The sequence below is a fragment of the Vulpes lagopus genome, chromosome X (genome assembly GCF_018345385.1).
Source record: "Vulpes lagopus strain Blue_001 chromosome X, ASM1834538v1, whole genome shotgun sequence".
Taxonomy (NCBI): domain Eukaryota; kingdom Metazoa; phylum Chordata; class Mammalia; order Carnivora; family Canidae; genus Vulpes; species Vulpes lagopus.
In genome coordinates this window covers 71,578,968-71,708,273 of record NC_054848.1, presented here as the reverse complement: position 1 = coordinate 71,708,273, position 129,306 = coordinate 71,578,968, and the positions used below count along the sequence as shown (strand labels likewise).

General features: G+C 36.7%; 1 pseudogene; it reads left to right on the top strand.

Annotated features, from left to right (window-relative positions):
* The first annotated feature begins 14,187 nt into the window (after window positions 1-14,187).
* LOC121482574 lies at window positions 14,188-119,518 on the top strand (annotated as a pseudogene).
* The last annotated feature ends 9,788 nt before the right edge of the window (window positions 119,519-129,306 follow it).

The following is a 129,306-nucleotide window of genomic DNA, read 5'->3' as shown; positions in this document are numbered from 1 at the left end:
AAACACAGGCAACACCCTTTTTGAACCTGTCCACAGCAACTTCTTGCAAGATACATCCATAAAGGCAAGGGAAACAAAAGCAAAAATGAACTATTGGGACTCCATCAAGATAAAAAGCTTCTGCACAGCAAAAGAAACAGTCAACAAAACTCAAAGACAACCTACAGAATGGGAGAAGATATTTGCAAATGACATATCAGATAAAGGGCTAGTATCCAAGATCTATAAAGAACTTATGAAACTCAACAGCAAAGAAACAAACAATCCAATCATGAAATGGGCAAAAGACATGAAGAGAAATCTCACAGAGGAAGACATGGACATGGCCAACATGCACATGAGAAAATGCTCTGCATCCCTTGCCATCAGGGAAATACAAATCAAAACCACAATGAGATACGACCTCACACCAGTGAGAATGGGGAAAATTAACAAGGCAGGAAACAACAAATGTTGGAGCGGATGCGGAGAAAAGGGAACCCTCTTACACTGTTGGTGGGAATGTGAACTGGTGCAGCCACTCTGGAAAACTGTGTGGAGGTTCCTCAAAGAGTTAGAAATAGACCTGCCCTATGACCCAGCAATTGCACTGTTGGGGATTTACCCCAAAGATTCAGATGCAATGAAACGTCGGGACACCTGCACCCCGATGTTTCTAGCAGCAATGTCCACAATAGCCAAACTGTGGAAGGAGCCTCGGTGTCCATCGAAAGATGAATGGATAAAGAAGATGTGGTCTATGTATACAATGGAATATTACTCAGCCATTAGAAACGACAAATATCCATTATTTGCTTCAACGTGGATGTAACTGGAGGGTATTATGCTGAGTGAAGTAAGTCAATCGGAGAAGGACAAACATTATATGGTCTCATTCATTTAGGGAATATAAAAGTTAGTGAAAGGGAATAAAGGGGAAAGGAGAGAAAATGAGTGAAAATATCATTGAGGGTGACAAAACATGAGAGACACCTAACTCTGGGAGACAAACAAGGAGTAGTGGAAAGGAATGTGGGCAGGGGGTTGGGGTGACTGGGTGATGGGCACTGAGGGGAGCACTTGGCAGGATGAGCACTGGGTGTTATGTTATATGTAAAAGAAAAAAAATGTTGAATGTTGAAAATTTTGTTGAATCAATAATACTTCTGCCAATCAGAGACCACCACCACATTAATACTTTTTGAAGGTTTATAATGTCTTTCAAGAACATGAACATGCTTTTCCTTTTCTCATTCATTCTGTCTTTCCCCATCTTGAAAGTATTGATCTATCTGTCCATTAAGTGTGTATTATAATCTACTGGCCAATGTGGTTACTATAGAAGTAATTTTAGCCATTTTGTGCCACCTTTAGGGTAACATTACAAAAGTTCAAACTTAAAAACACAAATCCAAACCTCTAATTGGACAAAGAGGCTGGAGTTTTGCTTCTCTTATGCTATTAGGGAGGAAACAGAATTTCATCAAAGTGTCTTATTCTGCTTGTATATATATATTTTTTAATTATTTATTTATTTATTTGAGAGAGAGAAAGAGAGAGAGAGAGAGAGAGCCAGCCATAGAAGGGGCAGAGTGAGAGAGAGAGAATCCCAAACAGAGCCCAGTGCAGGGCTCCATCTCACAACCCTGAGATCATGACCTGAGCTGAAACTAAGAGTCCAATGCTCAACTGACTGAGCCACCCAAGCAGTCCTTGCTTATATTTCTGCTTCAAATGTATTTAACAGGTATATAGATAGTTTTGCATAATATACAAAGTGTAATATTTTGCCTGACAATAATCTGTCATTATTCCTTGTAAATCCACTATCAGAAGAAATCACAATTTTGTAGCTCTGTTAAACATTTTGCATATTTTCATAGTAAATCAGCACTTAGTTATTTAACACAGGTGTTTCTATAATTGTACTACTTTAGGAAAATTCAATACTCAAAGGCCCTCAAGCACTTCCACCTGTCGAGTGTATTGGTCCATTATTAGTACACTGAATGAATTTATAAAATGTGTAAAATGTTAACTGATTAAAGACTAGGTTTTGCTTATTCTAATTCTGGTTAGATTTTTCTTGTCACTCCATGTTAAGCACATTTTAACACCCTGGGGGAAAAATGAAGTTGTTAATGATATATTTAGCAAGAAATACAGATGTTATACATTCAAATTAAGACCTTGAATTTAAGGAAAAAATAGTTTTCTATGTTATACATCTAATTTTGAAGAGAAATGAACAATATAGAAAGCCAGTGACTATTGCAGGAATACAGCTCTACGCTATACTGTTCTAAACCATGCTGAGATGATTGGTCATCGCAAAGTGTTAAATGATTTTCAAAATCATTCAAAAAGCATTTTGTGCTATGAGAAAATGCAAGGTCCTTGCCCCCTTAAAAACTTTATCATTTAGTTTGGAATGCAAAATATGGGAGGGATGCCTGGGTGGCTCAGCGGTTGACTATCTGCCTTCAGCTCAAGGTGTGATCCTGGAGTTCAGGGATTGAGTCCCACATTGGGCTCCCTGCAAGAAGCCTGCCTCTCCCTCTGCCTTTGTCTCTGCCCCTCTCTCTCTGTGTCTCTCATGAATAAATAAATAAAATCTTTTTAAAAAACCTAATATGGGAAACAATTAGTGAACAAGTAATTGCTAAAGCTTCACAAATGAGGTGAAACTGAAGGTTAACTTTAGAAAACTTTAACAAAAGAAAGATGATCTCAAAGTTGCAGGGAAGAGCAATTACTACTAGCAAAGCCTTGAAGGAAAGAATAAACATGAAGGAGGCCTTGAAAATAATAGCTTGAGAGATTGGGAAAATGGGCTACTGTCTTTGCTGTATTAGAAATTTTGATTGTAGTAATTTTATTACCATTTATTACTAAGCATTTTAAAATTTCCATTATAAGTTCTTTTCTCATGACTGACATATTTTTTTTAGTTTTTTAGTTTTTTTTAAAATTTAATTTTAATTAGCCAACATATAGTACATCATTAGTCTCATATGTAGTGTTCAACAATTTATTGGTTGCACATAATACCCAGTGCTCATCATATCATGTGACCTCAATACCCGTCATCCAATTACACCATCCCCCACCCACTGCCCCTCTAGTAAACCTCAGTATATTTCCTATAGTTAAGAGTCTTTCATAGTTTTTCTCCCTTTCTGATGACTTCTCACTCAGTTTTGCCTCCCTTCCCCTGTGCTGTTACCTATATTCCACATAGGAGTGAAACCATATGATGATTGTCTTTCTCTGACTTATTTTACTCAGCATAATTTAGAGATGTTTTTAATTCCTGAAAATATCAATGTGCTTTCTTTTTTTGTCATTGATCCAATTTAATATCATTATCATCAGAAATTAATCTGCATGTAATCCATTCACTGAAAATTTTGGTAGCTTCTTTATATTTAATATGTACTCAGTTTTCATGAATGTATTGTTAAGAAGAAAGGCATACCCTTTAACCGTTGAGTGCAGATTACAGGAATATCTATCTATCTATCTATCTATCTATCTATCTATCTATCTACATATATACTTCCATTAGATTAAATGTATTATTTATGTTATCCAAATATTTTTAATAATTTTATTAAACTTTATCTCATTGACAGATCAATTGAGAGAAGTTTGAAATCTTGCACTAAAATGATGGTTTTGTGTATTTTTCCCTGAAGTTATCTCCATTTTTACTTTATAAATCTTGAAGCTATGTTATTAGCTACATGCATATAATCTCCTTGTCATCGTGTAGTGACTCTCTTCACCTCTAATATTTTCTTAAACTATCATTTGTCCAGTACTAATATATCCATGCCATTTTCATTATGTATATATGTAATAATTTTCTGGCATGTATTTTTCAATTCCTTTACCTTTTTCTCTTTTAAATTTTTTTTATTGAAGTTTGATTTGCCAAAATATAGTATAACACCCGGTGCTCATTCCATCAAGGGCACCCCTCAGTGCCCATCACCCAGTCACCCCATTCCCCTGCCAACCTCCCCTTCCACTATCCTTTGTTCATTTCTCAGAGTTAGGAGTCTCTCATGTTTTGTCGCCCTCTCTAATTTTTCCCATTCATTTCCCTCCTTTCCCTTATAATCCTTTTCACTATTTACTTTTTTTCTAAATTTTTTATTTGATTATTTGACACTCAATGTTATATTAGTTTTAGGTGTACAACTGAGTGATTTGGCAAGTTTACACATTGTACTGTGTTCACAAGTGTAGTTACTGTTGTGCGTGCTGCGGCAACACGATCAGGGTCCCGAGGATAAGGGGATGAGGAAAATAAATGAAAAGTAAAAAGAGATGGGGACAGGAGGGACACAGTGGATGATGTCCAAGCAGTGCCAACTGTATTCAAGGTTTTACAACATTTTATAGCATGAGCAAAACAAAGACAAGAAGGTGTTTATTTTTAGCAGGTTTGTGAAACCCTCCAAAGTTCCCTTTTCTCAGCATGCAAGACAGACTCACAGGTGCCAGAAGACCTTGGTAAATAGATAAGCTTGTTGCTCCAGATGTGCATACTTCAAAGGAATATTAGGTATGGTAAACAGACCAGCAAGGACAGACAGACCCTATTTACATTTATGACCAGGTCAGAATAAGTTGTATCTATTGTGTTATGTGGGCGATCACGTACAAGCGAGCCTTGAGAACCATTGCTCAAGCCCTTTCTCAAGCGTCTACCAACTATTCACCCTTTAGGCTCCCGAGCCTTTTGAGTGAATGAGGGACGTAAGTCGGGGCCTGGTTTGGTTCAGTTACTCCAGCTAGTTCATGGTCGCCCACAAGTTACCATCTGTCCCATTATGCTGCTATTACAATATCATTGGCTTTATTCCTTATGTTGTTCCTTTTATTCTCATGACTTTTTGTTCCATAACTGGAAGTCTGTCTCCCTTTCATCTGTACCCATTTTACCCAATTCCCAACCTCTTTCATCTCTGGCAAACATCCATTTGTTCTCGGTATTCATAGGTCTGATACTTCTTTTTTTTTTTATTCTTTTTAATTAGACTTCAATTATGAGTAGAATCATATGGTATTTGTCTTTCTCAGTCTGACTTATTTCACTTAGCATAATACCCTCTAGATCCATCCATGTTGTATTAAATGACACAATCTCATCCTTTTTGTGGCTGCATAATATTCCATAGTGTATATGTAGCACATTTTCCTTGTCTACTTGACTACTGATAGGCACTTGGGGTGCATCCATCTGCTATTTTAACTAATGCTGCAATAAACATAGGGATGCATATATCTTTTCAAAGTAGTGTTTTTGTTTTCTTTGGATAAATACCCAGTGGTGGAATTATTGCATCATATAGTGTTTCTATTTGTAATTTTTTGAGGAAACCCCATACTATTTTCCACACTGTCTGTCCCAATTTACATTCTCACAAAGAGTGTATGAGGGTTCCTTTTTTGCCACATCCTTGCCAAAATTTGTTATTTCTTGTTGTTGTTTGCTTGTGGGTTTTTTTTCTCCATTCTAACTGGTATAAGATGATATCTTACTGTGTTTTGGATTTGCATTTCCTTAATGGTTAGTGATGTTGAACATCTTTTCATGTTCTGTACATCTTCTTTTGTAAAAATGTCTATTCATGTCTTCTGCCCATTTTTAAATCAGATTGTTTAATTTTTTGGTATTGAATTGTAAAAGCTCTATACATTTTGGATATTAAGCCCTATCTGATATATAATTTGCAAATATCTTCTCCCATGTAGTAGTAGGTTGTCTTTGTGTTTTGTTGGTTGTTTCCTCTGCCATGCAAAAGCTTTTTAGTTTGGTTTAGTCCCAATAGTTTAGTTTAGCTTTTGTTTCCCTTGCCTCAGGAAACATATCTACAAATACGTCACTGTTGCCAATGTCAAGAAAAATTACTGCCTGTACTCTTTCCTAGGATTTTTATAGTTTTAGGTCTCACATTTAGGTATTTAATCCACTTTGGGCTTATTTTTGTATATAGTGTTGGAAAGTAGTCCAATTTTATTCTTTTTTATGTAGTTGACCAGTTTCCATAACATTTGTTGAAGAAACTCTCTTTTCCTCATTGTATATTCTTGCCTCTTTTGTCATAGATTAATAGACCATATAACTGTGGGTTTATATCTTGCATCTTTATTCTGTTTCATTGATATATGTATCTATTTTTGCGCCAGTACCATACTGTTTTGATTACTATGGCCTTGGAGTATATCTTGAAATCTGGAATTCTGATAACTCCAGCTTATTCTTTCTTAGGGTGATTTTGGCTATTCAGGGTCCTCTGTGGTTCCATAACAATTTATGTGTTACTTGTCCCATTTTGTAAAAATACTCTTCATATTTTGATAGAGATTGCATTGAATCTGTACATTGCTTTGGATAATATGGACATTTTAACAATATTCTTCCAATTCATGAGTATAGACTATCTTTCCATTTGTTTATGTCTTCAATTTCATTCATCAGTACTTTATAGTTTTCAGAATAATGGTCTTTCATCTTTTTGGTTAAGTTTATTCCTATTTTATTTTTTGGTACAATTATAAATGGTATTTTTTATTTCTTTTTCTACTGCATCATTATTAATGTATAGAAATGCTTCTGATTTATGGGTAGTAATTTTTTATCATGCCACTTTACTGAATTTATTATTTATAGTAATATATGAGTAATAAACTAGTTTTTTTGCTGAAGTATTTAGGGTTTTCTATTTACAATATCATGTCATCTGCAGATAGTGATGATTTAACTTATTTACCAATATAGATTTTTTTCTTTTTCTAGTCTGTCTACTGTATTTAGGACTTCCAGTACCATGTTGAATACAAGTGATGAGAGTGGATATCCTTGTCTTATTTCTGACTTTAGAGGGAAAAAATCTGTTTTTTCCCCATACTTATGGTGTTAACTGTGGGTGTTCCATATATAACTTTTATTAGTTCAGATATGTTCTCTGTAATCCCACGTGGTTGAAAGATTTTATCATGAATGGATATTGAATCTTGTCAAATGCTTTTTCTGCAACTATTGAGATGATCATATGATTTTTATCCTTCATTTTGTTGAATTGTGTATGATGTTGATTGATTTGCAAATATTAAACCATCCTTGAATCCCTGGAACATATTCTATCTGATCATGGGAAATGACCTTTTTGAAGTATTGTTTTGTGGTTTACTAATATTTTGTTGAGGATTTTGTTGTTGTTGTTGTTGTTGTTGTTGTTGAGGATTTTTGCATATCTGTACATTACATATATTGGCCTGGAGTTTTATTTTCTTTTCCTTCCTTCCTTCCTTCCTTCCTTCCTTCCTTCCTTCCTTCCTTCCTTCCTTCCTTCCTTTTCATGTCTTTGGTTCTGTTATCAAGGTAATGCTGGTCTTACAGAATGTATTAAGAAACTTTTGTTCCTCTTCTGTTTTTTGAAATAGTTTAGGAGAATAGGCATTACTTTTCCTTAAATATCTGGTAGAATTCCCCGATGAACCCATCTGGTTCAATATTTTTACTTTCAAAATTTCCATGTTTTTATGCATTAGGCATAATATATGATAGAATTTGATTATTATTTTTTGACAAGTCTGACAATTTTACTCTTTTAATGAGTGAGTTTAATTCAGTAACATTTATTGTAAATCACTAAGATATTTGAACTGGAACTTGCATCTAGAATCTTTGTATTTTCCCTTTCTCCTGATAAATATTTTGTGTTATATAACACAAAAAATATATATATAATTATATATACATATATATATATATAAATTAAATTTCGACTGCCAGCATTTAGTATAACACCCAGTGCTCATCCCATGAAGTGCACTTTGAGTGCCCATCACCCAGTAACCCCAACACCCAATGGCTTCCCATGACACTACCCTTTGTTCGTTTCCCAGACATAGGAGACTCTCATGTTTTGTCACCCTTTCTAATTTTTCCCACTCATTTTCCCTCATTTCTCATAAAATCCCTTTCACTATTCCTAATATTCCCTGTATGAGTGAAACCATAAGATGATTATCCATTATCTGATTGATGTACTGCCCTCAGCATGATACCCAGTTCCATCCATGTCAAAACAAATAGTGGGTATTCGTTATTTCTAATGGCTAATACTCCATTGTATATATATTCCACATCTTCTTTATCCATTCATCTGTCGAAGACATTGAGGCTCCTTCCATAGTTTGTCTACGGTGGACATAGCTAATATAAACACTGGAGTGGAGGTGTCCCGGTGTTTTGCTGCATCTGTATCTTTGGGGTAAATACTCAGTAGTACAATTGCTAGGTCATAGGGTAGCCCTATTTTTAACTATGCGAGGAACCTCCACACTGTTTTCTGAAGTGGCTGTACCAGTTCACATTCCCACCAACACTGCAAGAGAGTTCCCTTTTCTCCACATCCTCTCCAACATTTGGTGTTTCCTATCTTCATAATTTTCGCTGGTGTGAGGTGGTTTTGATTTGTATTTCCCTGATGGCAAGTGATGCAGAGCATTTTATCATGTGCCTAATGGCCATGTGTATGTCGTCTTTGGTGAAATTTCAGTACATATCATTTGCCCATTTCATTACTGTATTCTTTGTTCCTTGGGTGTTGAGTTTAATAAGTCCATTATAGATCTTGGATATTAGCTCTTTATCTGATAGGTCATTTGCAAATATCTTCTCCCATTCTGTAGGTTGTCTTTTAGTTTTGTTGACTGTTTCTTTTGCTGTGCAGAAGCTTTTTATCTTGATGAAGTCCCAATAGTTCATTTTTGCTTTTGTTTCTCTTGCCTTCATGGATGAATCTTGCAAGAAGTTACTGTGGCCGAGTTCAAAATGTGTGTTGCCTGTGTTCTCCTCTAGGATTTTGATGGATTCTTGTCTCACATTTAGATATTTCATCCATTTTGAGTTTATTTTAGTGTATGGTATAAGAGAATTGTCTAGTTTCATTCTTTTGCATGTGGATATCCAATTATTCCAGCGCCATTTATTGAAGAGACTGTCCTTTTTCCAGTGGATAGTATTTCCTGCTTTGTCGAATATTAGTTGACCATAGAGTTGAGGGCCCATTTCTGGGTTCTCTATTCTGTTCCATTGATCTATGTGTTGGTTTTTGTGCCAGTACAACATTGTTCTGATGATCACAGCTTTGTAATACAGCTTGAAATTGGCGCAGTGATGCCCTGGGCTTTGGATTTCTTTTTCAGTATCACCTGGCTATTCAGGGTCTTTTCTGATTCCACACAAATCTTAAGATTACTTATATCAACTGTGTGAAGAAAGTCCATGGTATTTTGATAGGGATTGCATTAAACGTGTAAATTGCCCTGGGTAACATAGACATGTTCACAATACGATTTTTTCTAATCCATGAGCATAGAATATTTTTCCATCTTTGTGTCTTCCTCAATTTCTTTCAGAAGTATTCCATAGATTTTAGGTTATAGAATCTTTACCTCTTTGGTTAGGTTTATTCCTAGATACCTTAGGCTTTTTGGTGCAATTGGAAATGGTAATGACATCTTAATTTCTCTTTCTTCAGTCACATTATTAGTGTATAGAAATGCTACTGAATTTTGTGCATTGATTCTGTATCTTGCCACATTGCTGAATTGCTGTATGAATTCTAGCAATCTTGGAGTGGAGCTTTTGGGTTTTATATATTACAATATTATGTCATGTGTGAAGAGGGAGAGTTTGACTTCTTCTTTGCCAGTGTGAATGCCTTGTATTTCTTTTTGTTTTCTGATTACTGAGGCTAGGACTTCTATTACTACAATGAATAACAGTTTTGATAGTGGAAATCCCTTTCTTGTAACTGATAGTGATGGAAAGACTCTCGTTTTTCACAGAGAATGACATTCACTGTCAGTTTTTCATAGATGCCTTTTAAGATATTGAGAAATGTTCCCTCTATCCGTACACTGTGCAGAGTTTTCATCAGAAATGGATGCTGTATTATGTCAAATGCTTTCTATGGGTCTATTGAGACAATCATATGGTTCTTGTTTTTTCTCTTGTTGATGTGATCTATCACGTTGAATATTTTATGAACGTTGAAACAATCTTGCATTCCGGGGATAAATCCCACCTGGTCATGGTGAATTATCTTCTTAATGTACTGTTGGATTCTATTGCCTAGAATCTTGTTGAGAATTTTTGCATCCATGTTCATCAGGGATATTGGTATATAATTCTCTTTATAGGTGGAGTCTTTGTCTAGTTTTGGAGTTAGGGTGATGCTGGCCTCATAACATGAGTTTGGAACTATCCTTTCCCTTTCTATCCTTCAGAACACTTCTATCCTTCAGCTTTAGTAGTATAAGTATTATTTCCTCTTTAAATGTTTGACAGAATTCCCAGGGAAGCCATCTGGCCCTGGACTTTTGTGTCTTGGGAGGTTTTTGATGACTACTTCTATTTCTTCACTGGTTATTGGCCTGTTCAGGTTTTCTATTTCTTCCTGTTCCAGTTTTGCTAATTTGTGGTTTTCCAGAAACGCATCCATTTCTTCTAGATTACCTAATTTATTGGTGTATAGCTGCTCATAATTAATACGTTTTTAAAATCTTTTTTATTTCCTTGGTAATGATTGTGATCTTTCCTCTTTCATTCATGATTTTATTAACATGAGTCTTTTCTTTTTTTCTTTTTAATGAGTCTGGCTAATGGTTTATCTATCTTATTAAGTTTTTCAAAGAACCAACTCCTGGTTTTGTTGAACTGTTATATCTCTATTTCACTGAGTTCTGCTCAACTCTGTATTATCTCTCTTCTTCTGCTGGGTGTAGGTTTTACTTGCTGTTCCTTCTCCAGTTCCTTTAGGTATGAGGTTAGCTTGTGTTTTTTAGTTTGTTTCAGTTTTTTGAGGGAAGCTTTATTTCCATCTTAAGACCGCTTTTGCTGTATCACAAAGATTTTGAACAGTTGAATCTTCATTTTCATCAGTTTCCATGAATCATTTAAAATCTTCTCTGATTTCCTGGTTGGCCCATTCATCTTTTAGAAGGATGCTCTTTAACCTCCATGTGTTAGAGTTTCTTCCAAATTTCTTCCTGTGACTGCTTTCTAGATTCAAAGTATTGTGTGGTTTGAAAATATGCAGGGGACAATCCCCATCTTTTGGTATTGGTTGAGATCTGATTTGTGACCCAGTATGTTTTATTCTGGAGAAAGTTCCATGTACACTTGAAAAGAATGTGTATTCAGTTGCATTTGGATGGGAAGTTCTGTATGTATGTGAAATCCATCTGGTCTAGTGTATGATTCAAGGTCCCTGTTTCTTTTTTTTTTAATTAATTTTTATTGGTGTTCAATTTACCAACATGCAGAAAAACACCCAGTGCTCATCCCGTCAAGTGTCCACCTCAGTGCCCGTCACCCATTCCCCTCCAACACCCGCCCTCCTCCCCTTCCACAACCCCTAGTTCGTTTCCCCGAGTTAGGAGTCTTTATGTTCTGTCTCCCTTCCTGATATTTCCCAACATTTCTTTTCTCTTCCTTTATATTCCCTTTCACTATTATTCATATTCCCCAAATGAATGAGAACATACACTGTTTGTCCTTCTCCGATTGACTTATTTCACTCAGCATAATACCCTCCAGTTCCATCCACGTTGAAGCAAATGGTGGGTATTTGTCGTTTCTAATGGCTGAGTAATATTCCATTGTATACATAAACCACATCTTCTTTATCCATTCATCTTTCGATGGACACCGAGGCTCCTTCCACAGTTTGGCTATTGTGGCCATTGCTGCTAGAAACATCGGGGTGCAGGTGTCCCGACGTTTCATTGCATCTGAATCTTTGGGGTAAATCCCCAACAGTGCAATTGCTGGGTCGTAGGGCAGGTCTATTTTTAACTCTTGGAGGAACCTCCACACAGTTTTCCAGAGTGGCTGCACCAGTTCACATTCCCACCAACAGTGTAAGAGGGTTCCCTTTTCTCCACATCCTCTCCAACATTTGTTGTTTCCTGCCTTGTTAATTTTCCCCATTCTCACTGGTGTGAGGTGGTATCTCATTGTGGTTTTGATTTGTATTTCTCTGATGGCAAGTGATGCAGAGCATTTTCTCATGTGCATGTTGGCCATGTCCATGTCTTCCTCTGTGAGATTTCTCTTCATGTCTTTTGCCCATTTCATGATTGGATTGTTTGTTTCTTTGGTGTTGAGTTTAAAAGCTTCTTCATCAAGATAAGAAGCTTTTGCACAGCAAAGGTCCCTGTTTCTTTGGTTATGTTCCGCCTAGAATATAAATCATTTGCAGAAAGTGTCATGTGAAGTCTCCTACTTTTAGTATATTATTATCTAAGTATCACTTTACTTTGGCTATTAATTGATTGATATACTTGGTAGCACCTGCAGTAGGGGCATAAATATTCATGATTGTTAGGTGTTCTTGTTCCATCGACCCTTTAAGTATGATATACCATCCTTCTGCATCACTTACTACAGTCTTTAATAAACGTTAATTTATCTGATATAAGGATTGCTACCCCAGCTTTCTTTTGAGGACCATTTGAATGGTAAATGTTTCTCCAACCTTTCATTTTCAGGCTGTAGGTGTCCTTATGTCTAAAATGAGTCTCTTGTAGACATAAAATAGATGGGTCTCGCTTTTTTATCCAGTCCAAAACCCTGCATCTTTTGATGGGATCATTTAGCCCATTCATGTTCAAAGTAACTATTGAAAGATATGAATTTAGTATCATTGTAATACCTATTTAGTCCCTATTTTTGTGAATGATTTCTTTGGGCTTCATTTTTTCTTTTACAGAGTTCCCCTTAATATTTCTTGCAGAGCTGCTTTGGTGGTCACATATTCTTCCAGTTTCTGCCTATCTTGGAAGCTCTCCTTCTCTCCTTCTATTCTGAATGACAACTTCCTTGATAAAGTATTCTTGGTTGCATGTTCTTCTCATATAGGACCCTGACTATATCCTGCCAGCCCTTTCTGGCCTGCCAGGTATCTCTGGAGAGGTCTGCTTTTCATCCAAAATTTCTCCCCATATAAGTTAAGAATCTTTACAGATTTTCTCTTTATATTTGGAATTTGCAAGTTTCACTATTGAATATCAAGGTGTTGAATGGTTTTTATTGATTTGGGTTGGGACCTCTCAATCTCCTGGATCTCAGTGCCTGTTTACTTCGCCAAATTAAGGAGATTCTCAGCTATGATTTTTTTCAAATATACTTTCAGTCCCTCTCTCTTGGCATCTTCTGAAACCCCAGTTATACGTAGATTCTTCCTTCTCATGCTATGATTTATTTCCCTTAGCCTTTCCTCATGGTCTCTTAATTGTTTTTCTCTTTTTCCTCAGCTTCCTTTCTTGCCATCAACTTGTCTTCTATGTTCTCACTCTTTCTTTAACCTCGTTAAACCTCATCATTAGGACCTCTAGTTTGGATTGCATCTCACAATTGATTTTTAATTTTGGCCTGATTAGATCTAAATTGTATAGTAATGAAGTCTCTAGAATCCTTTATGCTTTTTTCCAGAGCTACAAGTAGCTGTATAATTATGCTTCTGAATTGGCTTTCTGACATCAAATTCAAATCCATATTCTGTAACTCTGTGGCAGATAGTACTATTTCTGATTTTTCTTTTGTGTCAAATTCTTCCTTCTAGTCATTTTGTTCCATGCAGAATAGCTGTATGAGCAGGCTGAATCAAGAATATCAACCACAACCTAAGTAAATAACACCCTAGATAATTTTAATGAGGTCAGAGACCAGAAATTGAAAACAAATATCAGAACAGGAGGAGTGGCAAGATGGCAGAAGAGTAGGGTCCCCAAATCACCTGTCCCCACCAAATTATCTAGATAACCTTCAAATCATCCTGAAAATCTATGAATTCGGCCTGAGATTTCAAGAGACAACAGCTGGAATGCTACAGTGAGAAGAGTTCGCGCTTCTATCAAGGTAGGAAGACGTGGGGAAAAGAAATAAAGAAACAAAAGGCATCCGCGAGGAGCAGGGCTAAGGCCGGGGCAAGTGCCCCCAGGACAGGAAAGCCCCGTCCCAGAGAAGCAGGAGCTTCACCAATCTTCCCGGGCGGAAAGGCGCTCGCAGGGAGTTAGAGCAGGACTCTAGTAGGGCGGGGATGCCCTCAGGCTCCCTGGGACACTAACAGGCACCTGCGCCCCAGGAAGAGTGCACCGAGCTCCCTAAAGGGCTGCAGCATGCATGGCTGGACCTGGGACCAGGTCGGAGGGGCTCGGGCGGTGGCTCCACGGAGACAGGGATGCGCACCCCGGGAGCAGCTCGGAGGCGGCTCTGCAGAGGAAGAGGCTCCATGCGGAGGAGGCTACGCGGCTCCAGGAGTAGCTCAGAGGGGCTCAGTCGGCAGCTCCGCAGAGAGGCGGCCCTGTGGCCGGGAGCACGAGTCCAACAGCGCAGGTCCGGGAGCACTGGGCGCCGGCACAGAGCCCAGGATCTGGCCTCCCCCTGGGACAGGCAGAGGCCAGGAAGGCCCAGAACAGCAAGGACGCTCCTGCCGGAGCTGAGCAGATCAGCAGCCCCGCCCCTGGAGCATCCAGGCCCCTGCAGACTGAGAGCTCCATAGTTAATGCGGGAGCTGAATCCAAGGCTCCAGAGCTGGCCACCACCGCTGGGGTTGTTCTTCCTGGGGCCTCACGAGGTAAACAACCCCCACTGAGCCCTGCACCCGGCGGGGGGAAGAGCAGCTCCCCCAAGTGTTAACACCTGAAAATCAGCACAACAGGCCCTTCCCCCAGAAGACCAGCTAGTTCCAGGGGAAGTCAAGGGACTTAAAGTATACAGAATCAGAAGATACCCCCCGTGTTTTTTTGTTTTTGTTTTTGTTTTGTTTTGTTTTGTTTTGTTGGTTTTTGATTTCTGTTTGCTTCCCCCACGCTTTTTTTCCTTTCTTTCTTTTTCTTTCTCTTTTTCTTCTCTTTTTTTCTTTTTTCTTCCTTTTTTCTTTTTCTCTTTTATTTCCTTCTTTCTCTCCTCTCTTTTTTTCTCCTTTTCTCAATACAACTTGTTTTTGGCCACTCTGCACTGAGCAAAATGACTAGAAGGAAAACCTCACTTCAAAAGAAAGAATCAGAAACAGTCCTCTCTCCCACAGAGTTACAAAATGTGGATTACAATTCAATGTCAGGAAGCCAATTCAGAAGCACTATTATAAAGCTACTGGTGGCTCTAGAAAAAAGCATAAAGGACTCAAGAGACTTCATGACTACAGAATTTAGGTCTAATCAGGCAGAAATTAAAAATCAATTGAATGAGATGCAATCCAAACTAAAAGTCCTAACGACGAGGGTTAGTGAGGTGGAAGAACGAGTGAGTGACATAGAAGACAAGTTGATGGCAAAGATGGAAACTGAGGAAAAAAGAGGCACACAATTAAAAGACCATGAAGATAAATGAAGGGAAATAAACGACAGCCTGAGGAAGAAAAACCTATGTTTAATTGGGGTTCCCGAGGGTGCCAAAAGGGACAGAGGGCCAGAATATGTATTTGAACAAATCCTAGCTGAAAACTTCCCTAATCTGGGAAGGGAAACAGGCATTCAGATCCAGGAAATAGAGATATCCCCCCCAAAAATCAATAAAAACCGTTCAACACCTCGAAATTTAACAGTGAAGGTTGCAAATTCCAAAGATAAAGAGAAGATCCTTAAAGCAGCAAGAGACAAGAAATCCCTGACTTTTATGGGGAGGAGTATTAGGGTAACAGCAGACCTCTCCACAGAGACCTGGCAGGCCAGGAAGGGCTGGCAGGATATATTCAGGGTCCTAAATGAGAAGAACATGCACCCAAGAATACTTTATCCAGCAAGGCTCTTATTCAAAATGGAAGGAGACATAAAGAGCTTCCAAGAGAGGCAGGAACTGAAAGAATATGTGACCTCCAAACGAGCTCTGCAAGAAATTTTAAGGGGGACTCCTAAAATTCCCCTTTAAGAAGAACTTCAGTGGAATAATCCACAAAAACAAGGACTGAATAGATATCATGATGACACTAAACTCATATCTTTCAATAGTAACTCTGAACGTGAACGGGCTTAATGACTCCATCGAAAGGCGGAGGGTTTTGGGCTGGATAAAAAAGCAAGACCCATCTATTTGCTGTCTACAAGAGACTCATTTTAGACAGAAGGACACCTACAGCCTGAAAATAAAAGGTTAGAGAACCATTTACCTTTCAAATGGACCTCAAAAGAAAGCAGGGGTAGCCATCCTTATATCAGATTAACTAACATTTACCCCGACGACTGTAGTGAGAGATGAAGAGAGACACTATATCATACATAAAGGGTCTATCCAACAAGAGGACCTAACAATCATGACTATTTATGCCCCGAATGTGGGTGCTGCCAAGTATATGAATCAACTGATAACGAAATTTAAGACATACTTAGATAATAATACACTTATACTTGGAGAAGTGAATACAACGCTTTCTGCAATTGATACATCTTCTAAGCACATCTCCACAAACACAAGAGCTTTAAATGATACACTGGACCAGATGGATTTCACAGATATCTATAGAACTTTACATCCAAACGCAACTGAATACACATTCTTCTCAAGGGCACATGGAACTTTCTCCAGAATAGACCACATATTGGGTCACAAATCAGGTCTGAAATGATACCAAAATATTGGGATCATCCCCTGCATATTCTCAGACCATAATTCCTTGAAATTAGAACTAAATCACCAGAAGAATTTTGGAAGGATTTCAAACACGTGGAGGTTAAGGACCATCCTGCTAAAAGATGAAAGGGTCAACCAGGAAATTAAGGAAAATTAAAAAGATTCATGGAGGGATCCCTGGCTGGCGCAGCGGTTTGTCGCCTGCCTTTGGCCCAGGGCACTATCCTGGAGACCCGGGATCGAATCCCACGTCGGGCTCCCGGTGCATGGAGCCTGCTTCTCCCTCTGCCTGTGTCTCTGCCTCTCTCTCTCTTTCTCTCTCTGTGACTATCATAAATAAATAATAATAATAAAAAGATTCATGGAAACTAATGATAATGAAGATACAACTGTTCAAAACCTTTGGGATGCAGCAAAAGCAGTCCTGAGGGGGAAATACATCGCAATACAAGCATCCATCCAAAAACTGGAAAGAACTCAAATACAAAAGCTAACCTTGCACCTAAAGGAGCTAGAGAAAAAAACAGCAGATAGATCCTACACCCAGCAGAAGAAGAGAGTTAATAAAGATACGAGCAGAACTCAATGAAATTGAGACCAGAAGAACTGTGGAAGAGATCAACAAAACCAGGAGTTGGTTCTTTGAAAGAATTAATAAGATAGATAAACCATTAGCCAGCCTTATTAAAAAGAAGAGAGAGAAGGCTCAAATTAATAAAATCATGAATGAGAAAGGAGAGATCACTACCAACACCAAGGAAATACAAATCATTGTAAAAACATATTATGAACAGCTATACGCCAATAAATTAGGCAATCTAGAAGAAATGGACGCATTCCTGGAAAGCCACAAACTACCAAAACTGGAACAGGAAGAAATAGAAAACCCGAACAGGTCAATAACCAGGGAGGAAATTGAAGCAGTCATCAAAAACCTCCCAAGACACAGAAGTCCAGGGCCAGATGGCTTCCCAGGGGAATTCTATCAAACGTTTAAAGAAGAAAGCATGCCTTTTCTACTAAAGCTGTTTGGAAAGATAGAGATGGAGTACTTCCAAATTCATTCTATGAGGCCAGCATCACCTTAATTCCAAAGCCAGATAAAGACCCCACCAAAAAGAGTATTACAGACCAATATCCCTGATGAACATGGATGCAAAAATTCTCAACAAGATACTAGCCAATAGGATCCAACAGTACATTAGGAAAATTATTCACCATGACTAAGAAGGATTTATCCCCGGGGCACAAGGCTGGTTCAACACTCATAAAACCATCAATGTGATTCATCATATCAGCAAAAGAAAAAACAAGAACCATATGATCCTCTCATTAGATGCAGAGAAAGCATTTGACAAAAGACAGCATCCATTCCTGATCAAAACTCTTCAGAGTGTAGGGATAGAGGGAACATTCCTCGACATCTTAAAAGCCATCTACGAAAAGCCCACAGCAAATATCATTCTCAATGGGGAAGCACTGGGAGCCTTTCCCCTAAGATCAGGAACAAGACATGGATGTCCACTCTCACCACTGCTATTCAACATAGTACTGGAATTCCTCGCCTCAGCAATCAGACAACAAAAAGACATTAAAGGCATTCAAATTGGCAAAGAAGAACTCAAACTCTCCCTCTTCGCCGATGACATGATACTCTACATAGAAAACCCTAAAGCCTCCACCCCAAGATTGCTAGAACTCATACCGGAATTTGGTAGTGTGGCAGGATACAAAATCAATGCCCAGAAATCAATGGCATTTCTATACACTAACAATGAGACTGAAGAAAGAGAAATTAGAGTCAATCCCATTTACAATTGCACCCAAAAGCACAAGATACCTAGGAATAAACCTAACCAAAGAGGTCAAGGATCTATACCCTCAAAAATGTAGAACACTTCTGAAAGAAATTGAGGAAGACAGAAAGAGATGGAAAAATATTCCATGCTCATGGATTGGCAGAATTAATATTGTGAAAATGTCAATGTTACCTAGGGCAATTTACATGTTTAATGCAATCCCTATCAAAATACCATGGACCTTCTTCAGAGAGTTAGAACAGACTATTTTAAGATTTGTGTAATCAGAAAAGACTCCGAATATCCAGGGGAATTTTAAAAAAGAAAACCATATCTGGGGGCATCACAAGGCCAGATTTCAGGTTGTACTACAAAGCTGTGGTGATCAAGTCAGTGTGGTACTGGCACAAAAACAGACATATAGATCAATGGAACAGAATAGAGAACCCCGAAGTGGACCCTGAACTTTATGGTCAACTAATATTTGGTAAAGTTGGAAAGACTATCCATTGGAAGAAAGACAGTGTCTTCAGTAAATGGTGTTGGGAAAATTGGACATCCATATGCAGAAGAATGAAACTAGACCACTCTCTTTCACCATTCACAAAGATAAACTCAAAAGGGATGAAAGATCTAAATGTGAGACAAGATTCTATTATACTTTTCAACTACAGAATTTCTATTTGTATATATATATACATATATAATTTGTCTTTATTGATATTTTCTATTTGGTAAAATTTAGAAAACTTTCATACATTTCTTTAGTTGTTTTAGACTTGGTTTCTATTAGTATTTTTTTAAAGGTTTTACTTATTTATTCATGAGAGACACAGACAGAGAGAGGCACAGACACAGGCAGAGGGTAAGCAGCCTTCATGCAGGGAGCCTGATGTGGGACTCGATCCCAGGTCTCCAGGATCATGCCTTGGGCTGCAGGCGGTACTGAACCGCTGAGCCACCAAGGCTGCCCTGTATTAGTATTTTGAACATATTTAATATGGCTAATTCATTTGCATGATAAATATTTATCCATCCTCTCACTTTAAATCTATAGGTGTCTTTAGGTACAAAATAAGTTTCTTGTAGGCAATATATAGGCGGGTCTTGTTTTCTTGCTTATTCTGACACCCTATGTCTTTTGATTGTAACATTTTTAGTCCATTTCCATTTTGAATATTGATAGGTATAAGCCTAACACCATTTTGTTACCTGTTTTTTTTTTTTTCATTATTTCTGGAGATTTTCCCTGTGCCTTTCTAATCTTTGCCACTTTACTTCTTTCCTTCCTACTCAGAGTCCTCTTTAATATTTTTACAGGGCTGGTTTTGTGCTCAAGAACTTCTTTAGCTTTTGTTTGTTTGGGAACTCTTTATCTCCCTCTATTCTGAATGATAGCCTTGCTGATTGGATTATTTCTGGCTTCACATTTTTCCCATTAAGCATGTTGAATATATCATGTCACTCCCTCTGCCTTGCCAGTTTCTGTTGAGAAATCTCCAGCTATCCTTTTGGATCTTCCCTTGTAAGTCAAGGACTTCTTTTGTCTTGTTTTTAAGATTTTTTTTCTTTATCACTATATTTTGCAAATTTAATTATTCATGTCTTGTCATTGCCCTGCTTTTGTTGATTTTGATTGGAATTCTCTGTGCCTCCTGGATCTGGATATCTGATTCCTTTCCCAGATTAAGGAAGTTTTCTGCTATTATTTTCTCAAATAAAGTTTTTGCCCCCTTTTCTCTCCCTTTTTCTTCTGGAATCTTATGATATGAATGTTGCTATGTTTGATGGAGTCACTGAATTCTCTATGTCTATTCTCTTGTTCCATAATTCTTCTTTCTTTTGTTCAACTTCATTGTTTTCCATTATTTTGTCTTCCATATCACTTATTCATTTCTCTGCTTCTTCCTTTTTTATGTTCATCATATTAAGCTTGTTTCCAATTTCATTTATTGCATTCTTCATTTCTGATTCATTGTCTCTCATCTCTGTGATAAAGGTCTCCCTGAGGTATTACACTCTTTTCTGAAGCTTAGGGTGTATCTTTATGATTGTTGCATTAAATTCTCTATCAGAGATGTTACCTCTATTTGTTTTATTTAGACATTAACCATGACCTTATCTTTTCTTTCATTTGGGATGAATTCCTTCATCTTGGCATCTTGTCTAAGCCTGTGCCTTCCCCTTTGTGTTAGAAAACTCTGTTACATTTATTTGTTATTTATTTTTTATTATTTTTCTTTGTTCCTAAGAATAGTGGCTTTATGAAGGAGAAATCATATAGTGTCCATGGCCTGGTACTTCAGGGAATGTGTCTGGTGTGTGCTGCCTGAGATGTGCTCTTGTGTTTTGGTTGCCCTATCCTTTACGTCAGTTATTTGCAGAGGCTCTCTTTGCCTGCTCTGGGCAGTGTTTTGTCCTTGGCCAGAATGTGGTGAGTTTTAGTTTGTTGTGCTCTGGTCTAATTATATGAGACCTGATACTACTTCCCACAGATATGAAGCCCTCCAGAACTTTCTGGTCAGTAGATATGGTGTAGGAAGGGATTTCTGCTGACCTTCCAGGGAAGAAGTCCACTGTGCTGGGACAGAGGCAAGTTTGACCCAAGAGGGCACACCCACCAGAATACAGGTGTGGGGACTCAGCATAAGCAAATTAGGCAGCCAATGTTGGTTTTGTGCTGCTTCCTGCATGTGGTTCTGTGTTTTTTCTGAAGAGCAGGGGAAGGAAATGGTTTCAGCCATCTCCTTTATCCCTAGTGAGGTATCTCAATGAAAGCTGCCTTTCAGGGAGAGATTATTTGCTCTTCTTGAAATCACTGTATGTACCTGCTAATACAATGTCTGTCTTCTCTCTCCAGGAATAGGGCAGTGCCCTCTGGGCTCTATTGCTGTCAAGCCCCTTGCCTTTAAAACTCCAGGCTTTAATCCCTACTAATGGCACGAACTCATGTAAGTCAGCCCTTCTCACTTTCCCAGGCAATGACTTTGGGGAAATGTTCTCTTTTGCCTTCCCCTGTGTGCTCCACTCTTTCTCACCTTTTTCTATGACCATAGTTCCCACCCCTGCACAGCATATGTGATTCATTTCTCCCCTAAACTATGTCTCCGTACTTCCTACCTACTTTTTAAAATATTTTATTTATTTATTCATGAGAGACAGAGGGAGGGGAGGGTAGGGGGCAGAGACACAGGCAGAGGGAGAAGCAGGCTCCATGCAGGGAGCCTGACATGGGACTTGATCCTGAGTGTCCAGGATCAGGCCCTGGGCTGAAGGCAGTGCTAAACCGCTAAGCTTTCTCTCCCTTTAGTTGTGGAGCTTGTTCTGTCAGTTTCTTTTTTCCTGTCAGTTGATTTTGGGGGTTTTAAAATGATTTGTTAGTGATCTTGTGTTCATGGGACAAGAGAAGCTTAGGGTCCTATACTCTGTCTTCATCTTCTCTCTCTCGCCTTATTTTTATTTTTTAAAGGAATCTTCATACTGTTTTCCACGTTGGCTGCACTAGTTTATATTCCTACCAACAGTGCAAGAGAGTTCCCTCTCTCCACGCCCTTGCTGACACCTGTTGTTTCTTGTGTTGTTGTTTTTGGTGAATCTGAGAGGTATGAGGTGATATCTCGTTTGTAGTTTGGGTTTGTGTTTCCTTGATGATAGCAGTGATTTGAGCATCTTTTCATGTGTCTGTTGGCTATCTGTATTTCCTTGTTGGAAAATTGTCTTATAATACTCAATACCCCAAAAAATGAATAATCCAATTAGATTAAAATTTTCCAAGTTACTGCTATTGAAATAAGGTGAACTCTAATGACTATGTGATCTAATAAGAACAGAGTTTTTAACAGGAGGTAGAGGGTGTAAAAGTGTATAAGAAATTGGGGAGCAACAAGGATGCCAATCTCAACATTTGAGTTTTATGGATTATGAAAGGAAAACAAAACGGTGCCCACTAGAATGATGGCATCAAAATGAAAAAATGTTTTCAGGGAATTGCCAAGTTTCAAAGTAGGTAAGCAAATGAAAGAAACATTCAGAGAAACACTGGATATAGAGGAACTTTCTGATAATGGACCAAGAGTTTACAAAATCAGAGTGGTAAGATTATGAGTAACCACTCATAGTGGCTAAGGAGGGTTTTTTTTAGCCATCTTCAACTTTCAATGTTCAGTAAATTTCCTAATCATAACTAAGTATGTTTGCCTGAGTTGATACACTTTTGGTCAGAAGTTCAATTATAGATAGATAATAGGTGGCAGAATTAGGTAAAATACATAACTTCTAATCTCTTTAAATATATTTTCTTATCTCCATAGTGTTCTTAAAAAAATTAAAGGATATCACACATATATAAGATACTGAGCACAGGGCTTGACATATAGTAGGAACATGACCTTGTGATTTTTTTTTCTTTTTCAGGATGAAATGATATTCAGCGATACCAGGGCAACACTGGTATCCTCAGAAGGCTTCACTGACATAGTAAAGATTTCTTTGACACATTCCAGTGAGGTCTGTCTTCATTTATTTTCTGACATAAGCTGCTGTTTAGGTCTCTGCCTTCTTTGTTACCTTTCATATATATATTCTCTCTTTCCTACCTATACTTTCATTTGCACTGGAAGCTACGAGAAGACTTAAATCTGGGTATGAACACTGTTTTCTCCATTGCTATGACCTTATTGCCAAGTTGACTATAATGATCTCTTTTTCTGTAATTGGATATGGGAACATAGTATTCAATTCTTCTTTTTTTTTTTTTAAAGATATTTTTCAGTTTTTTTTTAATTTTTATTTATTTATGATAGTCACAGAGAGAGAGAGAGGCAGAGACACAGGCAGAGGGAGAAGCAGGCTCCATGCACCAGGAGCCCGATGTGGGATTCGATCCCGGGTCTCCAGGATCGCGCCCTGGGCCAAAGGCAGGTGCCAAACCACTGCGCCACCCAGGGATCCCGTATTCAATTCTTCTAATATTCTCTGCTGTAGAAAATATAGAATTGTATGAATATGCCATTGAATTAAAATTCCCAGAGGCAATTATCTAGATATACATGTCTACATTGCTTTGCCCTCAAAATCTAAATCCTTCAAAGTTTTACAGTATAATAATGAAAAACTTAATATTAAGAATTAGGTTGGGTGACAATTTTAAAGATAGCTGAGTATTGAACAAAAAATTCTCTACTTGACAACTTGTTAGAGAGACATTTTAATTTTTTAATGTTTCTTCTACATTTACTTTTCCTTTGAGTAAAATCATGGTAGGGTATAGGTGACCAAACCATTCCATATGGAATTGACAAGGTACAGTCATTTAGGCATCATTGTATTACTGATACATCCACTGTCAGACTTTGACAACAGCTGGCAGAGGTGAAAGATACCCTGGGAATATTTCTAGAAGCTCAAATGAGAAATCTTTCCTTGAATGTGATAGATGTTGTTTATAGATCCCTTAAGGACAAAGTGTCTCTCTCAATATGACTTAAATGCTTAATCTCTGTACTCTACTGAGAATAATGTCCAGGCTAAGCAAATCATGTCTTTTTATTTCATTTAAGCTCAATTGAACAAGGAATTTTTACTCTAACAGCATTTAAACATTTAAACCTGTCATATCACCATGCAGCAATGTCTCTATTACCTGAAGGTAATATTATTATGTAATACCATCATGTATAGTATTTGTATTCTCTCAAGATTGAAGGGTGTTGAGTTATGTCAAATAACTCATGTAAAACATATACAGATTTTTGCTAAATAGCCAATTGTCAGGTACTAAAACTCAGAGGAGTGAAAGGGCATAATAGTTTGATATTTGTAAAATACCTATTTTCCACTGGTTCATATCCTTCTAAAGTCAGTATATCCATTGACCAGATTCAGAGCATAGTAGTGCCACCTGTAAGATTTAATGCAGTCTGAACTTCCATTTCCCCTTGGTTCTCATTGTTTGCTCATTTGGTTTTCAGAGTAGAAGGACAGTTTATTATCAGCAAGTGGCTGAGTGCATAGGGGCTGGATATAGGGGTTATGGAGGAAGATGAGAGGAAAAGTCAGAGTAAGACACACAATAATGACATATTTGTTGGCTTATAGTAACCTAGCCTATAAATTAGAAAAGGTAATAAGAACACATTATATAAGGCAAAATAATGATGAGAAATGCATTACATTATTTCTAAGGCACATAGACTTCTGATTTTTTTTTGTTTTTCTTAAAACTGCATCCAAATCCAATAAACTAATCTCTGAATGAATTTCCTTTTACTGCTATTCTGAATTATGAATTCCAACAAAGTACCAAATGCTAATTCTTATAGAACTGTCCTGCTGATGATTACCTGTTGAATAATAAAGTTCCTCAAAGCGGGTTGGAGTTTTTTACTATGAAAACAATTCATTCTACTTAATAACATCACTGTATTATTAAGACATAGAGTGGTATTTTTCTCATTGAAATGCTAACATCTTTATACAGCTAACTGCTAGCTGGTATGTCATAAAATGTTCCTCAGTTATTATATCTCAAGATAAGAAATATTACTTTGGGGTGTAAAAAGAGTCATTACCTTGGAGTAGAAGCTTGAAAGGTTTTTTAAAAAAATTAAAAGCATCTTTACCATATTTGGGTCATATTTTAACTTCTGCATGTCACCATGAACAGAGATTGTTCTTCAAAGTTTATGTAAGTAAGTGTCCCTGGAAATGCCCAATAAGATAGAGAGAACACACCAACAAAAGGTTTTCATCCTTGAAATTTATAGTGTTAATCTGGATTATTACATTAGTGATTTGAATACTGAATTCTTATTTTCATTATGTGTTTCTCTTTTGTCATCTCTAAAACTACAATAATCAAACCATCCTACTTTTAAATCTGCAACAGAAATTAGCATTAGTAAAGTTTTCTGGAACTTACAAACAGAAAGTAAAGGGCTTTATTATGAATACTGCTTGCTGAAAGTAACAGCTCTCATGCCTTATTGTGCTGAAGCAATGAAATCCGAAGCAGTAAAGTGCCAGAATGCTTATCATAATAAACAACAAATTGAATGTTTTTTAAAGGTTTTATTTATTTATTCATGAGAGAGACACACACAGAGAGGCAGAGACATAGACAAAGGGAGAAGCAAGCTCCATGCAGGGAGCCCGATATGGGACTCCATTCTGGGAGTCCAGGATCATGCCCTGAGCGAAGGCAGATGCTCAACTGCTGAGCCACTCAGGCATCCCAAAAAATTCAGTGTTACAAAGGAGATAACCTCAGCTTGCTCTTGTTTTAAGTTGAATAATTTCTGATCTCTCAGTTTCCTAAAAATTGTTTCCCTGTTTCTGTTACCAGATAATACTGAAGGAGGAACTAGAAGCTCTGTTTTATTTGACATCCTTCTTCCTTAGAATCATATAAGTAGAACTCAGTGTAGAAGAAGTGCCGAGAAAGTAAATATGAGAAGGAAAGTTAAATCTCCAAGGAGAACACATAATGCTCCTTTCTGGCTTGGCTTAATGAAATATCTTTTGATGTTGTTTTCTTTAACTCATTTGGGCACTACAGGATTGAAAGATGGGGATGTGCTCAATTTATTCTCAATATATCCTAGGCTATTAAGTCATAAAATGAGGTCCACAGTTTATCTGCATAAGAATCACTGGAATTCTGGTGAAAATAAAAAATTCTGGAATGACATCCAAGAACCACTGAAAGAAAATCTCCTCAAATAGGGTTTAAAAACCTTTATGAAGGTGGTGAAGAAAGAAACTTACCTGACTCTATAATACAATGTTTTGATAAAATAGGATTAAGTGAAACACATAACAAAAGTACTAAATTACTAGACTGTAATTGGTAAATTTCTCACAGTAAAACAGGTAAGCAAATCTGAAACTACATGTATACTGTTTGAACAAATAATTAAATATAGATTGTATGAGTGAGGTTTCACAGTGGGAGAAAAAATGATTTTATAAAAAAAATAAAGGAGGAATGTTAGAATGAATCCTGTAGTGTTGGGTTAGACTTGGAAATATCAATATCAACTGTGTATTTAAATATGTACACACACATAGATAAAGGAGTAAATATGAATGTGTATGTATAAATGGGTTAGCATATCTGCAAACATTTCCTAGCTTTGCATATCTAGCAACCAGATCTTGATTTTTAAATGATTTTATTTATTTATTTGACAGAGAGAGAGAGATAGCACAAGTAGGAGTAGCAGCAGGCAGAGGGATAGTGAGAAGCAGGATCCCCGTGGAGCAGGAATCCCAACATGGGGCTCATTCCCAGGACCTTGGGATCATGATCTGGGACGAAGGCAGACACTTAACTGACTGAGCTACCCAGGTGTCCCCAGATCTTGATTTCCAAATACTATTATCCAATAAAAGGAGCCAGGGATACTTGGTAAATGGCTGATTCAAGAGCTACAGCAGGAAAAATACATGATGTCCTTATAACATCTTGTAGTCCAAGAAAGTAAGAAAAAAGACGAAAAGAAAGAAAAAAAAAAAGAACATAGCAGTAAATCTAACAGAACTCCCAATGACCAAAGCCACAAGAATTTGAGTAACAAAATAAATACTAATATGTATTATGACCCAAAGAATAAAATAAAAATCCATGAATCCATTATGATATAAATAGTTGAATAAATAAAAAATATATAAATAATGGAAAAATGGAATAAACCTTTTTTACAGAAGAATTACAATTGATAACTGTAGAAGAAACGAGGGAACTAGAAAATCACCTTAGAATACCAACCACGGTAATAAATCCTGAAAGCAATATCAATGGATAGATGCTAAAATTATTGTGTAAAACATTAAAGAAAAGAGGAAATTTGTATAGTCTCAAAATATCACCCCCAAAATATTAATTACAATGGTATTTTTCTAACACATACCCATAAATTCTTTGATACTCATCCCTAACGCATGTGGAATTTAATTTTCCCTTCCTTTGCGTATGTCTGGATTTAGTGACTCATTTGTAATGAAAATAATATGGAAAGGGAAAAGTAGTAACTTTGTTGTGTAGAAATCTAACAAATAACACTTTAACCAAGTAATCACAGTTAAGGTTACCAGTAGTAGGGACACTTGGGTGGCTCCATTATTTGAGTGTCTGACACTTGATTTTGGCTCAGTTCATGGTACCAGGGTCATGAGATAGAGCCCCACTTCAGGCTCCAAGTTCAGCATGGAGTCTGCTAGAGATTCTCTTTCTCCCTCTGCCCCTCCTCCCACTTACTTGCTTTCTTTCTCCAATAAATAAAAAATTAAATGTTTTTTTAAAAAGATTAGAGTAATAAGTTATATTGATATTACTGACCCCTTGATATTACACAACAAGAATGTAACATTACCTGTTGTTCTATACATCACACAAATCCATAATCCATAGACCAATCATTAGAAAACATCAGACAAAAGTAAAAATCAACAACATCAGTAAAGATTGTGAAAGATAAGGAAAAACCGATAAGTTGTTACACCCTGAAAGATATTTAGGAGACATGGCAAATAAAAGCAATGTAGAATCCTGGATTGGATTCTGGAATAGCAAAAAGACAATATAAAAATCTGGTAAATGTGAACTGGTGCAGCCACTCTGGAAAACTGTGTGGAGGTTCCTCAAAGAGTTAAAAATAGACCTGCCCTACGACCCAGCAATTGCACTGTTGGGGATTTACCCCAAAGATTCAGATGCAATGAAACGTCGGGACACCTGCACCCCGATGTTTATAGCAGCAATGGCCCCAATAGCCAAACTGTGGAAGGAGCCTCGATGTCCATCGAAAGATGAATGGATAAAGAAGATGTGGTTTATGTATACAATGGAATATTACTCAGCCATTAGAAACGACAAATACCCACCATTTGCTTCAACGTGGATGGAACTGGAGGGTATTATGCTGAGTGAAATAAGTCAATCGGAGAAGGACAAACAGTATGTTCTCATTCATTTGGGGAATATGAATAATAGTGAAAGGGAATATAAAGGAAGGGAAAAGAAATGTTGGGAAATATCAGGAAGGGAGACAGAACATAAAAACTCCTAACTCGGGGAAATGAACTAGGGGTGGTGGAAGGGGAGGAGGGCGGGTGTTGGAGGGGAATGGGTGACGGGCACTGAGGTGGACACTTGACGGGATGAGCACTGGGTGTTTTTCTGTATGTTGGTAAATTGAACACCAATAAAAGTTAATTAAAAAAAAAATCTGGTAAATCACTAGCAAGGAAACTGAAGCAGTCATCAAAAACCTCCCAAGACACAAAAGTCCAGGGCCAGATGGCTTCTCAGGGGAATTCTATCAAGCATTTAAAAAAGAAACAATACCTATTCTACTAAAGCTGTTCTGAAAGATAGAAAGGGATGGAATACTTCCAAACTTGTTTTATGAGGCCTGTATCACTTTGATTCCAAAACCAGACAAAGACCCCACCAAAAAGGAGAATTATAAACCAGTATCCCTGATGAACAAGGGTGCAAAAATTATCAACGAGATACCAGCCAATAGGATCCAACAGTACACTAAGAAGATTTTCACCATGACCAAGTGGGATTTATCCCCATAATGTAAGGATGGTTCAACACTTGTAAAACATTCAACATTATAGATCACATCAACAAGAGAAAAAGCAAGAACCATATGATCCTCTCGATAGATGCAGAGAAAGCATTTGACAAAATACAGCATCCATTCCTGATCAAAACTCTTTGGAGTGTAAGAATAGAGGGAACATTCCTCAATATCTTAAAAGGCATCTAAGAAAATCCCACAGAGAATATCATTCTCAATGGGGAAAAACTGAGTCTTTCTCCTAAGATCAGGAACACAACAGGGATGTTCACTCTCACCACTGCTATTCAACATAGTACTAGAAGTCCTAGCCTCAACAATCAGACAGCAAAAAGAAACAAAAGGCATTCAAATTGGCAAAGAAGTCAAACTCTCCCTCATTGTAGATGACATAATACTGTACATAGAAAACCAAAATACTCCACCCCAAGATTGCTAGAACTCATACATCAATTCAACAATGTGGCAGGATATAAAACCAATGCCCAGAAATCAGTGGCATTTCTCTTACTCATTACACTAGCAATGAGCCTGAAGAAAGAGAAATTAAGTAATCAATCCCATTTACAATTGCACCCAAAAGCAGAAGATACCTAGGAATAAACCTAACCAAAGAGGTAAAGGATCCATAACCTAAAAACTACAGAATACTTTTGAAAGAAATTGAGGAAGAAATAAGAGATGGAAAAATACTCCATTCCCATGGATTGGAAGAATTAATATTGTGAAAATACCAATGATACCAAGGGCAATTTACATGTTCAATGCAAACCCTATTAAATACCATGGATTTTCTTCAGAGAGTTAGAGCAAATAATCTTAAGATTTGTGTGGAATTAGAAAAAGCCCTGAATAGCCAGCGGAATCCTGAAAAAGAAAACCAAACCCGGGGGCATCACAATGCCGATTACAACCTGTATTACAAAGCTGTGATCATCATGACAGTGTGGTACTAGCAACAAAAATGAACACATAGATCAATGGAACAGAATGGAGAACCCAGAAATGGGCCCTCAACTCTATGGTCAACTAATATTCGACAAAGCAGGAAAGACTATCCACTGGAAAAAGGACATTCTCTTCAATAAATGGTGCTGGGAAAATTGGACAGCCACGTGCTGAAGAATGAAACTGAACCATTCTCTTATACCATACACAAAGATAAAATGGATGAACGTTCTAAATGTGAGAGAAGAATCCATCAAAATACTCGAGGAGAACACAGGCAACATCTTTTTTGAAGCTGGCCACAGTAAGTTCTTGCAAGATACATCTATGAAGGCAAAAGAAACAAAAGCAAAAATGAACTATTGGGACTTAATCAGGATAAAAATCTTCTGCAGTGCAAAAGAAACAGTCAACAAAAGTAAAAGACAACCTACAGAATGGGAGAAGATACTTGCAAATGACCTATCAGATAAAGGGCTAATATCCAAGATCTATAAAGAACTTACTAAACTCAACAGCAAAGAAACAAACAATCCAATCATGAAATGGGCAGAAGACATGAACAGAAATTTCACAGAGGAAGACATAGACATGGCCAACAAGCAAATGAGAAAATGCTCTGCATCACTGGCCATCATGGAAATACAAATCAAAACCACAATGAGATACCACCTCACAGCAGTGAGAATGGTGAAAATAAATAAGACGGGAAACAACAAATGTTGGAGAGGATGTGGAGGAAGGGAACCCTCTTGCACTGTTGTTAGAAAAGCAAACTGGTACTGCCACTCTGGAAAATAGTGTGGAGGTTCCTCAAAGAGATAAAAAACTACTCTATTACCCAGCATTTGCACCACTGGGTATTTACCCCAAAGATACAGATGTAGTGAAATGACAGGACACCTGCACCCCAATGTCCCTTGACAGATGAATGCATAAAGAAGTGATACACACACACACACACACACACACACATATATGTATGTGACATACATATTGTGTGTATACATATGTATGTGATATACATATTGTGATATATTGTATATATACAATATATACATATATATATATATACATATATGATATTACTCAGCCATTTAGAAAGGACGAATACCCACCATTTACTCTGAGATGTATGGAACTGGAGGGTATTATGCTGAATGAAGTAAGTTAATCGGAGAAGGACAATCATCATATTGTTTCACTTATATGGGGAATAAAAGAGATAGTAAAGGGGATTGTGAGGGAAATCAGGGAAAATGAGTGGGAAAAGTTAGAGAGGGAGACAAACCATGGGAGACTTCTAACTCTGGGAAACAAACAAAAGGTAGTGGAAGGGGAGCCTGGCAGGGGGATGGGTAACTGGATGACGAACACTGAGGAGGGCACTTGATGGGATGAGCACTGGGAGTTATACTATATGTTGGCAAATCAAACTTCAATAAAAAATGGAAAAATCAGGTTAATCTATTTAAATTATAGTGTTGTTAATAATATTGTGCTAATGTTAATTTCTCAATTTTATTAAATGTAGCATGATTATGGGAAATTTGCATGAGGAGTATAAAAACTCTTTTATCTTAGCTAGGTCTACCATAACCAAGTACTACAGACTGAGTAGCTTAAGCAACAGGCATTTAGTTTTTCACAGTTCTGTAGGCTGGAAGTTTAAGATCAAGGTTTGAGATCATAGCTGATTTCTAGTAGAGCTCTCTTCCTGGATAATAGATGGCCACCTTCTCACTATGTCTTTACATGGGCTTTCGTGGATGCATGTGTGTGGGACTAGTGGGACAGAAGAGAAAGAGAAATGTAGCATGATAATTTCAATGGAGTCATTATGATGATTTTTCCTCATCAATATATGATAATCTGGTTTGTTGCTATTTATAATGACCAGCCAAGATCATTAACATTTGGTTGTGACCAGTTGTGTTTTCACAAACACTAATATGTCCACTTTTTTTTGTTTTTTTGTTTTGTGTGTGTGTGTGTGTGTGGTAGTATAGCAGAAACATGACTTTAGTTGTGGAACACATAATTCATTAATTAAGAATGGAGAACTGACATTTTTATTAATGTATTATAAAATGTTATATGTATACCAATAAATAGACATCAATGAAGCGATGGATTAAAAAATCTCATTTTGACAGCAGTCCAACTATTCAAGGTCAGTGAGTAATGAGAAAAAGTGTCAACTATTTAAAATTGAAAATATCGGGGATCCCTGGGTGGCGCAGCGGTTTGGCGCCTGCCTTTGGCCCAGGGCGCGATCTTGGAGACCCGGGATCGAATCCCACGTCGGACTCCTGGTGCATGGAGCCTGCTTCTCCTTCTGCCTGTGTCTCTGCCTCTCTCTCTCTCTGTGTGACTATCATAAATAAATAAAAATTTAAAAAAAAATAAATAAAATAAAATAAAATTGAAAATATCTTCTGAAGAAGTTTACTCCTGCTGTCTCTTCATCTCCTATAAATACACACATTCACACACACACACACAAATGCAAACTTCTCAAATCCCAGTGTTTTTTTTTTTTTTTAATAACTGGTCTACAGTGAATTAAACCTGAATCCATTCTTTTATGTGTTTTTGGCAGCTTGGAACTGAATATATTTTAGTTTTTCTCTATTCCCTAAATGCAGATTGCTTGATGGTATATAAGAGAACTAATGAGATATAAATACCAACCAGCACCCAAATAACAAGGATCATAATGATCATACAGTGAGCAGCTGTGCCATTTGATGAATTTGTTTCTTTTCTAATATTGCAGTAATTCAAACATTTTCCAGCTCCAAAATGTTTTGCCCTTCATAGGCCAGATTCAATAAAAAAAAAAAAAGTCCTGCATTAGCAGGACTTTAGAAGGCCAGAAAAATCTGAGGCTTTGTGAACTTTTTATTTTATTTTTTATTTTATTTTTTACAGAAACCATACAGGATTCTTATTGATTCTGGCATTCTCTGATTTCTTAACTGATAGAACAACAACACATAAAAGGAGTAATGCTATGGGATCAGTGTGAGGAGGGAATGCAGGATTACAATTGAAGAGTGAGAAGAAAATAGCTGCCTTCCATAAAATTGAGCCTTATTTTGTTTTGCTTTTCTTTGTTTTTCCATATTCTGTTTTGATCTACCATTTAAAAGGTTTGGGGCAGTGTTTTAATATCACTTTAGATTTACAGACCAAATTAAATACATACTTATTTAATGCCTCCTCCACACCTGGTGCTTTTTTAAGTGCTGGGAAATAAGAAAGACATTTGTTCCCTTCTTTCCTCAAGCAGCTAACAGTCTAGTTTGGGTGAAAGCCCAAAAACTTCTTAATATTATAAAACAAAATGAATAAAAATTGTGATTTCTGTGTGGAGAAAAAAGGTGAGGCACTGACCTAGGAAATCATGGAGGACTGAGGAGTTACCTGAGATAGTTTAGGAAAGCTTCTTCAAGGAAGTGACATTTAAGCTTTTTAAGCTGAGACCTAATTTAAGCTTATGAAAGGGAATACCCCATGCTTCTACAAATCAGAAAGCATGGTGCTTGAATGAATGTCTTGTCACTCTCCCAAAATTCCATTAAAATGATAGTCAAAAGATTAAAGTGGAAGGGTGCATAATATAACAATATTAATAGGACCAAAACAATAAGAAACAAAATTTTGCAATGCACAAAGCAGACGGATGAAGAGAAACTTGGTACACTCAGAAAAACTAAATTGTTATAGTGGAGAAATCCAAGAAAGAACCAATTTTATATCATTGTGCTCCTGAAAACTTTAGGAGGGTAGTGCCAAGAACCACTGGGAGATGAATGAGTTTAAAAACAGGAATATTGGTTTAAAACATTCCCTTGAATTTCCTTGAGGAGTTACAACTCGAGTGTCTTTTCTATTTCATGTAGCTGACATACTGCTTTTTCCCTATCCATGGAAAAATAATGACAGTCAATTCTCTGGCAAAGGTAAAATAGAGGGTCTCTGGAATGGGAGAAACTAAGTATAACTAAGGACGAGGCTACCATATTAAAACAGGGGATTATGTGAAATTTATATGTTGAATATAAAAAAACCACATAATTTTCCCTCACTGAGATTCCAGAATGCTGGCACCCAGGTTTATACTTTTTAGTAAAGAGATTAGAAAATCCAGGTATCATCTAAAGAAATTATTTAGTCAGGTCACACTACCACAAAGCCAGTCAAAAAAACCTATCCTACACACAGAACTTCCAATCTGCTTTTTAGTGCCCAACACTAAACTATAATGTGTCACTCAGAGATCACTAGTCATTTGAATAAAAATGTCCAGTGAATTTCAGAACAAATATAACAAAATAACTTGCAGGAAACAAAGACTATGAATGAAAAATAATACAAAAAATATCCTCAGATATAGAAGTTATTAACTCATGAATCATGAAACAAGAACTTTTGCTATAAAAAGGAACATCAAAGGGCAATAAAGGGCTTTGAAAATTAAAAAATAGCTTGTTATATGTTAAAACCTATTAAGAAGGCTTAAAAGATAAAGTCTAAGAAATATTCCAGAAAGAGCAAAAAGGCAAAGAGGTAGAAAATGAAAGAAAAAGGACAGTAAAAACAGAAAACCTATCCAAGAAATCCAAGATTCTAATGATAGGAGTTGCAGAGAGACTAGAGAAATCAGATGGAAGAAAATAATCAAATAAACAATTTATTAAAATGTCCCAGGCCTAATGGACATTAGTTTCCATACTGAAAGGGCTCATCAATTACCTAGCACAGTGGATAAAAACAAGCTCACCAAAACATATCATCATAAAACTTTAGAACTCTAGAAGAGAGAAAAAGTTTCTAAAGGATTCAAGGAGAAAGAACTTTCTTGGCACAAGGGAATATATCACAGAATATCAAACTTCTCAGGAATACTGGAAGCTAGAAGAGAATGAAACAATGATTTCAAGATTTTGGCAAAATTATTTTCAACCTAGAATTCTATGCCTATGAGCTATCAATCAAAATAAGGATAGAATAAAAACTTTTCAGATATGCAAGTTCAAAAACTGCACCACTCAGGCACCCTTTCTCATGAAGGTATTAGAGGATATGTAACTCTAAAATTGGGGTAAATACTCAGAAAGGGAATGAGAAAAAGAGACTCTATCATAGTCACCAAAACTTGATTCTTGGAAGGACATTAATAAAATTGTGCTTGAATATGTGAAATAAGATTTATACAACAGGGTCTAAATTAGAGATAAACACACAGAAAACTAATCAATCAAAACCAAAATAACTGTTAACTGAGGGGAGAACCAAAAGTTGAGTAGGAAAGGACAAGTACACATAGATAATACATACTCAGAAGAATAAAGCATTTACTTCATCATATCATGTAAATGAACTAACTATATTGAGAGAATGGGACAAAGGAAGTGTAGTGAAGGTTGTAAAAAAGAATTAACTAATGCTTCATCATATGGTAAGAAAGAATTAGATAATTAGAAAAAATAGTGGGCAGCCCCGGTGGCACAGCGGTTTAGCGCCGCCTGCAGCCCAGGGTGTGATCCTGGGGCCCCGGGATGGAGTACCACGTCGGGCTTCCTGCATGGAGCCTGCTTCTCCCTCTGCCTGTGTCTCTGCCTCTCTCTCGCTCTCTCTGAATAAATAAATAAATAAATCTTTGAAAAAATATACCAAAATGATCAGTTAAAAGAATGAGATTGGTTATCTCTAGGTAGTAGTAAATATGGGATAAAGGGAATTAGGGAACTGCTCTTAATATGCCTCATAGGATTATTTGACTATTTAAATCATGGACCTGTTTTATTTTGATAAAATAAAAACTAAAAAATGTAAATAGCTGCCAAAATGAAGTCTTGCTTACATATTCAAGTCTAAATTTATGCAAAATAATAACTAATTACTTTGAAATAAAGTTATGATATAATTTATCTCTTATTAATCTTTAATTGAATCCAAATTCTATGGTAATATTTGACTCCACCCTTTACTTGCTGCCCCAGCAACTAGAGGGTGATACATAGTTGGTGCTCAAAAAAATGTTAGTTTCTTTATTTCTCTCTTAAGGACTATTTTTCTCATATCATATTCCATTGGTTCTCCTGATTTGTTGTTGTGTTAGTTTCCTTCGTGTGTTTGTCCCAGTTTCTCAACTGTGTGCTAACTATCCTACAATTCAATTTCATCCCCAACTTTCCCAGCCCTGCACAGAAGACAGTTTGGGGGAAAAACACTGTTAGAATGAAATATTTCTAAAGGATATGTAGAATTTTGCTCATTTGAAGCTTTAAGATCTTAAAATTGATTTATTTCCAGTCCTGAGATTGTTTTCTTTTTAAAATTTGGATTCAGATGCTAACCAGTCTGTGTTCAGAAAAAGAGAAGACTAATGACAAATATTCCATGGGATGTATGGGGATTTAGTGGCACTGCTGTTTTCTGAACAAGAAAGGTGTTGAAACCTTGCTAAGATATACTCTAAAGATCGAAGTTCTACTATTTATATCTAGGTCTTCTAAGAAATGCAAACAATCACTCAAGAAGATTCACATATGATAGTAGCCTGCTTCAGAAACAAAGGAATTTGTGGCATGGCCAATAATGGAACTGAAGAATTCATATCATCAGTTCCTTTATCAGCACCAAATGAATATCCAAACAATTTTTAATAATGCATCTCATGTACAATAGAATAAAGGTCATATTTAAAAGAGGCAAACTGATAATTTTTTTGTTAGTAGATTTACTAGGATTGCAAGTCTGTATATCCATTTAAATCAGTCATATTAAATCTCGATGGGCAGATTGTACATTTTAATTTAATGCACTATTATTTAAAAATAGCTTTTTTCTTATTATATAAGTAAAATAGAGAAAATGTAATATAGACAGCACAGCACAAAATAAAAACAAAAATCACATGTAAAACCACAATCCAAAAATAAACCTTGTTAACATTTTGTCAGGTTGATATATATCCTTATAGTCTTTTTCCTAAGTATATACGTGTATGTTTGTGTATGCAGGCACATTTTTATTTTTCCCAATATTGAGATCATATACTACTTGTTATAGTTTAAATTATTTAAAAAAAATAATGATATAGTAATACTACACATCTATGGTAGAATAAAACCCCATGCTGATAATATGGTATTGCAACTAATTGGAAAATTATGTGAATGTAAAAGAATTGGACGAGATATATCTCAAAGGCTGATTTAAGAGACACAAGTTTTGTCACAGAAAAGAAAATTATTTGATCTTTCCAATATAAGACAATATTCTGATTATTTTATTATAAGGGTTCTATTCAACCAGGATTGTCTGTTTACAAGTTGAATTAAGAGACCTTTCCCCATCTCCTTTTATTGCTTTCATGAAAAATTTAACTAATATAGTGATATTTTAAAGTTTTGTTTTAAATTAACTAAGGTTAAGGCTCCATTTTAAGTTAAGTAATGGAAGCCATACTCATAAAAGTCATTAGAAATGAGAAAGATATGTCTTAGTCATCAAATTCATTTTTTTGTTTTTTTTTAAATAGGTTAATCACCAAATATCCTAACTCAGTGAATTTTTTTCAAATACTGTGGCCAGAACAATCTGGCATTCTTGTTAATTATGCAAATTTTAAGCTCTACCTCAGACCTAATGAATAATTTATTGGGTTAGAACCTGGAATCCATATTTTAAATAAATGTACCAGATAATTCTTGTCCATACAATGATCTGGAAATGAGTACTCTAACTGATTATAAAGCTTAGAAAAAATATTTTAAACTTCTAAGAAAGAAACAGGAATGAAAGTAGAATAGACAAGAAAAGGAAATAGTGAAGAGATCACAAATGTTCACCTTCATAATCATTACATCTGAATCATCAAAAACCCTCACACATACTATACACACACACACACACACACACAAAGAATATTGTTTTATGTTTTTTTTCATAAATTCTGTTAAATATATTTTTAAAAATCACAATGTGTAATGCAGTATGTAATAAAATGCCTTTATATAATTTCAAAATATGTATACATACTAAATATCACTACAATCTTATATAAGAATATATCCTTTGATAAGTAGTCTTCCCTTATTTCCTCAATAATTAGAGTTCAGTTTCTAGACTCTTTTTTGGCTTAGTGGGTCCACATAGTAGAATCAGACCAAAAAGTTGTTAATGGAAGTGGTATGTGAAAATTGAAGAAAGTCTTTTCAAGAATGGAAGGGCTAGTCTATTTCCTGCTGGCCAGAATACTGATACATAGGTTGAAATGCTAACATTATGATGGGGCTCAAGTGGCCAAATTATAAACTTTTGAAAGTGGCTAAAACAGAATAAGACAGAATTATACCAATCACTGAGTATTGTACCAGCCTGAGACTGTCTATATTAAGTGAACAATAAATGTCTGTCTTCAAGGCTATGTTGGTTTTTAAATGTGTTACTCATATTAAAACCTATTTTTTCATGTTTAAAAAGAAGGGAATAGAGAAGCCTATCAAAGATGTAAGGATTAAACATTTAAGTAAATATCAAAATTTAGTTCTTTGCAAAAATCAACAAAACTGATAAACCGTTAGCTAGACTGACTAAAAGAAAAAGAAAAAAAGAAGATTCAAATTATTAAAACCAGGAATAAGAGAAAGTACTTCACTACCAACTTACAGGGGAAAAATGTAGAGGAAATAATGAACAAATGTATGCCAACAAATTAGATAACCTAGATGAAATAGTATTTCTTAAAAAGATAAAACTATCAAAACTGACTCAAGAAGAATTAGAAAACCTCAATATGGGAATCCCTGGGTGGCTCGGTGGTTTGGTGCCTGCCTTGGGCCCAGGGCGGGATCCTGGGGTCGCAGGAGTGAGTCCCACGACGGGCTCCTGGCATGGAGCCTGCTTCTCCCTCCTCCTGTGTCTCTGCCTCTCTCTCTCTCTATGTCTATCATGAGTAAATAAATAAATATTAAAAAAAAGAAAACCTCAATATAACTATTTAACAAATTAATAAATTTAATTGCTAATTAAAAGAGTAGCCCATAACCCAGCCTCACTGGTGAATTCCACCAAATATTAAAGAAGAATGAACAGATTTCCATTACAAACACTTTGGAAATAATAATAATGGAAGGAACATTTCCCAGTTCATTCTGTATTATCCTGATACCAAAACCAGACAAAGAACATCAGTTATAAAGAAAACTACAGACAATATATCTTCTACAGAGACATAGAATTCCTCAAGAAAATAGTAGCAAACCAAATCCATCAACATATAAAAATATATGACCAAGTAGTATTTACCAAAAATCAATTAATGTAATACAGTATATTAACGAATAAAGGATAAAAGTATATGACTAACTCAAAAAACATGGCAAAAACATTTGACCAGAGGGAGGGGCAAGATGGCGGAAGGGTAGGGTCCCCAAGTCACCTGTCCCCACCAAATTACCTAGATAACCTTCAAATCATCCTGAAAATCTACGAATTTGTCGTGCGCTTTGGGGGCGACAACCATCCAGGGATGAGGGTAAGGGAATGAGGAAAGAAAGAAGACAGAGTCAGAATGGGAGCAGGAGGGACATATGACCGGATTCAGCCACAATGCCAACTCTATTTGTATTATTCACTCTTTTATAAAGCAGGGTTGTATAACAAGCAGGATATCTTAAGCTTAGTTCTCCAGACATGTCCTTTCACAATAGATAGCAATAGTATGCGTCCTTGAGCCACAAGCCTTTAACAACAAGGGTGAGAGAGGTGGGCCGCAGTTGGAAGACTCAACAGGGAGCATTGCTCGATCCATTAACCCCTTCCTGGCACACGGCCCCCAACACGAATTCAGCCTGAGATTTAAAGAGAGAACAGCTGAATGCTACAGTGAGAAGAGTTCGCGCTTCTATCAAGGTAGGAAGACGGGGAAAAAGAAATAAAGAAACAAAAGGCCTCCAAGGGGGAGGGGCCCCGCAAGGAGCCCGGCTAAGGCCGGGGCGAGTGCCCCCAGGACAGGAGAGCTAAGTCCGGGAGGAGCAGGAGCTGCACCAATCTTCCCGGGCAGAAAGGCACCCGCAGGGAGTTAGAGCAGGACCCAGGAGGGCGGGGATGCCCTCGGGCTCCCTGGGACACTAATAGACACCTGCGCCCCCGGGGAGAGTGCGCCGAGCTCCCTAAGGGCTGCAGCATGCACGGCTGGACCCAGAGCAGCTCGGAGGAGCCTGGGCGGCAGCTCCGCAGAAAGGGGGCTGCGCGGCCGGGAGCGCGAATCCAACAGCGCAGGCCCCGGAACACAGGGCACCAGGGCACAGCCCAGGATCCGGCATCCCCCAAGACAGGCAGAGGCCAGGAGGACCCAGGACAGCAAGGACGCTCCTTCCCCGAGCTGAGCAGATCAGCGGCCCCGCCCCCAGAGGCTCCAAGCCCTGCAGAGGACGAGCTCAGGTGTTCCTGGGGGGGCTAAATCAAGGGTTCCAGAGCTGGCCCCGCCACTGTGGTTGTTCCTCCTGGGGCCTCACGGGGTAAACAACCCCCACTGAGCCCTGCACCAGGCAGGGGGCAGAGAAGCTCCCCCAAGTGCTAACACCTGAAAATCAGCACAACAGGCCCCACCCCTGAAGACAAACTAGACCCACAAGTTCCAGGGCAAGTCAAGGGACTTAAAGTATACAGAATCAGAAGATACTCCCCTGTGGTTTTTTTTTTCTTTTTTTTTTCTTTTTGATATCTGTTTGCTTCCCCCACCCTTTTTTTCCCTTCTTTCTTTTTCTTCTCTTTTTTCGTTTGTTTTTTCCTTTTTTTCTTTTTTCTTTTTCTCTTTTCTTTCCTTCTTTCTCTCTCTTTTTCTCCTTTTCCCAATACAACTTGTTTTTGGCCACTCGGCATTGAGCAAAATGACTAGAAGGAAAACCTCACCTCAAAAGAAAGAATCAGAAACAGTCCTCTCTCCCACACAGTTACAAAATATGGATTACAATTCAATGTCAGAAAGCTAATTCAGAAGCACTATGATACAGCTACTGGTGGCTCTAGAAAAAAAGCATAAAGGACTCAAGAGACTTCATTATGGCAGAATTTAGATCCAATCAGGGAGAAATTAAAAATCAATTGAATGAGATGCAATCCAAAGTAGAAGTCCTAACGACAAGGGTTAACGAGGTGGAAGAACCAGTGAGTGACATAAAAGAAAAGTTGATGGCAAAGAGGGAAACTGAGGAAAAAAGAGACAAACAATTAAAAGATCATGAGGATAGATTAAGGGAAATAAATGACAGCCTGAGGAAGACAAACCTACTTTTAATTGGGGTTCCCGAGGGCGCCAAAAGGGACAGCGGGCCAGAATATGTATTTGAACAAATCCTACCTGAAAACTTTCCAAATCTGGGAAGGGAAACAGGCATTCAGATCCAGGAAATAGAGATATCCCCCCCAAAAATCAATAAAAACCGTTCAACACCTTGACATCTAATAGTGAAGCTTGCAAATTCCAAAGATAAAGAGAAGATCCTTAAAGCAGCAAGAGACAAGAAATCCCTGACTTTTATGGGGAGGAGTATTAGGGTAACAGCAGACCTCTCCACAGAGACCTGGCAGGCCAGAAAGGGCTGGCAGGATATATTCAGGGTCCTAAATGAGAAGAACATGCAGCCAAGAATACTTTATCCAGAAAGGCTCTCATTCAAAATGGAAGGAGAGCTAAAGACCGTTCAAGACAGGCAGGAACTGAAAGAATATGTGACCTCCAAACGAGCTCTGCAAGAAATTTTAAGGGGGACTCTTAAAATTCCCCTTTAAGAAGAAGTTCAGTGGAATAATCCACATAAACATGGACTGAATAGATATCATGATGACACTAAACTCATATCTGTCAATAGTAACTCTGAACATGAACGGGCTTAATGACCCCATCAAAAGGCGCAGAGTTTCAGACTGGATAAAAAAGCAGGAACCATCTATTTGCTGTCTACAAGAGACTCATTTTAGACAGAAGGGCACCTACAGCCTGAAAATAAAAGGTTGGAGGACCATTTACCATTCAAATGGTCCGCAAAGGAAAGCAGGGGTAGTCATCCTCATATCAGATAAACTAAAATTTACCCGAAGACTGTAGTGAGAGATGAAGAGGGACACTATATCATCCTTAAAGGATCTATCCAACAAGAGGACTTAACAATCCTCAATATATATGCCCCGAATGTGGGAATATTTAAATCAATTAATAACCAAAGTGAAGAAACACTTAGATAATAATACACTTATAATTGGTGACTTCAATCTAGCTCTTTCTATACTCGATAGGTCTTCTAAGCACAATATCTCCAAAGAATCTCCAAAGAAATGATACACTGGACAAGATGGATTTCACAGATATCTACAGAACCTTACATCCAAACTCAACTGAATACACATTCTTCTCAAGTGCACATGGAACTTTCTCCAGAATAGACCACATACTGGGTCACAAATCGGGTCTGAAATGATACCAAAATATTGGTATCGTCCAAAGCATATTCTAGACCATAATGCCTTGAAATTAGAACTCAATCACAACAAGAAGTTTGGAAGGACCTCAAACATGTGGAGGTTAAAGACCATCCAGCTAAAAGATGAAAGGGTCTTTCTTCCAATGGATAGTCTTTCCTCCTTTATCAAATATTAGATGACCGTACATTTCAGGGTCCACTTCTGGGTTCTCTATTCTGTTCCATTGATCTATGTGTCTGTTTTTGTGCCAGTACCACACTGTCTTGATGACCACAGCTTTGTAATGTGGTTTATGTATACAATGGAATATTACTCAGCAATTAGAAACGACAAATACCCACCATTTGCTTCAACGTGGATGGAACTGGAGGGTATTATGCTGAGTGAAATAAGTCAATCGGAGAAGGACAAACAGTGTATGTTCTCATTCATTTGGGGAATATGAATAATAGTGAAAGGGAATATAAAGGAAGGGAAAAGAAATGTTGGGAAATATCAGGAAGGGAGACAGAACATAAAGACTCCTAACTCTGGGAAATGAACTAGGGGTGGTGGAAGGGGAGGAGGGCGGGTGTTGGAGGGGAATGGGTGACGGGCACTGAGGTGGACACTTGACGGGATGAGCACTGGGTGTTTTTCTGTATGTTGGTAAATTGAACACCAATAAAAGTTAATTAAAAAAAAAAAAAAGAAAGGGTCAACCAGGAAATTAAGGAAGAATTCAAAAGATTCATGGAAACTAATGAGAATGAAGATACAACCCTTCAAAATCTTTGGGATGCAGCACAAGCAGTCCTAAGGGGGAAATACATCCCAATACAAGCTTCCATTAAAAAACTGGAAAGATGGGATCCCTGGGTGGTGCAGTGGTTTGGCGCCTGCCTTTGGCCCCGGGCACGATCCTGGAGACCCGGGATCGAATCCCACATCGGGCTTCCAGTGCATGGAGCCTGCTTCTCCCTCTGCCTGTGTCTCTGCCTCTCTCTCTCTCTCCCTGTGTGACTATCATAAATAAATAAAAATTAAAAAAAAACTGGAAAGAACTCAAATACAAAAGCTAACCTTACACATAAAGGAGCTAGAGAAAAAACAGCAGATAGATCCTACACGCAGCAGAAGAAGACAGTTAATTAAAATTCGAGCAGAACTCAACGAAATCGAGACCAGAAGAACTGTGGAAGAGACCAACCAAACCAGGGCTTGGTTCTTTGAAAGAATTAATAAGATAGATAAACCATTAGCCAGCCTTATGAAAAAGACGAGAGAGAAGACTCAAATTAATAAAATATTGAATGAGAAAGGAGAGATCACTACCAACACCAAGGAAATACAAATGATTTTAAAAACATATTATGAACAGCTGTACGCCAATAAATTAGGCAGTCTAGAAGAAATGGACGCATTCCTGGAAAGCCACAAACTACCAAAACTGGAACAGGAAGAAATAGAAAACCTGAACAGGCCAATAACCAGGGAGGAAATTGAAGCAGTCATCAAAAACCTCCCGACACAAAAGTCCAGGGCCAGATGGCTTCCCAGGGGAATTCTATCAAACGTTTAAAGAAGAAAGCATACCTTTTCTACTAAAGCTGTTTGGAAAGATAGAAAGAGATGGAGTACTTCCAAATTCGTTCTATGAGGCCAGCATCACCTTAATTCCAAAACCAGACAAAGACCCCACAAAAAGGAGTATTCCAGACCAATATCCCTGATGAACATGGATGCAAAAATTCTCAACAAGATACTATCCAATCGGATCCAACAGTACATTAGGAAATTATTAACCATGACCAAGTAGGATTTATTCCCGGGACACAGGCTGGTTCAACACTGGTAAAACAATCAATGTGATTCATCATATCAGCAAGAGAAAAAACAAGAACCATATGATCCTCTCATTAGATGCAGAGAAAGCATTTGACAAAGTCAGCATCCATTCATGATCAAAACTCTTCAGAGTGTTGGGATAGAGGGAACTTTCCTCGACATCTTAAAAGCCATCTACGAAAAGCCCACAGCAAATATCATTCTCAATGGGGAAGCACTGGGAGCCTTTCCCCTAAGATCAGAAACAAGACAGGGATGACCACTCTCACCACTGCTATTCAACATAGTACTGGAAGTCCTCGCCTCAGCAGTCAGACAACAAAAAGACATTAAAGGCATTCAAATTGGCAAAGAAGAAGTGAAACTCTCCCTCTTTGCCGATGACATGATACTCTACATAGAAAACCCAAAAGACTCCACCCAAAGATTGCTAGAACTCATACAGCAATTTGGTAGCATGGCAGGATACAAAATCAATGCCCAGAAATCAATGGCATTTCTATACACTAACAATGAGACTGAAGAAAGAGAAATTAGAGTCAATCCCATTTACAATTGCACCCAAAAGCATAAGATACCTAGGAATAAACCTAACCAAAGAGGTCAAGGATCTATTCCCTAAAAACTATAAAACCCTTCTGAAGGAAATTGAGGAAGACACAAAGAGATGGAAAAATATTCCATGCTCATGGATTGGCAGAATTAATATTGTGAAAATGTCAATGTTACCCAGGGCAATTTACACGTTTAACGCAATCCCTATCACAATACCATGGGCTTTCTTCAGAGAGTTAGAACAAATTGTTTTAAGATTTGTGTGGAATTAGAAAAGACCCCGAATAGCCAGGGGAATTTTAAAAAAGAAAACCATAGCTGGGGGCATCACAATGCCAGATTTCAGGTTGTACTACAAAGCTGTGGTCATCAAGACAGTGTGGTACTGGCACAAAAACAGACACATAGATCAATGGAACAGAATAGAGAACCCAGATGTGGACCCTGAACTTTATGGTCAACTAATATTCGATAAAGTCGGAAAGACTATCCATTGGAAGAAAGACAGTCTCTTCAATAAATGGTGCTGGGAAAATTGGACATCCACATGCAGAAGAATGAAACTCGACCACTCTCTTGCACCATACACAAAGATAAACTCAAAATGGATGAAAGATCTAAATGTGAGACAAGATTCCATCAAAATTCTAGAGGAGAACACAGGCAATACCCTTTTTGAACTTGGCCGCAGTAACTTCTTGCAAGTTACATCCACGAAGGCAAAAGAAACAAAAGCAAAAATCAACTTTTGGGACTTCATCAAGATAAGAAGCTTTTGCACAGTAAAGGATACAGTCAACAAAACTAAAGACAACCTACAGAATGGCAGAAGATATTTGCAAATAACGTATCAGATAAAGGGCTAGTTTCCAAGATCTGTAAAGAACTTATTAAACTCAACAGCAAAGAAACAAACAATCCAATCATGAAATGGGCAAAAGACATGAAGAGAAATCTCACAGTGGAAGACATAGACATGGCCAACATACACATGAGAAAATACTCTGCATCACTTGCTATCAGGAAAATACAAATCCAAACCACAATGAGATACCACCTCACACCAGTGAGAATGGGGAAAATTAACAAGGCAGGAAACAACAGATGTTGGAGAGGATGCGGAGAAAAGGGAACCCTCTTACACTGTTGGTGGGAATGTGAACTGGTGCAGCCACTCTGGAAAACTGTGTGGAGGTTCCTCAAAGAGTTAAAAATAGACCTGCCCTACGACCCAGCAATTGCACTGTTGGGGATTTACCCCAAAGATTCAGATGCTTGAAATGCCGGGACACCTGCACCCCGATGTTTCTAGCAGCAATGGCCACAATAGCCAAACTGTGGAAGGAGCCTCAGTGTCCATCGAAAGATGAATGGATAAAGGAGATGTGGTTTATGTATACAATGGAATATTACTCAGCCATTAGAAATGACAAATTCCCACCATTTGCTTCAACGTGGATGGAACTGGAGGGTATTATGCTGAGTGAAGTAAGTCAATCGGAGAAGGACAAACAGTGTATGTTCTCATTCATTTGGGGAATATAAATAATAGTGAAAGGGAATATAAGGGAAGTGAGAAGAAAAAGACTCCTAACTCAGGGAAAGGAACTAGGGGTGGTGGAAGGGGGGGAGGGCGGGGGGGAGGGGGTGAATGGGTGACGGGCACTGGGGAGGGCACTTGATGGGATGAGCACTGGGTGTTATTCTGTATGTTGGGAAATTGAACACCAATAACAAATTAATTTATTAAAATAAAATAATAAATAAAATAAAATAAAATAAAATAAAATAAAATAAAATAAAATAAAATAAAGTAAAATAAAATAAAATAAAATAATAAAATAAAATAAAATAAAATAAAATAAAATAAAATGTATTCCCCACGGTAGCCATAACATTATTTTTAAGCCTAAGTCAAATAACATCACTCATTAAAACTGTTAGTGGTTTCTCCTGTGCTTAGATTATAATCCAAACACATAACCATGACCTACAAGAGCTTTTTTGGTAGTAGGTTTACAAATAATGCAACTATCATTTAAAAGGTAGAATCCATTCCCTCTTTGAAATTGATTTGGCCTTGTGACTTGCTCAAACTGATAAGATGCAGTGGAACTGACATTGTAGGAATATCAAGATTAGGTGTAGCAGCTTATACTTCTTTCTTGGTGGATGCCACTTTTCATGTATTAAGTCTGACTGTCCTAAGACTACCATGTTCTGGAAAAGTTCAAACTAGTCATATAAATGGATAGAAGACATGTCAAGATGCACTTATACACCAAGGATATGAGAGGCTTTTTGGACAATCCAGCCCCGCCCAGCCACCAGATAAAAACTTCCAAGTGACTTCAATGGACACCACATGGAGCAAAAGAATCACTGAGCCAACTCCTGTTCAAATTCTTGACTTACAAAATCCTTAGGAAAAATAAATTGTATTAGGCCATTATGTTTGGAGTGTCTTCATGTGTAGCAATAGATAATGGAAATATCCTTTATGGTGCTTTTTCCCCTCAACTTCCCCAGACTCATGTGATAATAAATTCTCTGTATTCTAACTATGCTTTTTCTTTTTCTTCATATGATATGAAACCTGAATCTATTCTCATGGCACTTGAAGCCACTCTTCCCTTTCCTAGAATTTCCTTTCCTGAATTTTGAACATAGCTAATTTATTAATCCAGGTCTCAATTCAATTGTCATCTCTTCAAATAGGCCTTCCTTAGCTACATCTTCTGAAGTAGCTTCATACAACCACTTTGATCCTTCTATCATACTTCACTTTATTGTCTTAACATTACTTAAAAAATCATTTGAAGATTTTTTTGACTACTTACTCATGTTTTTTTTCTTTTTGGTCTACTTTCAGGAGGATAGGAACTTGTGTCTTTTGTTCACTGCTATAAAATTAAAACAGTGAATAGTGCTTGGTGTATAGTAAGTGCTAAATAAACATTGAATGAATGAATAAAGTTTAAAGGGTATTCTTATATTTCATAAGACCCAATATAGTTACTATTTGTTAATGTCATGGATAATCTCAATTTCCTTACTTAAATCCTTTCTCTACCCTTTAACCATATCTTGTGTCCCTAAGAAGCTGGCCTTTATGTCTGGATCAACAGTCTTCTTGTCCTCTATCTTTTGGTTACTTTTGGCCAATGAGAGGCAGTGATAAGAGATTAGAGAATCAGAAGAGAAAAAAGGGTATTTATTCTAATACCTTCTTTTCAGAGAGATCACCGGCAGTTAGCTACATCCCTCTTCCAAAGATCACAGCTCCCAGAAGGTAGCTTTCTCTTACATTAAAACTAATTTTTCTAGAATCTGAAAATATTTTCCTCCTTTTATCCAGTCAGGCCAAGATGTTGTTTCTCACTGTCACTAGTCCTAGCATGCTTCATCAGTTTTTGTTGGTTTATCTTAGCCCTTCTCACATTTTAAATAGCCTTTTCATTTAAAACCTCTTCCATTTTTAAGTGTACCCTCATTTCTCTGACCAAACCCTAACAGTTACTTTATAGTTCTAAATAATAAATCCTTCTTATATGTAAATGTAATAGCTAATTTATAATACTTTCGATCTTTTTCAGAAATAAGCTATTATTTATTTTTATATTAATCTATGTATTTGTTAATCTATCCCTAGATAATTGAAAAATGACTGTACCTATTTACCACTCTTCTTTTGAAGCTAGTTCCTTTGGGTAATTATGAGCCTATGAGTACACACATATACCTACACACAGTTACACACCCACATATAACACATACGTTTCTGCTTTCCCAGTTGCTTCTGCTAAGACAAACTCAGCATCTCACTTTGTAGATTCTGTTCTCACCACCTCCAAACACTGTAGCCATGGAAACCCATTCCAGAACTGTTAAGCTTTCTTTTACTAATAAGACTCATACTGGCTCTGAAGAAGAGTACAACATAAAGGACAGGGAGTGAAAGTAGAAGAGTTTAGGATGTTGTAATACATAAGGAAAAGACAGTAAACAATCCAGATCGGTACCTTCATCAATGCACAGACCAAATACAGATGTAAAGAAGGATAATTTGTCCTGTTTAGCTATATATGCTACCAACTTAATGAGAACACATGTTGGTAAAAATGTTAGTAGCTTTGAATAGGAATTGGCAAGATGGTTGCTTTTATGAGTCTGGCTGCAAGGATGAGGCAACAGCAACTTAATTTGAATGCAAAAACAAGTTCCCTGAAAGTTAGATGAAAGCAAATGACAGTGCTAAAAGAGTATAATTTATCTTTAACTTAAAGTCAGATTTAAAAAGTTGTTTTCATGAAACATTCATGCATCTTTAATCACAGAAATATAAAGTTTTGTCACTGGGAAGATCCTAAGATCATTTGTCCAAACCCCTTGTTTCATAATCAAATGAAAGTCTAGAGTGATTGCTCAGGTCAAAACTGGTATAATTCCTTGTCTTTCTTTTTCAGATTCTGTTTTTTCCTTGTCGTCATTTGGTTTTCAAATATGTTTTCCATGATTCATGATGTGGTAGGGTGGGCAAGAGAAGATAGGTTGTCAGCTCACAAGGCCCATGGAAAAAGGAATGCACATCCTTTTAAGTGCACCATAATAAAAGCATCTCGGTTTTTCTTGGTTTTATACATGTTTCTGTGTAAGATTTTGTTTGGAAAAATTTCCTTGTGTTAAAAAAAGATAGAGATTTGAAAAGTGCCACTCTGTCATCCTAAAAACCTAGGGAGAAACTAGTGGAAGAAATCCACAAGAAAAACTGCATTGATTAGGTTGAATCTGTTGGTGCATAGGTAAATGTTTAAAAGCTTGCTCTCTAAGAAAAGAATATCTAATTTGTAGCATTTGCTGATTTCTTTCCCATCCTGGTTGTCTTCAAGAAACCAATGTGATGTCAAAGAGCATGCAAAATTCTTGAGAATTAAACAATCAACTTTACCAAACCATTATAAACTAGTTCCAGCTCAGCAGTGATTGAATTCCTTCTGTGTGCAGTGTACTCTCATGTTTTTTTCTGATTTTTATTCATGCATTTAATTGGCAAAGTAATAGTTTTTATCACAGTGCAGATAGGTAAAAGACAAGAAATCAGTCTATGGGCTTTGGAAAATATTCTTCATCACTGTTAAGTTTTCATGAGTTGCTTACTTGTTTATTTATTCATTGGTTTGGTGTTTGGAGATAAGATTTGGACACAGATAAACGTGATCTCTTAGCTAAAAAGTAGCATATTTAAAGGGGAATGAATGTTAATGAAAAAACTGGATGAAATCAACAACCATCTGAGAGGTGGATGAGAATGTTTACACACATATGGATCTTTCTATACACCAATGACATCTGATTTTATACCCACAGAGGTGCTATTTTATCAAACATAAGGAAATATCTTGGGGTGGTCTGCTTTTCCTGCTTCATCTTGCCAGGAAGCTGTTTGATTACATCCCATTATTCTCTTTGACTCTAGTGGGTGTTCCATGATTAGATTTGCTCATTTTTTCACCCCAAAAACCTCCTTCTACATGTCTTTCATATTGCTTTACCTCCTGCTGCCCTTGAAACACAAAGACAGATAGAAATTTCCCCATTAAAAGAGAAAGGTTCTAAGGGATAGGAGAAGAAAAATCAAAGGAATAAGTGTCTAAATATTTATGCCAAGGTCATTTCAATGTACATGACCTTTCTTCTTCCTCCTTTTCTCTAGTCCTACATGTGGGAGAAGGGATTTGGAGCAGCTGTCACATCATAACATCCATATTTCTGCTTTACAGTGGGTACGTTATAACCCAATCTCACTTCTGAAAGTTGTCACAGCTAACGTTTGAACTCTATCTTCTGTGTGATGCTCTTAACTTCTGGTGTTGAGATCTCAGAGTTAGAAGAAACATCTTCATTTTCTTTTATTTTTCACAATTTCTTCTTAAGAACATAAAGAATTTAATAATACAATATTAAGAGAACTATAATTTTCACAGAAGTCAAAAAAAATTTTTCACAGAAGTCTACCTGCCTTTTTTCTTTTTTTTTAATTTTTTTTTATTTTTTTATGATAGTCACAGAGAGAGAGAGAGAGGCAGAGACACAGGCGGAGGGAGAAGCAGGCTCCATGCACCGGGAGCCCGATGTGGGATTCGATCCTGGGTCTCCAGGATCGCGCCCTGGGCCAAAGGCAGGCGCCAAACCGCTGCGCCACCCAGGGATCCCCTCTTTTTTCTTTTTTTAAGATTTATTTATTTATTTGAGGGGTAAGGGGTAGAGGGAGAGAATCTTTAAGCAGGGACTTGATGTCATGACCCATGAGATCATGACCTGAGCCAAAACCAGGAGTCGGACACTCAACCAAATGAACCACCCAGGCACCCAAACCTGCCTTTTTCCAATTTTTCTGTGTAGGTTGATGATGAGAATGAAGCAATGCTCTAAGCCAGTCGATAGATTTATTACATCTTTTGAAGAATTTTTAGGCTCAAACTTACTGAAAGTGGATCTTTCAATAAAATGAGATTATCTTAGGTGCATTTTTTAAAGATTTATTTATTAGAGGAGAGAGAGAGAGAGAGAGAGAGAGAGAGAGAAAGCATGGGGTGGGGGAAAGTCAGAGGAAAAGGGAGAGAGTCTTAAGCAAACTCTGGGCTCTGTGCCCAGAAGGTCCTGTGGCAGGGTTCGATCTTAGGACCCTGAGATCACAACCTGAGCCAAAACCAAGGGTTGGACACTTAACCAATCACACCACCCAGGCACCCCAGGGATACACTTTTAATAAAATTGAAAATATTTTTGATTATTTTAAAACATAGTCAAGCCATACACAAAAATCTAAAGTCATTGTTTCATAGATTTATAAATTCTCTCTTACTACCTTATGATAGAGAGGTAAGAATTGTTCTAATATTATGTTAGTCTGTACCAACCTTGCTGCCCTGACAAGTTTATGATAAATTCCAATCAACCTTCGTTCCCTCATCTTAATTACCAATACATGCTTTCAATAGGTGTTGGTCCTTTGATTCCTGTACCCAATGTCAACTCATTTATAGAGAATAAAAAGTGACATTTTTAATGAACATCACAGACTATACTGTGATAGATACTAATATTTTCTACTTACAGCCAGGTTATCTAGTTAGACTCATTCCTTTACATAAGAAAACCAATATTATGATGGGAGGACAAGTAAGTAGGATTACCAGTCACATTTGGATTTCAGGCTGAAAGATGAAGTAAACTATGACATTGTAGAATTTCCCATTTTCACTTAATCAGAGATATATCTGCATTTATTTTATTTTATAAACTGGAAGAATATTTTCAATAACCAATCTGAAATTTCATCTAGAATGCTGAAATTCAAGCTGTTCCACCTCTAGTGGTAAAGATTTCTGCAACCAGAATTTACCTGGCAATTTGGCTTTGATGTAGGAGCCACAACAGAAAGCCCTTTGACTCTTCCTGAGTGGTCTTGTTTCTGAATTTTTAAGAGGATCAAAAAATTCTAAGTCTATCAGAAAATTAAAATATGATTCAAATATGCTTATAGGATACATGTACAGCATCACTAGGCCATTTGGGTTTTAGTGTGCCACTTTTGTTTTAATTTAGAATGTCTAAATAAGGTAGCAGAGAAGAGAAAGGAAATACAAACATTAATTCACCTACTTTAACTTAAATTTAATTTAAACCTATGTTAAACAACCAAAAGTCAAAAATAGCTGTGTCCAATTTTTCAATTAGACTAATACACTAATTCTTAAATATATGTGAATGTGAGGAATGGAAGATCTTATCAAAAACATATATATGCAAGGCTAGGCAATTGATAAAGAAATAATTTCTAAATTATTAAAAATAAATTTTTAACAAAATAGCTAAACAAAATAGAGTATATCTTTTCTAATGATTAAACTATATGATATTGCTTTGTCCATTTTACTATACCCTAGCCAGTGACAAGCTGGGTGAAGAAACAACATAACATCTGGTCCCTTTGTTTTCAATACCAAGCCACTGAACTGTACATCTCTCTCCTCCACTGTGACCCAAGTTAGGTCCCATTGTTCTCTAAACAAACAAATTAGTCAACTCCATCAAAATCTAATCCAAGCATCATCTGACTGCCCTTTCTCTTCTCCTTTCCCCAACAGGAGTACTTCCTAAATACAAATCCCTATAAATTTACATGGCCTCTTTCCATTCTCATTCTAGGTAGTGGAATTTTTTTTCTGACCCAACCTGAGGCACTGTATTAAGTGAGAAAGCCTATGGGATCTTGCCTCTATGTGAGAGGAACAAGGGCAAAGAACATAAGAATATTGACCTCTAGAGTATTTCTTTCATGTGGCAGACATGAAAATAAGATAGTTATTATCTAATTCGATATTAAAAATAATCCTTGTACCATTGTTTTCATTTTAAAAATGAAGAAACTGAAATTTCAACTAAATATTATTCCACTCCAAATACCATATGTTTTATCCAAAATCTTCACTTGACTTATCAAATTGAAAACATATTCTGTAGGTTGTGGAATGTAACAAGTTGGGTAGAGTTGCTAGCATCTTTCCAAACAAGAACAAGGTTCAAAATGAGAAACTGTCATTTAATACAGGAAATAGAATAGTGTTCAATGGAATTTTTTGAAGTCATCCACACATTTATTGAGTAGTAAACTAAAAGGGTACATAAAACTTTTGGGTTGGAATTGGAGGGAAAATCTGTTCAGGGCTGAAGGGAGGTCCTTGGCTTCTTACTACAAAAATCTCCTAAAGGCTGTACAAACACAAGGCTCAGTTTATAGAAAAACTCTAAGTTGCACAAAACCCCATTAAGCAGGAGAAATAGCCAGGATAGAAGCATGTGGGCTGTGGGCAGACAGTTTGCAGCAGGGATGACAAGGCTGGAGGCTACAACTCAGGCCCAGAACTTATAGGTAGAAGTAGGCTGAAAAGAAGTCTAGAGGTAGAGGTTAGTACATTCGCCCAAAACCCTTGCTTTGCAGTTGGTCTCTAGGATGCTGATGCTTTCCTCAGACAAGGCAATTTTTTTTTTTTTTTGGTAACAGAGAACATGACTCTACAGGTGGCTACTGGCTTCATTCTTTTGAGGAACTCGACCAATTGATGTAATCAGTTTGGTAAATTTCCACTGTATTGAAAAATCCAACTGGTAGGGATTTTTTTATCATTTATATTTATCATGAGGGTCCAAATGAAAAATGCATGATAATAAATGAATAGTGAGTGACTAGGTTCAAGCAACAGAGCTAAGTCTAATCATCCTGGTAATTCATAATTGAATGCAAGTGAATGAAGTTCGAGTTTCAGAGCAAGAATCTATAATAAGAACTTATAATTCTATAATAAGAAATAGGAAAAAGACAAAAGATAGGATCATGTTGCATTCTTATTTTGTAAAGGTCTTGCAAGTATTGCATTTAGTCTTGAGTTTCACATGTTGTGAAATTAGGGAGACTGCAGAGAAGAGTAACAGAATAATTAGATTTAGGACTACAGACTAAGGAAACTCAGGATGTAATTTAGTCCTATTAAATACTATGCTGTGTCTGTTTATAAGGCTCAAAGTACTTAATTAGGAATATCTGTAACATTGACAAAAAGGGAAATATAAATATTTAAGAAACAGTTGCAAAGAAAGGTCAAAAACATTAAGTACTGTGCTAGGCCATTTATATATGGTATTCTCTTTAATACATTTAATATGTGAGTTTTTCCCTTTTTAAAAATGAAGAAATTGGAGCACCTGAGAAGCTCAGTTGGTTAATCTTCCAACTTTAGATTTTTAGTTCAGGTCCTGATTTCAGGGCCCTGAAATCAAGCCAATTGTAGGCCTCTGCACTGGGTGTGGAGCCCACTTAAGATTCTCTCTCACCCTTCCCATCCCCCACTCATTCTCTTCTTCTTTCCCTCTCTCTATCCCCACAAAATGAAGAAATTAACTCCTAGAGAAGTTAAATTATTTAACTTTAGTAGCACACCTAAAAAAGTGGCAGAATAAGGACTCAAATTCTGAATTCCTAATTCTAATATTTAGCAATTTGAAAGTACTTCAGTTTTACTGGAGCATAATGGAGGTATAAATGCAGAGGCAATGAGGAAGTGACTAGTAGGAAATGATGGAGGAATCAGTAGGAACCAGACTACAAAAGTTTTATATATGGACTTTTGATTGCATCTAAGTTAAAGGTCACTAAAGAGTTTTAAGATGAGAGCGGAATGTTTAGATTCATGTGAGAAGGGTAACTTGGTAGTACTATGAAAGATGTAAGAAGGTATAGAGTTGTGACTAGGGAAATAGTACTCTAGTATAGTAAAAAGTTATGAGGATTTGAACTAAGGCAGTGTCAGAAGAAAAGAACAGATTAAGGACTGTGCTGAAAAGTTATTTTAGAATGTAGAATTAATAGATTATGAGTACTGCTTAGATGTTAGTGGGAGAAATTCATGAAGACTTACAACTTCTAACTTGAATTGCCATTAAGGTACTTGCATAATACATAGAGATTAATAAAAGAAAATGACGACAAGTTTGTATTGGGACATACTAAGTTGAGATTCAGACATGTTAAGTTTAACTTGGCATTAGAAATTCAGATGAAGTCTTCATGTTCTGTCTCCCTTCCTGATATTTCCCAACATTTCTTTTCCCTTCCTTTATATTCCCTTTCACCATTATTCATATTCCCCAAATGAATGAGAACATAGATGAAGATTCCTAATAAGCAGTTGGATATACAGGTTCACAATTTGAGAAAGATATAAGCTTGTTATCAGATAGATAGATAGATTTAAATTACAGTGCCATTTTAATACACAAATAAAAATACATATGGATGCATATGCAAACATAGTAAGGTTGTAAAACAGTCACCAGCATATTAACAGTGATATTGCAGGACAGGAATACTGATGATTGTGCTTCATTTTGCCTGTTGTTTCTTCATTGTCTACATCGAGCATAGTTGCTTTTATAGCTAGAGAAGAAACAATGATTTTTTTTCTTTATTTAAAAAAATAAATGATACTTATGTATTAAAAACATATATCATGGATCATCACCCCAATTTTTTCTTTTTTTTAAGTTTTTATTTTAATTCCAGTTAGTTAACATACAGTGTTATATTAGCCCAAGTCTCCATGAAGAATGGCTAAAGGAGATGTGTGATATATAGATAGACAGATATAGATAGATAGATAGATAGATATAGATATAGATAGATATAGATATAGATATAGATATAGATATAGATATAGATATAGATATATCAGAGCTAAATAGCATAATGTTAAGTGAAATAAGTTAGTCAGAGAAAGATGAATACCATAAGATTTTACTCTATGTGAAATTTAAGAAACAAAACAAATAAGTGAAGGGGAAAAAAAAGAGAGAAAGAGAGAGAAGCAAACCATGAAACAGACTCTTAATTATGGAGAACAAACTGTTACATAAATTTAAAGTCAATGATTTTTAGATAGGAGTTAAAATTATAGACGAGAATTACCTCACTCAAGGGTAGGATGTGAAGTGAAAACAGGACTGACAAGATCCTGCAGGACACTAAAGTTTAAATGATAGGTGAAGAGGGGAAAGAACAATGACCTAGCATCTTCTATATGACAAACTCTTTTCCAGGTATATTATGAGTGAAGTACAGTGAGAAGAAAGCCTGAGCAGAAACTCTAGAAGATAGAGAAGGAAGTAGTTGTCAACAAAGTTAAAAGTCAAAGATCAATTTAAAAATGTCCAATAGATTTGGCAGTGAGATTATTGATGGTGATTTTAGTATAGTAGTATGAGAGGAAGTGAATGATAGGAGTTAGGAATTGAAGTATAGACAGTTGTTGTGGACAATTTTTTTTCAAGAAGGTTGGCAATAATAAGGGAGTGCCAAAGGAGAAAATATCAAGGTCCAATATAGCAGCCTTCATAAGAAATATGCAAATGTAAACACATAAATTCTTATCTTTTGTTGTGCCACTGGTCACATAAAGACATCAATGTTATCCGCTTAGGCCCCCTCTGAACGTTAACTATTGACTTTAACAATTTGACCAGCTTCCAGCCAATGGACATAAACATGTTATCAACATGTTATCTTTAACTCAGCCTTTCGTGATGTTCCCTATTTATTCATATTTACTTTTTTTCTTGAGTCAATTGACCTCTGGTTCCTATAATTTGTCTGTATTGAATCCAGTCTATATCATTATTCACAAAACTGTAAATCATATTGGTTGCAGTTTGAATAGTCCAATCAATTCAGCATTTCCTCTAATGGTCTGTGAGGCATTTCTCAATGACCTGTTTTTGCTAAATAACATCACTTGACCCAGTTAATGCTAAACCCATATTATAAAACAAGGTATTGGTTAGAATATTCATTTTGTTAGTTGGGTTTAGAAGTGTGATTTATTCTAAAATATCATTTAAATTTAAGGCATCTTATTTTCTCCCATCTTCATTTCTTTATGTCTTCCCTTCTGTTCCTCCCCTATTCTTCACAACTACTAGCAATTTGATAACAAATTTTGCGCACTTCACAAGTTGTCTTTTTGTTGTCTGCTTTTTACTTCCATTTCTTACTCTATGCTAGAGTAACCAAAGAAGATGGAAAGCAAATATATTTTACAATCATTATTTTTTTGTCATTATCAAAAATACCATCCTGTGGAAAACTAGATTTTTTTCCCAAAAAATCTTAATATGATGACTGATCACAAAATGTCTTCAAAGCAAATTGTAATTCTGATGGGTTGAGTCAGATCATTCTTCTTACTAGCTTCGTTAATGTTAGAAAGTGCTATCTGAATATATGTAAAAATAGCAACCATACATGTTGCTACTTTGAGGATGCTGAAACTGCAAAATGATATACACCATGCCATCAGAAATAAAAATCTATTGTAAGGGAGTTTCATAATAATAATAATTATCTTTTACACAGCACTTCATAGGATAGGGAATAACTATCAACTTCAAGCATCTACAAATCTGTCTGATAATTTTTGATGCTCAGTATAAAAATGAAACTTTCACCCAACACTTTAAAAAATGAAGTATCTTGGTGAAAAAAAAACACTTTTTATAGAACCTGTTCAAATATTTGAAGAAGGAAAAGAGAAATTCTCAAGTAGCAAACTCACTACTTTCTTGACAGGGACTACTTATTTGTGATTTACATATTTCCTGCAAGAGTTTAACTGAACCTCATTGTTTTGACTTTTCACTTCCTTTTTAAAAGTTAGTTTATTTATTTATTTATTTATTTATTTATTTATTTATTTATTTATTTTAGTACTCTCTGCACTCAATGTGGGACTCCAATTATTAACCCTAAGATCAAGAGTTGCATGCTCTTCCAACTGAGCCAGCTAGACACCTCCTGACTCTTCACTTTCAATTTACATTCTCTACTGTGTGAGCTCACAGAACCTGGTTTCACAGAGTTTTTAAATTTTTTTTTCTTTTTTTTTTTTTAATTTTTATTTATTTATGACAGTCACAGAGAGAGAGAGAGAGGCAGAGACACAGGCAGAGGGAGAAGCAGGCTCCATGCACCGGGAGCCCGACGTGGGATTCGATCCCGGGTCTCCAGGATCGCGCCCTGGGCCAAAGGCAGGCGCCAAACCGCTGCGCCACCCAGGGATCCCCACAGAGTTTTTAAATTTTTTAAAAATATTTTGATGTATTAATTTTGATGGAGAGAGAGAGAGAGCACATAAGCCAGGGAAGGGGCAGAGAAAGAGGGAGAGATATAATCTCAAGCAGACTCCCCACTATGGAGCCCAACGTGGGACTCCATCTCATGACCCTGAGCTGAAATCAAGAGTCTGATGCTTAACCAGCTGAGCCACCCAGGAACTCTGGTGACATAAAGTACAGTCAGTTAAAAACTATAATGCTGCTGGTCTAAAATACAATTAGAAAGTTAATTTTATTTGTGAAAATATGGATTTATTTCAGCATGAAATTTCCTCTCACACTGTATGCTATACATCAAGAAAATAAGACCTTGAATTTTCCATAAGCAGATTATTACTGGTAATGATGAGTTTCTTTACTTTTGGAAATGTTAGTTGGAGGCTCTTTTACCATACACCCATACTTCATAAGTAAGAAAAATATTAATATGATCATTCACAAGTTAAAGGATCACAAAATCCTTCAAAGACCTTTAGTTTTATCTTAGAAATGTAAGATAAATAAGTCTGAACCTCGTTAACTATACTTACCAAAATCAAATGCACATAAGCACATGGGTCTGAGTTCCATGAAACTCTGAATCTTTTATTTTTTCTTTTTACTGATGCCATAAGAATCTATTCCTACAATGACATTTGATTTAGTATATACCTTTCAATGCTTTAGCAACACTGTTCAAGTTGATCTGAAATGTAGCTTAAATTGTTGAAACATTCTGTACTTTATAAGCAAAAATCATGGTAACTAAAGTCATACTTTACAAGATGAATAACTCAGAACAGTTTTAAAGGAGAATAGATAGGTATTAATGAGGTCAAGTGAAAACGGAGTTACCTTCTCTAGGTAACTTTGTTTTCATTTTTTTTTTTTTTTGCATGCCAGTTTAAAAATGGTGCAAAGTAACATTTAATTGTCTTAAAAACCTTCACTCTTATGCACTCGGAGATTCTAGAGAACTCTTACTTATATCTTGACCCCATTTAAGAAAGCACTCTTTTCCCTGGAGCTGTAGGGATAAATTGGCATCATCAGAATTCAAACCTAAGCAAAAGTTAAAGAATAATCTGTTAGCAAAGTTAAAAGGAATCATTGTATATGGATTATTTTTTACTCTGGGATGAATATATTGGTACGTACTACTTCTATGATACTTGAATTTAAAAACTTCAAAACTAATATAATAAGAAAATGACCAATTTATGGACAAAAAATACAATTAGTAGGTGCCAGTTTGGAAACTGTGAGAAAATAACATATATACTTTTTTTAATATTCTGCAACTTTATAACTTTATACTCAGCACTTCTTAAAACCCCAGGGATAGTTCACAACATCATACTATAAAGATCCAAGGAAAAAGTGATGCTTTGGCTTAAAGACACAATACATTATATAAAGCCAAAGACTGGTTTCTTCAGTTGATACGGCAATTGAAATGTTACACAATTCTTTATAGCCATATATTTTTTGTCATTTAATAAAAATGTATTCAAATATTTTAAAAAGAAGAGTGAAACTTAATACATAAGATAGAGTTTGAGTATTATCTTTCTTCAATAACTGAATTTAAAACTGTAGAAACTAAATAACAAATGAAGAATGGCTAAGGATTGCCACTGGAATAATTTGAAGTGAATGCTGAAGAAAAGAATGAATTCTGTCAAGGACTGACCCATGCTGTCTCAGAGAGGCCATAGACTGAAAAGCATGTAGTCAAATTTCCAGAAAAAAAAATCATCCTAATCTTGCAGTGCTCACCCCTATATGGCCAATGTTGCTTTGGAAATGACAAGGAAGGATTTTGCAATATGAATCACTGTCAGAGAGCTGTGGCAATAATAATCTGGGTCAAGCTAGTACACTCAAACACTTCCTAACAAAATAGCACAGTGGCTATATGGTGGCCAATAAAAATAAAGTTGTGGTTATGAAAGCACTGGAGATTAATAAACAATTCACTTTGTTCTTTGTATTTTCCAAAGTAAAGTAGAGTAGGCCTCAAAAAGCCTCATAAGCACTGATATTCAGGAGCAATGGCGGGGGGGGGGGGGGGGGGGCGGATGAAACAGAAGGTGTAGAATAAAAAATAAGCCAGAGAGATTTTATCAGAGTCAGGGTGAGGATAAGTAGAAAAAATATTTTACATTTTTAGTTTTGCCATTAGCAACAGCATTCATTCTCATACTCTGTCAAGTTTGTGCTAAAGCTTTGAAGCAGGATACTAAATCCTTTCACAAATTTTCTTCTTTGCCCTGACAGTGACAACAAAGAGCATTTCCTTACACAGTTTGAGTAAAGAATATTTAGCAACTCCATATCTACTAAGAAGTTTTTTTTTAATTTTTTAAATTTTTATTTATTATTTATGATGGTCACAGAGAGAGAGAGAGAGAGAGAGACAGGCAGAGGGAGAAGCAGGCTCCATGCACCGGGAGCCTGACGTGGGATTCGATCCCGGGTCTCCAGGATCACCCCTTGGCCAAAGGCAGGCGCCAAACCGCTGCGCCACCCAGGGATCCCTCTACTAAGAAGTTTTAGAGAATTCATAGTACTAGAATATTTCTGTGGGTTTGGAAAGTTCATTTAATGAATGCATATACTGTAAAATGAAGATGATAAAGTTTAGCGTGTCTCTTTGCCTTGAAAATTTAGTGGCACACTATGAGTGAAATTATTCTGTGTTTTTTTCTACCTAATGACAAGATGGCATGGTAGATATTTGTTAAGATTATTTCTTGCACAAACTCTATTAGGATTACTTCCTGCTGGATTTAATTATGTTGCTGCTCATAATAATTCTACAAATCATTAAGGAATCCTGAGTTGTTGGACTCAAGAGCAAGCAGCATACTCATTTTTCATCCTAGATAGACAGGCCAACTTACCTCATCTCTTTTTGTTGCATCCATTCTGCAGTGGGGACAGTGATGAAGATGTACAAATGAATGTCTGATTTTTGTCCTTCAATTTTTACAGAACTTTTTGTTCAAAAGTGGTGCTCAGAATTTGTGCTTAAGATTTGTCAAGTTGTCTGAATTATCTCCCTCTAAGTTTTTCTCAAATAGGAGACTGCTTTGCCTAAGAAGCTCTCTTCCATGTCAACATAACAGTTCTGATGTATACAGTAACTATTCTTGCTTTCCTCACTTTTGACCAAGAGTACTGTGTTTATTGTTTGTAGTTTTCACGTAATTGTGTACAATATTTTTGAAAGATCATTCTATACATACTCCTTTGCACTTTACCTTGCTGGGATAAACTTATTAACCCATGTTGATTTCCACATTTGTATTTTCTCACACTTTTCCTGAATATATAGGTTATTTATTTTGAAAAGATAGTACCTTCTGTTAAATCAAGCGAGGGCAGTCAGGGGATCTTTTCTGAGAAGTCTCAAAATAAGAGATTAATGTATTCATTTAAGTTTTACTGGATTTATGCTATACACTCTACTAGAGATAAAAATTTACCTAACATAGAGGGCAGCCTTATGAAGCTCTTGTTCTAACTACTAAAGTGATAGGTGCTGTGAGTGGCTATGAAGGATCTAAATTTGCTTGGGGCAGGGCTAAGTCTTCACAAAGAGGACACATTTAAACTGAGTTTTGCAAGAAGAGGAATATCTAAAGGGTAGCAGAATATACCACCCCAAAATATGCTTTTTTGACATAAGGATTATTTTCAGCTGATATTTTAATAAATAGACATAGAAGCTCTGAAAACAGAGTAGAGGTTACCCTTTTGAAAGGAAAATTTAAAAGGAAATCTCCATTTGTAAGGGTGTGTCTCTATTTGAATTAGGAAGAGAAGGGTGACCCTACATCAAGAGAATTTTGGCAATGGAAAAGGGTCCAATTTCAATCTGCATAGCAAACCTTACCCTCCTTTACTATGCTTTCACTGGTAACTTCTTATAACTGTCTCCTCCCCCTTTCTTTTGTCTTCAGTTGGAAATAGAATTTAAACAGGTGGCTTAGGCCACCCCCAGGAGTTACTTATTTTTCCCTGCACATCTCTCATGTATATATAAGGTATGCATGTTAATAAACTTCTGTTTGTTTTTCCTTTGTTAATATGCTTTTATTACTGGGGTCTCAGGTGAGAACTCAGGTGAGAACTCAAAAGAGTAGAAGGGAAATTATTTTTCTTCCCCTATATAGATAAGGCAAAAGGGAACAACATAGAATGAAGAAACTTAGCCAGTTCAGATATTAACTAGTTGAGCCTAGGCCTACTAAGAAGTTAAAACATTGTATGGTAGGTCAATGATTCCCTTTGGTGCACATAAGTTAAGAAAGATTAAAAAATGCTGGTGTCCAGACATCACCCTTCCAATATTATAATTTATTGGCTTACAATGAGTTAAAAATATATAAAAGATCCCTGACTATTTTAATCTAAACTTATTGGAAAATCACCACTTCACACAATGAGGGGCCATTAAAGAGTTTTACACAGGACCATGAACAATAATTTAGGGGAAACGAGTATATTTTGTTTAAATTGAAAAAGTAAATGATTGAAGGGTGAGTTATACTTAGAACTATAATATCAAGACATCACTCCTCAACTTCTGCTAATCCAAAAGAAGGTCTCCACTAGATCAGACAAAATGTTACAAATTGGTACACAAACAAGGACAAGGTAATAAGCTTCCTGTTAAGCTAGATTGATCCCACATAAAAGATTATTTTTTATTCTGATATTGTGTCATCTTTATATTTTTGTGTTAAGATGTTTATTTCATAAAATAATGTTGAATATACATGTTACATTGATAGCAAGTTTTGATGTCTTTACTTGGCAAAATATCAGTTTTGTTTCCTACAATTGAAAAGGGTTACAATTTCCCTACTCTTTCGTTTGTTTTTACTTTTATAATTGAGACCTTCAATGCATTATATAAGATGTGTAACATGTACGAATATTAAGTATGCAACTCAATGAATTTTTACATTTGTAGATAGGTTAAAAACAAGACAATATGCTCAAAATGGAGTCATTTATGTTAAGCCCCATCTCACCAAACCAAGACTTAATGTGATTATAGTGGTGGCTCTCCCAGAAATGGAATTTTAAAACATTTAATCAGAAATTGCCTAATCAACACTAGTTAGGCAATCAGCCTGATAGACTCCTGTCAACCCCTGAATAAGGAGATAATCTTGTAATAACAAACAAGCTTTTTGTCTATTTAATTCCATTTTCCTTACTTTCTTCTGCCTATGAAAATCTTTCATTTTGTACAGCTCCTAGGAGCTCCTTTCTAGCTGCTAAATTGGATGCTTATCCATTCATGAAATGCTGAATAAAGCTAATAAGCTCTTTATAAATTTACTCAGTTCAATTTTGGATTTTAACAATGACTATGTACCCACCACCTACATTACAATATAAAATTTGTCTACTACTCCAGAAAGTATCCTCACACTCCATTCTATTCAATTTCCACCCCTCCACCATTGGCAACCACTGTCAATTTATAACCTCATAGATTAGTTTTGTCTGTTCATGTACTTAGTATAAATATAAATATAAATTGGAATAAAACAGCATGTACTTTTTTTGCTAAGATTCTTAGAAGTCAACATAATACTTCTCTGATTTATTCATGTTGTGTAAGTTTTAGTATGTTTCCTTTTTTATTTTTCCTGCAATATTTTTAATTTTTTTACTGTTCTTTTATTTATTTATTTATTTATTTATTTATTTATTTATTTATTTATTTTCATGAGAGACTCCTAACTCTGGGAAATGAACAAGGGTTAGTGGAAGGGGAGGTGGGTGGGGGGACGGAGTGGCTGGGTGACAGGCACTGAGTGGGACACTTGACAGGATGAGCACTGGGTATTATACTATATGTTCCCGCAATATTTTAACATATGATATTAACACAACTTGTTTATCCATTCTCCTATGGATTGACATTTAGATCATTTCTATTTTTTGTTGTAAGAATACTTTGGCCATTCTTTTATGAATCTTTTTGTGGAAATATGTATTCATTTCTTTGGTTATACAAATAGGAGTAGAATTTCTTGGTCATATGATAAGCATATATTTAATTTATCCTGATAGAAGCTTCTTGTAATACTATTTAGCATGTCCTTATAAGATGCCAAACAATATCAACTAAATTTATTTAGAGTAACTGCATAAAAATTTACTTCTACCACTAATATATGAAAGCTCCAGTTGTTCTACATGCTTGTCAGCTCTTGGTATTATGTCATTTTAATTTTAGCCATTTTGATAAGTATATATTAGTACATGTAGTATTATGCAGTAGTTTATTTTTGTGTACCTTGAGTCTTCTAAAGAAAAGTACTATTTTTCAGTGGTTGTTTTATTTATTTTAGCTGATCAGTGGCCTCATAACTTTAATGTCTTACAAATATATATGATTGCATATTTTTGCTTACTTTTTAAAAAATTGAGCTGTAATTCACATGCCATAATATTCACCTTTTCAAAGTATACGATTAAATGATTTTTAGAATAGTCACAAAGTTACTATAAACACTAATTCCAGAACATTCCAGAACATTCTCATCACTGCATAAACTCCACACACATTAGTAGCCACTCTTCATTCTCTTATCCCTTAACCTTTCCAACTTTATTTTTGATATTATTTATTTATTTATTTATTTATTTATTTATTTATTTATTTGAGAGAGTGAGAAACAGAGAGTACTAGAGAGACAAAGTATGAGTTAGGGGCAGAGGGAGCATGAGAAGCAGGCTCCTTGATGCAGGGCTCAATTCCAAGACTCCAGGTTCATGTTCTGAGCCAAAGGCAGATGCTTAACTGACTGAGCCAGCCAGGTGTCCCTACCTTTGCAACTTTAACCTACTACTTTGTCTCTATAGTTTTGCCTATTCTGGACATTTCATATAAATGGAATCATGTAATCTGTTTGCTTTTCATGTCTGATTTCTTTAAGTTAGCATGTTTTTAAGGTTCATCCATGCTCTATCATCTAAAAGCACTGCTTTTATTCTTATCACTTAATAGTGTGCCATTGTGTGAATATAACACATTATAATTATCCATCCATCAACTGATAGACATTCAGAAGGCTTACACTTTTTGACTATTATGAATAATGCTGGAATAAACATTTGCATTTGAGTTTTTATGTGTACGTTTTCTATACTCTTGGGTAAATACCTAGGATTACAATTGTTGGGTCATATGGTAACTCTATTTATTTTTTTAGGAAATGCCAAATTCTTTTTCAAAGCGGCTACACGTGTCAGTTTATATTCCAACCAGCAGTGTATGAGGATTCCAATTTCTCCATGTACTGCTCCACACTTGCTATTGTCTTTTTTATTATAGCCATCCTAATAGAAGCAAAGTGAGTATCTCATTGTAGTTTTGATTTGGATTTCCTTAATGGCTAATGATGTTGAATATCTCTACATGGGATTAATTAAACATGTTTTTTTTTAATTTTTTAAATTTTTATTTATTATTTATGATGGTCACAGAGAGAGAGAGAGAGAGAGAGACAGGCAGAGGGAGAAGCAGGCTCCATGCACCGGGAGCCTGACGTGGGATTCGATCCCGGGTCTCCAGGATCACCCCTTGGCCAAAGGCAGGCGCCAAACCGCTGCGCCACCCAGGGATCCCTCTACTAAGAAGTTTTAGAGAATTCATAGTACTAGAATATTTCTGTGGGTTTGGAAAGTTCATTTAATGAATGCATATACTGTAAAATGAAGATGATAAAGTTTAGCGTGTCTCTTTGCCTTGAAAATTTAGTGGCACACTATGAGTGAAATTATTCTGTGTTTTTTTCTACCTAATGACAAGATGGCATGGTAGATATTTGTTAAGATTATTTCTTGCACAAACTCTATTAGGATTACTTCCTGCTGGATTTAATTATGTTGCTGCTCATAATAATTCTACAAATCATTAAGGAATCCTGAGTTGTTGGACTCAAGAGCAAGCAGCATACTCATTTTTCATCCTAGATAGACAGGCCAACTTACCTCATCTCTTTTTGTTGCATCCATTCTGCAGTGGGGACAGTGATGAAGATGTACAAATGAATGTCTGATTTTTGTCCTTCAATTTTTACAGAACTTTTTGTTCAAAAGTGGTGCTCAGAATTTGTGCTTAAGATTTGTCAAGTTGTCTGAATTATCTCCCTCTAAGTTTTTCTCAAATAGGAGACTGCTTTGCCTAAGAAGCTCTCTTCCATGTCAACATAACAGTTCTGATGTATACAGTAACTATTCTTGCTTTCCTCACTTTTGACCAAGAGTACTGTGTTTATTGTTTGTAGTTTTCACGTAATTGTGTACAATATTTTTGAAAGATCATTCTATACATACTCCTTTGCACTTTACCTTGCTGGGATAAACTTATTAACCCATGTTGATTTCCACATTTGTATTTTCTCACACTTTTCCTGAATATATAGGTTATTTATTTTGAAAAGATAGTACCTTCTGTTAAATCAAGCGAGGGCAGTCAGGGGATCTTTTCTGAGAAGTCTCAAAATAAGAGATTAATGTATTCATTTAAGTTTTACTGGATTTATGCTATACACTCTACTAGAGATAAAAATTTACCTAACATAGAGGGCAGCCTTATGAAGCTCTTGTTCTAACTACTAAAGTGATAGGTGCTGTGAGTGGCTATGAAGGATCTAAATTTGCTTGGGGCAGGGCTAAGTCTTCACAAAGAGGACACATTTAAACTGAGTTTTGCAAGAAGAGGAATATCTAAAGGGTAGCAGAATATACCACCCCAAAATATGCTTTTTTGACATAAGGATTATTTTCAGCTGATATTTTAATAAATAGACATAGAAGCTCTGAAAACAGAGTAGAGGTTACCCTTTTGAAAGGAAAATTTAAAAGGAAATCTCCATTTGTAAGGGTGTGTCTCTATTTGAATTAGGAAGAGAAGGGTGACCCTACATCAAGAGAATTTTGGCAATGGAAAAGGGTCCAATTTCAATCTGCATAGCAAACCTTACCCTCCTTTACTATGCTTTCACTGGTAACTTCTTATAACTGTCTCCTCCCCCTTTCTTTTGTCTTCAGTTGGAAATAGAATTTAAACAGGTGGCTTAGGCCACCCCCAGGAGTTACTTATTTTTCCCTGCACATCTCTCATGTATATATAAGGTATGCATGTTAATAAACTTCTGTTTGTTTTTCCTTTGTTAATATGCTTTTATTACTGGGGTCTCAGGTGAGAACTCAGGTGAGAACTCAAAAGAGTAGAAGGGAAATTATTTTTCTTCCCCTATATAGATAAGGCAAAAGGGAACAACATAGAATGAAGAAACTTAGCCAGTTCAGATATTAACTAGTTGAGCCTAGGCCTACTAAGAAGTTAAAACATTGTATGGTAGGTCAATGATTCCCTTTGGTGCACATAAGTTAAGAAAGATTAAAAAATGCTGGTGTCCAGACATCACCCTTCCAATATTATAATTTATTGGCTTACAATGAGTTAAAAATATATAAAAGATCCCTGACTATTTTAATCTAAACTTATTGGAAAATCACCACTTCACACAATGAGGGGCCATTAAAGAGTTTTACACAGGACCATGAACAATAATTTAGGGGAAACGAGTATATTTTGTTTAAATTGAAAAAGTAAATGATTGAAGGGTGAGTTATACTTAGAACTATAATATCAAGACATCACTCCTCAACTTCTGCTAATCCAAAAGAAGGTCTCCACTAGATCAGACAAAATGTTACAAATTGGTACACAAACAAGGACAAGGTAATAAGCTTCCTGTTAAGCTAGATTGATCCCACATAAAAGATTATTTTTTATTCTGATATTGTGTCATCTTTATATTTTTGTGTTAAGATGTTTATTTCATAAAATAATGTTGAATATACATGTTACATTGATAGCAAGTTTTGATGTCTTTACTTGGCAAAATATCAGTTTTGTTTCCTACAATTGAAAAGGGTTACAATTTCCCTACTCTTTCGTTTGTTTTTACTTTTATAATTGAGACCTTCAATGCATTATATAAGATGTGTAACATGTACGAATATTAAGTATGCAACTCAATGAATTTTTACATTTGTAGATAGGTTAAAAACAAGACAATATGCTCAAAATGGAGTCATTTATGTTAAGCCCCATCTCACCAAACCAAGACTTAATGTGATTATAGTGGTGGCTCTCCCAGAAATGGAATTTTAAAACATTTAATCAGAAATTGCCTAATCAACACTAGTTAGGCAATCAGCCTGATAGACTCCTGTCAACCCCTGAATAAGGAGATAATCTTGTAATAACAAACAAGCTTTTTGTCTATTTAATTCCATTTTCCTTACTTTCTTCTGCCTATGAAAATCTTTCATTTTGTACAGCTCCTAGGAGCTCCTTTCTAGCTGCTAAATTGGATGCTTATCCATTCATGAAATGCTGAATAAAGCTAATAAGCTCTTTATAAATTTACTCAGTTCAATTTTGGATTTTAACAATGACTATGTACCCACCACCTACATTACAATATAAAATTTGTCTACTACTCCAGAAAGTATCCTCACACTCCATTCTATTCAATTTCCACCCCTCCACCATTGGCAACCACTGTCAATTTATAACCTCATAGATTAGTTTTGTCTGTTCATGTACTTAGTATAAATATAAATATAAATTGGAATAAAACAGCATGTACTTTTTTTGCTAAGATTCTTAGAAGTCAACATAATACTTCTCTGATTTATTCATGTTGTGTAAGTTTTAGTATGTTTCCTTTTTTATTTTTCCTGCAATATTTTTAATTTTTTTACTGTTCTTTTATTTATTTATTTATTTATTTATTTATTTATTTATTTATTTATTTTCATGAGAGACTCCTAACTCTGGGAAATGAACAAGGGTTAGTGGAAGGGGAGGTGGGTGGGGGGACGGAGTGGCTGGGTGACAGGCACTGAGTGGGACACTTGACAGGATGAGCACTGGGTATTATACTATATGTTCCCGCAATATTTTAACATATGATATTAACACAACTTGTTTATCCATTCTCCTATGGATTGACATTTAGATCATTTCTATTTTTTGTTGTAAGAATACTTTGGCCATTCTTTTATGAATCTTTTTGTGGAAATATGTATTCATTTCTTTTGGTTATACAAATAGGAGTAGAATTTCTTGGTCATATGATAAGCATATATTTAATTTATCCTGATAGAAGCTTCTTGTAATACTATTTAGCATGTCCTTATAAGATGCCAAACAATATCAACTAAATTTATTTAGAGTAACTGCATAAAAATTTACTTCTACCACTAATATATGAAAGCTCCAGTTGTTCTACATGCTTGTCAGCTCTTGGTATTATGTCATTTTAATTTTAGCCATTTTGATAAGTATATATTAGTACATGTAGTATTATGCAGTAGTTTATTTTTGTGTACCTTGAGTCTTCTAAAGAAAAGTACTATTTTTCAGTGGTTGTTTTATTTATTTTAGCTGATCAGTGGCCTCATAACTTTAATGTCTTACAAATATATATGATTGCATATTTTTGCTTACTTTTTAAAAAATTGAGCTGTAATTCACATGCCATAATATTCACCTTTTCAAAGTATACGATTAAATGATTTTTAGAATAGTCACAAAGTTACTATAAACACTAATTCCAGAACATTCCAGAACATTCTCATCACTGCATAAACTCCACACACATTAGTAGCCACTCTTCATTCTCTTATCCCTTAACCTTTCCAACTTTATTTTTGATATTATTTATTTATTTATTTATTTATTTATTTATTTATTTATTTGAGAGAGTGAGAAACAGAGAGTACTAGAGAGACAAAGTATGAGTTAGGGGCAGAGGGAGCATGAGAAGCAGGCTCCTTGATGCAGGGCTCAATTCCAAGACTCCAGGTTCATGTTCTGAGCCAAAGGCAGATGCTTAACTGACTGAGCCAGCCAGGTGTCCCTACCTTTGCAACTTTTAACCTACTACTTTGTCTCTATAGTTTTGCCTATTCTGGACATTTCATATAAATGGAATCATGTAATCTGTTGCTTTTCATGTCTGATTTCTTTAAGTTAGCATGTTTTTAAGGTTCATCCATGCTCTATCATCTAAAAGCACTGCTTTTATTCTTATCACTTAATAGTGTGCCATTGTGTGAATATAACACATTATAATTATCCATCCATCAACTGATAGACATTCAGAAGGCTTACACTTTTTGACTATTATGAATAATGCTGGAATAAACATTTGCATTTGAGTTTTTATGTGTACGTTTTCTATACTCTTGGGTAAATACCTAGGATTACAATTGTTGGGTCATATGGTAACTCTATTTATTTTTTTAGGAAATGCCAAATTCTTTTTCAAAGCGGCTACACGTGTCAGTTTATATTCCAACCAGCAGTGTATGAGGATTCCAATTTCTCCATGTACTGCTCCACACTTGCTATTGTCTTTTTTATTATAGCCATCCTAATAGAAGCAAAGTGAGTATCTCATTGTAGTTTTGATTTGGATTTCCTTAATGGCTAATGATGTTGAATATCTCTACATGGGATTAATTAAACATGTGTATACTTTCTTTAGAGAAATACCTATTCAAATCCTTTGCTTGTGGGGTACCTAGGTGGCTTAGCTGGTTAAAGGTCTGCCTTTGGCCCAGGGTCCTGGGATCAAGCCCCACATCAGGTTCCCTTCTCTGCAGGGAGTCTGCTTCTCCCTCTCCCTCTGTGGCTCCCCCTGTTTGTGCTTTCTTGCTCTTTCAAATAAATAAATAAAGTCTTAAAACAAAAATAAAAACAAATCCTTTATTCATTTTATTTTATTTTTTTTTATTTTTTTTTTAAATTCTTTTTTTTTTTTTTTAATTTTTTATTTTTATTTTTATTTATTTATGATAGTCACAGAGAGATAGAGAGAGAGGCAGAGACACAGGCAGAGGGAGAAGCAGGCTCCATGCACCCGGAGCCCGACGTGGGATTCGATCCCGGGTCTCCAGGATCGCGCCCTGGGCCAAAGGCAGGCGCCAAACCGCTGCGCCACCCAGGGATCCCTCTTTATTCATTTTAAAATAAAGTTTGACTTTTTTTCTTAATGATCTCTAAGAGTTTTTATTATATTCTTGACACAAATCCAAATATACAGATGTTCTTAATTTTATGAAGTCAAATTTATTATTTTATTTAATCCTTTTTGATTTTTAATTTATGTTTATTTAATAAAGAGAAAAAGCAAAAAAAAATATAAAAAAAAGAGAAAAAGCAACATGTCATCATTACAATGATATTTTTTCTGTTTTCTTTTAGAACAGAGTTTTACAAGCTTTCTCTACAAAGGGCAAGCTGGTACATATATATGACTTTGTGAGCTATATGCTCTCTGTCATAACTACTCAATTCTGCCCTGTAGTATGAAAGCAATCAAAAACAACACATAAATGAATGGGCTGCCTGTGTTCCAATAAAACTTTATTTACAAACAGAGACAGGCAATCAATTTGTTTTATGAGTCATAGTTCTAATAGTCATAGTTCTATGACCTAACTTGATTTTTGTGCATAGTATGACACAATCAAGGTCCATTTTCTCCCATATGAATATGCATTACTCTGACACCATTTATTAAAATGATTATTTTTCCCTCACTTAATTACAACGGGATCTTGGATGTAGGTTAAGTGACTAATGTCTAGGCTTATTTTTGTACTCTCTATTTTGCTCCATTGGTCTATTTGTCAATCTTTTTTTTTTAATTTTTTTATTATTTATTTATGAGAGTCATACAGAGAGAGAGAGAGAGAGAGAGGCAGAGACATAGGTAGAGGGAGAAGCAGGCTCCATGCACCGGGAGCCTGACGTGGGATTCGATCCCGGGTCTCCAGGATCGCGCCCTGGGCCAAAGGCAGGCGCCAAACTGCTGCGCCACCCAGGGATCCCTGTCAATCTTTTTATCAACATCACACTACCTTAATCATAACAAGTTTGTTGTTAGTTTTCAAATCTAGCACTGTAAGTCCTCCACCTTTGTTTTTTCTTCTTCAAGATTGTATTAACTATTCAAAGAACTTTGCATTGTGATGCAAATATTATAATCAGCTTGTCAATTTACACAAACACCACACACATCCTGCAGGAATTTGATGGGATTATACATACTTCATCAATCAATTTTGGAATTGACATCCATTAAACTATCAAGCCTTCCAATTAATCCATAAACATAGTACACTTTTCCATTTACTTAGATATTTTTCAACATTTCTCAGAATGTTTTGTTGTTTTCAAAATAATGGTTTATTAAATATCTCATTAGATTTATTCCTAAGTATTGGATGATTTTTGTTGTTTTTTTTAAGTGATATTTTGAATTTTATTTGCCAGACATTTTGGGTTTACCAAAATACAAATAATTTTTGCATCTTGAATTTTTTCCAAGAAACTTTAATAAGTTCACTATTTAAATCTCGTGTTTTGAAATTTTGCTTGTCCCTGAAATCCAAAAGGTTTAAAACAACTAAACAGACTACTGATTATACAGTATGGGTAATGAAAGCACAAACTAAAATGATGGGTATGTAAAGATATTTAAGAAATATATAAAAGGAGATGCCAGGGTGACTAACTCAGTAAAGTGTCTACCTTTGGCTCAGGTTATGATCCCAGGATCTTGGGATCAAGCCCTGCATCAGGGTCCCTGCTGAGGAGTCTGCTTCTACCCCTACCCATCCCAATCTCCCAAACACCTGCTCTTTTTGCTCTCTCACTCTAAAGTAAATAAAATATTTTTTAAAGAAACATATAAAAGAATTCATGGAAACTGAAATATTTATGATAATGCAAACTGAAAATAGGAACTTCATCAGATTTCTGTCCTGGGTGAAGGAATAGTTAATCCTACAATTTATACAGGTTGGGAATATAGGGAAAAGAAAAAAATTTTGGACAAAAAATAATGAGATCACTTTTTAATAAATCTTTTTGTGTTGTCTATAAGATATCTAAGGGAAATTTTCCATTAAGAAACTGAGTAAGAAATATGGGCTTCAGGTATTTAAAGTTTTGAGGAATATAGGTAATAGTTGAGGCCATGGAGATATATATTAAAGCATATAAACTATATGTAGAGTGAAAAGGAAGCTAAAAATTTTAGTACCAGAAAATTCCAATATTAAAAGAGCAATGAAATGAAAAAAGACAACAAAGAACAAAAGAAAATGTTCAAGAAAAGAGAAACAAGAAAAAGTAATTACAGAAGCCAAGGAAAGTAAGATTTTCAAGAGTTAGAGCATGTTCAGCAATGTTAATTGCAATGAAATGGTTAAGTGATAAAGGTACTAAAATTAAAATTATCAATTTAGAAGTCATTAATTAATTTTCCAGAGATAGTTCAGCAACATGATGAGGAAGGAAGCCAAAATAAGGTAGACTGAATTGGAGTTGAAGAAATCAAAGACAATTGAGCATAGTAGTATTTGTAAAGTCTCTCAGGTGAAGAGAAGGAGATAAGGCTCTGGACAAAGAGTGACACAGGTTCAAAGGAGGATGTTTTTGAAGGATAACATTTGATAACATTTATATCTCTATTTTACACAAAGAGTTTGGGGCTATAGTTGAGAGGTTAACTAATGGACAAGGTCTTGGAGTGGGTCTGATGTATAAACACCACCTGGATTAAACCAATTTATTTAAATTTTTTAATTATTATTTCATTATTTACTGTTTTTTAGAGAGAGAGCACCAGGGGAGGGGCAAGATGGCAGAAGAGTAGAGACCCCAAGTCACCTGCCCCCACCAACTTACCTAGATAACTTTCATATCAGCCTGAAAACCTATGAATTCCACATGATTTTTAAAAAGAGAACAGCTGAAATGCAACAGAGGGAAGAGTTTGTGCTTCTAACAAGTACAACTCGTTTTTTGCTATTCTACACTGAGCAAAATGACTAGAAAGAAGAACTCAACACAAAAGAAAGAATCAGAAACAGTACTCTCTGCCATGGAGTTATATAATTTATATTACAATTCGATGTCAGAAAGCCAATTCAGAAGCACAATTATAAAGCTACTGGTGGCTCTGAAAATAAGAATAAAGGATTCAAGAGACTTCATGACTGCAGAATTTAGATCTAATCAGGCAGAAATTAAAAATCAATTAAATGAGATGCAATCCAAAAGGAAGATCCTAACAACGAGGGTTAATGAAGCAGAAGAAAGAGTGAGTGACATAGACACAAGATGATGGCAAGGAAGGAAGCTGAGGAAAAAAGAGAAACACAATTAAAAGACCATGATGAAAGGTTAAGGAAAATAAATGACAGTCTCAGAAGGAAAAATATACATTTAATTAGTGTTACAGAGGGTGCCAAAAAGGACAGAGGACCAAAAAATGTATTGGAAAAAATCATAGCTGAGAACTTCCCTAACTTGAGGATGGAAACAGGCATTCAGATCCAGGAGATAGAGGGGTCCCCACTAAAATCAATAAAAACCATTCAACACCTCGACATTTAATAATAAAACTTGTGAATTCCAAAGTTAAAGAGAAAACCCTTAAAGCATAGAGACAAGAGATCCCTAATTTATATGGGGAGAAATATTAGATTAACAGAAGACCTCTCCAGACACCTGGCAGGCAATAAAGGGGTGGCAGGATAAATTCAAGGTCCTAAAAGAGAAGAACCTGCAGCCAAAAATACTTTATCCAGCAAGGCTCTCATTCAGAATAGAAGGAGAGATAAAGAACTTCCAAGACAGGCAGAAACTGAAAGAATATGTGGCCACCAAACCAGCTCTGCAAGATATATGAAGGGGGACTCTCTAAAAGAAAGAGGAAGTCGAAAGAAACAATGCACACACAAAAAAGGGAATGAATTGGTATTATGATGACACTAAATTCATATCCTTCAATAGTAACTCTGAACGCCAATGGGCTTAATGATCCCATCAAAAGGTGGAGGGTTTCAGACTGGATTAAAAAGCAAGACCCATCTATTTGCTGTCTACAAGAGACTCATTTTAGACCTAAGGAAACCTACAGCCTGAAAATGAAAGGTTGGAGAACCATTTACCATTCAAATGGTCCTCAAAAGAAAGGAGGGGTAGCAATCCTCATTTCAGATAAATTAAACATTATCCCAAAGACTGTAGTAAGAGATAAAGAGGGACACTATATAATACATAAAGGTCCTATCCAACAAGAGGACCTAACAATCATTAATATTTATGCCCCTAATGTGGGAGCTGACAAGTATATCAATCAATTTATAACCAAAGTGATGACATACTTAGATAATAATACATTAATACTTGGAGACTTCAACACAGCTTTTTCTGCAAACAACAGATCTTCTAAGTACAACATCTCCAAAGAAACAAGAGATTTAAATGACACAGTGGACCAGATGGATTTCACAGATCTTTACAGAACCTTCCATCCAAATGCAACTGAATACACATTCTTCTCAAGTGTACATGGAACTTTCTCCAGAATACACCACATACTGGGTCACATATTAGGTCTTAACCAATACCAAAAGATGGGGGATTGTGCCCTGCATATTTTTAGAACATGATGAACTCCATCACGAGAAGAAATTTGGAAGAAATTCAAACAGGTGGAGGTTAAAGATCATCCTGCTAAAAGATGAAAGGGTCAACCAGGAAATTAGGGAAGAATTAAAAGATTCATGAAAACTAATGAGAATGAAGATACAACCATTCAAAATCTATGGGATGCAGCAAAAGCAGACCTGAGAGGGAAATACATCCCAATAAAACCATCCAACAAAAAACTGGAAAAAACTCAAATACACAAGCTAACCTTGCAACTAAAGGAACTGGAGAAAGAACAGCAAATAAAAGCTACACCCAGCAGAAGAAGAGAGTTAATAAAGCTTCAAGAAGAACTCAATGAAATAGAGACCAGAACTGTAGAAGAGATCAACAAAACCAGGAGTTTGTTCTTTGAAAGAAATAATAAGACAGATAAACCATTAGCCAGGTTATTAAAAATAAAAAAAAGACTCTAATAAAATCACGAATAAAAAAGGTGAGATCACAACCAATACCAAGGCAACACAAACGAGTTTAAACATATTATGAGTAGCTTTACACCAATGAATTAGGCAATCTAGAAGAAATGGACACATTTCTGGAAAACCACAAAATACCAAAACTGGAACAGGAAGAAATAGAAAACCTGAACAGGCTGAAAACCAGGGGGGAATTTGAAGCAGTAATAAAAAACCTCCCAAGACACAAAAGTCCAAGACCAGATTGTTTCCCAGGGAAATTCTATCAAATGTTTAAAGAAGAAACCATACCTATTCTACTAAAGCTTTTCCAAAAGATAGAAAAGGATGGGATACTTCCAAATTCTTTCTATGAAGTTAGCAGCACCTAATTCCAAAACCAAACAAAGACCCCATCCTAAAGGAGAATTATAGACCAATATCCCTGACGAACACAGAAGCAAACATTCTCAACAAGATACTAGCCAATAGGATCCAATAGTACATTAAGAATATTATTCATCATGACCAAGTAGGATTTATTCCCGTGATACAAGGCTGGTTCAACACTCGTAAAGCAATCAACATGAAACATCATATCAACAAGAGAAAAAACAAGAACCATATGATCCTCTTAATTGATAAAGAGAAAGCATTTGATCAAATACAGCATCCTTTCCTAATCAAAACTCTTCACAGTGTAGGGATAAAGGGACATTATTCAGCATCTAAAAAGCCTTCTACGAAAAGCCCACAGCAAATACCATTCTCAATGAGGAAACACTGGGAGCCTTTCCCCTCAGATCAGGAACATGACAGTGATTTCCACTCCCATTGTTATGGACACTCTGGAAAACTGTGTGGAGGTTCCTCAAAGAGTGAAAAATAGAGCTACCCTCTGACCCAGCAATTGCACTGTTGGGGATTTACCCAAAGATACAGATGCAGTGAAAACTGAGACAACTGCACCCCAATCATTATAGCCACAATGTCCACAATAGCCAAACTGTGGAAGGAGCCACGATGTCCATTGACAGATGAATGGATAAAGAGAATATATATATGTGTATCTGCCCAACTACCCAACAATTGCACTGCTGAGGATTTATCCCAAAGATACAGATGCAGTGAAATGCTGGGACACCACTATTTAAAGAGAATGTATATATTCTCATATATATATATATATATATATATATATATATATATATATATATATATATACACACATATATATATGTGTGTGTGTGTGTGTGTGTGTTTGTGTGTGTGTTGGCAAATTGAATATTTTAATAAAAATATATATAAAACAAACAAAAATCTCCATTTATCAGATGTTTAACTTTTTCACGGATACTATAAACTAGTCATATTTTACTAAAATATATTTCTTTTTTTACTAAATGCAGAGTATTAAACTGACACTGCTTTTATTTATTTATTTATTTACTATTATTATTTTTTATTGGAGTTCAATGTGCCAACATATAACATAACACCTAGTGCTCATCTCATCAAGTGCCCACTCCCCTCGGTGCCTGTCACCCAGTCATGTGCACCCCCCTTTCTACCAACCCTTGTTTATTTCCCAGAGTTAGGAGTCTCTCATGTTCTGTCTCCCTTTCTGATATTTCCCACTCATTTTATTCCTTCCCCTTTATTCCCTTTCACTATTTTTTATATCACCCAAATGAATAAGACCATATAATGTTTGTTCTTATCCGATTGACTTACTTCACTCAGCATAATACCTTCTAATTCCATACACTTCGAAAAATGGTGGGTATTTGTTGTTTCTAATGGCTGAGGAATATTCCATTGTATACATATACCACATCTTCTTTATCCATTCATTTTTCATGGACACCGAGGTTCCTTCCACAGTTTGGCTATTGGGAACATTGCTGCTAGAAACATTGGGGTGCAGGTGTCCCAGCGTTTCACTGCATCTGTATCTTTGGGGTAAATCCCCAGCAGTACAATTGCTGGGTCGTAGGGCAGATCTATTTTTAACTCTTTGAGGAACCTCCACAAAGTTTTCCAGAGAGGCTGCACCAGTTCAAATTCCCACCAACAGTGCAAGAGAGTTCCCCTTTCTCCACATCCTCTCCAACATTTGTGGTTTCATGCCTTGTTAATTTTCCCCATTCTCACTGGTGTGAGGTGGTATCTCATTGTGGTTTTGATTCCTATTTCCATGATAAAAAGTGACGCAGCATTTTCTCATGTGCTTGCTGGCCATGTCTATGTCTTCCTCTGTGAGATTTATGTTCATATCTTCTGCCCATTTCAGGATTGGATTGTTTGTTTCTTTGCTGTTGAGTTCAATAAGTTCTTTATAGATCTTGGATACTAGCCCTTTATCTGATACGTGATTTGCAAATATCTTGTCCCATTCTGTAGATTGTCTTTTAGTTTTGTTGACTGTTTCTTTTGCTGTGCAGAAGCCTCTTGTCTTGATGAAATCCCAATAGCTTTTGTTTCTTTTGCCTTCATGGAGGTATCTTGCAAGAAGTTGCTGTGGCCAAGGTAAAAAAAGGTGTTGCCTGTGTTCTCCTCTAGGATTTTGATGGAATCTTGTCTCACATTTAGATCTTTCATCCATTTTGAATTTATCTTTGTGTATGGTGCAAGAGAATGATCCAGTTTCATTCTTCTGCATGTGGATGTCCAATTTTCCAGCACCATTTATTGAAGAGACTGTCTGTTCCAGTGGATAGTCTTTCCTGCTTTGTCGAATATTAGTTGACCATAAAGTTGAGGGTCCACTTCTGGATTCTCTATTCTGTTCCATTGATCTATGTGCCTGTTTTTGTGCCAGTACCACAGTGTTTGATGACCACAGCTTTGTATTACAACCTGAAATCTGGCCTTGTGATGCTCCCAGCTATGGTTTTCTTTTTTAAAATTCCCTTCACTTGCCATCAGGGAAATACAAATCAAAACCACAATGAGATACCACCTCACACCAGTGAGAATGGGGAAAATTAACAAGGCAGGAAACAACAAATGTTGGAGAGGATGCGGAGAAAAGGGAACCCTCTTACACTGTTGGTGGGAATGTGAACTGGTGCAGCCACTCTGGAAAACTGTGTGGAGGTTCCTCAAAGAGTTAAAAATAGACCTGCCCTACGACCCAGCAATTGCACTGTTGGGGATTTACCCCAAAGATTCAGATGCAATGAAACGTCGGGACACCTGCACCCCGATGTTTCTATCAGCAATGGCCACAATAGCCAAACTGTGGAAGGAGCCTCGGTGTCCATCGAAAGATGAATGGATAAAGAAGATGTGGTTTATGTATACAATGGAATATTACTCAGCAATTAGAAACGACAAATACCCACCATTTGCTTCAACGTGGATGGAACTGGAGGGTATTATGCTGAGTGAAATAAGTCAATCGGAGAAGGACAAACAGTGTATGTTCTCATTCATTTGGGGAATATGAATAATAGTGAAAGGGAATATAAAGGAAGGGAAAAGAAATGTTGGGAAATATCAGGAAGGGAGACAGAACATAAAGACTCCTAACTCGGGGAAACGAACTAGGGGTGGTGGAAGGGGAGGAGGGCGGGTGTTGGAGGGGAATGGGTGACGGGCACTGAGGTGGACACTTGACGGGATGAGCACTGGGTGTTTTTCTGTATGTTGGTAAATTAAACACCAATAAAAGTTAATTAAAAAAAAATAAAAATAAAATAAAATTCCCTTGGCTATTTGGGGGCCTTAGTGATTCCACACAAATATTAAAATAATTTGTTCTAACTCTCTGAAGAACGTCCATGGTATTTTGATAAGGATTGTATTAAACGTGTAAATTGCCCTGGGGAACATTGACATCTTCACAATATTAATTTTTCCAATCCATGAGCATGGAATATTTTTCCATCTCTTTGTGTCTTCCTCAATTTCTTTCAGAAGTGTTCTATAGTTTTTAGGGTATAGATCCTTTACCTCTTTGGTTAGGTTTATTCCTAGGTATCTTATGATTTTGGGTGCAATTGTAAATGGGATTGACCACTTAATTTCTCTTTCTTCAGTCTCATTGTTAGTGTATAGAAATGCCACTGACTTCTGGACATTGATTTTGTAGCCTTCCACAATGCCAAACTGCTGTATTTGTTATAGCAATCTTGGGGTGTATTCTTTTGAGTTTTCTATGTGTAGTATCATGTAATCTGTGAAGAGGGAAAGTGTGACTTCTTCTTTGCCAATGTGAATGCATTTTATTTCTTTTTGTTGCCTGATTGCTGAGGCAAGGACTTCTAGTACTATGTTGAATAGCAGTGGTGAGAGTGGACATCCCTGTCTTGTTCCTGATCATAGGGGAAAGGCTCCCAGTGTTTCCCCATTGAGAATGATATTTGCTGTGGGCTTTTTGTAGATGACTTTTAAGATGTTGTGGAATATTCCCTCTATCCCTACACTCTGAAGATTTTTGATCAGGAATGGATGCTGTATTTTGACAAATGCTTTCTCTGCATCTTTTGAAAGGATCACATGATTCTTGTTTTTTTTTTTTCTCTATCTGATATGATGAATCACATTGATTGTTTTATGAGTGTTGAACAGCCTTGCATCACGGGGATAAATCCTACTTGGTCATGGTGAATAATCTTCTTAATGTATTGTTGGATCCTATTGGCTAGTATCTTGTTTAGAATTTTTGCATCCATGTTCATCAGGGATATTGGTCTATAATTCTCCCTTTTGGTGGGGTCTTTGACTGGTTTCGGAATTAAGGGGATGCTGGAGTCACAGAACGAATTTGGAAGTACTCCATCTCTTCCTATCTTTCCAAACAGCTTTAGTAGAATTGGTATGGTTTCTTCTTTAAACGTTTCATAGAATTCCCCTGGGAAGCCATCTGGCCGTGGACTTTTGTGTTGGGAGGTTTTTGATGACTGCTTCAATTTCCTCCCTGGTTATTGGCCTGTTTGGGTTTTCTATTTCTTCCAGTTCTAGTTTTTGTAGTTTGTAGTTTTCCAGAAATGCATCCATTTCTTCTAGATTGCCTAATTTATTGGCATGTAGATGTTCATAATATATTTTTAAAATCGTTTGTATTTCCTTGGTGTTGGTGGTGCTCTCTCCTTTCTCATTCATGATTTTCTTGATTTGAGTCTTCCCTCTCTCCTTTTTAATAAGGCTGGCTAATGGTTTATCTATCTTATTATTTTTTTCAAAGAATCAGCTCCTAGTTTTTTTAATCTGTTCCACAGTTCTTCTGGTCTTGATTTCATTGAGTTCTGCTTGAATCTTTATTAACATTCTTCTTCTGCTGGGTGTAGGATCTATTTGCTGTTTTCTTCTCTAGCTCCTTTAGGTGTAAGGTTAGCTTCTGTGTTTGAGTTCTTTCCAGTTTTGGGATGGATGCCTGTATTGTGATGTATTTCCACCTCAGGACTGCTTTTGCTGCATCCCAAAGATTTTGATCGGTTGTATCTTCATTCTCATTAGTTCCCATGAATCTTTTTAATTCTTCCTTAATTTCCTGGTTGAGCCTTTCATCTTTTAGCAAGATGCTCCTTAACCTCCACGTGTTTGAAGTCCTTCCAAACTTCTTCTTGTGATTTACTTCTAATTTCAAGGCACTATGGTCTGAGAATAATCAGGGGATGATCCCAATCTTTTCGTATAGGTGTAGACCTGATTTGTGACCCAGTATGTGGTGTATTCTGGAGAAAGTTCCATGTGCACTTGAGAAGAATGTGTGTTTAGTTGCATTTGGACGTAAAGTTCTGTAGATATCTGTGAAATACATCTGGTCCAGTGTATCATTTAAAGTGCTAGTTTCTTTGGAGATGTTGTGCTTAGAAGACCTATCAAGTGTAAAAAGCGCTAGATTGAAGTTACCAAGTATACGTGTATTAATATCTAAGTATGTCTTAACTTTGGTTATTAATTGATATATTTGGCAGCTCCCACATTCAGAGCATATATATTGAGGATTGTTAAGTCCTCTTGTTGGATAGATCCTATAAGTATGATCTTCATCTCTCACTACAGTCTTTGGAGTAAATTTTAGTTTATCTGATATAAGGATGGCTACCCCTGCTTTCTTTTGAGGACCATTTGAATGATAAATGGTTCTCCAACCTTTTATTTTCAGGCTGTAGATGTCCTTCTGTCTAAAATAGGTCTCTTGTAGAGAGCAAATTGATGGGTCCGGCTTTTTTATCCAGTTTGACTCCCTGTGCCTTTTGATGGGTTCATTAAACCCATTCACGTTCAGAGTTACTATTGAAAGATATGAGTTTAGTGGCATCATGATACCTATTCAGTCCCTGGTTTTGTGGATTGTTCCATTGAATTTCTTCCTAAAGGGGAATTTTAAGAGTCCCCATTAGAATTTTTTACAGAGCTGGTTTTGTGGTCACATATTCTTTTAGTTCCTGCCTGGTTTGGAAGCTCTTTATCTCTCCTTCTATTCTGAATGAGAGCCCTGCTGGATAAAGTCTTATTGGCTGCATATTTTTCTCATTTAGTACCCTGAATATATACTGCCAGCCCTTTCTGGCCCGCCAGGTCTCTGTGGAGAGGTCTGCTGTTATTCTGATATTTCTTCCCGTATAAGTTAGGGATTTCTTGTCTCTTGCTGCTTCAAGGATCTTCTCTTTATCTTTGGAATTTGCAAGTTTAACTATTAAATGTCCAGGTGTTGAACAGTTTTTATTGATTTTTTTTTGGGGGGGGGATCTATTTCCCGGATCTTAATGCCTGTTTCCCTACCAGATTAGGAAAGTTTTCACGTAGGATTTGTTCAAATACATATTGTGCACCTCTGTCCCTTGGGGTGCCCTTGGGAACCCCAGTTAAAGGTAGATTTTTATTCCTCAGGCTGTCACTTATTTCCCTTAATCTATCCTCATGATCTTTTAATTGTTCGTCTCTTTTTTCCTTAGTTTCCCTCTTTGCCATCTACTTGTCTTCTATGTCACTCCCTCGTTCTTCCACCTCGTTAACCCTCATCATTCTGACCTTTAATTTGGATTGCATCTCATTCAACTGATTTTTAATTTCTGCCTCATTAGATCTAAATTCTGCAGTCATGAAGTCTCTTGAGTCCTTTATCCTTTTTCTACAGCCACCAGTGGCTGTATAATAGTGCTTCTGAATTGGCTTTTGACATTGAATTGTAATCCAAATTTTGTAAATCTGTGGGAGAGAGGACTGTTTCTGATTCTTTCTTTTGAGGTGAGGTTTCCCTTCTAGTCATTTTGCTCAGTGCAGTTTGGCCAAAAACAAGCTGTAGTGGGAAACGGAGAAAAAGAGAGAAGAGAAAGAAGGAAAGAAAAAGAAAAAAAGAGAAAAGGAAGAAAAAAAGAGAGGAAAAAGAGATAAGAAAAAGAAAAAGAAAAGGGGGGAGCAAACAAATAAAAAAGCAAAAAACAAAAAAAAAAAAACAGGGGGAGTATCCTCTGATTCTGTATACTGTAAATTCTTCAACTTCCCCTAGAACTTTCCAGTGCTGCTTGGTCAATAATTTATTTTTCCCCTGTCCGTCTCGCTGGTCTTCTGGTGGAGGGGCCTACTGTGCTGATTTTCAGGTGTTAGCACTTTGGGGAGCTGCTCAGCCCCCTGCCTGGTGCAGGGCTCAGTAAAAGATGTTTAAGCTGTTTTTCTGGTGAGGCCACCGTGAGGCTCAGTGGGAGTTGTTTATCCTGTGAGGCCCCAGGAGGAGCAACAACAGTGGCGTTGGCCAGCTCTGGATCCCTGGATTCAGCTCCCGCAGTAACTACAGAGCTCTCAGTCTGCAGGGGCCTGTATGCTCCAGGGGCAGGCCGCTAATCTGCTCAGCTCAGGTCAGGAGTGTCCTTGCTGTCTTACGCCCTCTTGGCTTCTGCCTGTCCTGGAGGGTGGCCGGTTCTTGGGCTGTGTCCCTGGCGCCCTGTGCTCCCAGGCCTGTGCTGTTGGATTTGTGCCCCTGGCCCCGCAGCCCCTTCCGCGCGGAGTCTCCGACTGCTGCCTCCTGCTCCGGGGCTGTGGTGTGGCGCTCAGCCCTTTAGGGAGCTCGCCCGCGGGGTGTGGCGCACTCTCCCTGGGGCGCAGGTGCTCTGTTAGTGTCCCAGGGAGCCTGAGGGCATCCCCGCCCCTCCTGAGGGCATCCCCGCTAACTCCCAGTGAGCGCCTTTCCATCAGGGAAGATTGGTGAAACTCCTGCTTCTCCGGGATGTGGCTTTCCTGTCCGGGGGACACTCGCCCCCGCCTTAGCCCGGCTCCTCGCTGGCCCCTCCCCCTTGGATGCCTTTTGTTTCTTATTTCTTTTGTCCCCCGTCTTCCTACCTTGATAGAAGCGTGAACTCTTCTCAGTGTATCATTCCAGCTGTTCTCTGTTTAAATCTCAGGCCTAATTTGTAGATTTTCAAGATGATTTGAAGGTTATCTAGGTAATTTGGTGGGGACAGGTGACTTGGGGACCCTACTCTTCTGCCATCTTGCCTCCCTCCAGCTATTCTAATATACTCTTTGATTCGATTTGCTAGTATCTTATTAATTCTGCATTCCATGTTCATCGGGTATATTGGCCTGTAATTTTTCTTTTTAGTGGGGTTTCTCTAGTTTTGGAATCAAGATAATAATGACCCTATAGTATGAATTTGGAAGTTTTCCTTCCCTTTCTATTTTTTTGGAACAGTTTCGAAAGAATACACATTAATTCTTTAAATTTCTAGTAGAATTTCCCCGGGAAGCCATCTGTCACTGGACTTTCATTTGTTGGGAGATTTTTATTCTGATTCAATTTATTTACTGGTTATGGGTCTGTTCGAATTTTTTTTGAGGGGCACCTGGGGTATTTTTTTTATTGGAGTTCAATTTGCCAACATATTGCATAACACCCAGTGCTCATCCTGTCAAGTGCCCCCCTCAGTACCCATCACCCAGTCACCCCAACCCTCCATCCACTTCCCTTTCCACTACCCCTGTTCGATTACCAGAGTTAAGCGTCTCTCATGTTTTTTTTTTACCCTCACTGATATTTTCACACATTTTCTCTCCTTTCCCTTTATTAACTTTCATTAATTTTTATATTCCCCAAGTGAATAAGACCATATAATGTCTGTCCTTCTCCGATTGACTTACTTCACTCAGCATAATACAGTCCAGTTCCATCCATGTCAAAGCAAATGGTGGGTATTTGTCATGTCTAATGCCTGAGTAATATTCCACTGTATACATATCCCACATGTTCTTTACCCATTCATCTTTCGATGGACACTGAGGCTCCTTCCACAGTTTGGCTATTGTGGACATTGCTGCTATAAACATCAGGGTGCGGTTGTTCTGGCATTTCACTACATCTGTATCTTTGGAGTAAATCCCTAGCAGTGCAATTGATGGTTAATAGGGCACTTCTATTTTTAACTTTTAGGAACCTCCACACAGTTTTCCACAGTGGCTGTACCAGTTCACATTCCCACCAACAGTACAAGAGGGTTCCCCTTTCTCCACATCCTCTCCAACATTTGTGGTTTCCTGTCTTGTTAATTTTCCCCATTCCCACTGGTGTGAGGTGGTATCTCATTGTGGTTTTGATTTGTATTTCTCTGATGACAAGTGATGCAGAGCATTTTCTCATGTGCTTGTTGGCACTGTCTATGTCTTCCTCTGTGAGATTTCTGTTCATGTCTTTTACCCATTTCATGATTGGATTGCTTGTTTCTTTGGTGTTGAGTTTAATAAGTTCTTTATAGATCTTGGAAACTAGCCCTTTATCTGATATGTCATTTGCAAATATCTTCTCCCATTCTGTAGGTTGTCTTTGATTTTTTTGACTGTCTCTTTTGCTGTGCAGAAGCTTCTTATCTTGATAAATTCCCAATAGTTCATTTTTGCTTTTGTTTCTTTTGCCTTCATGGATGTATCTTGCACGAAGTTGCTGTGGCCAAGTTCAAAATGTTGTTCCCTGTGTTCTCCTCTAGGATTTTGATGGAATCTTGTCTCACATTTAGATCTTTCATCCATTTTGAATTTTTCTTTGTGTATGGTGTAAGAGAATGCTGTAGTTTCATTCTTCTGCATGTGGCTGTCCAATTTTCCCAGCACCATTTATTGAAGAGCAAGTCTTTTTTCCAGTGGATAGTCTTTCCTGCTTTGTCGAATATTAGTTGAGCATAAAGTTGAGGGTCCATATCTGGATTCTTGATTCTGTTACATTGACCTATGTGTCTGTTTTTGTGCCAGTACCACACTGTCTTGATGACCACAGCTTTGTAGTACAACCTGAAATTTGGCATTGTGATGGCCCCAGCTATGGTTTTATTTTTTAATATTCCCCTGGCTATTCAGGTTCTTTTTTGATTCCACACAAATCTTAAGATGATTTGTTCCAACTCTCTGAAGAAAGTCCATGGTATTTTGATAGGGATTGCATTAAATGTGCACATTGCCCTGGGTAACATTGACATTTTCACAATATTAATTTTTCCAATCCATGAGAATGGAATATTTTCCCATCTCTTTGTTTCTTCCTCAATTTCTTTCAGAAACGTTCTGTAGTTTTTACATTATAGAACCTTTACCTCTTTGGTTAGGTTTATTCCTAGGTATCTTATGCTTTTGGCTACAATTGTAAATGGGATTGACTCCTGAATTTCTGTTTCTTCAGTCTCATTTTTAGTGTAGAGAAATGCCACTGATTTCTGGGCATTGATTTTGTATCCTGCCACACGGCTGAATTGTATCCTGCCATACGGCCGAATTGCTGTATGAGTTCTAGCAATCTTGGGGTGGTGTCTTTTGGGTTTTCTATGGACAGTATCATGTCATCTGTGAAGAGGGAGAGTTTGAATTCTTCTTTGCTAATTTTAATGCCCGGCCTGTTCAAATTTTATATTTCTTCCTGTTTCAGTTTTGCTAGTCTATATGTTTCTAGGAATTAATCCATTTCTTCCAGATTGCCCAGTTTGTTGGTATATAATTTGTCATAATATTCTCATAATTGTTTGTATTTCTGTGCTTCTGGTTGTAATCTCTCATCTTTTTTTCATTATTTTATTTATTTGGTCCTTTTCTTTTTGATAAGTCTGGCTAGGAGTTTATCAATTTTACTAGTTATTTCAAAGAACCAGCACTTAATATGTTGATCTGTTCCACGGGTTGCGTGTGTGTCTTCCTATATCTTTTTTTCTCCTCTAACCTATTTACCTTCTTCTGATGGCTTTTGCTTTTATTTATTGTTCCTTTTCTACCTTCTTGAGTTGTAATGTTACGTTGTATTTGAGACTTTTCTTGCTTCATGAGGTAAGCCTGTATTGCAATATATTTCCCTTTTAGGATGATATTTGAGGCATCCCAAAGGTTTTGGATCATCCTCTTTTCATTTTTATTTGCTTCCATGTGTTTAAAAAATTCTTCTTTATATCCTGGTTAACACATTCATTCTTTAGTAGAATGTGTTTTAACCTCCACTTCCTTGTGGCCTTTCCAAAGTTTTTCTTATGGTTGACTTCAAGATTCATAGCATTTTTTCCTGAAAATATCATCTCAATCTTTTGGAACTTTTTGAGGCCTGATTTGTAACCCAGTATGTGATCTATTCTGGGAAATGTTCCATGTGCACTTGAAAAGAATGTGTATTGTGCTACTTCAGGGTGAAATATTCTGAATATGTTTGTTAAGGCCATCTGGTCCAGTGTATCATTCAAGACCATTGTTTCTTTGTTGATCTTCTGCTTAGATGATCTGTTCATTGCTCAAAGTGTGGTGTTAAAGTCCCCTACTATTATTGTATTAATATCAATGAACTTTTTATGTATTTTATTGATTTATTTATATATCTGGGTGCTCCCAAATTGGCATATAAATATTTACAATTGTTAGATCTTCTTCAAGGATAGACCCTTTAATTATGATAGTGCCCTTCCTAGTCTGTTACAGTCTTTTGTTTAAAATAGAGTTTGTGTGATATAAGTATGGCAAATCCAGGTTTCTTTTGAAGTCCATTAACATGATAGATGGTTTTTCAGCCCCTAACTTTCAATCTGAGGGTATCTTGAGGTCTAAAATGAGTCTCTTGTGGGCAGCATAGATCAGTCTTGTTATTTTGGTCCATTCTAATACCCTATGTCATTTGATTAGAGCATTTGTACATTTACATTCAGAGTAATTCTTGATAGATGTGAATTTAGTGTCATTTTGTTACCTGTTAATTTGGTGTTTTCTGTGATGTTCTCTGTTCTTTTCTAGTCTTTATTGCCTTTGGTCTCTCTTTCCCACTGAAAGATTCCTTTAAAATAATTCTTGAAGTGCTGGTTTAGTGATCACAAACTCTTTTAGTTTTTATTTGTCTGGGAAACTCTTTATCTCTCCTTCTATTCTGAATGACAGCCTTACTGGACAAAGTATTCTTGGCTTCATACTATTTTCATTCTGTACGTTTGATATACGTACAGATATGATTATTTATCATGCCACTATATTCTTGATGTCATGTTTCTGTGGACATAACTGCTGTGAACCTGATCTATCTTCCCTTGTAGGTTAAGGACTTGTTTTTCCTTTGTTGCTTTCCTTGTCTGTGTATTTTGTGAATTTGACTCTAATAGGTCTTGGTGTTGGCCACCTTTTGTTGAATTTGATGAGAATTCTCTGTGCTTCTTGGATTTTTATGCCTGTTTTCCTTCCTCAGATTAGGGAAGTTTTCAATTATAATTTGCTCAAGTAAACATTCGGTTCTCTTTTCCCTGTCTTCTTCTTCTGGGACTCCTATGATACAAGAGTTATTATGCTTTATGGAGTCACTGAATTCCCTATGTCTACATTCATGATCCAATATCTTTCTTTCCTCTTCTTTTTAGATTTATTACTTTCCATAATTTTATTTCCACATAAATATTTATAATCATAATAATCATAAATGATTAATTATTCTTTGCCCATCCTCATTTTCATGATATCCAGTCTGCTTTGCATCTTGGTTATAGTTTTTTTTTATTATTTTATTTTGTCCAGACTAGCTTTTAGTTCTTTTATCTCTGCAGTAAGTGTCTTCTCTGATTTTCTTAAGCCTAGCTAATATCCTTATTATTTTGTTTTAAAATGTGGTTCAGGCATCTTACTTATATGTTTTGATTAAATCCTTGGCCATGATATCTTTCTGTTTTTTCTTTTGGGGTGAATTCTTTTGCCTTGTCATTTAGTTTATGTCACTGTGTGTGTGTGTGTGTGTGTGTGTGTGTGTGTTAGGAAAACATTTTATATTCCTGCTCTTGAGAGTAATAGCTCAGAGTATATTAACAAGAGATTCCATATTTCTTGTGCTTCTGGAAGTATTTCATAGTGTTCAGCCTGCTGTTTTGTTATGGCTGCTCCTTACTTCAGGTATGTCCTCTACAGAGGTTCTCTTTGCCTTAAGTGCAGAGTGTTTGTAACCTCATCCACTGTATGGCAAGTTTTACCTAGGTATGTTTTGATCTACTAGTTAAAAGAAACTAGGTGCTATTTCCCCAAGACCTGAGGCTTTACAATGCTCTATGATCAAAAGATTTGTTGCATGCCAGGATTTGTGCTGGTCTTCTGGAGGAGGAGCCTGCTAAACTAGTTCTCAGGTACACTTGCCCAAGTAAAGATGAACCTGTTCAGGTGCAGGGAGATGGGGCTTAGTTGAAGAGACTCCATCCTCCACTGGGAGCATTTCTTTGCTGGCTGAAGTTGGGCAATGATGTTGGGGGGTAGGGGTGTTTCAAAGCTCCAAATTTTAGGGACCTGGCCTCTTGCAGACTTGCACTGATCATCTGGGGAAGGGATAGGGTATTCCTGTGCTGTGACTGGTACTGGTTTTAGTCCCAGGGAAGCGGTCATATGATCACACAGCATTTCAGAAGTATTTATGGTAAAGTACAGCAAACAACTGGCACCAAGTTTTACTTCCCTCAGCAGGTGACTATGCTCTTATGCTAATGTACAGAGCAGCACATTGACATCTACCAGCTCTCTTGCCCCCAGAGACACTGTACCATTTTGCCCAAATGTACTCTTTATTAAGGTAACTGGTTTTTTTCCCAGGTGACTCAGGGGATCCTTAGACCATATACTGCCAGCTCCAGGACTTCTGTCCTCTTTCCCCGCAGAAGTATCACTAAACCCACCAGGTACCACCTCAGCAATGGCACTGACTTCTAAAATTTAAGACTTTGAGCTCTGCTGCTTATAAAAACATGGTACTCAACCCCTCTCCTTTCCCAGTCAGTGTTTTTGGGGAAGTTTTTTCTTGTGCTATCAATCCCTGTGTGCTGCTATAACTCTTTTGCTCTCTCTTTCACTTTCACTCCTCTATGCATGATAAGGGCTCCCCTCTGCAGCACCTACAATTCTTTTCTCTCCCCAAATCAATTCTATGCAGCTCCTACTTTCCACAATATAGCTGTTTTTCTCCCTCTAGATGTGTAACTTGTTCTCTCAGTCCTCAGATTAATTTCTTGGATGTTTCTATGAATAAATCTGTCTGGCTGTGTATGAGGGATGAGGAAAACACAATGTCCCCTTAATCTGTCATCTTAAGTCCTCCTCTGATATGCTTTATTTTAAACAAGTACTTTCAGTTAAATGTCATTTTTTTAACAAGTATATTTTTTGCTTGAAGAATACATCAGAATACATGTTTCTAAAGGTATATGTAAAATGTTCCATCCAAGAAACATAGAGTACATATTTTCCTCAGGTAGACACAGAAGAATCCCCTGGTTAAATCACAAAAAGAGAAATAACAAATATTACAAATTTAAGAAGACTAAAATCATATCAAGTATATTTTCCAACCATAATGGTATAAAAATAGAGATCACCAATAAAGAAAGCTGGACAAGGTAAATATTAAATATTTAATATGTAAATATTTAACAGCACACTCCTACACAAGCAATGGACCAAATCAGAAACCAAATGGCAAATCAAAATATGCCTCAAAACAAAATAAAAGGAAAACACAATACTCCAAAACCTATGGGATAAAGCAAAAGCAGATATTAGAGTAAAATTTATGTAATAAATGCTTGTATTAAGAAAAAAAGTTCATGGCAGCCCGAGTGCCTCAGAGGTTTAGTGCCTGCCTTTGTACCAGGGTGTGATCTTGGAGTCCTGGGATCGAGTCCCACATCGGGCTCCCTGCAATGGAGCCTGCTTCTCCCTCTGCCTGTGTCTCTGCCTCTCTCTCTCTCTCTCTCTCTCTCTCTCTCTCTCTCATCTCTTGTGAGTAAATAAATAAAATCTATAAAAAAAAGTTCAAATAAAGAGCTTAACATCACACCACAAAAAAACAAGGAAAAGAAGAAACTTAGTTGAAATTTATTAGAGGAATAACAGGGAAAAAAGCAGGAAAAAATAAAATAGAGCCCAGAATAAACAATAGTATAACACTGAAAGTAATGACTAGATTTCAAAAACAAAACAAAACAAAATTGACAATGCTTTCATTATTAACTAAAAAAAAAGGAGAGACTCAAACACCAAAATGTGAAATGGAAGAGAAGACAATACAACAGATAACCACAGAAATACATAGTGTGATAACAGATTGTTATAAAAAGTTATATACTATCAAATCAGATAACGTAGGAAAAAAGGTAATTGCTAAAAAAAATACACAGGTTACCATAAATCTTGAATCCGAGAAACAGAAAATCTTCTTAGACCAATAAAAGAATGAAAGTTGAATTAAGACTCTAAAATCTCCCAGCACAGAGAAGCTCAAGACCACATTGTCTCATTGCTAAATTCTACCAAACATCATAGAAAATAATTAATGACCATCTTTATCAAAATCTTACAAGTAATGAAATGGAATATATCCAAAATCATTCCATGAGGTTAGCACTATCATGATACTAAAGCAGTATGAAAACAATACAAGTGCAAAAAAGTCTAGTTTGTCTAAGTATTATGATTCTGATTTTCTTTTGACATCCATTAATGTGATAAGTTAGTCTCCATCACTCACTTAAAAAAAATATTTTTATTTGTTTATTAGAGAGAGAGAGAGACCACAAGTGGGGGAAAAGGCAGAGGGAGAAGGACAAGCAGACTCTCTGAAGAGCAGGGAGCCTGACATGGGGCCAATCCCAGGACCCCAGGATCATGACCTGAGCCAAAGTCAGATACTTAACTTACAGAACCACCCAGGTGCCACCCATTCCCCACACTTAATATGCGGGTGTTCTTAGGTCTAAAATGAATCTCTTGTAGACAGCTTATAGATGGATCATCTTTTTTTAATCCAATCTATCACCCTCTCTTCTGACTGGAGTATTTAATCTATTTACATTGAAAGTAATTATTGATATATATGTATTTAGTGACATTGTATTACTTTTTTGTCATTGTCTCCAGAGATTTTTATTTGTTCCATTCTTGTTTTTGTCACTTTTGGTCTCTCTTTGCACTCAAAATGTTTCCTTTAATATTTTTTGAATGGCTGGTTTAGTGGTCACAAACTCATTTAGTTTTTGTTTGTCTGGGAAACTCCTTATCTCTCCTTCTATTCTGAATGATAGTGTTACTGAATAGAGTATTCGTAGCTATAAATTGTTCCCATTCAGCATATTGAATATATTGTGCCACTCTTTTCTGTCTTTCTGTGCTTCTGTTGAGAAAACTTCAGCTAGCCTTATGGGTTTTCCCTTGTAAATCAAGGACTTATTTTGCTTTACTGATTTTCTTAAAGATTTATTTATTTATTTTAGAAAGAGAAAGCACATGAGCAGGAGAGGCAGAGGGAAAAGGATAGAGAGTCTCAAGCAGACTCCACACTGAGCATGGAGCCTGACGTGGGACTCCATCTCATGACATCGAGATCATTACCTGAGCCAAAACCAAGAGTCAGACACTTAACTGACTGCACTACCTGGTGCCCTTGTATTGCTGCTTTTAATTTTTTTTCTTTATCACTATATTTTTCAAATTTAATTGCAATATGTCTTGGTGTTGACCTGTGGTTTTTTTTTTTTTTTAATTTTTATTTTCATGAGAGTTCTCTATGCCTACTGGATGTGGATGTCTATTCTCTTCCCAGATTAAGGAAGTTTTCTGCTTTTATTTCTTGTAATGAATTTTCTCCTTCTTTTTCTATTTCTTCTGGAAGTCCTATAATATGATTATTATTGCATTTGATGGAGCCAATGAGCTCCCTATGTCTAGTCTCATGTTGCATAATTCTTCTTTCTCTCTTCTGTTCAGCTTCATTATTTTCCATTACTTTGTCTTCTAGGTCACTCTCATTCATGTTTTCCATTCTTTTCTCAAGCTCAGTGACTATCCATATGATTGTCTATTGAAATTCTCCATCAGGCATGTTGCCTATATCTGTTTTGTTTAGATCTCTGGTCATGGACTTATCTTGTTCTTTAATTTGGGATGAATTACTCCATGTTGGCATTTTGTCTAAGTTTCTGCATTGTCTCTGTTAGAAAAGTCATTTATGTCTCCTGCTCCTGAAAGTAATGGCCTTATGAGAAGGAGGTCATCTAGTGCTCAGGGCCTGGCACTTCAGAAAGTGTCTTTGGTGTGTGCTGCCTGAACTCTGCTCTTGTGTTTTGGCTGCTCCATACTTCAGGCCAGTCATCTACAGAGGTTCTCCTTGCCTGCTATGCACAGTATTTGGTCCCTAGCCTGAATGTGGCAAGCTTTAACTAGGTGTACTTTGGTCTGCTTGTGAAATGAGATGTAACACCAACTCCATCAGAACTGAGGCCCTATAGAACTCTGATTGGGAAATGTGGCTTGGCAGGGGTTTGTTCTGGGGTGGGGCCCACTGCAATGAGGCTTACACAGGCTTGACTCCTGCCAGATCCCAAGGATGTGGGGCTTGGTGTAAGCAAGTTAGGCAGCCAGTGTCCACATTGAGCTGCTTCCTTCAGGTAGCTCTGTGTTGATACTGAGGGAAAGGGAAGGAAAATGGTACCAGCCTTCTCCTTTTTTCTCAGGGAGGCATTTCTGTGAAGTTGCCTCTCAGGTTAGTACTCCAGAAAAGCAAACATTCTTCCCATTGTGTGCCCTAAGTGTTTATCAGATTATTGTTTCCATGCCTTCTGCTCCCATATTGTTTGCCTGCCTTCTCTCCATGACCAGGGAAATGCCCTTAGGACTTTATTGCAGCTAAATCCTCTGACCTTTAAAACACCAGGCTTTAACCCACTGGTTGCAAGAACTCATGAAATTCAGCCCCTGTTTTCCAAGCCAATGGCTTGTGGAAATGTTCTCCTGTGAATTGACCTATGTGCCATCCTCCCTCTCCCCTCTTTCCACCACTTTGGCTTCTCCCCTTACTTAGCAGTCATAATCTGTTTCTACCCTAAATCACATTTATGCACTTTATTTTTTTTTTTAATGTGCCCTCTTCTCTCCCTTTAGTTGTGGAGTTTGTTCTGTCAGTCTTCAGGCCAATTTGGGGAGTATTTAGGATGATTTGATAGTTATCTAATTGTGTTCATTGGACAAAATTAGCCTAGGATCCTTCTACTCTGCTACCATCTTAGGTCCCCTATACTGAGATAAAGTTCTAATCTAGATATTACTCTATCTCATGTCACCACTTTATATCCAAACGTAAAGGAATTGCCTAAATTTACATTTTCTCCTCATTGTTGTCCTCCCATTCACCTGTCAACACATAGTAATTTGTCTTCCATACCTACCACTAAACTAAACCTGCTTTTCACTTATAATGTATTTCTTCACTGATGAGTCTGATGGATTCTTAGTTTTCATCTTCTTTGATTACTTTAATAGCATTTTTCACTCTTTATTTCTATCACTTCTTGAATTCCCACACTCAACCGTTTATTTATATTCCTATTGATTTTACTTCTAAATGAGGTGAGAGAAGGAGCTGTGTAAACAAGGAGAACACCCCAGGTAGAAGAGATAGAAAGGTTGCTTTGAAGGAACAAGGTTGTCAGTGTATCTGAAACAAGTTCCTGTGATGCTATAAGGGAAAAGGGCAACCGATAAATTATTGAACACCACATCTGAAAGTAAGTATGTATTATATATTCACTAATAGAACTTAAATTTAAAAAAAAAAATAAAGAAAAGAAAAATGGTAGGATGTTAAATGGGAGAGAAATTCAATGGGGTTTAGTTAATAGAGTACCCCTCACTTAAAGTATTTGCTCAAATGTCATCTTATCAGAGAGGCCTTCCCTGACAACTTTCTATAAATTAAGAATCTCTAATTTACACTGCATTTTCCTGCATACTAATTTATATTATCTATAAATGTATCTTATTTATTATAAGATAATAATCTTATTTGCCTGTGTACTTTTCATTTCCCCTAGAAGTTGCTATTTTCAAGATGCCATGTATCCTGCTTATCTCATTCATTTATGTGACCCCAGTGTCCACGAAGGTTCATAGAGAACATAGTAAGATCTTAATAATTGTTGGCTGAATTAATATGGAAAAATGCTTGGAGCATAGTAGAAACTCAAGAAATTATAACATTATTATTATTATTATTATTATTATTATTATTATTATTATTAATGAGTAATTCCTTTGGAAAAAACACATAAATGACAAACTAGGAAATCACAAGCATAAAATGTGTAGTTAATTGATTAGAGGTTAATCCGGAAGAGAAAATCTAGAGTATCCAACAGAGATCCAGCACATCTCACATATACATCTTTGGTGTCTGTCTCACACAAGCATAGGGCAACAGGTTGTTGCTAGAAACTGGAAAATCCAGTAATATTAAAAATACTCTTTTGTTCTTTATTAAGATGTCTGTGGAACAGTCTCCTCAAGTTGAGGCAACTATAATGATATTATTAATAGCAACAAAAAGAAAAATACCTCAGTGCAACCTCATTTTCCAACATGCTAGATCTTACTAGTGGCTGCATGATCTTAAGCTTGTCAGTAGCCCTTGGTCCAGTTTGTTTCATCATGCCTATCCCTGAGGCTGTGCCAGCTTTTAACAGTGGCTCAGCACATTAGCTACTTCAGAACAAACCTTTATTACTTTGTAAGGAATGAAATAAAATAGATTAATCTCAAAGTTATTTGCCTTGGGAAACTGAGCAACATACTGCTACAAAGACATTTATATTAAATTTTTTAAATACATAATTTAAGAAAAATAGTTTATCTTTCTGATAAACATTAATAAGACTCTATAGATGACACTTTCTCTAAGGAAAAAAAAAACATGGGTCACTATAAATAGCTAAGTCAATTTACCTATGTGCAGCATTTGGTTCCCCAAAGCCTTAAGATTATTAGGGCATTCATAAGGGGAAAGAAAATGCTATTACTGGAAGCAATAGGTCCCTTTTATACTTGGGATTCAAGACATAGCTAAGAGTAGTGGACTCTATTTGAAGTTGAGAAAGGGTCAGAATAAAAATTCTACTAGTGGTGTTTAGTTGCCATGTATATACTAAAATTGCCAATAAAATTAGAGCAGTATGTATTGTTTGAAATTATTTAAGTCTATGGGAAGGTAAATATAAGATAGAAAGGATTTGTCATTTAAAAATTAGAACCTAGAGATACATAGTATATGTACTTTTCTATTTTAAGTTTTTATTTAAATTCCAGTTAGTTAACATACAGTGCAATATTAGTTTCAGGTGTGCAATATAGTTATTCAACATCTCCATATAATATCCTGTGCTCATAATAAGTGCACTCCTTAATCTCCATTCCCTATTTAAACCATCTCCCCCCCTCCACCTCCCCTCCAGCAACCCTTGGTTTGTTTCCTATAGTTAAAAGACTCGTGGTTTGCCACCCTTTCTGTTTTCATCTTATTTTATTTTTCTTTCCCTTCCTCTATGTTCATCTGTTATGTTCCTTAAATTCCACATATGAGTGAAATCATATGGTATGTGTCCTTCTCTGACTTATTTCACATAGCATAATATTCTCTAGTTTCATCCACATCATTGCAAATGGCAAGATTTCATTCTTTTTTATGGTTGGTTAATGTTACATTCCATATATATATACATACCACATCTTCTTCATCCATCCATCAACTGATGGACACTTAGGCTGTTGCCAGTTTAGCTATTGTAGATAATGCTGCTATAAACATTGGGGTAAATGTATTTATTTGAGTTATTATTTTTGTATTCTTTAGGTAAATACCTAGTACCACAATTGGTGAATATAGGGTAGTTCTATTTTTAACTTGCTGAGGAGCCTCCATACTGTTTTCCAGAGAGGCTGCACCACTTTACATTCCCACCAACAGTGCAAGAGGGTTCCCCTTTCTCTATATCTTTATCAAATCCTGTTGTTTCTTGTTGATTTTAGCCATTTTGACAGGTGTGAGGTGATATCTCATTATAGTTTTAATTTGTATTTCCCTGATAAGCAGTGATGTGGACCATCTTTTCATGTGTCTATTGGCCACCTCTACATCTTCTTTGGAAAAATGTCTAGTTATGTCTTCTGCCCATTTTTAAAATTACATTATTTGTTTTTCAGGTGTTGAGTTTTACAAATCTATACATTTTTGGATATTAACCTTTTATCAGATGTGTCACTTGCAAAGATCTTCTAACATTCTATAGGTTGACATTGGGTCTTGCTGATTCCTTCACATGCAGAAGGTTTTTATCTTGATGAAGTCCCAATAGTTTATTTTTGCTTTTGTTTCCCTTGCCTCAGGAGACATATCTAGAAAGAAGTTGCTATGGCTGTTGTGAAAGGGGTTACTGATTGAGTTCTCCTCCAGGATTTTGTTTGGTGGATTCCTGTCTCACATTTAGGTTTTCACCCATTTTGCATTTATTTTTGTTTATGGTGTACGAAAGTAGTCCTGTTTTATTCTTTTTTTATTCAGGTTTACTATTCATTTAATTTCAATTTACATAACATGTACTATATTATTAGTTTCTGGAGTAAAATTCAGTGGTTCATCAGTGGCATATAACACCCAGTGTTCACTACAAGTACCCTCAATGCTCATCACCCAATTACCTCATTCTCCCACCTACCTCCCCTCTAGCAACCCTCAATTTGTTTCCTACAGTTAAAACTCTTATGATTTGCCTCGCTCTCTGTTTTCATCTTATTTTATTTTTTTCCCTTCCCCTATGTTCATCTGCTTTGTTTCTTAAAATCCGCATATGAGTGAAATCATATGTTATTTGTCATTCTCTGACTAACTTGTTATACTTAGCATAAAACTCTCTAGTTCTTTCCATGTTGTTGCAAATAGCAAGATTTCATTCTCTTTGATGGCTGAGCAATATTCTGCTGTATATGCATGTCACATCTTCTTTATCCATTCATCTGTTGATGGACACTTGGGCTTTTTCCATATTTTTGCTATTATGGACATTGCTACTATAAATATTGGGGTACATGTACTCCTTCAAATTAATATGTTTGTATCCTTTGGATAAATATCTATTAGTGCAATGGCTAAGTCTAGTTTTATTTTTAACCTTTGAGAGACCTCCATACTGTTTACCAAATTGATTGTACTCATTCCCACCAAACACTCTTGTGTTTCTTTTTCTCTCATCCTCACCAACATCTGCCAACATCTGTTGTTTCCTGAGTTGTTCATTTTAGCCATTCTGACTGGTGTGAGGTGGTCTTTCATTGCAGTTTTGATTTGTATTTTCATGATATCATGATGTGGAGCATGTTTTCATGTGTCTATTGCCCATTTTTGTATCTTCTTTGGAGAAATGTCTCTTCCTGTCCTCTACCCACTTCTTGACTTGATTTTTGGGGTATTTTTTTGGTGTTGAGTTTAATAAGTTCTTTATAGATTTTGGATACCAGTCATTTATCTGATAAGTCATTTGCAAATATCTTCTATTCTGTAGGCTGCCTTTTAGTTTTGTTGATTGTTTCCTTTACTCTGCAGGTTTTTTTCCCTTTTAAAATCCCCATTATTCTCCCTTTAGCTTTGGATATGTGTCTAGCAAGAAGTTATTGCAATTGAGGTAAAAGAAGTTGCTGTCTGCATTCTCCTCTAGGATTTTGATAGATTCCTGTCTCCCATTTAGGTCTTTCATCCATTTTGAATTTATGTTTGTATGTGGTGTAAGGAAATGTTCCAATTTCATCTTTCTGCATGTGGCTGTCCAGTTTTCCCAACACCATTTATTAAAGAGACTGTTTTATTTCCAGTGGATATTCTTACCTGCTTTGTTGAAGATGAGTTGACCATCGAGTTGAGGATCCACTTCTGGGTTCTCTATTCTGTTCCATTGATCTATGTATCTGTCTTTGTGCCAATAAAATAATGTCCTGATGATTACAGTTTTGCAATACAGCTTGAAGACCAGATTTGATGTCTCCAGCTTTGGTTTCCATTTTCAACATTATTTTGGCTATTTGGAATCTTTTTTGGATTCCATACAAATTTTTGTATTGTTCGTTCCAGCTCTGTAAAAAATGATTATGGTATTTTGATAGGATTTCATTGAATGCATAGATTGCTTTGGGTAGCATAGATGTTTTAACAATATTTTTTCTTCAATCCATGAGCATAGAATGTTTTTCCATTTCTTTGTGTCTTCCTCAATTTATTTCATTAGTGTTATATAGTTTTCAGAATATAGATCCTTTTTTTAAATTTTTTTTTAATTTTTATTTATTTATGATAGTCACACAGAGAGAGAGAGAGACGCAGAGACACAGGCAGAGGGAGAGCAGGCTCCATGCACCGGGAGCCCGATGTGGGACTCGATCCCGGGTCTCCAGGATCGCGCCCTGGGCCAAAGACAGGCGCTAAACCGCTGCGCCACCCAGGGATCCCCAGAATATAGATCCTTTACCTCTTTGATTAGATTTATTCCTAGGTATCTTATGATTTTTGGTACAATTACAAATGGGATTGATTCCTTGAATTCTCTTTCAACTGTTTCATTGTTATTATACAGAAATGCAACTGACTTCTGTCCATCGATTTTATATCCTACCACTTTGCTGAATTACTGTATCCATTCTAACATTTTTGTTGTTGTTGTCTCTTTTGAGCTATTCTACATAGAATATCATACCGTCTGTGAAGAGTGACAGTTTGACTTCCTTGTTGCCTTTTTTGGATACTTTTACCTCTTTTTGTTCTCTGATAGCTGAGGCTAGGACTTCCAGTACTATGTTAAACAACAGTGGTGAGAGTGGACGTCACTGTCATGTTCCTGATCTTACAGGAAAAGCTCTGTTTTTCCTCTTTGAGGATATCACTGTGGGTCTTTGGTATATGGCTTTTATGATATCAAGGTACGTTCCCTTTTTTCCATACACAGCAGAGAGTTTTTATCCAAAAAGGATGCTGTATCTTATCAAATGCTCTTCTGCATCTATTGAGAGGTTCATGTGGGTTCTTGTCCTTTCTTTTATTAATATGGTTTATCACACTGATTTGTTTGTGGATATTGAGCCACCCTTACAGCCTAGGAATAAATCCCACTTGATTATGATGGATACTCCTTTTAATGTACTGTTGGATCCTATTAGCTAGTATCCTGATAAGAATGTTTGCATTTATGTTCATCAGGGATATCAGTCTGTAATTCTCCTTTCTAGTGGGCTCTATGTCTGATTTTGAGATCAAGATAATTCTGGACTCATAGAATGAGTTTGGAAGTTTTCCTTCCACTTCTACTTTTTTGGAACAGTTAAGAAAAATAGGTATTATTTCTTCTCTAAATGTTTGGTAGAATTCATCTGGGAAGCCATGTGGGCCTGGATTCTTGTTTGTTAGATTTTTTTATTAATGATTTGATTTTTTGCTCATTATGGGTCTGTTCAAATTTTCTATTTCTTCTTGTTTCAGTTTTGGTAGTTTGTATGTTTCTAGGAATTTATCCATTTCTTCCAGATTGCTCAATTTGCTGGCATATAATTTTTCACAATATTCTCATTATTGCTTGTATTTCTGCAGCATTAGTTGTGATTTCTTCTCTCTCACTTGTGATTTTATTTATTTGGATCATTTCTCTTTTCCTCCTATTGAAACTGGCTAGTGATTTATCGATTTTATCCTTTCAAAGAACCAGCTCTTAGTTTTATTGATATGTTCTACTGCTTTTTTGTTTGTTTGTTATGACTTATTTCTGGTCTAATGTTTATGAGTTCCCTTCTGCTGGCTTTAGACTTTTTTTTTTTTTGCTGGTCTTCTTGTAGTGCCTTTCAGCATAAGGTTATTTAAGACTTTTTGCTTCTTGAGGTAGGCCTTTATTGCTATATACTTCCCTCTTAAAACTGCCTTTTCTGCATCCCAAAATTCTGGACTGTTGTTTTCATTTCCATTTGGTTCCATATATTTTTTTAAATTTCTTTTTTAATTTCCTGCTTAAGCCATTCATTTCTTAGTAGGATGTTGTTTAACCTCCATGTATTTGTGGTCTTTTCAAAGTCTTTCTTATGGTCGACTTCAAGTTTCATGATGTTGTGGTCAGAATATAGGCATGGTATGATTTCCATCTTTCTGTACCAGTTGAAACCTGATTTGGGACCCAGTATGTCATTTATTCTAGAGAATATTCCATGTGTCCTGGAAAAGAATGTGTATTCTGCTGCTTTAGAATGAGACAATCTGGGCAGCTTGGGTGGCTCAGTGGTTTAGCGCTACCTTCTGCCCAGGGCCTGATCCTGGAGACCTGGGATCGAGTCCCACGTCAGGCTCCTTGCATGGAGCCTGCTTCTCCCTCTGCCTGTGTCTCTGCCTCTCTCTTTCTCCGTGTATGTGTGTCTCTCTCATGAACAAATAAATAAAATCTTAAAAAAAAAAAAGAATGAGACACTGTTATTAATCGCTTTATATATTGGCTGCACCCAAGTTAGGGCATACATATTAGGGCATAAATATCTTCTTGTTGGATAGACCCCTTTATTATGATATAGTGTCTTTCTTCATCTCTTATTACAGTATTAGTTTAAAATCTAGTTTGATATAAAAATGGCAACTCTAGCTTTATTTTGATGTCCATTAGCATAATAAAAGGTTCTCTACCCCCTCACTTTCAATCTGGAGGAGTCTTTCGATCTCAAATGTGTCTCTTGTAAGAAGCATATTGATAGGTCTTGTTTTGTTTTTCATCCATTCTAATACCTTATATCTTTTGATTGGAGCATTTAGTTCATTTACATTCAGAGTAATTATCAAAAGCTTTGAATTTAGTGCCATTGTATTACCTGTAGAGTCACTGATCCTATAGATTGTCTCTGTTCCTTCCTAGTCTTTGTTACTTTTGGGGTCTCTCTCTCCTCAAAGGATCCCCGTTAGTATTTCTTGTAGGGTAAATTTAGTTTTCCCAAATTTCTTTAGTTTTTGTTCATCTTGGAAACTCTTTATCTCTCTTTCTATTCAGAATAACAGCCTTGCTGGATAAAGTATTTTTGGCTGCATATTTTTCTCATTTAGCATATTGAATATATCATTCCAGTCCTTTCTGGCCTGCCAGGTATCTGTGGACAGGTCTGCTGCCAGATTTATGTATCTATCCTTGTAGATTGAGGACCTCTTGTCTTGACCTGCTTTCATGATTTTTTTCTTTAACTTTGAAACTTCACAGTAATATGTCGAAGCATTGGCCTCTTTTTATTGATTTTGAGGGGATTCTCTGTGCCTCCCGGACTTGAATTCTTGTTTCCTTACCCAGATTATAGAAGTTTTCAGCTATGATTTTTTCAAATAAACATTTTGCCCCTTTCTGCAACTCCTCATCTTCTGGGACCCCTCTTATTCAGATATTATTTTGCTTTATGGAATCACTGATTTCTCTAAGTCTCCCTTCATGATCTAATAGTTTTCTTTCTCTCTTCTTTTCAGCTTCCTTATTTTCCCTCATTTTATTTTCTATATCACTGATTCTCTCTTCTGTTCCATTCATCTTCATTTTATAACCTACACTTGGGAAGTAATAATATTTTTAAATTCAGCTTGACTAGATTTTAGTTCTTTTATTTCTGCAGTAAGGGATTCTCCATTGTCTTCTATGCTTTTTTCAAGCCCAACTAATGTCTTTAAAATTGTTTTAAATTCTGGTTCAGACATCTTATTTATATCTGTATTGATTAAATCCCTGGCAGTGAGTATTAGCTCCTGTTCTTTCTTTTGGAATGAGTTTCTCCATCTCATCATTTTGTATAGAGATAAAAGAATAAAGAATAAGAAAAAAAAACAATAACAGCCACAACAGAAAAAAAAACAGACAAAAACAAAGAAAAATAAAACAAAACAAAAAACTAGATTCTGTGTGTGTTTTGTTCTGCTGTTAAAAAAAACTCTTAACTTTACCTTTATCTTTATCTTATCTTTAACTTTAACTTTATCAATGGTTTGTAATTTTTGGAGTACAAATCTTTCACCTCTTTTATTAATTTTATTTATAAGTATCTTGTTATTGATGCAATTGTAAATGGATTCCTTGACTTCTCTTTCTGCTGCTTCATTATTGGTATATAGTAATGCGACAGATTTCTGTGTTGATTTTGTACTGAATGTATCAGTTCAAGGAGTTTGGGATTTTTTTGTGTGTGTGGAGTCTTTCAGGTTGTCTATATATAATACCACATCAGCTGCAAATAGTGAAAATTTTACTTCTTCCCTGCAGATTTGGATGTCTTTTCTTTCATTGTCTAATTGCTCTGACTAGGAATTCCAGTATTATGTTGAATAAATGTGATGAGAGTAAATTTCCTCTTTTGTTCCTAACTATAGAGTCAAAACTGTCAGTTTTTCACCATTGAGAATATTAGCTATGGGTTTTTCATAGATGTCCTTTGTTATGTTAAGGTATGTTCACTCCAAACTTACTTTATTGAGGGTTATTATCATTAATGGATGTCATACATTGTCAGATGATTTTTCTGCTCTACTATAATGATCATATGGTTCTTATATTTTTTAATTAATGTGATGCATCATAGTGATTGATTTGTGAATATTATAAAACCATGGCAACCCTCAAATAATCCCACTTGGTAATGGTGAATGATTTTTAAAAATTTATTGTTGGATTCATTTTGCTAGTATTTTGTTGATGATTTTTGCACATATGTTCATCAGAGTTACAAGTTTGTAGCTCTTTTTTTTGTAATGTCTTTATCTGGTTTTGGTACAAGGACAATGTTGGCTTCCTAGAAGGAATTTGGTAGTTTTCTTTCCCTGTCTATCTTTTGGAATAGTTTCAGGAGAATAGATATTAACTTTTTAAAAATTTCTAGTAGAATTTGCCTGTGAAGCCATCTGGTCCTGAACTTTTATTTGTAGGGAATTTTCTAATTACTTAATCTATTTCTTTGCTGATTATTGTTTTTTTCAAGTTTTCTATTTATCCCTATCTCAGTTTTTGTAGTTTATATGTTTCTAGGAATGCATCTATTTCTTCCAGGTTTTCCAATTTGGTGGCATATTTTTTTTTCATATTATTATCTTATAACTTTTAATATCTGTGTTGTTGGCTTTTATTTCTCCTCTTTCATTTATGGTTTTCTTTATTTGGGCCCTTTCTCTTTTCCTTTGGATAAGTCTGGCTAAGGGTTTATCAATTTTATTATTATTTTTTTAAAGAACCGGCTCCTATTTTCATTGATATGTTTGTTGTTGTTGTTTCTTTTTATTTAGGTTTATGTTTTTATTTTCTATATCATTTAGTTGTACTCTAATCTGTATTATTTTCCTCTTTCTTCTGGCTTTAGGCTTCATTTGTTTTTTTCTTTTTTGCCCCTTTATGTGTAAGATTATGTTGTTTATGTGGAATTTTTCTTGATTCTTGATGTAGGCCTGTACTGTTATATACTTCCTCTTAGGACTTTTTTTGTTACATCCCAAAGGTTTTGGACCATTGTGTTTTCATTTTCATTGGTTTTCCTGTATTGTAAATATTTTCTTTAATTCCTGTTTAACCCATTCATTGTTTACTAGCATATTATTTATCTTCCATATATTTTTGGTCTTTCCAGACTCTTTCTTGTTATTGACTTCTAGCTTCATAGCATTGTGTTGAGAAAAGGTGCATTTCATAACTTCAGTCTTTTTGTATTTTTTGAGGCCTGATATGTGACCTAATATGTGATCTATTTGGGAGAATGTCCCATATGCACTTAAAAAGAATGGAATGTTCTGAATACATTTGTTAAATCTGTCATTCCAGTGTGTCACTCAAAGCCATGGTTTGCTGGTTGATTTTCTGTTGAAATGTTCTGTCTATTGTTGTAAGTGGGGTAGTAAAGTCCCCTACTATTATTGTACTATCATTGATTAGGTCCTGCATGTTGATATTAGCTATTTTTATTTATTTAGGTGATCCCATTGTGGGTGCATAAATATATACAATTGTTAGATATTGTTTGAGTACCCCTTTTATTATTATATAGTACCCTTTTTCTGTCTTATAACAGTCTTTATTTTAAAATCTAGTTTGCCCATTATAAATATTGCTACTCTGGTTTTATTTTGACATCCATTGTATGAATAAGCATTTCTCCATCATCTCACTTTCATTCTGCAGGTACCATTATGTCCAAAATTAGTCTTTATGGGGATCCCTGGGTGGCTCAGTGGTTAAGTGACTGCCTTTGGACCAGGGCGTGATTCTGGAGTCCCAGGATCGAGTCCCACATCAGGCTCCCTGCATGGAGGCTGCTTCTCTCTCTGCCTGTATCCCTGCCTCTCTCTGTGTCTCTCATGAATAAATAAAATCTTAAAACAAAACAAAATGAGTCTTTGGTTGAAGCATATATTTGAATCTTGTTAGGGTTTGTGTGTGTGTGTGTGTGTGTGTGTGTGTGTGTGTGTGTGTGTGTTTATCCATTCTGATACTCTGTCTTTTGATTGTAGGATTTAGTCCATTTGTATTAAAATATTATTGATAGGTATGTATTTATTGACATTTTATTATTTGCTTTTTGGTTGTTTCTGCAGATTTTCTCTTGTCCTTTTGTTTCATGGTTTGCTGATTTTCTTCAATGATACATTTAGATTTCTTCCTCCTTATTTCTTTGCACGTTATTGTTGGTTTTAGATATGTGGTTACCATTAGGTTTATATGTAAACTCTTCTGCAAATATCAGTCTATATTATATTAAATTGGTGTTCATTTAACTTTGAACCCATTATTTTCTCCTTTCTTCTCCAAGTCTTAGATATATGTTATTATTATATATTATGTCCCTTTTAAAAATATTTTATTTATTTATTCATGAGATAAAACACACACAGAGAGAGGCAGAGATATAGGCAGAGGGAGAAGCAGGCCCCATGCAGGGAGCCTGATGCAGGACTTGATCCTGGGACTCCAGGATCATTCCCTGAGCCAAAGGTAGATATTCAACCACTGAGCCACCTAAGCATCCCTTTTATGTCCCTTTATATGAGTTCCTTGACTTAGTTTTTTACAGAAATATTATTTTTTACTACTTTTGTGTTTCCTGCCTTTATAGTGTCACATTTGGTCTCTCCTTTCCACTCAGAATCCCCTTTAATATTTCTTGCATTATTGGTTTAGTGGTCATGAACTCCTTTAGTTTTTGGTTTTTTGTTTCAGAAACTCTTTATCTCTACTTCTTTCTTGAATTATAACTTTACTGGATAGAGTATTCTTGGAGGCAGATTTTTCTCATTCAGCACTTTGACTATATCATGCCACTCTATTTTGGCTTGTTAAGTTTCTGTTGTAAACTCTGCTATAAACCTTATAGGTTTTCTCTTATTAGTTAAAGTCTCCTTTGTCTTGCTGCTTTTAAGATTTTTTCATCACCATATTTTGCAAATTTAATTATAATATATCTTATCATGGGGCCTGTTTTTTTTTTTTGTTGTTGTTTGTTTGTTTGTTTGTTTTGGTGAGATTTCTCTGTGCCTCCTTGATCTGGATGTCTGTTTCTCTCATCAAGTTAGGGAAGCCATCTGATATTATTGCTTGAAAAAAATTTGTTGCCTTTTTTTTGTCTTATTCTGGGAGTCCTATAATACAAATATTATTACATTTCATGGAGTCACTGAGTTCCCTAAGTCGTTTAACTTTGTATAATTCTTCTTTCTCTCTTTTTTCAACATCATAGCTTCCTGTTTCTTTGCATTCTAGGTCATTAATTCCTTTGCTTCTTCCAGCCTTCTGTTCATTGCATCACACCTTTTCCAATATCTTTATTGCATTCTTCATCTCTTACTATTCCTTTTTAACTCTTTTATCTCTGTTTTAAGAGTGTCACTGATGTCTTCCACACTTTTTTCAATCCCAGTGAGTATCTTTAAATTGTTGCTTTCAATTCTCCATCAGACACACTACTTATATCTTTTTTGCTTAGACCTCTGTCTGTGGCTTGATCTTGTTCTTCCATTTGGAATAAATTCCTCCTTCTTGACATTTTATCTAAGCCTCTGCCTTCTTCTCTGTGTTAGAAAAGCCAGCTATGTCCTCTGTTCCTGAAAGTAATAGCCTTATCAAGAAGAGTTAATGTAGTACCCAGGGCATGGCACTTCAGGGAATGACTGCAGTCTTTGTTGCATGAGCTCTGCTGCTGTGCTCTGGCTGCTCTTTCAGGCCAGTATTCTGCAGAGTCTCTTCTTGCCTGTTGTATGCAGTGTTTGGCCCCTGGTCTGAATGTAGTGAGTTTTAACTAGGTGTGATTTGATCTGCTTGTGAAATGAGACCTGTCACCACCTCCACCAGGACTGAGGCCTTGCAACACTATCTGATCAGGAGATGTGATATGGGCAAGGATTTGTGTTGGTCTTTTGTAGGAGGTACCTGTCACCCTGAGTCTTAGGTGAACATGACTCAGAAAAGGAGTCCCACTGGTGTACAGACAGACATGTGAGGCTTGGTAAAGGCAAGTAAGGTAACCAGTGTTGCACTGTGCTGCTTCCCACCTTTGGCTCTATGTTTATGCTGTGTAATGGGGGAGGAGATGGTTCCAGCCAGATTCTTTGTCTTCAGAGAGGTGTCTATGTGAATGCTTCCTCTCGGGGACATGCTCTGAGAAGAGCAAATCTCCCCACTCTGTGCCCAAAGTGTTCTTCAGATTGGTATTTCCAAACTGTATGCCCTCAGGGTGTTGGCCTGCCTCCCACTCAAGAGCAGCACAGTGTTCTCCAGGCTCTAGCCCAGCCAAACTTGCTGACTTTTAATATTCCGGTCTATAGGCCCCACTTACTGCAAGAACTCATGAAATTCAGCACCTCTTGATTTTCATGGCAATGTCTTCAGGGACCTTCTTGTGTATTCCCCTGTGTGCTTCTCTCTCATTTTTCCTTCCCTGTGACTATGACTCCTTCTCCTCCATAGCAGCCAATATCTGTTTCTCCCCTAAACCACATCTCCACACTTCCTACTTTCTTTGATGTTGTCTCTTCTCTCCCTTTGTTGTGAAATTTGTTCTCTCAGTTTTCAGATCTATTTCTGGGATATTTAGAATGACTTTATAGCCATCTAGTTGTATTTGTTGGATGTGATGAGCCAAGAGTCCTCCAATTCAGTCACCACCTACCTGGCTTTCAGAAGCTGGAGTTATATTTTAAAGTATCAGGCCCAGAAACTTATACTGGAGCAGGAGTTAAATGTATAAATCCAAGAGCCAGGCCTGATACCTTCCCAATACTAAAGGCTAGAAGCAAAGCCCTTAGATAGAACAGAAATCCAAACCTCAGCACTTGAAATTTTATTGAAATAAGCTCATTTCTTTATTTAAATAAATGAATTTATTTTAAAAGGGAGCTATATTACAAGTGGTAGACCATTATCACTTGTTATTAATATAAGTGACCATATAATTAATACAATATGGATTAAATAATATTATTATATTCCAACTACATAATGTTGCTAGTTCTAGTTGCCTAGTTCAAAGATCACTTTTTTGTATTTTTCTGAAGGGACTGTTTGAGAGTTGCTAACAACAAACTTGCCTCAAACAACTGTTTGAGAGTTGCTAACAACAAACTTGCCCCAAACTGGGAATTTTCATTAAAGTAATTGGAAAAACTAAATGAGAATAGAAAAGAGTTTAATATTCTCATTATAAATCACATATCATGTGCCTGTGTCATACCAGTAGTATGTGTTCCACACTTAGGAAAATTTAAGTTAAACAAATAATAGTTTAGCTGTCATAGTCTGATGGAACTGAAAGCAAGAAGGAATTACAAAGCAAGAGTAAAAAATAGGATGAACAATCAGGAGCTGGTATATGTACAATAATTGAAGAAGATACGGGAAAGTAACTTGTGTATTTATACTAACTAAAGATTCTGTATTTACAGTAACTGAAAATACATATGAAGATATGTATCAGCTTGTTTGAGGCTATACTAAGGTAAAATAAATTTTATTGCTTTAACAACCAATAATTTTTGGTTGCTTTTTTTAATTCCCAGTCAGTAACTGTGGGTCAGCTCTGGCTCTGCAATCTGTATTTTTTCATTATGGGATCTAAACTGAAATAGCGATTTCTATTTAAGTCTCTGAAAGCTTCAGCTCAGATGTAGCACATATTTCATTCATACCTTATTGACTAAAAAAGTCACAAGGTCAAGCTGCAAATCAATGAGGTATACACTCTGCATGAAAACACTGCAAGTCACATGGCCACAGATGAGAATATGTAACCCTCTTATGGAGAGAGTGAATAATTGGGAATGATACCATCTATCATAAGGGCCATGCTAGTAAAGACCAAAGATAAATATAACTGTCAGTACCATTTATTGAGTGCTTACCATGTGCCTGCCCCCTTCTAAGTGCTTTATGTGCATTTTTTTTTCAATGATTGCCTTCAACGACCCTATGAGGAGGTAATTCTTATTTAAGGAGACAGCTGTCTTCCTCCTCAGAGGCTGGTGAGTAGGACTATGTGTGCAATAACTTAAGAGAGTAGCAAATTTAAAATAGTTACTAGCTAATGAGATAGCCCTATAGTTTCAAAACATGGAGCACAAAAGAGAAAATCTGAAAGAATGCATTATGAAACACATGTGAGACAATATACTAAAACTTGGGGATATTTTGGGGTATGGAATTGATTAAATGAGGAGTTCATGATATAACAGTTTGGCTATAGCAAGGATTTTGTTTTAGTTACAAGCTAATGAAGCCTGGGATACTGGAGTTAGATTTTTTTTAATTAGATTTCTCTTCAAAACACTATCTTCCATTTTAAGTACAATCTCAGGTTATCTTTTTCATTTTAAATTTTCCACCTTACTTTTAAAAAATAGAATATCCAGTAACATGTAATGAAGGAAGAAATAATCTCAGAATAAAAGACCATTAAATTAAACAAAGTAAGCGTTGTTTAAAACTCAATATTTTATTTATTTCCCCATTTTCCATGCATTAGTAAAAACAGAAGCATGGTAATCACCAGTCTACAGGCCAGTATCTTGGAATTATTGCTATAAGTTCTATACTTTTATTATTGAGACTGCAGAAAACTGTGCTTCAACTACTTTAATCTACTCCCATCTAAAATTCCCTTCACAGGATTACCCTTGTATTTTGCCCTTTCATCTTTTATTAACAATTATGAAATATTCTTTTTTTTAAAGATTTCATTTATTTTGAGATAAAGAAAGATGGAAAGAGCATGAGGGGGAAGGGAAGAGAGAGAGAGAAAGAATCTCAAGGAGACTCTACACTGAACATGTAGCCCCACACACAGCTTGATTCCACAACCATGAGATTATAACCTTAGCCAAAATTAAGAGTCAGGCATTCAACTGACTGAGCCACACAGGCTCCCCAAAATTATGAAATATTCTGCATCTATCTTAAAAGTATTAATTTTTCATTGCACCTTCCAATGAATTGCCTGATAGAAATTAGCATTATTGGAAACTGTCTTTACTGAGTATTGATATGGATTTGATATGGGTCCTACTTTTCATAACTTTTATCTTGTTTGGTCCTGGTTTTCTGGAAGCTCGGAGCCACCATTGTACTTCAATTACCACAATTTCATTTACTTTTATAATTAATATACATACGTTGTCCTTCTCCCCTTGGTTTATATCTTTTTCTAGTTTACTATTCTATTTGTCATATTATAAGTCCTCTCAATTCCTTTCTAGATAGATGCGGGTCACGAATTAGTATAAATTAATGAGTGGTCTCATTATTTTCTATTAATGTCCATATTTTGTTGTCTATATTTGACTGTGAATTTCTTGAATGTGGGATCAATAATTTATATACCCTTGTACTTTTGATGGTGTTTAACATATAGCAGATGCTGAATGCATATTTGTTCAATAGCTGATTGACTGGGCTGGCTGGTTGGATCAGACCTTACACCTCTCAATTAGATCTATTGTTTTTCTCCATGTTCAATATTTTAGTAACTATATAAAGTTGAAAAACCCATGTAACAATTAATATGGTAAGTCACAGTGTTAAGAAATCTTTCATTTTTTTTTTAAGAAATCTTTCAAAATAAGACCTTATTCTCAATTGCTGTCTTGGATATATGTTTTGTTTTGTTTTTTTGCCTTGTGGAATATTATTAAGTCTTAAAAAAGAAGGAAATCCTATCCCATATGACAGATATGATAAATCTAAAAGACACTATGCCACATAAAATAAGCCAATCACAGAAGGACAAATACTGAATGATTCTACTTAGATGAGATATCTATAAAGGAGCCCAACTCATAGAAATAGAGAGTCAAATAGTGATTGTCAAAGACTGGAGGGAGGGGAAAATGGTGAGCTGCTAATCAACCATATAGAATTCCAGTTAAGCAAGATGAATTAGTCCTAGAGATGTGCTATACAACACTATACCTATAGATAGCAATACTATACTGTGCATTTAAAAATTTGTTAAAAAGGTAGATTTCAGTTTAAGTTTCTTACCACAATAAAAAATTTAGGTAAGTAAAAAATAAAGATAATATCAGCATATCTGTGTAACTATGAAAGAATACTATACTTTTACTTAGAGATGTTTCTTTCTATTCTGAAATGTTACAAAGATATTTTTAATGTTGCCAAGTTTATTTTACTTGATTTATCTGACACTCTACTGGCTTAAATCTGGAATATCTGGCTTGATCACATACTTCATTCAAGAATGTCACACTTTTTTCATTCTTCCTAGTTCCCTCATCTTTAACCCATTTTTAAATAAATTTAATTTTTATTGGTGTTCAATTTGCCAACATAGAGAATAACATCCAGTGTTCATCCCATCAAGTGCCCCCTCAGTGCCTGTCACCCAGTCACCCCCACCTCCCGCCCACCTCCCTTTCTACCACCCCTAGTTCATTTCCCAGAGTTAGGAGTCTCTCATGTTTTGTTAACCCATTTTTATTCTACATCCAATATTCTAATAATGTCCTGTTTGGGAAAACAAACTCCTAATCATGGAGGAGTTAAAATCATCACTTTTTTTTTTCAAGTTTCAGATACTAAAAGATCACAGGTTTCTAAGAGTGTCTTCTAATTACTAAGGTGACTCCATTAGTAATTAGATACTACTACCATTTAAACAATACTTCAGACTACAATTGTGGGTCACCTACTAAGCACTCTCCCAACACTCACCCAAGTGTTCATTGTCTGTGCAGCTCCCTGCATTGTGAACAAAGTAACAAGTATAGGGCTCTGGAGTGAAGTAAACTAAACTCTTCAGATAATTTTACATGTGGAAAATAGATAAGGTTTTCATGTGAAAAATGCAGTAATAGCACAGAAATGAATTATTTGCATCACAGAAGACAGAATTTCAAATCAACATGTGTCTTCGTCTCTTCAGGATGCTGTAACAGAATATCTCACATTGTTATAACAGAATAATGCACGATAGAAACTTCTGTGACATGGTTCTGGAGGCTGGAAGTTTAAGCTTAAGGTGCCAGCAGATTTGAAGTATGATGAAGACCCACTTTCTGATTCGTAGATTGCTATTTTTTTGTTGCGTCCCCACAAGGTGGAAAGGGCAAGGGAGATATCTGGGGTCTCTTATTAAGGACACTAATCCCATTCATGAGTATTCCAACCTCAGGATCTAATCACCTCCCAAAGACCCCCATCTTAATACCATCACATTGGGAATTGGATTTAAACATGTAAATTTTGGGGGGACATAAATATTCAGTCTATAGTAACAGACTTGGTTGTTATTGAAGAGTATTCTACCAGATGGTCATTTTTTTCTTCAAATCATGCAAAGAAGGCACAAAAGCATTGTAATAAAATTCTTTCATAAAAGAAAGGAATGCCAAGAGAGTTGAAGGATGACATAATGTGTTTTTGAAAGCAAGTAACTGAGTATTCAAAAGATCTGGTCAGGTAATTATGCTACCCAGAATCCAGAAAGACTCATGATGGAGATTAACAACTGAGAACAAGGGTGTCAATCTCAGGTCAGAAATGATGGTGTTCTTTATATCTATTCAATCTATACTCCAACTCATCTGACTTGTAAATCAAGGCTGTTTTAATTTATTGTCATAATTTTGAGTGCACATCTTGTCATAACAAATTTAAAAACAATCTCTAAGTGACTTAATTTATTCCGGAAGTGATTATCTTTTAGTAACAAGAGACCAGAGAATAACTGAGGGGGCAGTGGAAAGAGACAAAATAATACATTGCTGCTTAAGAGGTTCAGCAACATTTACTGGCAGAAGTATTAAGACTTGCTAGGAGTCATATTTTCCATTTGGACTTTCAAAACACACTTAAATTGATCCCCAAACACTGGGGTGTGTCTTATATAAACCATCTGACTCTGAAGCTCTTCAGAAATAATCTACCCCTGAAGTATCCAGTAAAAGAGATAACACAGATAAATATTCTGCAATTGGATGTGGGAATTATTTCACTACTGGATTACATCTTCCTCTTTTGAAAATTAACTATGTATGTCTGTTATGCAAAGAAAATGTCAGGTGTTGGAAATAATATGCCTGTATAAAAGTATTCACTTCTAAATACATTGTGGCTGTAGGTGCTCTGTAGAAACCCCTGTTGTTATCTCAAGGAAGTGTCGGTCAATCCAACTTAATGATCATAAGGGTCTTTCTCTGGCTCCAAGGATCAGGGGTTCATTCAAGCAGGTATCCTATAAGGCAGTTTCTTAGTTTGCAGCAGCAGATCTGTGCCCAGGGGTCATTTCATTCTATTTACTTAACACATATTACTATAAAACCAAAATTCTGCTATATTTCATGATAGCAAAGAGACATGATTTTTTGAAACTTAAAAGTGAATATCTCAGCTGTGAGATTATAATCCATTTAATAATGTGAAGGTACTTACTTTAGAACTTGGTCAGTGCTAGGGACCCAACGGGCTCTCAATGAATATTAAGATGTTTCTGATGGTGACACTTTGGATTTAAGAGGGCATAAATTGTTTCCTTGAACACAGAAAATTTATTTGAAAAGCCATATATTTTGCAAAATACTTGTCCAAATCTGGTTAAAACTAATTTAGTGATTTATGGCAAACACCCTTGGAGCCCCTGTAGTCTCTTAAACTACCAAAATGTATGCTGGTGATATTTTGTTTCTAAAAGAGACTGGCGAAAGATTTATGCGATATGAAGAGAAACCCAGCAATTGCACTGTTGGGGATTTACCCCAAAGATTCAGATGCAATGAAACGTCGGGACACCTGCACCCCGATGTTTCTATCAGCAATGGCCACAATAGCCAAACTGTGGAAGGAGCCTCGGTGTCCATCGAAAGATGAATGGATAAAGAAGATGTGGTTTATGTATACAATGGAATATTACTCAGCAATTAGAAACGACAAATACCCACCATTTGCTTCAACGTGGATGGAACTGGAGGGTATTATGCTGAGTGAAATAAGTCAATCGGAGAAGGACAAACAGTGTATGTTCTCATTCATTTGGGGAATATGAATAATAGTGAAAGGGAATATAAAGGAAGGGAAAAGAAATGTTGGGAAATATCAGGAAGGGAGACAGAACATAAAGACTCCTAACTCGGGGAAACGAACTAGGGGTGGTGGAAGGGGAGGAGGGCGGCTGTTGGAGGGGAATGGGTGACGGGCACTGAGGTGGACACTTGACGGGATGAGCACTGGGTGTTTTTCTGTATGTTGGTAAATTAAACACCAATAAAAGTTAATTAAAAAAAAAAAAATAAAAAAAAAAAAAAAAAATAAAAGAGACTGGCAAGAGTTTCAGAAATACAGCTATTCTTTAGATAGGAAACCAATTTTTTTTTTTTTTAGGAAACCAAATGTTTGTTTATTTTGAACTTAATAAATTCCTCTTTTACACATATTCCTTTTCACAACCAATGTATTTTCCAATTTTGTCTCAGAATATTCTTTTATTTAAATATTTTTATGTATTTTATTTATTTTTTAATGTATGTTTTTTATTGGAGTTCGATTTCCCAGCATATACTAAAACACCCAGTGCTCATCCTGTCAAGTGCCCCCTTCAGTGCCCATCAGCTGATCACCCACCTGCCCACCTCCCCTTCCACTACACCTTGTTCATTTCTCAGAGTTAGAAGTCCTTCATGTTTTGTCAAACTGAGTTTTCCCACTCAGTTTCTCTCCTTTCCCCTTTAATCTCATTCATTATTTTTTATATTCCCCATATGAGTGAAACCATATGATGATTGTCCTCTGACTGACTTACTTCACTCAGCTTAACACTCCCCAGTTCGATCCATGTCAAAACAAATGGTAGGTATCGCCGTTTCTAATGACTGAGTATACATTCATCTTTCGATGCTCCTTCCACAGTTTGGCTATTGTGCACATTGCTGCTATAAACATTGGGGTACAGGTGTCTTGGTTTTTCACTGCATCTGTATCTTTGGGGTAAATCCCAAGCAGTGCAATTGCTGGGTCGTAGGGCAGTCCTATTATTAACTCTTTGAGGAACCTGCACATAGTTCTCTATAGTGTCCATATAGACATTCTCTGGAATGTCCAGTTCACATTCCCACCAACAGGGCAAGAGGGTTCACCTTTCTCGACATCCTCTCCAACATTTGTTATTTTCCGTGTGTTAATTTTCACCATTCTCACTGCTATGAGGTGGTATCTCATTGTGGTTTTGATTTGTATTTCCCTGATCGCCACTGATGTGGAGCATTTTCTCAAGTGCTTGAGGCCATGTGTATGCCTTCTTTGGTGACATTTCTGCTCATATCTCTTGCCCATTTCATGATTGGATTGTTTGTTTCTTTGCTGTTGAGTTTAATAAGTTCATAATAGATCTTGGATACTAGCCCCTTATCTGATATGTTATTTTCAAATATCTTCTCCCATTCTGTAGGTCTTTTAGTTTTGTTGACTGTGTCTCTTGCTGTTAAGAAGGGTTTTATCTTTATTGTGTCCCAATAGTTCATTTTGGCTTTTGTTTCCCTTGCCTTCATAGATGAATCTTGCAAGAAGCTGCTGTGGCCAATTTCAAAAAGAGTGTTGCCTGTGTTGTCCTCTAGGATTTTGGTGGATTCTAGTCTCACATTTAGATCTTTCACCCATTTTGAGTTTATCTTTGTGTATGGTGTAAGAGAATGGTCCGGTTTCATTCTTCTGCACATGGCTGTCCAATTTTCCCAGCACCATTTATTGAAGAGACTGTCTTTTTCCAGTGGAAATTCTTACCTGCTTTGTTGAATATTAGTTGATCATAGAGTTGAGGGCCCATTTCTGGGTTCTCTATTCTGTTTCACTGATCTATGTGTCCGTTTTTGTGCCAGTACCACTCTGTCTTGATGATCACAGCTTTGTAATACAGCTTGAAATTGGCATTCTGATGCCCCAAGCTTTGGTTTTATTTTTTAGTATTCCCCTGGATATTTGGGGTCTTTTTAAATTCCACACAAATCTTAAAGATGATTTGTTCCAACTCTCTGAAGAAAGACCAGGGAATTTCATAAGGATTGCATTGAACGTGTAAATTGCCCTTGGTAGCATAGACATTTTCACAGTATTAAATCTTGCAGTCCATGAACATGGAAAGTTTTTCCATCTCTTTGTGTCTACCTCAATTTCTTTCATAAGTACTCTGTAGTTTTTAGATTATAGATTCTTTACCTCTTTGGTTAGGTTTCTTCCTAGGTATCTTCTGCTTTTGGGTGCAATTGTAAATGGGATTGATTCCTTAATTTCTCTTTCTTCAGTCTCATTGTTAGTGTATAGAAATGCCACTGATTTCTGGGCATTGATTTTGTATGCTGCCACACTGCCGAATTGCTGTATTTGTTCTAGCAATCTTGGGGTGGAGTCTTTTGGGTTTTCTATGTACAGTATCATGTCATCTGCAAAGAGGGAGAGTTTGACTTTTTTGTCAATTTGAATGCCTTAATTTCTTTTTGTTGTCTGATTGTTAAGGCTCGGACTTCTAGTACTATGTTGAACAGCAGTGGTGAGAGTGGACATCCCTGTCGTGTTCCTGATCTTAGGGGAAAGGCTCTCAGTTGTTCCCCATGGAGAATGATACTTGCTATGGGCTTTTTGTAGATGGCTTTTAAGATGCTGAGGAATGTTCCCTCTATCCCTATACTCTGAAGAGTTTTGATCAGGAATGGATGCTGCATTTTGTCAAATGCTTTCTCTGCATCTATTGAGAGGATCCTGTGGTTCTTGTTTTTTCTCTTGCTGATATGATCTATCACATTGATTCCTTAACAAGTGTTAAACCAGCCGTGTGTCCGGGGATAAATCCTACTTGGTCATGGTGAATAATCTTCTTAATGTACTGTTGGATCCTATTGGCTGGTATCTTGTTGAGAATTTTTGCATCTTTGTTCATCGGGAATATTGGTCTATAGTTCTCCTTTTTGGTGCGGTCGTTGGTTTTGGAATGATGATTCTGGCCACATAAAATGAGATTGGAAGTATTCTGGCCCTTTCTGTCCTTCAGAACAGCTTTAGTTGCATTGATATTATTTCTCCTTTAAACGTTTGATAGAATTCCCCTGGGAAGCCATCTGGCCCTGGACTTTTGTGTCTTGGGAGGTTTTTGATGATTGCTTCAATTTCCTCGCTGGTTATTTGGCTATTCAGGTTTTCTATTTCTTCCTGTTCCAGCTTTGGTAATTTATGGCTTTCCAGAAATGCGTCCATTCCTTCTAGATTGCCTAATTTATTGGTGTACAGCTGCTCATAATAGGTTTTTAAAATCATTTGTATTGCCTTGGTATTAGTTGTGATGTCTCCTCTTTCATTCATGATTTTATTAATTTGAGTCTTTTTTCTTTTTAATGACTGGCTAATAGTTTATCTATTATGTCTTTCAAAAAACCAACTCCTGGTTTTGTTGATCTGTTCTGCAGTTCTTCTTGTCTCTATTTTATTGAGTTCTGCTCAAACTAACTTAAAGTTAGTGGTCAAAGCTCAGCCACCTGCGACAGTATGAGAAGAGCATCATCAACTACAAGCCCAAGATCGACCAGCTCAAGAGGTGATCACCAGCTCATCCAGGAGGCACTTATCTTTGACAACAAGCTCACCAACTACACCATGGAGCATATCCGTGTGGGCTGGGAGCAGTTCCTCATCACATTGCCAGGACCATCAACAAAGTGGAGAATCAGATCCTGACCCGAGATGCCAAGGGCATCAGCCAGGAGCAGATGAATTGTAGGCCCCCTTCAACCACTTTGACCGGGATCACTCACGCACGCTGGGTCCCGAGGAGTTCAAAGCCTGCCTCATCAGCTTAGGTTATGATATTGGCAACGACCCCCGGGAGAGGCAGAATTTGCCTGCATCATGAGCATCGTGGATCCCAACCACCTGGGGGTAGTGATGGTCCAGGCCTTCATCGACTTTATGTCTCAGGAGATGGCTGACACAGACACAGCCGACCAAGTCATGGCCTCCTTCAAGATCCTGTCTGGAGACAAGAACTACATCACCGTGGACGAGCTGTGCCAAGAGCTGCCACCCGACCAGGCTGAGTACTGCATCACACAGATGGCCCCCTACACGGGTCCCAACGCCGAGCTGGGTGCTCTGGACTTCATGTCCTTCTCCACGGCGTTGTACAGCGAGAGAGACCTCTAACCCACCCCCGGCTGGTGCCCTCATTGCCCGCTGTGCACCCCCGCCCTGCGCCCCCCCCCGTCCCCCTCTCCCGCCTGGGTTAGGTCTCCTTGCCCAGCCTCCAGCCAGGCGTGAGCTGGGACCCCACGTGGCATTGAGCCTCGCCTCCCTGCCCACCAAGTGACAGTTTACAAAATTATTTTCTGCAAAAAAGAAAAAAAAGGTTAGGTTAAAAAAAAGTAAAAAAAAAAAAACAACACATATTTTATTATAGAAAAAGTATTTTTTTCTCCACCAGACTTAAATGGAAAAGACGAAAAATTAACTGTTTGCACCAAAATGTTTTGTTTTGTTGTGACATAGGAAAATAACCAAGCACAATGTTATATTCTATACTTTTTATCCATATTTTTCTCTCTCTGTATCATCTGCTGTATTCATTTCTCCAATATCATGTCCACCTTTATGGGGGGGGTCAGGGGGGATCTCGTCAGAAGGCACATTGGTGTATGTGTGTTTGCTAGCTCACTTGTCCATGAAAATATTTTATGATATTAAAGAAAATCTTTTGAAATGGCTGTTTTTTAAGGAAGAGGGAAAAAAAGAGTTAATAATTAACTCTCTTCTTCTGCTTGGTGTAGGTTTTATTTGCTGTTCTTTCTCCAGTTCCTTTAGATGTGAGGTTAGCTTCTGTAGTTCAGTTTATGTATAGAAGTTTTTGAGTGTGGGGTGATAAACCTTGCCAGAGATTTCTCTGGAACTGTCCAGAGAGCTAGAAAATTCAAGAAAGAGCCATATTAGCAGGGCTGCAGGTGGTCTACAGATCAAGAACTCTTTGCCATCTAAGGATCCAAACATCAAGACACCAACATAATGGCTTGCCATCAGTGCTAATGTTTGATGAAGAAGCCAAGAACTATTTTTGCAGACTTTGGGCACAGAAACTTACCAGCTTAGTTCTTTCTCACAATGATGGCTGATATGCGTGTGCAGAGATCACAGTGAACCAGTAGTAAGGATTCATTTTTCATCTGGTAGTCAGTGTGGCAAAACCCAATAGCACAGAGCATATGAAAGAGTCAATATTGTTACATCTGCCAAGATATCTATACAGAGAAGCAAGAAGATAAAAACATTGAGATTTTGACTGTTGTAATCTTGGGAAAGAGGAAAGAAAATCCTAATAGTGATATAAAGTTACTGGTTAACTAAAGCACTCCTGGACTATTAAAGCTAATTAAAGTAAACATTGACAAAGAATATGAAAGGCAATTTCTTTTCCCAGTAGTCTATGAAGCAACCTATTTTCAAGATAATAAGGCATTAGTGACTAGGATACAGAATCTGATGAAGAATGCCCTTGTATTAACAGTACATGAAGATACAAGTCCTGCTCTTTTTGTTATCACAATTGAAGTAAAATAGTAAGTTTCATGAAGTTCCTTATATAATGAATACAATTCTAGTCCAAAGTCTGTGATGATAAAATATATTTGGTTATTGAAGCTTAAGAGACATCAGGACAACAAATATTACACTATATGTTAACTGGGATTTAAATAAAAACTTGAAACAAACTAACAAAAAGTGGCAGCAGAACATAAAGGCTCAGAGCACACAGCAAGATCTATGGGAACACTATGATTGAGGTTCCATTTCTCACACAAACAGTAGCAAAGAATAATAAAAATGATGATGTTTCTGGTCACCTGATGTGAAGATGACATTGTCCCACATGTCCTTTCCTCTCTTAAGGAACAAATCAAGAACCTTGATTCATAATACTAAGATACAACTTTGATAGCTTTTGCTTGTATTTTGAAAGAACAGAAACCCAATAAGCTCAAAGTTCCAGTTATATAGGCAATGCCTATCTTAATATAATTAATCAAAGATGTTCGATATACAAGTATATAGACTGAGGGCAAATTTTGCAAATTGCTCCATGAACCTATTATCAATGATATCTACTTGAATCCCTTGCTACAATGTCTAATAGGAGGCCTGGGTGCTAAAACCAGACTGATATCAAATGAGTACTGGCATTTTTGTAGCCTAGTTAACATGGCTTATGAAAGTTCATAACTAATGATCAGAAACAACTACTCACTGCCCTCATATAAAAGCATTTCTGAAAAGATCCAATTCAATAACCTTCAGTCTATACCCAGATAACTCCAAAATGTTCTCTGAAAAGTGCAGCATCATTATAAAATTATGGTCACTCTCTTAAGGATTTCCAAAAGCACAGTTGAATCTGGGGGATATAAGAGGATAACGTGATGGCAGTTAGTACATTAGAGGAAATGTTGGTTAATAAATTCCCAATATATCTAGAATCTGCTAAGCTCTCTTAAGCATGTGTATTTTATTGAAAAAGAATCATACTAAGTGCAAGGCCTTATCAAAGACTGTAAGGAAGTAGAAGACTTATGTAAAACGTTGAAATCCAGTATCTTACTTTTTGTTGATGGAGAACATAGAGAATGGAATGTCCATAGATCTATGAAACTAGATCTTTTGTTTGGTGATATTTCCCTTGTTATTGGTAAAGAATTTAACAAATACCTAGAGATAGTATTAAATATGTTGCAGCAGCAAAGAAAGGTGCAAGATGGTGGAATAGTAGGGTCCCCAAGTCACCTGTCCCCACCAACTTACCTAGATAACTTTCAAATCATCCTGAAAACCTATGAATTCCGCCTGAGATTTAAAGAGAGAACAGCTGGAATGCTACAGTGAGAAGAGCTCAGGCTTCTATCAAGGTAGGAAGATGGAAAAAAATAAAGAAATAAAAAAGCACCCAAGGGGGAGCCCCCCCTCCCTCCCCCCCCCCCCAAAGCCGTGAGGAGCCGGGCTAAGGCCAGGTGGCAAGTGCTTCCAGGAAAGGAAAGCCCAGTCCTGGAGAAACAGGAACCTTACCAATCTTCCTGGATGGAAAGGCACTCGCAGGGAACTCAGGCATGATCTCAGGAGGGACACAGATGCCCTCAGGCTCCCAGGGGCACTAACAAAGGAACTGCACCCCAGGGAAGAGCGCAGGACACTCTGTGGGCCGAGCTCCCTAAAGGGCAGCAGCGCGCGTCCGGCAGGGCCCTGGGAGCAGTGTGGGCGGTGGCTCAGGCAGTGGCTCTGAATGGAGGGGGCTGCAGCGCCCTGGGAGCAAGATACCAGCCATGCAGGCCCTGGAGCCTAGGACCCTGGGGGACAGAGCCCAGGATCAGTGCTCCCCCTGAGACAGGCAGAGGCCAGGAGGACACAGGAGAGCAAGGACACTCCTACCACTGCCGGGGAACCCCAAGCTGTGCAGATCAGCGGCCCCACCCCCGGAGCATCCAGGCCCCTGCAGACAGGGACCTGCAGTAGCTAGTGTGGGAACTGACTCCAGGGCTGGGAGGGTGGCTGCCACCACTGTTGTTGTTCCTCCTGGTGTCACCTTGTACCTGGACTGGGCAAGGGTTTCACAGGATAAACAGATAACACTGAGCCCTGTACCTAGCAGGGGGGTGGGGAGCGCCCGAAGGTCCACACGCCTAAGAATCAGCACAGCAGGCCCCTCCCCCAAAAGACAAGCTGGAAGGACAGGGAAAAAGCAAGTTATTGACCAAGCAGTGGGGAAAACTTCCAGGGGAAGTCGAGGGATTACATTATATATTACAGTATATAGAATCAGAGGATACTACCCCTTATTTTTTGTTTTCTATTGTTTACCCCCGCATTTTCTTTTTTTTTTTTCTATATTTTTCTACTTTTTCCAGGACAGCTTGTTTGTGGCCACTCTGCACTGAGCAAAATGATTAGAAGGAAAAAAGCACCACAAAAGAAAAAATCAGAAACAGTCCTCTCTCCCACAGAGTTACAAAATGGGATTACAATTCAATGTCAGAAAGCCAATTCAGAAGCACAATCATAAAGCTACTGGTGACTCTAGAAAAAAAGCATAAAGGATTCAAGAGACTTCATGACTGCATAATTTAGATCTAATCACGCATAAATTAAAAATCAATTAAATGAGATGCAATCCAAACTAGAGGTCCAAATGACGAGGATTTACAAAGTAGAAGAACAAGTGAGTAACATACAAAACAAGTGAATGGGTGAATGGCAAGGAAGGAAGCTAAGGAAAAAAGATAAAAACAATTAAAAGATCATGAGGATAGGTTAAGGGAAATAAATGACAGCCTTAGAAGGAAAAATCTACGTTTAATTGGGGTTGCAGAGGGCGCCGAAAGAGACAGAGGACCAGAAAGTGTATTTAAACAAATCATAGGTGAGAACTTCCCAAACTTGGGAAGGGAAACAAGCATTCAGATCCGGAGATAGAGAGATCCTCCCCCCCCCCCCTAAAATCAATAAAAACAGTTCAACACCTCCACATTTAAGAGTAAAACTTACGAATTCCAAAGATAAAGAGAAAATCATTAAAGCAACAAGAGACAAGAGATCCCTAAACTTTATGGGCAGAAGTATTATGTTAAGGGCAGACCTCTCCACAGAGACCTGGCAGGCCAGAAAAGGCTCGCAGGATATATTTAGGGTCCCAAATGAGAAGAACATACAGCCAAGAATACTTTATCCAGCAAGACTCTCATTCAGAATAGAAGGAGAGATAAAGAGCTTCCAAGATAGGCAGAAACTAAAAGAATATGTGACCACCAAACCAGCTCTACAAGAAATACTAAGGGGGATTCTGTAATAGAAAGAGGAGATCCAAGGGAACAATCCACCAAAACAGGGACTGAATAGGTTTATTATGACACTAAATTCATATCCTTCAATAGTAACTCTGAATGTGAATGGGGTTAATGACCCCATCAAAAGGCACAGGGTTTCAGACTGGATAAAAAAGCAAGACTCATGCATTTGCGGTCTACAAGAGACTCATTTTAGACAAAAGGACACCTACAGCCTGAAAATAAAAGGTAGGAGAACCACTTACCATTCAAATGGTCCTCAAAAGAAAACAGGAGTAGCCATTCATATATCAAATAAATTAAAGTTTATCCCAAAGACTGTAGTAAGAGATGAAGGGGGACACTATATACTACTTAAAGAATCTATCCAACAAGAGGACCTAACAATCATCAATATTTATGCCCCGAATGTGGGAGCTGCCAAGTATATCAATCAATTAATAACCAAAGTTGGGATCCCTGGGTGGCGCAGCGGTTTGGCGCCTGCCTTTGGCCCGGGGCACGATCCTGGAGACCCGGGATCGAATCCCATGTTGGGCTCCCGGTGCATGGAGCCTGCTTCTCCCTCTGCCTATGTCTCTGCTTCTCTCTCTCTCACTGTGTGCCTATCATAAATAAATAAAATTTAAAAAAAATTTTTTCAATTAATAACCAAAGTTAAGACATACTTAGATAATAACACACTTATACTTGAAGACTTGAACACAGCGCTTTCTACAATCAACAGATCTTCTAAGCACAACATCTCCAAAGAAAAAAGAACTTTAAATGATACACTAGACCAGAAATATTTCACAAATATTTACAGAACTTTACATCCAAACACAACTGAATACACAGTCTTCTCAAGTGCACATGGAACTTTCTCCAGAATAGACCACATACTGGGTCACAAATCAGGTCTCAACTGATAAAAGAAGATTGGGATCATCCCCTGTTTATTTTCAGACCATAATGCTTTGAAACTGGAACTAAATCACAAGAAGTTTGGAAGGATTTAAAACACGTGGAGGTTAAGGAACCAGCTATAAGATGAAAGGGTCAAGAGGGAAATTAGAGAAAAATTTAAAAGATTCATGGAAACTAGTGAGAATGAAGATACAACCATTCAAAATCTTTGGGATACAGCAAAAGCAGTCCTGAGGGCAAAATGCACCATAATACAAGCATCCATCAAAAACTGGAAAGAACTCAAATACAAAAGCTAACCTTGTACATAAAGGAACTGGAGAAAGAACAGCAAATAAAACATACACAAAGCAGAAGAACAAAGTTAATTAAGATTCGAGCAGAACTCAATGAAATAGAGACCAGAAGAACGGTGGAACAGATCAACAAAACCAGGAGTTGCTTCTTTGAAAGAATTAATCAGATGGATAAACCATTAGCCAGCCTTATTAAAAAGAAGAGAAAAAAGACTCACATTAATCAAATCATGAATGAGAAAGAAGAGATCACCACCAATACCAAGGAAATACAAATGATTTTAAAAACAATATACACCAGTAAATTAGGCAATCCAGAAGAAATGGACGCATTTCTGGAAAACCACAAACTACCAAAACTGGAACAGGAAGAAATAGAAAATCTGAACAGGCTGATAACCAGGGAGGAAATTGTAGCAGTCCTCAAAAACCTCCCAAGACACAAAAGTCCAAGGCCAGGTGGCTTCCCAGGGGAATGCTATCAAACGTTTAAAGAAGAAACCATACCTATTCTACTAAAACTGTTCGGGAAGATAAAAAGAGATGGAATACTCCCAAACTCATTCTATGAGGCCAGCATCACCTTAATTCCAAAAGCAGACAAAGACCCCACCCTAAAGGGAATATAGAGCAATATCCCTGATGAACACAGATGCAAAAATTCTCAAAAAGATACCAGCCAATAGGATCCAACAGTACACTAAGAAGATTATTCATCATGACCAAGTGGGATTTATCCCCGGGATGCAAGGCTGGTTAAACACTCATAAAGCAATCAATGTGATTGATCATATCAGCAAGAGAAAAAACAAGAACCATAGGATCCTCTCAATAGATGCAGAGAAAGCATTTGACAAAAGACAGCATCCATTCCTGATCAAAACTCTTTGGAGTGTAGGGATAGAGGGAAAATTCTTCAGCATCTTAAAAGCCATCTATGAAAAGCCCACAGTAAATATCATTTTCAATGGGGGACACTGGGAGCCTTTCCCCTAAGATTGGGAAAAAGACAGGGATGTCCACTTGTACCACTGCTACTCAGCATAGTACTAGAAATCCAAGCCTCAGCAATCAGGCATCAAAAAGAAATTAAGGCATTCAAATTGGCAAAGAAGAAGTCAAATTCCTCCTCTTTGCAGATGACTTGATACTTTCCATAAAAAAAAAACAAAAGACTGCCCCCCCAAGATTGCTAGAACTCATACAGCAATTCGGCAGTGTGGCAAGATCAATGCCCAGAAGTCAGTATTTCTATACACTAACAATGAGCCTGAAGAAAGAGAAATTAAGGAGTCAATCCCATTTACAATTGCACCCAAAAGCATAAGATGCCTAGGAATAAACCTAACCAAATAGGGAAATGATCTATACTCTAAACACTACAGAACACTTCTGAGAGAAATTGGGGAAGACACAAAGAGATGGAAACATATTCCATGCTCATGGCTTGGAAGAATTAATATTGTGAAAATGTCAATGTTACCCAGGGCAATGTACACATATGATGCAATCCCTATCAAAATACCATGGACTTTCTTCAGATATTTGGAACAAATCATCTTAAGATTTGTGTGGAATCAGAAAAGACCCTGAATAGCCAGGGGAATATTAAAAAAGAGAACCATAGCTGGGGGCATCAGAATGCCAGATTATAGATTGTACTACAAAGCTGTTGTCATCAAGACAGTGTGGTACTGGCACAAAAACAGGCACATAGACGAATGGAACAGAATAGAGAATCCAGAAGTGGATCCTCAACTTTATAGTCAACTAATATTCGACAAAGCAGGAAAGACTATCCACTGGAAAAGGGACAGTTTCTTCAATGAATGCTGCTGGAAAAATTGGACATCCACTTTCAGAAGAATGAAACTAGACCATTCTCTTACACCATACACAAAAGTAAACTCAAAATGGATGAAATATCTAAATGTAAGACAAGATTCCATCAAAATCCCAGAGGAGAACACAGGCAACACCCTTTTTGAACTTGGCCACAGCAACTTCTTGCAAGATACATCCATGAAGGCAAGAGAAACAAAAGCAAAATAAACTATTGGGACTTCATCAAGACAAAAACCTTCTGCACAGCAAAAGAAACTGTCAACAAAACTCAAAGACAACCTACAGATTGGGAGAAGATATTTTCAAATGACATATCAGATAAAGGGCTAGTATCCAAGATCTATAAAGAACTTATGAAACTCAACAGCAAAAAAACAAACAATCCAATCATGAAATGGGCAAAAGACATGAACAGAAATTTCACAGAGGAAAACATAGACATGGCCATCAAGCACATGAGAAAATTCCATCCACATCGAAGCAAATGGTGGTGGGTATCTGTCATTTCTAATGGTTGAGTAATATAACACTGTATACATATACCACATCTTCTTTATTCATCTTTCGATGGACACTGAGGCTCCTTCCACAAGTTGGCTATTGTGGACATTGCTGCTACAAACATCGGGGTGCAGGTGTCCTGGCGATTCACTGTATCTGTATCTTTGGGGTAAATCCCCAGCAGTGCAATTGCTGGGTTAGGGCAGATCTATTTTTAACTGTTTGAGGAACCTCCACACAGTTTTCCAGTTTGGCTGCACTAGTTCACATTCCCATCAACAGTGCAAGAGGGTTCCCCTTTCTCCACATCCTGTCCAACATTTGTTGTTTCCTGCCTTGTTAATTTTCCCCATTCTCACTGGTGTGAGGTGGTATCTCATGGTGGTTTTGATTTGTATTTTCCTGATGGCCAGTGATGCGGAGCATTTTCTCATGTGCTTGTTGGCCATGTCTATGTCTTCCTCTGTGAGATTTCTGTTCATGTCTTTTGTTGGGCTTGGTACTTAACGTATAAAAGACATATGAAGGAAATATAGTAGGGAATCTGAAAAAAAAAAGAGAGGAAAGTCAAACAAGATGGAATTATTGTGAGAAAAGAAAGTTTCTGTCCAACAGTATGGACTTCTCTTTGAAAATATTCATGGAAAAAGTGAAGTTTTGAAATCTTCTACTTGGGAAAGTGTTTTTAGAAATGCTTCCTTCCAGTTTCATGTTTTGGTATTAGAGCTCCTTAGAGCTTGTTTTCCTTTCCTTTTAACACGGACATGCGTGCCCCAATCATGAAAATGCATATCCTATCAGGGTTTTAAAGAATCTATTTTGAAGGATTTTGAATCATGATTATGAAAAGTATTTGTTTATATTCTCTTTTTAGGTCTTTGTGAAGAAGTATCCACTGATAAAGAAATATTTGGGTTCCATGGGATTCCTGACTGGTTCAGTTAGTAGAACACGTGACGCTTACATTTATTTGCAAGTTTGAACCCCACATTGGGTGTTAGAGATTGCATAAAATCTTTAAAAAGTTAGAAAGGGAAATATTTGGTTTAATGCCCAGCACACAATTATCCCATCCTCTCACCCACCCTCCTCTATCAATCCTCGATTTGTTCCCTATAGTTAAAAGTCTCTGGTTTTTTTTGTTGTTGTTGTTGTTATTTAATTTTTCTTTCCCTTCCCCTATGTTCATCTATTTGCTTTCTTAAATTGCACATATGAGTGATATTTTGATCGTGGTGATAAGTACATGGCTACATATATTTGTCAAATTTAAATTTTTCTGCTTAAACTCTGGGTATTTTGCTATATATAAATTTTATCTCAATAAATAAAAGATTTAAAAAGTAGATATTAAGAAAGTTATCATTTCCCTTCTTTATAATTATTGAACAATTGCTTATAAGAAAGATAGTACTAGTAGTTTTCATAAAGAAGGATATGCATTTTGGAGGATCTGTATGTTTTGTTTCTTTTGAATTTATATTATGAAATCTAGAACTTGGATCTAAGGATTATTCTTCTTTTTAAAATATTTTATTTATTTATTCATGAGAGATACAGAGAT